We start from the raw sequence: 137,024 nt of genomic DNA, 5'->3' as shown, positions 1-137,024 counted from the left end.
CACTCTAAATGTACAGGTAGGGATTTCCTCCACAGCTTAGGGTCTCACGTTCTTCAATGCTCAAACACCGCTGTCTCATATAGCTGCATGTTTACAGAAATAACCACACATTGTGGTGCAATAAGATTTGCTGAATGGTATATTCCCATAATAATGGTGATCACAATAACTGTTAAAACTCTTATTCATCATCTTACAAAACTAAAAAAAAGAAAATGGCAGACTACTTAAAAAGAGTTTGAATATGAAAACACATTTACAAACAGCTAAGAAACACAGCTGACGATGACCTCTGACCTCTCAATGGAGCTACAAGAAGACAGTCATTACACGGATGAGGTCACATCACCTTGATTCATGATCTAAGTGAGGGATTCTGACCTGTTATCACACGTGACTTGAAGGAGTGGCTATTTATACACCAAGCTATTTATGATCACATTTTGTGTTATCTGTATCAACAAATATGTGGACGAGGTAGAGGCAAAACACAGCAAGGCATGCAGGAGGAAGTGTGTGCAGCGTGTGTGTGTGTGTGTGTTAGGTGGGATGATAGGCGAGAGACAGCAAACGAGGAAAGGAGTCAGAGGGAGGGAGAGCGGACGGGAGGAGAGGCGGAGGGAGGGTGAGAGAAAGCGGGCGTGTCCTCCTCTCCTCTCACCATGCTCCGGGGATTAGCTATTTAAAGTTCAGTTGCTCCGCGCCACGGAACAGTTTTTCCATGCAGCCAACGGCGACGCAGCAGCACACCGGGCAGCGCTCCGAGGACGTGCGTTTTGACGAGGGACGCCACAGATGAAGTAAAGGGGAAAAGGCCGTGTTGGGAATGATCTAAATCATCCGTCTTTCCACTGCCTGTCTTCACGTTTCTGCGAGTTTATTTCACCAGGTGGGTCATTTAACTCATTTAAACCTCAAACGAAAAGGTATTCGCACGCTGGGTGCACATCATTGGCCCAGCGCGTCTCCAAAGGGCAGGAGGTGTGTCAGTGGAGGAGGACTCCTGTTCATGGAGAAGCCACTCTGGCTCACAGAGAGCATTCTGAGCACTTGTCGAACTTTATTCTGCACGCCTGAATACGCCATACTATCCTCTATAACGGTCCACTGTACCAGTTTAATTGGCATCTCTAATTTATACGCAAGTTAAACTTTTTTTTTAAAGTATCGTATCTGCAGGCTTGACTTCACACTTACATGATAAGTTACACTTGTGTCACTTCAAATCTTTACCCACCTTTAATAGCTCGATGAGGGAGCCAGAGGAGAGATGAGCGGTGCATATAGTTTTTCATTCAACCTTCCAACCGCGCGCGTACAGAGGCTTCCGCCTCCTGCACGCGCATCTGGAAATTAGCATGTGAAATTGTAAACTGAAGGTGTGTTGATTAGCTAAATATGACACGAGTGGTGGATGAAGTAGTTTTTTTTATAGCACAGGTTAGGGACTGTACCAAAGTTAATAGCGGGGGGGTCAGGAAAGGGGGAGGATGTTTGGATAATGGATCATTAAAACCTTTGGGGGAAGTATGGGAGGTGTGTTTACTGTTGTAAGCCTTCTTTTGCCTTATAGTGAATAACAAATAATCACAACAACAACAAACTGACAACAATCTACGGCCTCTGTATCAGGGTTTTATTGATGTGCACGATGGGGGCACACAGTAGTAGTTCCATGAAGATATTAAAGTTTAAATTGAGCTTGCCATACCAATTATATCAAAGAAATCATTAATAACCGTGGCAATATTTACAAAGTAAATAATATCTGCCCGTCTCACCACTCCAGTAACGTTCATACAGTCCCTAAAAGTTTTGCATTCAAAACGTTCTCCTTTTATAGTGTCATGCTATAATATATTACTTAATTATTTTATTGATGCACTACCATGTAAACTGCATGTTAATTGTGTATTAGGTGCAGCTAATTTGAACTACTTTATATTGTGCTGGGTTTGATGTAGAACAACAAATTCAAGCATGTGTTTCATCAGCAACAGTTTCATAACAAGGAACAAGGAACTGGAACTGTCATAGTTGTAGTAGAGTAAAATAACATAGGATTTGCCCCTGAAGTGTAGCAAAGTAATCGTATAAAGTAGCATAAAATGGAAGTACAAGTATACCGTAACATTTTATCAAAGCACTATTTGAATAACTTCCTCTGAGCTCTATATAGAAACACCTTAAAAGCAGCTTTATCCTCTGGCTGTGATGAATATTAATGAAAGCGGATTGTATGCTGCTACTAATGGACACACACACGCACACACGCGCACGCAGGTATACGTGCACAGAGTACGTGCGTCATCCAGCCTGGCAGGCCTGTGTGAGACTTTGTTTTTGCAGGCTGTGACACAAGACTGCTCCTTTCTTTTTTTTTTATAAAACCCCAGGGACTGACTGGGGAAGGGGGAGCTCAGGGGAAACGAGGAGCAGCGGCAATAGCTTGTTTCAACGTTGTTTACAAAGCCGATAAGAAGCCAAGTGTGGTTCGGTGGCTTGAAGAGAGAAAAGTTTAAAAATGGAGAATAAAGGGGTTCATGCTCGGCAAACGCGCTCGAGCCGCTTACCTCTCCCTGCAAACACAAACATGCGCACAAAAATATGAACTTGCAAGTGTTTTTCTGGAAGGATTGCGCAATTTCCAGCACCCTCAGTGAGCCGCCAGTGATTGAGCAACTAAAAAAACGCATTATTCAGGTTATGCACGCTGCTCACATCAACTCCCTGCAGGCTGGAGCCTCCAGAGAAACGCATGAAGAGAGAAAGAGGTCGAGGCACAACTTCATATTTGTTTTCTGACTTTGATGTGAGAAAAGTCAATGTGCCTCTGTGGGTACTTGGGCGTGTATGCAGGAGTTTGCCATCTGAGGTTGTTTTTCTCCTCCAGGCTCCTAAGCTGCTGCCAGACACCCACAGCCAATCATGATCTGGGCCCAAAATTCCTCACCACTCAACAGGGCCTTAATATTCTGTGTGTGTGTGTGTGTGGAACTGCTTCCCACGCTTGCTATATTGTTAATTCTCAAAGAATCTATAGCATGATTGTAGGAGGAAACTGGAATGATTAAACTAGGGGGAAAACATTGTCGGTCAGTAGCGTCCCTTTTCTCTTCCCTTCACAATGCGAGCTATACTGTGAGGTCTCATTTCACAGGCAGAACCTCTACATTGAGCTCAGCATAATGGATTCACTGTGTCTGTAAAATGGGATAGGATTTCACAGCCACACCTGAGAGAAAATGAGACGGGAGGTGCATTAGATGGTTAAGAAATGGAGAAAGAAAGTAGCTTTTTCTGTGTGAATTTATCCAAAAGCGAGACTGTGAAGAAAGAGTTTTTCACTTATTCACCAAAAGTCTCCTCTGCAGCCTGCCTGTAAGCCACAGCAGCTGTGTGACTGTGTGCGTATGTGTGAGCTGTCACGTCTCCATGAAACCGCCTCCCCGAGTAAAGCAGCACGAGGAATCAGCAGTAAACAGTGTGTGTGTGTGTGTGTGTGGGGGGGGGGGGGGCAAACACTGTTCTCCTGTATGTTGCAATCACAGTTTACTGTTTGACAACAGATATCCAAATCTTTCTATCTGTGATCAATGAACAATGGGGCTTAGTGCTTTATCACTTTCTCATCAGACTGAAGTAGGCCTCGTCTTTCAGACTTTCAGACTCTTTGTGGTCATTTTAAGCCGTTTTGTGGTCGTTCTGCATCTCTTTCTGGTCGCCTTAATGTCTCTCACCGGTTGATTGGAGTCTCTTTGTAAGACTTTTGCTTCTCTTTGTGGTTGTTTCGCATCTCATCGTGGTTTATTTAAGTCTTTTTGTAAACCTTTTGCCTCCATATGTGCTTGTTTGGGATTTCTTTTTAGTCGTTTTGCATGTCTTTGTAATAGTCTTTTTGTAATAGTTTTGCAATTTTGTGGTCATTTTGCATCTCTTTTGTCATTTTAATGTCTCTTAGTGGTAATCATTTTGGATGATGTAGTTGTTTTGGATGTTTTTATTCATTTTGCATCTCTTTGTAATTGAAAAAGATGTTTTTGTAATAGTTTTGCATCCCTTTGTGGCCGTTGTGCGTCTCTGTTGTGTGTTTTGCATCTTTTTATTGTCGCTTTGCTTCTCTCCGTGGTCATTTTGAGTCTTTGTGGCCGTTTTGCGTGTCTTTGTGTTTTGATTAGAGTCTTTTTGTAATGATTTTACTTTGATCCTCTAAAGGTTATAAATAAAAGTATCGGTAATTTGCATCAGAAACATTAAAGCCACACAACTCTTTTAACCTAAACCACAATATACACTTTCGAGATAAATCACCTCCCTACGCTCCATTTCACCTGACCCATTTCCTAACCCGATTAAGACTAAAATAAATACCTTTTTTTTCCCCCTCGCTCTCAGTAAATACAGCTCAGTGCGGGCGTGTGGCCCTGGCTTTATCTTATCATTCAGAGGTGCCTCAGATAAGAGGGACAATCCTCTGGGAAACTGAATTTGACTGATTTTGTTGCTCAATGAATCAGTTCTACCTGCGGCCTTATAGATCAACGATTCTAGTCTAGTAACCCCTCAATGGAAAGCACACTTGCTGGCTGGGAAAAGTCCAGAAACAAAAGCTTTTAGAGTTCTTAAAATAAAAACAATAACTTGCACACACCGCACGACCTCTGTGTAATCCGTCTGGTCGTCAGGAGCAGGCTTAATATGCGTCTGGCCCATTGACGTCCTGTTCCAGGATTAGGCGGCATTGACGAGGTAAATACTGACTGATTGGTGGTTGCTGGGACACGGTGCTGTTCCGTTACATTGTCGGCTTGCGTTAGGAATATCATGTCGCTGAAGCGCTGGATCATAATTCCATTAAACTGTGACCTGGTGATGAGACAAGGAGCTGTCAGCAGGCACTCAGACACGCTCTCGCTGTGATCAAGGCGGCTTGAATGGAAGCTACAGGAGACGTGAGCATCCTGCAAAACATTTTGTTTCCCGGACTCTTCACTCCCATTTTAGGATGGGTTTACCTCTGTTTTGTCTCAAAAGCTTGTGCATCGCCATACTTTTAGGTTTGTTTTTCTGCTGCTTCTCTTAAACTGAAGTCTCTGTTCACTCCCCTCTCTCTACAGACATCTCTGCCATGGGTGTGAAGATGCTGCAGTGTTTTCCTTTCTACAGACGCTGTAAAGAGCGCTGCAAGAGCAGACAGTGCCCCCCGGCGGCAGGTGAGGAGCAGCTGCACATTCAATTCAATTGTAGACCAATTAAAAACAGCCGTGTCGTGACAGTACGTCCTCATAACGCCCGACTTCTCTGTCCATCTTCCACCTCTCAGTTCCCATTGAGGAGATGAAGCCCCGCCTGTGCTCCACCACGTCCTGTGGCAGCGACAGCGAAGGAGCAGGAGGCCTGAGTCGCGGCTCCCAGATTTACTTCTCCACCAAGGCCAGGCTGTCTTTTCGACACCAGCTGGACAGCAACATCAACGCAGTGGACGCCACCTACTGAGGACGACGACGGGGGGGCTGCAGAGACGATCAATGGATTCCTGCATCTTGGATTTTCTGTCGCCCATCCGCGCTTGGACGCTGTGGTGCAAACCCGGGAGCCCGATAGCCGAGCAAGGGCATCTGTGGTCACCTTTAGATGGGACCAACAGCAGTGTGCACGGCCACGGTTTGCAATCAAACCCCTCATTTGAAGAACTCTCGATGATTAGTCAGACTCAACGAGGGACCGGGGAGAAGAGACTGAAACAGACGTGGTTTTCAATCTCTGTGCATTAAGATTTTCTGTGGATCCACTGCCCAAACAGTCACAATACTGACGGGAGAAAAGACAACAGACTTGTTTACAGCATTCACTACCAAAAAGTGCATAACTTTTTTTATTGTTTCTTTTTTTTTTTGGCCAACTTTGTGGGGAAAAAACTGCAGATTTGTTAATTCACTGTTGAGATAACGGAGTGTTTCACAAAGCGAGATGAGGGAGTATGTGGATGAATATCTGTAGCTGGACCGCATCATTAGTCACCATCATGAGTAGGGCTGGGTACTTCATACTAATAACCGTAATAACCCAGTAACAAGTAGTATTGGAACTTCTCCAGTCACACGATACCCGCATCAATTCCTATCTGTACTGAAGATCTAGACATAAATTAGCAAATCGCTGCAAGCGTTCTTTGATTCAACACAAACAGTCTGTTGTGAGGTGGAGCGAGGTGTGTTTCACTGAGTTGGCAGCTCAGCGTGCTGAGATGCCACCAAAACTCTTCAACAGGAGGCTGAATCACACTGCCAGGATAATACTTCATTGTACAGTTATTTTTAATAAATATTTTGATAACACTTTCAAAATGTATTCGTGTAAAAATCATTTGGATTTTGGTATCGTTATCCCTTTAATGGTACCGTCATGTTTTGAATGACACCCAGCCCTAATCACGAGGGACATATTACGAAACCTATTGTTGACCTTTCTTATAACCAGGACTGTACTCTGTTACGAAACCCCTGTACACTACCAGAGGAGGGTGCTCAGCAGTCAGTTAGTTATTCTTTTGAAAGCATGAAGCAAAAGTTATATTTCTATTGGGTATTTTGACCGTCCTGTTTGGCTTCAGCTCACTCTAATTTCTTGTCTTTAATATTTTATAACTAAAAGAAAAACTGTTTTCATTTGATATTAAAATGTTTAACTTTTTAACAAAGCTTAACTGGTGAACGGGTTTCTGTAGTTGCCTGAAACAAACACATGAATGTAAAGATCTGATCCCGAATGACCTGCTGAATCCTGAGAAGTTATTCAAATCTACAATACGTCAACACAAAAAGTCTCTTTATTCTTGACTAACAAAATAATAACTAAAAATGTACATTAAAAATGTCTCCTGTGTTTTTGTTGATGGTGAAGTTTCTCAGAAACTTGGGGATTTGGGGATTACACACAGTAATGTACAGAAACACGACAAACGATACACAAAGTGATAAACAATACTTCTTCACGCATTTATCATTTCTTAACCAAGACACAGACAATGTATCTTGTTCACAACATTTATTTAAGAAATGAGTTCACTGGTATAAAAAAACAAAAAAAAACAGTCTATAGACAAACTTCTTCCAATCCTGTGAGCAATGATTTAAGCCATCACCGCATGTGTTTAGGGTCAGGGTTTGGAGATGACGCCATCGGGATAGCGGTTCTTAAATCGAGCCACGACATCAGGATCCAAGAGGTGAATGCCATCAAGCTGGTTCCCAAGAGTTACCCTGGAAGCGGAAGAAGAAAGAAAAAAAGGTCCATCAGCACATTTAACAAATGCAGAACCTTTAAATTAAATGTAAGCGGGATGTATGTTACCAGTTGGGCTGGACGTTGTGCGGTCGACCGAAAAGCTCGATCTTCCTGGTGCCGGGCGAGAGTCTCTCTATCATGCCGTAGATCTCATCCGGTTTGTGACTGGTGGAGCGGACCTGGAGGAGAGAGTTTGAAATGTAACGAGGAGATGGAATCTTTGTCATGCTGGAGAAATCATAAATGCGCCACAAAATTAACGAAAGATCTACCTCGGCCACAATGACGTCGCAGTCCAAACCTCGGTTGAATCCCTGAGGGTTTCCCTTTACGCCCACCTGAGGAGAAACAAATGGTACGTTTTACATTTCGGGCAGTTGTGTTTCACAATTTCAAATGGCACATTTACAAAGAATGAGCATGTAGCATCTTGGCGTCTGCGTCTTGCTTCATATCACCTTCTGGCTATTTGGCGGCTTTTCTTTGCCTCTGAACTGAACTGGGTGTCACGTAATGCGTTTGTGGGGAGCCATGTCAGGTAAGGAGCTACTGGCAGCTACGGGCGTGGCTTGTGCGTTACAAAACAATGATGGTGGCTCCTAAAGAGGTTTGCGTTCATGGACAAGATGTCTTTGCTCTACTTACGACTCACTACGGCAATAGTTTGACGGACAATAGTTTGAAAGTGCTTTGCGGCTTCATGCCGTCTCACTCAGTATATAACATGTTACATACATACACACACACATGGACAGACATACCAGACAGTGCTCCTTCCCGTGGTTCAGCCAATGGCCGGTCCTTCCCGTGCGGATGATTCTCTGCAGCTGGTTGGTTTTCACCCAAATGATCTCATCGGCTCGGTCGTAGCTGAAAATAAATACAGAAATAAAAAAATAAAAAAGCAGAACATTTTCTAAGAAATGAAACGGTGTCCTGACAAAGTGGTGGCTTGATGCTAGCGGATGCACAGAAGGAGAGACTCACCCCCAAAGACTGAGACACTCTCTGCCCAGCTCCATGGCCCTGTGAGAGAGGAAGAGAAGACACAACTATGTCTGGATGTGCAGAACTAGGTCCCTGCCTCTTCTTATCAATGTATTAACACGCAGGTTCAACCTGTAGAACAAGCATTTGTGGACGAAGTGTTGTAAGGTATGAGAAATCTGACTCCTATGATTTAATCTAACTTAGAAAGCTTGAACTTTTTGAGGTGGAAACTTGAAGAATGGGAATAGAGTACGGCCAGGCTATCACTGTAAAACAAAGAGAGAAAACTGTACAGCATATATCCTTTTGGATCGTTGTAGTTACCTGCCGGTGACCCAGAGGAAGAGGAAGCCGTCGTCTTGCAGGATGGGGATGTTGAGTTTCCTCATCTCGTCGTCAGTCAGCGTACCATAAGGCAGCTCCATGTGGATGTCCCACGGAGGGTCGGCCATCACCACAGCGAACTTACCGAGGATGGACACGTCCAGGAAGCGGATGTCGCAGCAGACCCACTGCAAAGGGAAGAAAAAACACAGCCTCTGTTCATTTCACAGCCCGCCAAAAATATCAACGTCCATCTCTCTCTCTCTCTCTCGCTCGCTGGTACGACCGTCTGTCCTCATCCGTCCTCTCTCAGCCTCACCTGTGAGGGGAACAGTTTGTCCACGTTGCTGTCGGCGTCCCCCGCGCAGAGGCCGAGCTCTGTGGTCCCGCCCTGGGGCCCCAGCAGGCTCCCCTCGGCCCCCGGAAGGCTGTCGATCTCATAGTGGACGTACTTGCAGGTGTCCATGTGGAAACACGTGTTGAGGAAGGAGCAGTCGCCGAGGCTCTCGTCCGTGTGCTTGTTGATGATGCGACTGAAGGAGATATGATGCATCACGAATCCAATCAGCAGCATAAAACATAGTCGTGCAACGTCATCATTATAGTTGAACATCAGGTTTGAATTAAAAAAAGAAAACAAACATCTTCTCTAGCACAAAGACTGAAATACTGGAAGGCAAATACAAATGTAATAACCCTTCATGTACAAGTGTCAGTCAAGTTCATTAAATTTGAAATTGTATCCCAGAGGCAGACATTCTTTTCCTAACCTCAAGTCCACTTGAGACCCTTAAACACGCTTTCATCCCATTCAGAATGTTCAATTTCAATAACTTTAAGGCATTACATTATCAAACATTTCACAAGGAAATATCAATAACTATATAAAAAAATGTCAAAAACAAACAAAATTGTATGTCGGAGCATCTGTTTTTGGTCCCACATCTGATTATAAACTGATATTGAGACGTCTTTGAGGTTCCCAGGCCACCGGTTAGAAAACCAATAACATAGAGCATCATTCAGAATGAGGAGAACCTCCACCAATGAGATACTTTGAGATGAAAACAAGATGCATTCTCCTTTTCAATTCGATTAAAATAAAGTCATGATGTCGCAGTAAGCTTTAGTGAAATTATTAGCACGAGGCGAGTCGTTGTTTTGCAAGAACATTGTTCAGTTTTGGTGTTTCTGATGAGCGTAGTATGTTTTAAACTTTGATTATAGTGACCTCTTCAGGCCGACGGGGGTATTTATCTGAAATGATAAAGAATCTGTTGCTGCTGTGAAGAGTCTGATAGAAACATGTTATCGTGTTGGGAGGGGGGGGGGGGGGGTCATAAAAACAGAGAAGAAGTGTTGCTGACACTGACCGGAAGTGTAACTTGGTGCACGGCTGCGGCGTGTCCCCGGAGCGCATGCACTCCTCTTTGGTCCCGTGGTCGCAGAACTCTTGGACCTGAGCTCGGCCGCGAGATCGGAACTTTAACACGATGGACTGCTCCTTGGCTGTGCTGGCGTTGAGCAGCTCAAGAATCTCTCTGCTCATCTGGACATAAATGACATTATACCACATCAGTTAGCACGCCTCCAGACTATCCCTGCTTCACTTTCACGTCGTTGAAAATAAGAGACGAGGAGAGACCTTCCTACCTTCTTGCTCTGCTGCTCTTTGGTGGACTGCTGGTTCAGGAGACTCTCTATCTCCATGTCCAAATGGGACGACTGGCTTTTGCTGCTCCTGCCCTTCTTATCGGCCCCGCTCCCTGAGGCCGAGGGCCCCGCCAGCTGCAAGGAGGAAGCCGGCGTCACAGAGGTGAAGGAGGTGCGCGGAGGAGAAGCGGACCTCTGAAGTGAGGGCGACTGGCCCGGAGCTCTTTTGTGGTGGGTTTGATCTTCTGCTTTTCTCTTGACTCCGGTCCGTTGGGCTCCGGCCCCGGGGCCGATCATGGCCCATAGTTTTGTGTGGTCCACTGCTACCACGACTGAGGGGGAGGAAGTAGCAGAGGAGGAGGCCGCGGTGGGCTGCCGGACCTCGATGAGCTCCTGAGCAGAGAATTTAAGCAGCAGACTCTGGATGCTTCCGTGACTGACAGCTGATTCAGACTGTGAGCAAACAAGAGGAAGAAAAAAAGAAATGATGACGCCGTTCATATAATACAGCCACGCTCAACACGCAACATTTCTGTGACAAGGACTCACGCTGAGTTCATTTGTGATGGCAAGGGAGTCCGTTGGCATCGAGAGACTCAGATCAGAGAGATATCCCAGCAGCCTCTTCTCCAGCTCCGGGTCAGGTGGTTTCTCCGTCTCCTCCTGAGTGGGGAGCGGAGCTGTCGGAGCCGGGCTGTCACTCCTGGCTGTGGATCCCTCTGTGCTGCTTCCACCATCTGACAACAGAGGTTAACACCCTCCTTTTAAAAAAAGGTCTTCCTGATCATTTATCAATTGTGACGATGTGAAATCAATTACACGAAAACATTGAATTCCAGCCTGCTATGAGGCGTTTCACCTGGATGTGGGGAATTTGCTCAGAGGAACGGAAGTCCAAAAAGCATATTGATGAATTTTGGGGCAACAATTTACGAACAAAGGGAAATTCCTTAATTTAAAAAAAAGCTTTCAATGGATTGCCTCTTGTTTCCTGGACATCTTTCCTAATCTCTCTCTATTTATATTTGTAATATAGAAACTTAATAGTAATGAAACACTGAATTCTTTCACATTAGTCTTTCTACAGTTGATGAGAAAACACACACAATGAGGCAGCCTTACAGCATGGAAATTAACCAACAACATTTATGATAATTGTCCATTAATTGATCAAACAAAGGGGAAATAATAAGTTGAGTTTCTCAAATGTAAGGAATTTCTGATTTTCTCTGTTTAATGTCAGAGAAAGTTGAATATCTTTAAATTTCAGACCTCTGGAAGAATAAAACGATTGGATAAGTCAATCATCAAGACATTAACCACTGGTTTCTTCTCAAACGTTTCACCAAATGAATATTTGCTGCTTTTCTTTCCATTCTGTGATCGGGTATTACGGTTTTGGACTACTAGTCCAACAAAACCAGTTATAACCAGGGCTCTGGGAAACACTGATGGACATCGGACTCTTTTCTGACGTTTTATAGACCAAACAATTACTCGATTAATCAAGAACACAATCGTCATTTTCATTAATGATGCAAATAATTAGTTACAGACCCTTAAACTATCAAACAATAAGAATAACAATGACAAAACATGGGCATTCGTCTTAATTCCTGACCATGTTCAGACTCAATAACTACGTGTTTAAACTGATAAATACTCCATTGATTACTTAACAACAAAAACAATGGTTCTTTGCCGCCCTGGCCCTGCTGGTACCCGCTCTCTCTGGCCTGACCGTACCGGAGGACAGTGTCGCCGGGTCTTTCCTCCGCCGCTGCAGCCTCTCCCGCAGCGAGTCCAGCTGCTTCTTGTGCGCCTGGATGCTGCTCCACGTGTCCGACATGACTGGATTTCGACAACGACGGCCGCTTCACACTGAAGAGAATCTAAAACAAAAGTTGAATCACTTGTCCGCCTTGTTGACGGGAGCGAATAAATGCATGGTCCGTTCCAAAATGGCGTCCGACGAGCATCTTGCGTAAGAAATGTTCCGGCTGACTGGTGCTGCGTGAACGAACAGTCCTTGAGGTCGTGTTATATGAAATAAATAAATAAAAATACTTTTATCAGCCGGTTCTGAAAGGTGTGTTTTAGCAATGACTATTTATTTAATTAGAAATGTATATTTGTCGGATTTATTTCGGGTACGTACTGACTACTCCAACTTCCGGCTTCCGGTAAAATTAAAAGTCTATTTCCTCTATGCTAAAAAATAATTGAATTCGCGCTATTTCAGTAAAGAAATGTTTTCTGTCATGACATTATAATTAGAGCATTATATTTAATACTCGTCTCGTAACTTGGCGCACTTTTACTCCTCGCGCTAGCGTTACGTTACTAGGCTGTTTCTGCTGAGCAAAGATGGCGGAAGACGAGAAGAGTGGCGAGCCCGTGAAAGAGAAGAGCGAGCTGCAAATTATGAAGGTATCTGCTCTCGGTTATTCACACGAACGTTCACTATCTACGAAGTGTCCGAGCCCTCGTGTTCTGTTGACTTTTCGTGAGCTCAGCGTCGTGCGTGTCCTCATAATTTGCTCGCTGGACGAGTCGTTGCTACAACAACTGCCACATTAACAGACCTCATCTAGTATTCAGCCTTTATTTCTGACACTGTGTCGGGTGTATGAGTGCCCTGCTTTTTATTCTAAGGGTAGAATAACTTCTAAACTGTCCGGTCATCTAATCAAATCGCCAGATACATTATTATTTATATGCATGCTTAGCTTGCATCTGTCCACTTCTTGCTTAGTCACAGATTGTCAGTGTTTCTGGTTTAATGCACTAAAGATTGCCACTAGAGATGCACTGATATGTTCTTGTAAGTTGGAACAAGGTTTCATACCATAAGCATCCCTTATCGATAACATTCATATCATTAGTACAAATGCAGGTGCATTTGTAACAATGGACACCTTTTTAGAAATGCCTATTGTTAAGATAAACCTGTTTTTCGTGTTCTGTAACAACAATGGTAGTTGTTGTTCTCATTTAGCAATGCGCTTCCATGAAGTCAAAGCAACAGAGGCTCAGACATCATGACTTTTAGACCCAATTATGGGTCGAGCAAGCATCCAGAACACTGGATCCTACAATTCCCATCATGCAACTGAATAGATTCTTTCATGAGACCCTCTCTGTGTGGTTGATGCTCACCTCTTTAAAACTCCACTGTCTGTCTGGCAGCTTATCTGTAAAAAAAAAACAGACAACAACAAGATTAGATAATGTGGATCTTAATGCACTGTTGTGTATTTGTTTGAATTTAGAATATTATTTATCATTTTTAAGAAAGTTGTTAATAATCCAAACCAAATACTGCCATGGTTTAATGTGTGATTTACTCTTTTGAAAAACAATCACAAAAGTGTGTATCACACAATAACTCTTATTTTGGTGCATCATTAATGGCCAATAGCCGCCCCAGTTTTCTTCACCAACTCAATATTGTACTGTGAGAAATGTCCCTTTTGATCTATTTTTAACAGTTACAAATTCACAACAAATACAACATCTCCCCTCCTCCCTCCTTCATCACAGGAGCTCGTGGATGAACTCTATAACTTCAGAGATTGCTATTTTGAGACTCACAGCGTAGAGGAAGCTGGGAGGAAACAAAGCGATGTCGCACAGGAGATCCAAAAGACCCTAAAGAAGGTGGAGGAGAAAGAAGGTGAGTGCTTCATTCTACACGACGGTGCTTCAGCCTTTTAATCTTCAGAATATCGATCACACTCACCGTATCCCTGCGTTTACGATTTCCTTTCCCACAGATCATTTTAAACACAAAGCAGAGTTTCTGCTGCAGAAGGGCAGGTGTCTGAATGTAGCTCCGGACTTCAGCCCTGTAGCGGAGGAGTGTCTTTCCCGGGCTGTGAAGCTGGAGCCCGGCCTGGTTGAAGGTTGGAACACATTGGGGGAGCAGTACTGGAAAAAAGGAGACCTGATGGGTGCCAAGAACTGCTTCACCGGAGCCTTGCAGCAGGTACATTGACGACAGTAAAAAAAGAGATGGACAGGTTTTTAACGCGGTGAAGCATTCTGACCGCTCCTGTGGCACTTCTGTCTGTGCTCGGTTTCCATTATTAACTCATCTGTCTTGTGCTTTATCCGCCACCGCTGCAGAGCAAAAACAAGGTGTCCCTACGCAACCTGTCCATGGTGCTGAGGCAGTCTCCGGCGGCAGACAGCGACGCTCATGGCAAGCAGGTGCTGAAGAGTGTGGACATGGCCCGGCAAGCCGTCCAGCTGGATGTCACAGACGGGACGTCCTGGTGTGAGTACAGCGTCTGGGTACTACCAGCGAGCAGAGGACAAGAGTTAGAGGAAAGCAATGATTGTACAAATGACGCGCTGCCCTAAAATTGTCTTTCATGTTCTTGTTTTTACAGACATCCTGGGAAACGCCTACGTGTCCCTGTTCTTCACCTGCGGACAGAACCCCCAGTTGTCTCAACAAGCTCTAAGCGCCTATGCGCAATCTGTGAGTGCTGAACATTGATGTTAAAAATCTATCGCCACTAATTGCACTATTGTAATGTTTGTACTCCTCCTCTTCCTCGTTCGTAGGAGAAAGTAGACAGAGCGGCCTCGTCTTACCCGGAGCTGCACTTCAACCGCGCCACGCTGTTCCAGTACGAGGAGATGTTCGGGTCTGCGCTCGGCGGCTACAGCCGAGCCGCGGCGCTCGACCCGGGCTGGATGGAGCCTCCAGAGAGAGAGAAGCAGCTGCTTGTGTACCTGGTGAAAGTCACAGAGCTCATACAGAACAAGGTACGGAGACCCTACAGCCCACGGTGATGTCTTTAAAAAGGTCTTGTTTATTCAGGCCAGCAGTCCAAAACCCAAAGATATTTAGATTGCTGTCATAGCAGACTCATAATTTAAATAATGGAGCAATTTGCATTAAGGTGACACTTCCTTTGTTTTTATTTTGTCTTGTCTGTTTTTTTTTTTTAAAGTGCACTATTTTCTTTTAGAAAATGTCATCTTTGAGTGTGTTGTTGACATATATTTGGATCCCTTGCTCACCACAAGGTGGCAGCAGAGCACAGCCATATCTCTCCTTTTTTCCGCTCCTCACGTTCCGTCTCTCCATCTCTCCAGGGGAAGATGAAGGCGCGTCGGTTGAGGACGATGCTCTCTAACCTCAGCACGTCGGCCATGGGCCCCTGCTCCTCCCCTCAGTTCCGATCCCCGACCGGCCGCGTTGGCAGCCTGGAGCCTCGGACTCTTTCCTCCCTCACGCACGGTCACAACGTTGGGATGGCCGCCCTGGGCAAGGTGGTGTTCAGCCTGGCCTCAGAGGGTCGCATGGCCTTGTGAGTGCAGCTTATCTTTTATCAATAGCAGCTCTCATAATCCACATGTTACGATTTTTGGAGTGATGGCATTGTTTTTTTCCCCCTCCAGTACGTTTGGCATGGTGGACAGCGAGGAGTCATGTATCGTGGTGATGGTGTACAACACAGCGGACAGCTGGGGCGTCCTGATCGGAGACACTGTCGTCATTCCTGAACCTCAGGTCAAACGGAACAGCATAACGCATAAAGATGAGGTCAGTGTTTCAAGTGTGCGGTTCTAAATGTACAAAGAACAACGTCTTCCTGAATAGTCTCTTGACTTTTACGTTTCTTCTCTCCGGCAGTCGTTTGACTTCAGAAGTATACGAGTGGACTCCCCTCTGCTCCTCATCGTCAACGGCAAGAAACAAAATGTCCAAAGTCAGATCGCCGCCTCCGTCAGCTACAAGCCCCAGAGCGAATGAGCCGAGCGAGCAAACAGAAAGTACAGCGAGAGGACCAAATTGTTTTTCCTGGATTTTTGAAAGAATTTGGATAATTGTGGAAGTTCAAAGTTTCCAAAGTGTGTGCCTGTTTTTATGTGTTGCTTTGTATATAGGACACCATGTCACTTTGTCTTTAGATGGACATTTTGTTTATATTTATAAATATTTCTTTTTTTTGTATTCTGTTACACGAGGACAACACAGTTTTTTTTTTTTTTTTTGTAAATGAATGTGCCTGTGATGATAATTTGATATCAGAATTGTGATTTAAGTTTACCTTGAACAAAAATCCTTTTTATCCTGAACCCATTGTTTGTGTGGTGTCTTCAAACAGCAGGTTTCAAACGTTTTTACTTTTCACATTGGAGAAGCACAGCTCACACTAAAAACATTTGAATAGGCTCCGTTCAATTAAAATGTCCCAGTATGTTGTTAAGTTGTGTGAAATCACACACAATCTTCAAGTCTAGACCTCAGTGGGTCTCCTTCTACCTTTAATCTACAACCAACCAACTGCTCAGGTTTAACCCAAATTGCCTAAATTGTTCACACACTGTGTATGACAGAACACCTACTGCTATTCATTCAGTAACATGTAGTTTCTACTATAAAGTACATGTATGCAATGGTTCGGGTTAGACTTACCCCCTTAATCCTCTAAATGTTATACTTTTAAGATAGTAATCACATGAAAATACTGAAAGGAACGAGGTAAAGGCTAAGTTTTTAATCTCCTATTATCACAATCTACATGACTAGAGAAGACTGTAAGGCAGTGCACTTTGTAAACAGAGTTCATGTTGTCTTGTCAGGCACTTCTTTACACAAATGTTCAGGAGAGACCTGGACTTCAAGTTGAACATTTCATGCAGAGTTTGGTTCAAGATTACAATAAATACGACAAAAATGAACTCGGGGCAAACACTGCCAGCTAAAGTAATACCTAAACATTTGAACACTGTTAATAAATGTAGTTCGGTGACTTTGCTCCGGCCGTGATGAAACCTGTTGCTGTCTCAGTGCTTCTTCATGAAGGGCCGGCCTCTCTCCCTGCTGGGGGAGCTGAACTGGAAGAAGGTCTTGGCTCCGTCGGCCTCCAGGCAGGAGAAGAACCTGCTGTCCCCATCGTGGCCCACCGAGAGGAACTGAGGGCTTCTCTGGGGAGTCGCCGGCCGAGGAGCCACCCCTGGGTGACACGCAGGGGGGGGGGGGTTGACGGATGTCTCTCATTGTTATACTGAGTAAAATGTCCTTACACAGATGATCAGCTCATTACTCCCACTGTTGGGTTCTTAATGACCACTTCTTGACAAAACACCTACAGCTGTGTCTTCCCTTGTGCTATTTAACATAACTCTCTGTTTGCTTCCTTCCTTTTCTCATGAATCAGTGTGACACAACAAAGTGATTTAATAAAAGCAGGACTGCTTATTTTCCTGCCAAACGTGTTGTTTTGGACTGCAGCTAAGAATATGTTTGATTATCCATTAATTGAATGATATGTTTACTACTTCAAAAACAAAAAGACCAAGTACCTCAGCGTCACGTACCTTTAAGTTCATGTTGTTCTTACCTGTGTTGAAGTCGTGGTGTCCTGGTTGTAGCAGCGTGTCTCTTTCCCCCACATCCACCACCATGTTGCGCAGCCTCAGAGAGTCGTACAGCCCCTGTAGCTTCTGGTACTGCCTGTTCCTCTCCATCAGCCTCTCGGACACATCGCTGTACTTCCTTTTATACTCCTCCATCACCTGAAAGGGAAGAGGATCTCGTAAATGTGTCATATATTGTATTGGACGTATATGTTTCTATTTCTTCAGCGTGCACAGATAATGACCGAGGAGCACTGCGCCTGAGTTTAAGAACTGTGGCTTACTTTCTTCAGGGAGGCGATTTCCCCCCTCATGCCGGTGAGCTCCAGCTCTCTGCTCTGGTTCTGCTGAGTCAACACCTTCTCCATCTGCTTCAGCTGGGCCTCAGCCCGTGACAGACTGTACTCTTGATACATGTGCTCCTGGTGGACCTGTTTACAAAGACAAGCTGGATGTTTTACAACCAAAAAAAAGACATTTCAAGACCCGATTCACACTATGTTCATATGCAAACAGAAAGATATTTGACCTGATAGCTCCAGAAGGCCAGAGCACGGGCGCTGATGTCCAGAACTACGTCCGGTGGCAGACCGGCCAGCACCATGGCTTTGTACTGCTCAGAGGGAGACAGCTCCGTCCTCACGATGTCCAGCTTCCCGGACAGTGCAGAGGAGCAGGCCGGGCAGATGGCCGGGGAGCGGCTGAACGCATCGGACCCGTGCTGATCGCAGAAGACGTGCGAGCAAGCGGTGACCCACGCGAAGCCGCTCAGCTTGGACCGACACTTTGGGAAGTTGCACAGGAGTGTGTCGTCGCAGAAAGACATGGCCAAGTCATTAAATCAAGGTGCTATGAGGCAATCACAAACAGTTTAAGTTTAAAAGACCGTAACCATATCATGGTGAAGCAAATAAAGTAATCAATGTGGGAGCCACAGGTTATTAAATTAGACTTCTTAGCAGTGTGTGGGGTTTACACGTATTTCAAGACATAAAAGTCCCATTTGGAGAAATTTAGGAACTAGAAATCACAAGGCTTTTGGTAACAATTTCTAATGTGTGTGTGTGTGTGTGTTTTGATTAACGTGTGCTATTTGATGCATTGTTTTTCTTTCCCATTATTTTTCTTGGAGTAAAGCAGTATTTTGACTCCTGAAGCAACAAATAAAGAATGTTAGCGATTCAGTCCTCTTTTATCATGTAAAACTTTACTTTTTTATTTTGTTTACATCTTAGCACTTTATATATTATAGATATGGAAATACCAAATGCCACAAATCATAACTTGGCTGTATGAAGAGGTAACTTAATGCTATGTAGTTAGGTTACCTAGCTAGCTTAATGCTACATCAACTGCTATTCAATATTAGCATTAGCAGTTAGCTGGTTAAACAGAGCTGTTAAATTCGCTCCAACTGCTGCTATTGACGAAGGCTTTGACGTTTAAAGCTACAACTATACTTTAACGGTAATATTATGATTAATTTATCACTAATTTCGGAAGGTACCGACCTACCAGTTACGTCTGTGCTCAGCAGGTGACGCTAAATGAATACTGTCATCTGATTGGCTGATTGCAACTCAAACTCTCAACTAGAAAAAGATCAAAACACTTACTTCAGATGTTTAAAAATGTACTTTCATTAAGTCTATGAATACTTAATTGGATGAGAAACGACAAAATATTTTTAAATAAAAAAAAAAAGAAAAATGTATATATATAGTACTTTTGCTTCACTGAAATGTTGACTTTAACTTATTTTTAGTGTGGTATTGCTACTTAAGTAAATAATCTGACGATTTCTTCCACTTTTTTTCTACCAAAAGCAACCTGTTGTTCGACTTCACATCTCTATTTTCTGTTTATTTAACAGGGGATGATTAGATGAAGTGAGACACTTTATGTCCAAAACTGTAATCCTAGATAAACATGACAGTTATTTCCCCCCCAAGTCAAATAATGCCCTATTTTCTTAGCCTCTGAGTGGATATATGTATAACGTGAGACACCTACTTAAATATGGCCTCCCCTTCTCCTCCTCCTCCTCCTCCTCTCCCACTTTTTTTTCTCTCTCTCTCTCTCTCTTTTATCCATTTCTCCACGTGGTACAGGAGTAAAGGCGGGGGGTGAAAGAGGGGCATTGTGCTGTGCTGCAGTGGATCCGGGGGTTCATAGTGAGAGAGGGGAGATGCTCACTCAACTGTGTCCAGCACGCCATTGTCAAAGATTCCCATCTATTCTCTGCCTTTTAAATAGAGCTCCAGTGTAAGATGCTTTTTTTGGGGGGGGGGGGCGGGAGGGTATTATACGCTTGGTGATAACACACAAAATACATCCATGTGGAATGGCTATGTGGCCCCACTTGCACACAACTCACTGCACTGTTATTGATAATTGGCCCTATGGAAATCAAAGGGTAGAAATATCGCCCATTCGTTCCTCATCTGGCACAATAACACCGCTGGGAAGACGGATTTTTGACTTTGCAAGTCAATTATTATGGCTATGATTTCATTGTTAATCCACTGAGAATAAGTAAGTAGCTTCAATACACCTGGGGGTCCTGAACAGATGTCACCTGATGGATGAGCCACCTGTTAAGACTTCTGTGAGACACATTGTTGCATCTTAATTTGACCATTAATGATGGTATATCTTTTAGGCATATCCTCAGCAAAATAGCCGATTCGAACGCTCATTTCAATTTGTTTTTAAGCAATCCAACGGCTTTGACACCTAATTGTCATGTTTTATTGAAAGTTTATAGCTGCTGTGTGAGTGTGTAAAGAAAAATAAAGCTGGAGAGAAAGAGAGAACCAGGGAGGCTGTGTGTTACACGCCATTGAAATGCAAATATCATTGAAGAACAAGGAGTGGTTCTGTGTCTGTGTGTGTGTATGGCGTGTGTGTGTGTGTGTGTGTGTGTGTGTTTGTATGTGTGTGTGTGTTCCCTGTATGTGCATGCAGCGGGGCAGCAGTGGGAGAGGAGGGGCGCAAATTGGACAAGTTTTTTGGGGGAGAAGAGACTTTAGAAAACAGCCACACACACGCATTCACAGCGGCTCCATATGACACGGTGCGGACCTGCGGATTTCCAACACCTATTTTTTTTTTTTTAAACTTTCGTTTCATTTAGAAGTGATCTTACACACATTTGAATTTCCTTTTTTATCCCGGGACTGGCATGATGTGCGCGTATTTTGAACTTTAGATGCTTGGATGGTTTAAGGAGCGCTCCCAAGTGCGCAAAAACGTGCCTACTGCCATTCAAGCGGCTGATGCCCCCCTCTCTGTCTGAGTCGCAGTGAATCATGTCACGCCGGAAGCAGAAGCGACCCCAGCATCTAGTTAACGCGGATCCGGGGGGCCCAAGGCTGCTATCTCACGGTGAGTAAACATATTTACGAGTGTGCATGCGTTTGTGTCTTACATTTCTTGAAAGAGTGCAACCGTCCTGCAACTTCACGGCGATCATCACAACACTGCAGCACGGAATTCACTCTCCGCGTCGGAGCATTGCCAGAGAGCTTAACAACAGCAAAAGTTTTGGTGTTTAGACGTAACCTGCAGGGATTTGCGTGCGCTATTGATTGTGTGGTTTCCTGTCGATTGCGGCCATTTTCACAAGTTTATTTACGCAGGGCCGCGTTCCACCGAACGCACCTGATTTAACAGCCTAAACAAAGTTGAAGATCAGAGTTTGTCAACTGAAGAAACCCCTCCTGTTCAGCCATTCACTGTAATGGGCTCCACTAAATGGAGGCCTTGGGCACTTTAGTCGGGGCCAATAAACGTGTCCCTGCGAAATGAATAGTCGGATTAACTAACGTACTGTTATGTGTCTGTGGCCATTTTCATGTGCTGTTCGTCCTCTAGGAAACCAACAGGCTGCTCAGCGCTGACTGCTGGAGGTCTTTGATTAGTATAGAGCTCTCTCTTATTTGCTAACAATAAGGTGCAGGGGTGGGGGGAAGGGAAGGCAGTGTTTTTGGAAAAGATTAATCTTCCACCCTTCTATTCTCTTCTTTTGCTCTACGTCCATGCCTTTCTCTCTTATGCACCCCTCTTCCCCCATTTTCCACCTTCTCAATACTTCCCACCCCCTTCTTTCTCCCTCTTTCTCACCCCCTCAACCCTATTGACTGTATACTCCTACACAGTTGGGGGGGGGGGGGGCGGGGGGGCCTCAGATGGATGAGAAAAAAAAAGATTCAGAGGGGATAGAGAGATTGCTCTCGCACTTGTTCTTTGTTGCAATAGGTCATATCTTCAAGTGCATGCACCTAAGACTCTGTAGGTAAACTTCCACAAGAAACAAAGTTTAGCCGAGGAGATCATTTTTGTGTTTCCTGCAGGTTCAGGTTTGTGATGAAGTCACACAGTGAAGGAATTTTACTGAGGTACAGTCTTTCATTCCATCACTATATCACTCCAGGAGGGAATAGTTAGTTTGTCTCTCCATTGTTGTTACCCTCCCCCCTTCTTTTTCTTTCACCCTTTCTCACTCTGTGCTCAAGATTCTGAAAGAATTTGACCCCCGAGCAGCAGAGGTGAGATTAGTTGACCAATCAGAGTGTCTGGACAGTGCCCAGAACCCTTAGCGTGGCCTGACCCTTGACCTCCACTGTGACGTAAGGGGGGAAGGGTGAATAGGGAGATGAAAGACGTAACTGCTACAGGGAGGGGGGGTGGGTTAAGAGGGGTTATGGGTTGTCTTGGTGATGCCCATTGTCCTCTAAAATGTGTTGCCATAGCAGCAAGGTGGTCTGTAAGCTTTTTTTGTGTGTGTGCAAGATGTTTGAGGAGTTTTGCTCCGGAGAGCACAGATTGAGACAAGACATTACAAAGACTCATAGACTGCAGAGTTTCCTCCACTTGTTTATTTGCTTGTTCAAGGCCATTTCCAAGCAGGCATTTCTTTTGAAGTCGTTACGGGATCTTCTGGTATGCACACACACACATTTGCAAACTAAACTTGTAAACAATAATTGGAATCAATGAAATAAACAGACTGTAACTGAAGTAGAGCGTTTTAATGAATTGACATACCTGGAAGTCTGGGCTGATATTGGAGACTGGGTTTTGCATAATAATGACCCTGCAAAGAAACAAACAAAGTTTAAAAAAAAAATTAAAAAATTTTAATCTCCTTTTTTTTTGTCAATCCTCAGATGATCACCTGGGCATGAAGTCACCATCCACATCTCTTGGCTCAGAAGTGACCTCGTCGGGTTCCTCCTCCTCATCCCCCACCTCTCTCCAAGACTGCCAGCCGTCTCTGGCCCCTCGCCCATCCCCTGGTGGGCTCCACGCGCCCTCCTTACCCAGCGAGAGCTCGCCTCCTCCCCACTGGCCCAGCCACATTGCCCCCTTCACCACCTCCCTCCCAAACACCCACTCTTCCCTCTCCCCAGACTTTCCTCACCCCTCACTGTCATCCCAGACTCACTCACCTCCTCCCCTGGGTCAAACCTCAGGTTCCCACAGCCTGTCCCACCAAGGAAACTCTCACTCCACCATGACGTCCCCACCAATGGGCAGCTCAGCCACCACCACTACCTCCTCCTCTTCCTCCTCCTCATCTTTTCAGTTTGTGCCGCTGCACCGCGACAGCTCCAGTCCAGGTCATCAGCAGCCCTCCAGCTCTCCGGGGCACCAGGGACAGATCCATGTGTCGCCAACCCTGGCAGTACTCCTAGAGGAGCTGAGGGTGTTACAGCAGAGGCAAATCCACCAGATGCAGATAACAGAGGAGATCTGTAGGCACGTTTTAAGGCTCGGAGGCGCCGTCTTTGGCCAAGATAACACGCAGGCCAGTGGGGACAGCAACCGGAAGTCTACAGGAGCAGCATCGTCCTCACCAACACACCCCTCCACTGCCACACCAGTAACCACAGCCTCATTGCTTTTGACTGGCCTTCCATCTTCCCTCTTTCCCCAGCCCTCTGTCTCTAAATCAGGTGCTTCACATGTTAATGGCAGCAGAGCTCAATCCTCCTCTACCCCTTCCTCATCTATTTCATCCAATATCAGCTCCTCTGTTGCCTCCTTGCACCCTCTGTCCTTGTCACTGGGCCTACCACCGCGCTACCTCCACGAGAAATCATCCAACACCTCCTCGTTTGGTCATAGCAATGGAATCAGTTTCCAGACTCCCCTTCCTACCACCAGCCACTGCCAGGATCACCAGCCCAGCTCCTCTCTGGGCTCTGCCTCCTCAGCAGGACGTCCTCAACATGTGTGCCGTTTTTGTGGGAAGGTGTTAAGCAGCGATTCGTCACTCCAGATCCATCTGCGGTCGCATACAGGTGAAAGGCCCTATCAGTGTCCAGTCTGCTTGAGCCGTTTTACAACCAGGGGAAACCTCAAAGCTCATTTCTTGCGACACAGAGAGCAGAACCCAGAGCTGTCCCTCTCCCTGCTGCCACCAGCATTAGCAGAACCAATGAGTGTTCCTGTCCCTACCCAGAGGAGAAGAAAACGGCGAGCTGATGATGATGAGTCATTTAATGCAGTGAAAGGAAGCGTTCCAGGGATGACAGAGAACATGGCTTTAGGATTCCTGTCGGGTGCATCCGCCCGACCCTCGCCTTCCTCGCTACCTCTGCCGCCGTCAGTGGACATGGCGTTGTTATCCACAGCCCATTCACTGCTACAGCTGAACAGAGCCTCGGCTGCAGCTGCTGCCAACGCATCCAGCACTGGACTGCCTTCTTCCTCGTCGTCTTCCTCCTCCTCCATGGGCAGCCAGTTCAAAGGAGCAAAGCAGCAGCGGTTTGATGAAAACACACCTCCTCACTCTGCCCTCCATGCAGCCTCCCCATACTCCCAACTGGCTCACCTCCCCAAGATTCTCTTCCCTGAAGGTACCTCCCCTCACCACCTTGCACTTCTCCGGCCCCCAGGCCATCCATCCGCCTCACACCTCACTTCGGCTCATCAGCTACCCTTCCCGTTTCCACCTTTCCCCAAACCATCAACCTCCTCCCCCTCTCCCACCACCTCTACCCAAACTTCAGAAACCTCCAAGTTGCAGCGCCTTGTGCAGAAGCTTGAAAAGGGGGCCTCTTCTTCCTTCAGCTCCGCACAAACCCTTGCTGAAGCACATGGGGACACACACGGCCATGACCTGTCCACCACCTCCAGTGCCTATCGCAGGGAAATGTTGGCTGCTCTCGGCCTGAGCCCAAGTGCCAATGCTGCTGGACTGATGACCAGCCTCCCTACCGCCCAGGCTGCTAATCAGTGTGGAGTGTGTCTGCGAGTCCTCAGCTGCCCCAGAGCGCTGCGTTTGCACCAAGCCACGCATCTGGGAGAGCGCCCGTTCCCTTGTAAGCTGTGTGGTCGTTCCTTCTCCACGAAAGGAAGCCTCAGAGCCCACCTGGCCACTCACCGCGCAAGACCGGCTAACTCCCGCGCCTTGAACTCCTGCCCGTTGTGCCCACGCAAATTCACCAATGCCTTGGTTCTTCAGCACCATATCCGCTTGCACCTGGGAGGGCAAATACCTCCTGATGGAGATATGCCAGCTGAAGACGCAGAAGAAACGGAGAATGCTGTCTTCAATGAACGTGAGAATAACTCCCCTTCTAAAACTCAACAACTCCTTCCTCTGGCCTTAACAACAAGCTCCAAGTCTCCAATTGATGCTCTAAACTCAGGGTCCACTTCTAAGAAATCCACAGCTGCTGATGCCACTTCTGTGAAGACAGAGGAATCAGAGGGCTCAACACCCAGTGTTAGCCCACCCCTGACCTGTAATCCCCCCTCAGTGGGAGCCGAGGACCCCCTGCGTCTGACGAACAACACCCTAGCTGATGGTAGCCCCATGAACTCTGAGGAGGAGACCCATGGTGACCTGGGCAGCACCAGCCCTTCAAAAGCACCCGTAGCTAGTTCTCATCCAGCTGTAGTGAATGGAGACGCGGAGGCAGATGACACCCCTCTATCGCTCTGTGTTTCAAAGCCTCGAGTAGAAAATGACACGCTGGATACAGGGGTTAATAATGATGAAGCCAGCTCCACAGACAAACCTACCGCAAGTCCGGATTCTAGCCCTAAACCCCCAGCTGCAAATGCTTCACCTGCACCCACCCCCCCTGCTAGCCCCAAAGCGATCCCCGAAGCAGAAGAGGCCTGTGGCAGTGTACCACAGGAGGCACAAGAGACAGATGCTGCCCAAAGCAATGGCAAGAGTGAGACCACCACACCTTTGCCAGAGCCTTTGCCAGTCCCGGATCCAGAGCCGGAGAAGGATGCTCCAATGGAGGAGGGTAGTAGCGTGCAAGAAAAGCCTGCAGAGGACCCAGAGCCCTCTGTCCCAGCACCAGCCCAGCCTCCTCGCTCTGACAAACCCTACAGCTGCTCCCAGTGTGGAAAGGCATACGCCAGCCGTAGCGGACTTAAGGTAAGGGTTAAGGATATTGTGGATTTTTATGTTGTAATATGAATTTTTTTTTTTTTTTTATGGAAATCAATTTTTATGTCAATTAAAGATCCTTCTGGATTTGTGAATAAATGGCTATTGTGTTGTTTCTCTCTACAGGGACACATGAAAAATCACCCTGGAGCGTTGACCAATACCCCCTCCAAGCCTCAAACCAATGACACAGACATTGTGGAGGATCGCAGCTCACATACAACCAATAAGAATCAGGTACAGAAGGAAGAAGAGCAGGGATTGGCTAAATCCCCCGAGAAAGGTGACGGCACAGATCCTCCACCAATCAGTGTGGTTTCTAGTGTGGCGGGCGAGCCGATGGACACTACTGTGTAGAGTTAGTTTTGTTAAGTGGCTGCAGTCAGTCTTTAAGAAGGGTCCTGACAAGGGAATGTATTTTTTTTGTTTTTTGTTGATAGAATAAGAATCGTTTTCTAGAGTTATTGATTCTAATTCATGTTTACCTTTTGTATTAGGTAGACGGATCTAGTTTGTGTTGTAGTCCCATTGCAAGAGATTTGTGAATGTAGTGTCTTAGCTATGTATTTTTTGTATTTCAAAGACCACAGTGAGGCCTTATCTTACACACTTCACAGAATTGTCACAATGAGAATTAATTGTTTGCGCTTTTTTTTTTTTTTTTTTTTTTTTTTTTTTTGCTGACACCTATTTTCAGCACATACTGTATGAGCTGATTTGAATAAGAGGGACGGTCCAGCATTTCACAAGATTAACTCCATACCAAAACAGGCCAAAAATTTGTAATGGCCAATGTTTGTAAATTTGTGCTTCCTTTTACAATTAATGCCTTTTTATTGTTACTTTCTTCTTTCCTTTGTTTAAGAGCCATGCTGCTAAAAGCATGTTTCTGATGTGCTGAGTTGCACTGTGAGTTGCACTGTGTCCTGTGCTGACCAAACATCTTAAACGCGTTAGCAATGATGATAACCACGATGACGATAATAATGATGGCGATGATTGTGTTACTACTTTTGTGAACAGTCCTGGTACTTCTAGCTGTAAAATTTGCTCATACTGATGATTGTAAATGTTTTTTTCTTGTTGTTGACGCTATCTGGAGTGTCAAACTGACAATAAGGATGAGCCCTGTCCGTTATAGTCCCCTCCTCCTTTATCTCCCCCCCCCCCCCCCCCCCCTCTACCCCCTGCTCTCCTCTCTCAAAGCACTTGAGAGTTTTCTGCTCCTGCAGAAATTGTCTGCACTCACTGCATTCCTGCTTTGCCCAGTTTAGTATTTGTATGCTTTGTAAACCCTTTTCTTGTAGCAATGACAAAATATGTTCCCATCCCACCCATGTGATGTACAAAAGATAAATAAAACAATGGTGATGTGAAGAGGAGAAGTTTGTTGCTCGTCTGTGGTTTTCTTTGGTATTTTGGGGGGTTCAGTTGAAGCCTGCGTCTTTGTGAATTCATTCATCTGTTTAAGTATTCTGTTTGCATGACTCCTATTCTGTGTGTGCCTGCATGTACGCTGTTGGTCAGCTTGCTTGTTTGTTCCAGTCCTTGGTGTGTCTGGATCGGGGGTCCTTTGTCTGGGGCGCTGGGCTAGCTGTCTCCTAATTCTGCCTTTTTTGCCTTCAGTGTCTTTTAATATGTTTCAGTTCCCCGCTACTGTGTGTGTGTGTGTGAGAGTGTGTGAGAGTGTGTGTGTGTGTGTGTGTGTGTGTGTGTGTGTGTGTGTGTGTGTGTGCGTGTGTGTGTGAAAAGGATAATCAGAGCCTGTATGAGTGTGATTGAGGGTGCAGCTGTAGAGGCCACCACCTCCCCCCCCCCCCCCCCCCCCCACCTCCCCCTGCCTTTCCCTCCCCTCTCTGTGTGTCATACGCTCTTTCATACGCACTCGCTTTCATTTTCTCTTTCATTTCTCTCCCTCACTCTTTTTGCTCCCCCCCCCCTCACCCCTGTACACCCCACCCCACCCCACACCCCCCACCCCTCCTCCTCCTCCTCCTCACCACCCCATGTAATGAGCTGACACACAGGAAGCTCTAATCCTCACACAATGCCACCCCTCTTCCCCCCCCCCCCCCCTCCCAAGTGACTGGGAGCGGGACAGGGGGCAACGGGGACCAACCTGGCCCAGCTGTCCCCAAAATGGCTGCCTTTAATCCCTCCAGTTTTTTTAGCCTACAGGGCCTTCTGAAACCATGACAACTGGTAACCAAGGGAAAGAATGCTCAGGGCAGGGAGCGGGACAAAGGGAGTGAAAGGAGCCATGTGTGAGAAGTTTGTCCACATGCGTTCGTGGGCGACAAGAGACGCGTCTCAATCAAAAAAAAAGAAGATTTTAATAGTTTTCACTATAAGAAGGGAGGTGGCGGTGAATGCAAAAGTCCACAGGTGTGAAAGAGATGGCTGATCACATGTAACAGATTCATCACTTCACATTAATCAGCTCTCTGTAGACGTTGTGTCCTTCCTGCTGAAGATGATTGATGTAATCATCTTCAGTAGGGAAGACTAAATGTTTTGGAGGAGTTAAATGTCATGTGATATGCATATTTAGCCTCCAATTATAAGCAGAATCGACACCATTTGGAGGACAAAGAAGTTGTTCATTCACACTTTGGCCGTTGATGAAGGTGATTTTGGTAATTACAGCTGCCACTCCACTAATGTGAAGGAATCGCAGAGTCAGGGAGTTTTTGTTTATAAAGCAAAATCAGAAACACATTCTGAGGGTGTGCTGAAAGTGTGTTTGACACCAATTTACAACACTTAACAAATGAAGGCATTGATGAGCAGAATATAAACATTTAGTAATTATGAGTGTGTTTATTAATGTATTTGTCAACTCCTCCTGGAGGCTGCTGTACAAACAGAAAATGAATGAGAGTAAACTAAAACTTCAATTATGACAAATACTGTACATTAAAACACTTGAAAACATGCCTGTAACTACTACTACATTATAAACCATCTATTAAGTGTTTGTATAACTTTCTGCTTACAAATGCAAGTGTTACTGATATTTTACATTTTGTGTGTCAAAATAAAGTCCACTAAAGAGCCACACGTGTGATTCCATGTTCTTCAGTATTTTTTAAATCCACAAGAGGGAGCTATGGCCCACAGGTCATCCATCAAACAAGTGAAATCATTTGACAGCACATACACAAAACTGCTTGATTTGCATAATTATTCTCTGACATGATTATTGCATCATTATTATTTTTATCCTGCACAGCATATGAACATCATTAAAGTTCTTTGTTATTTTTCATTTTATTTTATAAAATAGAAGTAAAGATCATTTAGCTCGTCAAAGCAGGAATAAACTACCCGACACCCATGTGATTATGGCTAAGAATAGTTTTTAAAAATACCTTAAGTTAATTTGAGATGAAAGAAATAGTTAATGATGATATAGTTCATAAAGGTGTGATCCTACTGTATACAGAGCATCAATTGTTTTAATGTTATTTTGTGTGCTGTATACAATGTATAGGTTAATGGGTTTTAAGGGTCGTACCAAAAACGCAAAGTGCTTATGATGCAGAATGGCCCATTTCACAGTCATTTAATTACATTGTATAGTGTTGTGTAGCTTAATCTCCAATAATAAGTCATATTTTATTTGTTGATCACACATTTATTAATCTGAATCTAAAGTTACTTATAACCAAGGTCATCAATAAATGTAGTAACAAGTATATTTCCTTCTGAAATGTAGTTGAGTATAAAGTAATAAAATGAAAATGAGTAAAAGTACCTAAAAAATGAAACTTAAGTATCCTACAGTTCTTCAGCTTCTAGTTGCTTTCCACGTTTATACTATGAGTGAGTTTACAACTCATCTCATTGTTTCATAATCATAACACCGTGATGATATCTCTAAACGCATTGCCTCACTGTTAAATTAATTCCAACATTAATCAAAAGATACCAGCGATCCTCTACCGATGATTATACTTGATGTGCGCGATAATCTAATTAAAACCCCTTTAATTCTGATAACTCACTTAGGAGACACAATGCGAGGTAATTAACCTCCCCTCCCTCCCCTCCCCTCCCCTCGTATGACTCGTTTCCTTGGAGGTACAGTGGGAGAAACCCAGAAGTACATAAATCCACAAGTACATCAGCTGAGAAGCACAGAGGTGCGCTGCAGAGCAAAGTCAAAGCCAGAGGAAACAGCTGCGTAAAGACGGAGGAGGAAGACGCACGAAGAAGATCATTTTTGACTGTGATAGAGAGGAAAAACAACGAGAGGGGGAGTTGGCCAGGAAGAGGTGAACGCGATTAGACTATTACACATTATTTGGGATCGAGCCGGACTCCCACCAGGAGGAGACCGAAACGCGTCTGGAGAAGGTGAGTCTCTCCCCCCCAAAAAACAGCTGCTTCTCTTTGACAGTAGAGCAACAGGGCTTTTTCCTGACACGTGCACTGATACGAGATACAGTTTACAACACAGTCTATTTGTCACTTATCAGCTTGTGATGTCAGCCCACGTGTGCCTTTTGCCATTTCAATCCAAACAAGTGAAACTAGTAATGTGACTAGAGATGCTCTTAGATTTAGCCCATGACATTTTTATTTTAAAGGGTAGAAAGGGAACTCTTTGACAGCTAGTGTAACAAGTTACAGACATCCTGCAGCCAGGTGATTCCCCTCATTTCTCATTGTCCTCTTTTAGATATAATTAAAAAAAAACCTCATGATAATAGGTTAGTTTCAATGATCCCTGTAAAGAAAAGGAGCTGAATCCTTTCACCCCCAACCTTGAGAGGATTTGTTTTTTGATCCAGGATGTAACCTTGAGTAACTCAAGAAGAACTACTTATCAGCAGCTTGTGGACCTTGCACTGTCTTTCTGTGGGAGCCTGGCCTCTCACTGTCTGTGAAATGCGTTTGATCACATGCGGCTCAATCTCCTGTCCTCCTTCTCTACAGTCACTCCTTTGCGAGCCCACGTGTTGCTGATCTGCTGCGGCCTCAAGGTATCTGAACTTTTCAGTTGCTTATCTCCACATTTAGTCTTTAATTCTCACTCTTTCTAGTTAAATCTGCAGTAAATCTCACCCATTTAATTATGTACTTAGCATCCTCTGCCAACTCATGATCATATTCCTGTTTTTCTAAGCTCTGTTTTCCTAAAGTTGCTGTACTTGTTTTGTTTGATCGATCGCTGCTCATCAAGAAAACGCTTTTAACAAGCCCTGAAGACATATTTGGGGATTTGAAGGTGAAAGGTCACCCGTGTTTAAACTTTGATATGTTTGATTGAAAAGAGACCGTTTTTAGAAGGTAGGAAAACGTACAGTTGAAACACTCTGAAACAACCGTTAACATCTAAACCTTCAACCTTTCAACCAAATATATGGACGCTTGGACGTCTTTTCACCCTTTAGTCCCCCAAAAAAGCTGCGTCTTCTGAATGAAAACATTTAAATTCAGCAGGACGCCGATTTGTCCAGAAAATCTTAAAGTAATATCACTGCAATCTTGGCCTCGATGCAGCACTCCCTTTCTCATTCAAAGCTCCATCAACAGATCATTCAACTTAAGTCAGCTAATATGTCATGTTGTTTGTGCTTGTACAATAGAGTCACATTAAGGTTATTAAAAACCAGTCATGCAGAAAGGTGAATGAGCATGCCGTCCTTCATGTGTCTCTCTCTCATCATCAAACTCCACACACACGCTGAGGAGGCTGAACTTTGGAAAAACATGTGACCAGCCACTGTGCTGACACTCTTAAACTCAGCACGTGTGTGTGTGTGTGTGTGTGTCGGCGGATTGGTGGAGCAGCTAGGAGTCAAAATGTTTGTGCGTCTCAGTCGGTAATTCTTTCTCGGCGAGTGTGGTTACTAATGAAGAGCCGGTGTTTTCAGGCATGTGGCGTGTTTGCTCCCCTCTGTCTTCTCTCTGTCAATACACTCAACCTTAAAAGGCCATTTGCTGTGCGGCCTAATGGCTCTCCAATCCACAGAACTGCCCTCAAATCCAACAGTGTCCATAGCAGTTTGGGGATTTTTTTTTTTGTTGCCATGTTTGTTCCCACATTAGCGCCCTTTTGCATGTAAATTATGTTTTCGTTTGACTAGATCTGGACAGGATTGAAACGACACAAGTATTTGCCGTATGTTGCCATGGTAACAGCATCACTGATATGACCCGTGTTCCTTCCCGCAGATGGCAGGAGACGATCACAGATAACTGGGGCGAAAAAAGTGAAGTCTTCTGTCGCACATCAAGGTGGAAAAAAACAACTCTTTCAATTGTGACTGAAATCTCAGAAAACAGTTCCTCGTTTTACTAAATCAAGCGATAGAGCAACCGAGACACGAACAATGGCGTCCTACAGCCCCGCCCCAACACAGGAGGAGAACAATGGCGGCGCCTCATCTGCGAAGTCTGAGGCCCCAGACGAGTCCATGAAGCTGAAGAAGGAGATCTCCCTCCTGAACGGGGTCTGCCTGATCGTGGGGAACATGATCGGCTCGGGGATCTTCGTCTCGCCCAAGGGCGTCCTCATCCACAGCGCCTCCTACGGCCTCTCTCTGGTGGTGTGGACCGTCGGAGGGATCTTCTCCGTGTTCGGGGCCCTGTGCTACGCCGAGCTGGGGACCACCATCACCAAGTCAGGGGCCTCCTACGCCTACATCCTGGAGGCCTTCGGGGGTTTCATGGCCTTCATTCGCCTATGGACGTCGCTGCTGATCATCGAGCCGACCAGCCAGGCCATCATAGCCATCACGTTCTCCAACTACATGGTGCAGCCCATCTTCCCCACCTGTATAGCTCCATACTTGGCCAACAGGATGCTGGCTGCTGCTTGTATATGTAAGTACACATCTGGAGTGTATGTGTGTGTGAATGAGTAAGAAAAAAATAAAAGCTGAGTAAGTGTTCGAGTGACATATAGAGACAATGCCGATGTAAGCTTCCTCATCATGTGAGCCATATAGACTGGAGAAGTGAAAAATAGCGACACCACAGCTGCAGTCAGCAGGTCTGTGGCAGAAAGAAAAGGAACTGAGCGAACCCTAAAACCTGTGCACCAAATTATGGAAGAGTCAGGGGAAAAAGCCATTTGACTCAATCTCAGATTTAGAAACCCCGGCATGACGTCTCGCACGTGACGAGCCGAGTCACAACTTGTCGTGGTTATGGGAACAGTAACAAACTGTTCTTAAAAGGCGAGATAAACCCAGCACAGATTGCCGAGGTAACTAGAACACAATGGTACCGGGAAAGAGCAAAGCTGACAAACTGAATTAATCAACCTAATAAGAAATTCACGAAGCCGCTCACCGAGGCAACCGAGCACAAAGAGATAAATACCAACGCTCAGGCAACCGGACATCTGAGACAAGAAGGTTATATCTTGCAGACAAGCCTTGATGTTCAAGATAAACAAATACACATTGTGCTAGTTTGCAATAAATATCACTCATTCGTCCGCCCACCCGTGCATGCGTGAGCACACACTTAAATACGCGCACACACACACACTTGTGCCATGCACTGATAAGCAGTGCTCAGGAGGAGAGGCTGATAGCGGTGAGCTAAAGTCCTGCAGTGAGACTCTGACCTCAACACCAATAAAAATAGTATCAGACAGTCAAAGCTTTGACAAAACTGAGTAAAAATGTTGATATCAAATAAAACATTTGACTCAAATTATATTTACTAAATGTGTAATAATTCTGACTTCAACCTTGTGTACTATCTCATAATCTAGACTCACGTGTTTTCAAATGGTAACTCCAGATGTTTACTTCATATCTTTGGACCCTCTTGCTCGCTATGTAACGTAGTCACTGCAAAGGACCACAATGCATTGCACCGTATCAGAAAAGCAGATTTGCTCAACTTTTTACAAAAACGTGAGTTCACAGTCAGTGAGCAGCTGAGTGAGCTTTTAAAGATCTCCATTTCACTTCACATCTGGACCACATTTGACCTCCACTACCAGTCGGCCGGCCTCCCGAACCCGATCTCACACCTCCCACCCTTCTAACCTTCCACTGTCAACACACCACGCCTCTACTTCTGTGTGGCGAGGCCTCCGTCTCCATCGCGGTTTTGCTGTGCTTGACCGGGCCTCCTGTTGGGAAACGGACCTGTTATGATCCTCCACCTGTCAAAGTGGTGGAAGACGATAGTGTTTTGATTCGTCCCCTCACTGCGGATGACGGCGGTCAACGTGGAGGAGACGGCGGTGATGTAATCCCGCTTCGGTCTCTTCTTCAACCATCTGGTTGGATGGAGGTCACTGTGGAGCGATAAGAGAGCGGGAGCGCTTCGACGCTGTGAACTTGTAGATAAAAAATCCGTCCACTCAGCAGGTTTGTGGGCGAGTTTGTTTTATCAGTGCTTTCGAGACTTGTGGAGTCTAGAGGAGGATTTGCACAAGAGGAAATGCGCTTATGTCAAGGTGCTCCTTCATTCAAAAAAGAGCAAACGTGCCACATTTATGAACCTGAAGGGCTCATTTGCTGATAAGAGGTCAAAGAGAGATAAGTCCCAGAAAGAAGCACGATACCATGTTTCCCAAGAAGGTCAATGCTGCTCTAAGTGAAGCAGGGCAATAAGGAAAAAGTCACAGTTGGGAGCACTTTTTTTATAAGTCAATAAGTCAATAAGTAGAAACAGTCACAAATCACTAACCTTGAACAGAAATATACAACGTCGTCAGATCAATCCTTTGAAGCTTTAAAAACTATACTAAGACTGGACACTTGTGCAGGTGTGTGTGCGTGTGTGTGTGTGTTGTATGTGCTGCACTCAGCTGTTTCCTCATCTGGAAAACAACAGGCAGGCACAGTCTGCTTGAGTCAGCAGCAGCGTTTCCTTAAATCAGCCATACTCTCACACAGAAACATGCTGGCACACACTGAGCGTACAGAGCAAATCTCCCCCCACTGACACTGTTAAAGGATTTGTATGTGTGTGTGAGTAATATATATATATATATATATATATATATATATATTTATGCATATGCTTTGGTTGCTTCCACTTACCTCAGGTTTGCTGACCTTCGTGAACTGTGCCTATGTAAAGTGGGGCACCAGGGTCCAGGACTTCTTCACCTACGCCAAAGTCATCGCTCTCATCGCCGTCATCATCACTGGCCTGGTGAAGATGGGACAAGGTCACTAACCAGAACACCCACAATATCCTAAAGATTTAAGAATGCCAAAGCTAATGCTTAGAAGCTAAAAAAGCAGACTTCTATACACAACATACGAGGTATAAATGATATTTGTTGCTTCAAATTAAATGGTTACGTCGGTGTTTTCCAGGTCACACACAGAACTTTGATGGGATGTTTGAAGGCTCATCTCAGGATCCGGGACACATTGCTCTGGCTCTGTACTCTGCTCTGTTCTCCTACTCGGGATGGGACACCCTCAATTTTGTCACAGAGGAGATCAAGAACCCAGAGAGGTGAGGATATAATACACGTGCTGTTTCCTACTGCAACCAGCTGTAATACTTTGAATGTTTAACCAACACACAATGCAAGCATTGGATCGAATTATCTGTTTGAGACTCGGGAATAATGAAGAAAAGGTTGGAGAGAACATTGTAAACTTAATGTAATTCATAGACATAGATGAGTCAAATCTACCTGCAATCTATGAGTGGAGCTACAAACATCCTGAACACTTGTTGCAGTTAATCTCGTGTGATTTATTCCTATGAATCCCAGAAAGGAAATGCTTTCTTTCCGTTTCAATTATTAAACACAACGCTGCAGGATACAGGTTGCCAGTTCTGGTGTGATTTGATCAACCCTTGTGGCATTTACTTCCTGAAATGTCAGTCAATTAGAAACAGTCCCATCCAAATTGAGAGTTCGTCTGAGCCTCTTGGTGTGATTCCCACAGCATTGATCAAATGAAGCAGGACTACACATGTGATTGGATCACAAGCCTCTCCCGGAGTTCCCAGGCAGATTAAGTGACAAACCCCCCCCCCCCCCCAATTTATCACAATCCCCATCCTCCCCCTTCCTCCCCTCAACCACGGGGTCGATCTGCTCTCGACCCCACAGACTGTGAATCTCACACACTTCACGCATTAAAGCCTTCAGCGTCTCATCTCTGTTGCTTCCCTCTACTGTTTGTTCGTGTGAACTACAGGAATCTGCCACTGGCCATCGCTATCTCCATGCCCATCGTCACCGTGATCTACATCCTGACCAACGTGGCCTACTACGCCATCCTCCCCATGAACGCAATCTTGGACAGCGATGCTGTGGCTGTGGTAGGCGCATTATGTAATCCTCAATAGCCGACTTGACTTTGGGTCCTCATTCATCAAGCCTCACACAATCCTCTCTCTCTCTCTAGACGTTTGCAGACCAGGTGTTTGGTGTCATGAACTGGACCATTCCCTTAGCTGTGGCTCTTTCCTGCTTCGGAGGACTCAACGCCTCCATCCTGGCTTCCTCCAGGTCAGTGACTATGTATTTTGTTTTTCTTCATCCCTGCGTTATCAGCACACCCTGCCCATCACTCATCACCCCTTCTGTTGCACATTTCTGTGTCTCTCAAAAAGGTTGTTCTTCGTGGGCTCCAGAGAGGGCCACCTGCCCGACTCCCTGTGCATGATCCACGTCCACCGCTACACTCCCGTACCCGCCCTGCTCTTCAACGTCAGTTTCATTTGATCCCACTGTTGCATCTTTAAGAGAGCCTTCCCCACATTTTTGCCGTCTTGACTTACAACGTTTCTTGTCTGCCTCTGCAGGGCCTCATGGCTCTGATATACCTGTGTGTAGAGGACGTCTTCAGGCTGATCAACTACTACAGCTTCAGCTACTGGTTCTTTGTGGGTCTGTCCATTTTGGGGCAACTGTATCTGCGCTGGAAGCAACCGGACAGAAAGAGGCCACTCAAGGTAAGAAGCAGGACCAGAGATAGCTTTTGAAAGGGGCTATGAACACAACGTTTACAGACTTGCACACTAATGTTTCCTTGCTTACAGTATTTGACCGTCATCTCACCTCTTCCTTCCTCAGCTCAGCCTCTTCTTCCCCATCATTTTCTGTGTGCTCTCGGTCTTCCTGGTGGTGGTGCCGCTCTACAGCGACACCGTCAACTCCCTGATCGGCATCGGCATCGCCCTGTCGGGAGTGCCCGTCTACTTCCTCTGCGTCTACACTCCGGCCAATAGGAGGCCACAGCGGCTACGGAGCCTCATTGGTAAGATGAAGCTGCAGGATTCTCTCATCGCTTTGGAATATTACAACATATCTCAAACTACCTAAATATTTAAATGAAGTGCTTTTTGTTGGGGGGCTATAATGTCCAAGGAGGCAATGAGAGGGTAAAGGGCAGCGCAAAAAATAGGTAATTTGATTGAGGGTTGAAGATGAGGGTTAATGCACATTATGAACCTGAGGCAGGAGAAAAGGAGAAGAGACTTATCTTAACTTGTGTAGGTCCAACAAAGAACAGGAAGTCCACATTCACACCCGAGGTCTCAGAGACAGTTGAACACGATTCATCCAAACCTGCTCCGGGTATCAGCGCTCACAGAAGTCCAGAAAATCCAGCCGCTTGTGGGAACAACTGCCACTCCGTTTACTGTTTGTCTTTTTTTAAGCTTTCGGTTATCGCCTCCTTTAGTCACTCTCACACCTCTTCCTGTTCTCCTCCATGCTGTCTTCGTTAGTCTCACCCTTCCCCCAGCTCACAGGTGTGTCTCATCTGTCTCCTCACTTTCCCCACCTTCCTCTCCTGTCAAGGTTGTAAAGGGCTATTCTGTACTTTTTCTCAACCAGATATCACAGCTGCAAAGTACTTTGCATGACCCAACACTCATGTCGACTTCAATTCAATTAGGTTTCAGTCTAATAATAGATGGACTTAACCTTTCTCCCGTCTCCATCTCTTTCAGCTAAAGCCGGCGTGCTGATTCAGAAGGTGTGCTACTCTGTTGTGACTGAAATGGACAAGTCAGAGTAGATGTTTGGTTTTCAACACCGTGCACCTGCACTCATCGCGGCCAGCCGCCTCCGCAGCAGCAGCAGCAGCAAGGCCTCGCTGGACAAAACATTTGGGCTTGAGCTGGACCCGGATCCAGCTCTCTGACCTGTCAATCATCACCCGGTGATCATGTTAATGAATGTATGAATGATGGCGCCCGGGTGCTTGTTGGCAAGACTTCACTCTAGCCGACTGGGACTTCGGAGGACGTTTTTAAATGCACTCATGAAGAAGTCCAACACCTCTTTCTATCACAGAACTGTACGTATTAGTAGAGAAATTATTTAATTGATATATCAAGACAAGTATTTTGTGTGAGATTACATACGTGTAACACCTTTTTGATTTTACTGGAAGGTTGTAAATTATTATTCTGGTTAAATTGTTTTAAGTGCAGCTTTGAAACCTGACAATAGAAACAGCCTTATTATTATTTTCAGAAAAAAAATCAAGCAGTGTCAGAGATTAGAATATAATAAACTTTATTTTAGAATATGTTCCCACGTTCACTGACGTGAAGGGAAGGGTTCATAAAGTGTTATACAGTCTAGTGAAGGGCTATTTTTACACTAATTTACTTTTTCTGCCGAGTCCGACTCAAACACGGGCTGTGAAATGTGGAAGACTGTTGGATGGTTGAGCTGAAAACATGTATTTATAATAAAATTACTTATTGACAACATAAATGTACTCAATTCTTTCTTTCTGCTTCAAGGACGTTTACTGGGAAGTGAATCAATATATTGTGTACTCAGAAATCACACCACCAAAGCGGTAGTTTTGATGCAGATTTGACATTTTAATTAGAATAATACATAATGACAATCCCTTTCCCACCCTGTCCTCTCTTCCATCCATAAATATGTACATAAATCATTATATTGTCACGCTGTGAGTCGGATTTATCCAATAGTGTCCTTCCATGGCCTCGCCTTGCCACTAGCCTGCTTGTCTTTAGATGATGCTGCAGCCATGGGAGAGTTCTGCTGGAGGGGATTGTGGGTAAAAGTCTGCCTCAGTGGACCTGCAGAGAGAAATGAAGAGAAGACATAAAAACACATTCAGTTCCAGAGGGTCAAAGCCGGGAACGGGCAGAGACAATCAAGTTAACGGCAACAAAAAATGACTAATTGACTAATCATTATGAGGTCTAGTCTGAAGATTAAAAGCAAAAACAAGTGCGACAAAACCCAATACTAGTCAGATACTTACTGACAACAGATGCTGTGAAAAATACATTTTCCTTCCATGTTTCAGCCGTGATAAGTTTACAAACACTCATATCAGAGTCCTGTATTACAAGATTTCTTCAGTGTTCACACCTTAACTTCAGTACAAACTGAATATCCAGCAAGAAACATGTTATTAATGTTTGCATGTTTCAGGATTATTACCTTTTTCACACTATTTGCTGGCTATCGGTCTCTAAATATTTTTCATGTCTTATATTACAATAACTGGCTGTGTCCACAAGGGGGAGCCCCTACACTATTTTACATCAAGACAGCACCAAGTACACTGTACACTATCCATCTGTATTCCTTAACTTTCTTCAGTCAATAATAACCTTTTGAATAAGTAGCACATTTATTTGTTGTAGCTTCTAATCAAACAGGTTGTTTTTTTAAATCCAGTAGCTCAGTATTAATGAGAAACCTTTAAATGCATATATATATATATATATATATATATATATATATATATATATATATATATATAGAGTTAATATCAGAGGACGCTGGTGAAGTAGTGGTGGGACTGACCTTTAGCAGCAAGGTCCAGATGATTTTTGATTCTTCGTTCCCTCTCATCCAGCTGTTGGGCCAGCTGAGCGTTTTTCCAGCCTGGAGACCAAACGACAAAATGTACAAAGACAGAGATGGTTCAACATTTCTACTAAAAACACAATCCATCAAAATGTCCTTAAGAGCCAATCTATTCAATGCAAGTTTAGACACCAACCCTTCTTCATGCTTTCGATTAGGCCGTCACTTTGGGGCATGTCGGAGGCCGGGTGTTTGATCCTCTCGGGGATCTTCAACTTGTCTCTGACAAAGGGGTGTCTGAGCAGAGCGACTTGACCCAAGGAGAAGCAGTTGGAGGTCAGCCAGTAGGTAAACACCGCCTGAAACAAAAATAAAAAGAGAAACGCACCCCTCACTGCAGTGCTCCTGAGCTATTTGCACGTATTTAAATGAGGTAATACGCAGACATTTGCTGCTAAATTGTCCCCTTTCCATGCAAACGAATCTTATTCCAAAAACAGTCCAATTCACAAAGATCAGCACTAAGAGCCACACGCAGTTACAGTGAAATGATTCGCCCTCAGAGAGTTGCTGGTAACTAAAGCGCATTCTGACATTCCAGCGATCATTGGAGCAGTGATTGTAGCCATGCTACGGTTCGTCCCGCTTCGCTCCAGCTCATTTATTTTGGGATGCAGTGACGTGTTTGCACTGTAACATCACCACCAAAGACTCTTTTGTGAATCGTACCGTGAGACGGGACAGACAGCAGGTGCTAATGATGCGTAATTCACGGCGCTATCAGCGGCTGCGATCCGTTCTTTGTGAGTTGAGGTAAACCCACGAGAAGAGAAACTGTTGTGGGTGAGTGACAGACTGACCGTGGGGAAGTTGATGGTGAGGGGGAGGATGATTAAAGGCATGATCCTGAACACAGTCTTCATGGCTCGCAGGTTGGGGTTGTCGATACCAGACTCTGCACCCAACTACAAAGAGACGGAGCGACAATGTTGTGATTATTAAGAAAAAATGCATTAAACAGTTTAAAACGAGACCGTAACACCATCAAAAAACTCAGTGAAACTACAGTCCTGTTACGATAAGTCTGTTATTCTGTGTTTATTCTGGCTGGTGTTGAAAGAGCAATTAGACAAAAGCAGATTAACAGGGTTGATTCTACAGCTATTATGATCACAAGTCGGGTGAAAGCTGGCCCACCTCCAGGATGAAGAACATGGTTCCAGTGACGATCAACGGCAGAACATAAAAAGGATCTGCTGCCGTCAGGTCTGTGAACCAGAGCAGGCCTCCTGTCTGCAGGCTGGGCACCGGCAGATACGCCATCTTCCTCAGCGCGATGAAGAAAGAGATGAAGACTGGTGCCTGGAGGAACAGACGGATAGAGAAGGTGTATAATTAGGTTTAAGCTAAACGCACGGAGTTAATATAATGATGTCATCGCCCAGTACAACTTAATAGGGAAACCAGAATAAAGCCATAAACTGACCTGCACCACAGGAATTAGGAAGCCACGGAGAGGATTTACGTCATGCTTCTTCTGGAACAGGTTCAGGTCAGAGTAAGCTTTGGCAACTGTAACATGCAAACAGCAGCTCATGACAAGATGATGCAGCACACACACACACACACACATCTAAATTGTGACAGAAAAGACAAACGCAATTAAGAAAGAAGAGAGAAGTTTTACAATCAAATTTGTTTCCACTCTGTTTGGCCTCGTTCATCCTGGAAGTGAGTTTGGTCATCTCGGGCAGAACATTGTTCAGCTTGGCGGCCTCCCTCTGGCCCTTCACTATGACCGGAAACACAGCCATACGAGCCAACACCGTTCCTTTATGAGAGATGAACGGAAACAGGTAGAAAAGGATCAGAGAGGACACAGGAAATACAGAAGACAGAGATATAACCTGCCTTGACTACTTCCCCCAGAATGTTGAAAGATTGATTTATAGTCAGTGTTGCTTACCGACAACAATGGCCCCCCACCAGGGCAAACCAAGGTCCACGTGCATGAACTCTAACATGTTCTGGATCAGCCCCACTGGTGTGTAGGCGCCCAGTCCCAGCTCCGCTAAACTGGTTTCTGTAGCCGCGGCCTGAAAGACCTCCATTGCAGTCGGTGCCGCGTCAGCCATCTGCTCAACGAACGGCTGCGATAAAAGCTCAGGGGAGGAATTCAAGACGGGAGGAGAGATGTCCACTAATGGTGCTGCCATGGAAAAGGTGTCAACTGTGATCTGAAAATATTGATGAAAATGGAAACATTCAAGTTAGAAGGTAATTTAAAAGGTCTTAGATAGATGCTTTTACTTCAGCTGAGGGCTCCACCTGTTCACTGATGGGTTGTGCAATGACGGGGGTAGTGAGGTCAGCGGGCAGAGAGACGGGGGAGGAGTCCAGGACTGGAGCCGCCCTGGTTCCATCCTCAGGTGGGATCTGGTAATAGTAAAGGTGTAACGATTTATTCAAACAGTTGTTCAACAGCAAAGGTTCAACGCATCAAAAAATCTCACATTCTGACCAGAATATAATTCAATTTGATGGATTTTAATATAAAAACACAGAAAAATTGCAACAACTATACAAACTATAGAACTAACTGAAGGCCCTAGTGCAAGAAAAAACAAATATATATTTTAAAAATAAAACGACCAGACAGAAAACGGTTACAAATATCAAGAAATAACATCACAATACAACACTTTTGAGTGCAAACAGACATTTAGTACATATAAATAAAAGACGTGCAATTATGATACTCGTCATATCTTCAACATTTCATTACAAAATGTGTTGGTGGAGCCACATTTTTTTTCTCACCATCACTAGCTCTGTTAGCGCTCTAGTGTTTAATGTGAGAGGCAGCTGTCCAATTGAAGAAGCAGCTGTGTTCAAGAGCAGTACTGATGAATTAAAAAAAAAAAAAAGACAAAATGTTTTGACAAATCGGGTGAGGCAGGTTTCACGGTAGCAGAAACCATGATCAATCTGGAGATTTGTTTTTATTTTTGTCAGTTTTATGCTCAAAAGGGAAAACTCTTTCACAAACCAATTCACATAATCTCAGAGAAGTGCCGTTCACTGATGCTTCAACAGCAGCTTTTTGCCGTTAAGACTATTCACCGGTGCTCCAACTGACCTGTGAGCTGTTGTGCCTGACTGCCAGAGCGGTCACCCAGAGGAACTTCCCATGCTGTCTGCGGCCCAGCAGAGTCCTGGTGGCAGCACTGCGACACTCAAAAGCTGTGTGCAGATGGGACTTCTGGAGCAACCGCTGTGTGTGTGAACCAGAGGGACAGAGTGTCAACACGGCCAGATATACAATACTAAATGCAGACGTATTTCTCAGGGAACATTTGGCCCTGACAATAATAAGAGCATCAATAACTACAGCATTAGCATCGTTACAGTGGGACCTCTGTGACTCAGACAATTAAACAATTCACAGGTGATTCACCTGCTTAAATTACTGTCAAAACTACCACACTTACTGAGCATGAAATGGCCCATAAACACTCAAAAGTATTGATGCAGACATAAATACAAATATTGGTTTGACTGTTCTGCATTCACATAAACATACATAATAAAGGATTTAAAATTAATGAAATGATCTAAGCTGGAGAAATCTACCATTTACCTGAACTTTCTAACCTAGACATGAGAAAAAAACACAGGTGTGCAGCAGGTCTAATGTAGCTAAACATTCACCTCTGGTGGCATTCAGGTGATTCCTACAGGACACAGCAGCTACGTTTAGACTAAACAACAGGGTAGCAGGTGTAGCTTTAAACCCTTAACCATAGCTAAGCTAATAGTAGAGCAACAGCCCCAGTATCTTCACTTTTGGATACATGTTGTGGTAGTTGTTGACAAAGCTAGCAGCTGCTAACAGAGCCCTGCTAGCCTGCACGACCACACACAAGCACACTTTATTTAAGGCAGTAAACTCCTGGTGGTCTTTAGCACGTATTCCAGGTATTCTAGCTATACCGCCCATGCTGTTCTTGTTTTAAAACCGGGCGATTTACACAGTTACATTAGACCCAAGGACTCGGTGTTGACCAGAGAGCCTGACACTGTCAAAGTCACACAGAAGGCATGCAGCGAGGATGCTAGCCGGCTAGCGAGTTAGCCGTTGGAAGTCGTAGTTTGCGTCTTTGTTCCAGGAGCAGGGATCAAGTTAACAGATGTGATACCGTGAATAAGACATACGTGGTTCCAAATGTCTGAAGGTGGATGGCTGCCTCGGCTCGGTTTTCCAGTTTGTCTCAGGAAACATCTTGTTAGGCAACCCGGAGTCACCCCGCTCCTGATGGCAGCCATCTTTGAGAAGAAGAAAACATTCTACGGGAAGCGTGAAGAGTCAATTGTCCTGGTCGTTCGCAACGCGCTTCGCTTATGTTTGGTGCACACGTTTGTTTCTGTTTATTAAGATACTGTGCTCTATAATTCATGTCAACTATAATACAAATTCTTCATCCTGCCCTTTTAAAATTAAATGAGAAGCAACTTAAGGGGAAAATCAAACCTGTCTGTCCACATGTCATTTGAATTCTAGTAAATATGCAACAGCCTGAAAGTGAAACTCAAATGTCAGTGATATAACAGTCTATTTTTGTTTTCATGACTGCTTCATTTAGGGCAGGGTGGAGGCTTGTTGCTTGATCCTTTCAGATATTCTCAAAAATATATTTCCAGGTACAAAGTGTTCTTTAAACATTAACATGATATGAACTCAGGTGAGGTTAAACCAGAAGAACAACATGAACAAAGATGATAGTGAGGGGAGGATGACTATTAATCCTGAACAGAGTCTCACAGTAACATATTATATAAACATATTATCCAATGCAATATCCAACATATTTAAATGATACACACTTCTTTCTTTTAATTTGACTACTGTTACTTTACTTCAACGTCTGTTGTCCATCCTGAAGTGTATTAATTTTTTCTCTGTAGAGAAAGTCTTTTGTGATTTCAGAAACTTTATTTCCCTGACTGTTTGATGGTAAAACAAGTGTATACGGACAATCTCTTCTGCCATCACAACCTACAATAGGACCTTCCACAAAAACAGTAAAAGCATTTATTTCATTTTCTGTTTTATTTTTATTGTACATATATTTTCTTTAAATCACCATCAGAATTCAACAAATGACACAAATTACTAAAATAGTTTGGTTCAAAGTAATAAACATCAAATCTAAAGCATCTATGACATTAGTCAGTGGGCAGTGCAGCAACAGTTTACTAGAGCAGTGTGCAAAAGGCCTAATTCATAAAAAATAGTATTTAACAGTAAAATCAGGAAACACTTAAAATAACACAAATAAAATATCTATACAAAGACTTAAATTTGACTTTATACGTATGAGATTTAAATTAGATGTTGCATTCAGTGCCATATATTTATATATCTCTCAACAACTTAACAGGAAGATTTTCAAAATAAAATGTAACAGGTCAATAGCGTAGCAACAATTGACAAACAAAACTTTGATCATTCAAAATCTGAATCAGAATCAGCTTTATTGGCGTACGCATACATGGAATTTGACTCCGGTTTTCACTTTGCTCTCAACGTACATACACAATAACAATATCACGATAACAATCCGTGAATGTGATTTCAGATGATTTGAACACAAGTGATCTTGTTTTTCCTTGAATTGAAATCATTTTTCAGTCAATTTCCAAAGCATTACTTTCTATTAATGCAATACATCTTTAACACTTTATTTATTTTATTTCACACTGTTAAATAGACTTAATAACCAGACTGAAGAAACAAAAGATTACTACCAGCAGACACTCAAACTAAAACATACACATTATACATTATACAGTACTGCATGTAGTGCCCGATTGCTGATCGGACAAGTAGAGTGCAATACTGCCAAGTATCAATACATTTAAAAACAACATGATTTCACCACAATGACGTGCAGCCTTTTAAAGTCTTTTTTGTTTTTCTGGACAAAGTATGTATTTCCTTTTAATCTGACTCTGAAGTCTGGTCTGCAGTTTTCCGGCTGTTACAAGAAAATACAAAACACCCAGTAGTCTTATTGCTTTTCTTTTTGTCCTTTTTGTTTTGCTTCAGAGTGGAAGAGCGACGCCAAAAGCGTCTGTTCTTCTCACCTCTTTCTTTCACTGCATGTTTTTTCCCAACAGCTTGTTCATGTTCATCAGACACATTTTGCATTTTTCTGGCTTTTGAATGAACTGTGCTAATTGTCTCATTCTGCTCTTTTCTGCGTTTCTTTGGCTTCAGCAAAGGTTCATCCAGTCGTAAATTGCGAACACCCTCTGACACTGTGACCGTTGCATCTGTTTTTGGATCAGATTCTATTTCAGCATTTCCTTCATCATATTCTACCAAACTCTTAAGGCTGCCTTGAGAGTTTCCTTCTACAGTTATTATTCCCAATTTCTTTGTCACGGTGCTTTTCTGAACACCACTACGGGTTGTTATAATTTCTTCCTCAATTATCTTTGCAGAATATGTTTTTGACTGCTTTGAACTACGTCTTCCTTCCTTTGCATCCTCACTAAGTCCAGTTCTTGCTCTTGATGGTTGAGACTTTTCAACACTGCTATCTCCCCAGTTCTCTGTCACTCTGCTGCTTCCTGCCAATCCTGCTTGTCTAAGAGAAGAGTCCGCTCTTTGAATATGTTCATTACCTGCTTTGGGTCTTTTTGCTGCACCAACATCTCTCTGTGTTGTAACACGCTCTGATCTTCTATTCTGATCCTGTTCTTGTCTCTCTGATGCTCCTTTCCTTTGTGCATGCTCATCATCCCCTCTCTTCTGTTGCTTGTTTCCCTTCCCATCCCTCTCCTCAACTCTCGGTTGCTCATGGCTTTGATAAAACCTGCTTCCACTTCCTCGTTTAGACCTCTGATCATCTTTAGGCGTGTTCTGTTTACTCTTACCAACTCCACTGCCTTGAATGCCATCATTGGAGAGGTCATATTTTGTCAAGAGCTTTTCTTTCCCTGCTTTCCTTTCCTCATCATCTGTTTCCATTCTCTCCCCATCTTCCCGTTTGTCCACACTAACAGGTTTGAAGTCATCTTGACTAACTTCCTGTGTACCTTCCTGATCTTCACACATGTTCTGTTTGACATGATCTAATCCTTCACCGTCCCGACGCTCTGCATCCCTGTCTAGGTATTTTGTTGACACTATTCCTCTCCTCTCCTTCCCTCCACCCTCGTCTCTATTTACACCCATTACCACTTTTTCCTCATCTTTCTGCATGTCAACACAAACCTGCTGAGGTTGCATGTTGCTGACGTCCTGTTTTTGCTTCGTGTTGCGCATGCCTTCACCCTTCTGTGGTCTCCTGTGTCTGACATCACCTGTTCTGACCCTGACATCATCCGGATCATCAACACTCTCTTCTTGTTGAGTTTCTCCAGATAAGCTTGCTCTCCTTTCTGTCTGGTTGTCAGCCTGTGCATTTCCTCTCTTCTTGTCTCTTTGTTTTTCTGCATGATAACTCAAGTCATTCCTGTCCTCTTTACAGACCGGATGATTGCTCTGCCTGGAATAACCTCCATTGTCCTGATCCTCTTTGCAGAGGTCAGATGATAGCCCCACTCCTCTAGACCCAACAGCGAATATGTCTTTAATTACTGTTTCTTCATTTGTGAGTACAGAAAAAGATACTGCAGGATCATTACCTGCAGTAGCTGCCCACTCAACCTCCTGTCTCCTCTTTACAGCATCTTGACACTGGTCATTGTAAATGCCAGTGGTATCAGGCAGGAAGCCTCCAGGAGACGACATCTCTCCGGTGTCCTGAGTTCTTGCTCTTGATGGTTGAGACTTTTCAACACTGCTATCTCCCCTGTTCTCTGTCACTATGCTGCTGCTTCCTGCCAATCCTGTTTGTCTAAGAGAAGAGTCCGCTCTTTGAATATGTTCATTACCTGCTTTGGCTCTTTTCGCTGCACCAACATCTCTTTGCGTTGTAACACGCTCTGATCTTCTATTCTGATCCTGTTCTTGTCTCTCTGATGCTCCTTTCCTTTGTGCATGCTCATCATCCCCTCTCTTCTGTTGCTTGTCTCCCTTCCCATCCCTCTCCTCCATGCTCGGTTGCTCAGGGCTTTGATAAAACCTGCTTCCACTTCCTCGTTTAGACCTCTGATCATCTTTAGGCGTGTTCTGTTTACTCTTACCAACTCCACTGCCTTGAATGCCATCATTGTAGTGGTCATATTTTGTCAAGAGCTTTTCTTTCCCTGCTTTCCTTTCCTCATCATCTGTTTCCATCCTCTCCTTATCTTCCCGTTTGTCCACACTAACAGGTTTGAAGTCATCTTGACTAACTTCCTGTGTACCTTCCTGATCTTCACACATGTTCTGTTTGACATGATCTAATCCTTCACCGTCCCGACGCTCTGCATCCCCACCCTCGTCTCTATTTACACCCATTACCACTTTTTCTTTCTGCATGTCAACACAAACCTGCTGAGGTTGCATGTTGCTGACTTCCTGTTTTTGCTTCGTGTTGCGCATGCCTTCACCCTCCTGTGGTCTCCTGTCTCTAACATCACCTGGACCCCTGACATCATCCGGATCAACAACACTCTCTTCTTGTTGAGTTTCTCCAGATAAGCTTGCTCTTGTTTCTGTCTGTGCATTTCCTCTCTTGTCTTCCTCAATAACCGTCATTATTTTATCCTTGTCTCTTTGTTTTTCTGCATGATAACTCAAGTCATTCCTGTCCTCTTTACGGACCTGATGATTGCTCTGCCTGGAATAAACTCCACTGTCCTGATCCTCATTGCAGAGGTCAGATGATAGCCCCACTCCTCCACACCGAACAGCGACTATGTCTTCATTTCTGAGTTTCTTTATGGAAGCTGCCCACTCAACCTCCTGTCTCCTCTTTACAGCATCTTGACGATGGTCATTGCAAATATCAGTGGTAGCAGGTGGGAAGCCTCCAGGAGACGACATCTCTCCGGTGTCCTGAGTACAAGTATCAGCAGCATGCACTGGAAAATAGGTAGAAAATAAATTCAGGCACAGTACCAAGCAATCTGAACACTGCACACATCATTAACACAATGAAAATATCTGCCATCTCACCTTTCTTTTTCCTGTAGAAAAGAAGATAAGCGCTGCTGGATCTAGTGGGAGAAATGTGCAAAAGAGAGCGAGGTCATTTTCAAATACAGCTAAATGTATGACTTGTGTTATTTGAGTGTGTTGTGCACGCTCACATGCACCAATGTGTAGGTGTGCATGCATGTGAGCGTGCAGAAAGGGTTATTTGTCGTTTTCTTTTCTGCAGCACCGTAGTCAGTGGAGGCGGTGGGGTAAGTGGGAGCGTTTTAGAGATTGGGTTTTCGAACGGGTGAGAGAAACAATCTGCCACAGCATGGTGTAATATAGTACAACATGCGTATGTGGTGAATTCAATCCAACTGAAAATAATAAATTCATAATCAATCAAGAAATAATCGCAAAAAATGTATGGTGGGAATGAAACTTACTTCTCAAAGTTATCCACCTGGAATGGCTGGTAACCAAGCTGTTGATGAAAATAAACAAACATAACGTGATGAATCTGTTTGTAGGTTTTTTTGCACTGCAATATGTAACTGTCAACACAATATGTAACCGTCAATAACACAACGAATGATCAGTCTTACCGGTGTGACCTTGTCATCATTGAAGTCATACCATCTCTCATCGTCCTGAGCTTTGATTGTTGCAGTGTAATGTCCACATCTCAGATCTCCAAAATGCTCCACAACCGCGTAAAGTTCATACGTCTGATTCTGATCACCGGAGGAAAATATGATCAGAAATGAAAAAGGAATGTTTCATGATAAAATAGGGAAATATGTCACACCTCTGGTATCTGAAGGGTGCAGGGAACATCCACAGTGCAGTTGTTTTTGACATACGCCATGTATCGGTAGTCAAACGCAAACCTCTTTAGCAGCAGCATCAAAACCTCTGGATGATGCTTTATGACACTTTTCTGAAAGAAACGGGTCCCCAACACTTATTAATATCTTATACTATAATACTCTTATAACATAATCAACTTTAGATACTGTCGTTGCAAAATCACAGAGCCAATGAACACAAATACTAAAACATGCTTTCACATTACTCACCATAGTAGCATCAGATTTGGCATCACACACGTCACAGTACATCTGGTTTTCTCCGCTGAAATGTGAAGCTCCGAAATACTCCTTAATGCCATCCACCTGAGAAAAAGCACTCAGGTCACTTGCGTGTGAAATTAGCGAGAGAAATCTTGAACAAGGCAAAAAGAACGTAACAGTGCTCAAGTGAAATTATACAGAAAAAATAAATATTATATATATTATATATAAATAATTAGATTTAGATCAGATTTTCTGAGATTAAGACGACGTTATTTTGTATTGCAATATCTCGATATACGATTTTATCGTGATGTTATTCAGTCGAAAGATGACAAATCATCATATTGAATTATCGCCCAGCCCTATTTAATGTGTGTGCCGTGTTCATAAATGTCTTCTCAAGAGAGTTTTTGATATCTCGTTACTGAGCAACATGCTCTCCTGCAAATGACATATTTACTTTACTAGATATCCCCTGCGAAAAGAAAGGTTGTGAGTTTCTTACCACGCTATAGTCTCCCCTGTAGGAATTCAACAATGCAAGAGTAAGATACCAAAACGGCCCGTCGCGGTTAGTCTCATTAGAACATGTAGAACATGTGGTCTTTTGTGTCAACTGTCCGTGGAAGATCTGAAAGCACACCACTGGTAAACAAAGTGTTTTTCATTTGAAGTACAGAATCCCTTCGATGTTGATGATGTCATCTTTACCTGTGATGCCTCGCTACTGGTCAGACCTAAAATCTTCTCAAAGTACTCAGCGGCATCACGTTGTTCATACACTGAGGGGGGAAGAGCAGAAATCAAATGTGTATTTCTTCAACAAAATAAAGGGTCAAGTTAAGTTAAAATAATTAAAGGGGAATGTGGGGATTAAAGGAAGTGGTAACACTTCTAGTGCACAGGATGCAGATGCTGAGGTAATTTTATGACACTACTGTACTCCATGTGACCTTTATGTCATCTGTTGTTCTGACATACTGTACCGTTATCGATGCATAGCTTCGTTGTGATTTTATAGGTGTATGTGTCATATTGTTGTAAATCATCAAACAAGGATTTCAGGTGAAGATCAATGAACTCAGTGCCAGGATTATCACAGGTGTTCCTACACAAAATAAAGACACAGTGGAGTCATAAAAAGGTGAGCTTTGGCCTCGATACGTTTTAAATGCATTACATGGGATGAAGTTGGACAAACCTTTCCACAGCTTCTCTGAAGTCTTCGGTCATGAACAGCACCTGCAGCACACTGTTCAGGTAACAAGTTGATCCTTGGTTCATCAAGCCATGGTACTTTTTGGCTGCAGGGAGGAAATTGTTAATAATGTAAATTGCATAACTCTCTTCACACCATTATAGAGCTCGTATAGTACATCTTACATGGAGAGGGCAATATTTTGTAGAACAACTGTCGACCATTATCGAAGAGATTCATTTCGGGTCCTTTTAAACGACGGTCTCAGTCTGCTGCTTCACTGTCGGCTGCAAAGGAGTTGACAATTACTTATTGGACAATAAATCAATCGCTCCTGTTTTGGAAACAAACACACAAATGTAGAAACACTATGAGCTCACCTTTAGTTTTACAACTCACACTTTCAAGACATTCCCGATTGTTGGTCAATTTTCTTGTTCGTTGACACGAACACGCAGTGTCTCTGTCTCCAGTGCAACCCTCGGTGTATACTTTCTCTTTCGTTAGTCACGAAACTATGAAAGGCTGCATTCAGGGTGTGTCGGAAATACATGTTATTCAAGGAGACGGTTCACATGACTGATACAGAAATGAAACCATTTTGCACAAAAGACACTTTGTGGAAATGAATGTAAAATAAATAGAAAGCTAGGAAAAAGCTTGTTCTCTGTCTTCTCTCTTTGCTTTACGAGAGGACCTGAACGCAGCATATGCTCTGTCTAATGCACCTTTACTGTTTGTGGATAATCTATGGTTATCCAGAGATGTTTGTATATTACAGAATCCTTAAAGGCACACCACGTGTAGTGAATTTTGATATTTGTTATGTGTTTAGATACCGCCATAAAGATGTGCAGCCTATTGCTAATATAGTATTGAATTATTCAATTTAATGATTAGACATTTTAAAGAACTGATTTTATGCATGGGATTATTTATGTCTCTTCTCTTGTAGGCTACTAGAGCCCTTGCACGGTCCCATGGTGGACCCTGTTCATCATATGAGACTTCATGCCTGTATATCTGATGCCCTGTTGATGTGGCCTCAGTGTGGGCTTTAATATCTGCACACTTAATGAAAGACGAGGCTTAAGACAGAACTTTCCTTTGTAGAACAGCAGCAGCATTTATTTTTTAAAACATGGCAGTATTAAAAGGAGGATTGCAATAAAACAGTGATGCTTTTAAAATTTGTAAACAGCAGCAGGGGGGAGTTGGTCTCGGTCAAGCGGTCAGTCCTCCAGGAACCTTCACCACCATGTGGATCACGGACATGTGCTGGATCCCAAATTCAGACAGCAGCACCTCGTTTCCATCCAGCATCTTGTCTGTGAAGATCAGCCGCAGAGCCTCCTCTCCTACACACACACACACACACACACACACACACACCCACAGAGAGAGAGAGAGAGAGAGAGAGAGAGAGAGAGAGAGAGAGAGAGAGAGAGAGAGAGAGAGAGAGAGAGAGAATTAAAGATAAAGAACCATATTCAAAGAGATATATCACTATATCATCTAAAATACAAGTTTCCTTTATAGATAAACTTCAAATATACATTCTTGGCCTTATAACTAGGAATCTGTTTCTTCTCAGCTGGTTGAAGGTTTGAATGTAACGAAGTTGTGTACTTAAATACAACTTTGAGGTATTTTTAGTGTTTTTGGTGCTACTGTATACTACTTTGTGTATAGCCAGGAGGCTATAGGAGCTTATTCTCACCAAATAATGATCATAATGATGAATTTATTTTTCATACAGGCACTTTAAGTAGGCTACATTTAGCTGTCAATAAAAAAAAAGTTGAATGCAGGACTTCTGTACTAGGCTACTTTTCCTCTTAACAATCAGAGTACTTTCTACTTTCACCACTGCAAAATAAGTCTTTGCTTTTTGCTTTGTATGATGAAGAACGCCCCCCCCCCCCCCCCCCCCCAACCCCTCGTAAATTCCTTAAGATCTTCTGACCAAAAAACAACACGAAACCATAATTAAAAAGCTCCTTCGTCGACTAAACGTTTGTCTAACGTCAATGGAAACGTGTCAGGTGGACTTAAGTCAGGTTACCTGCGGTCTCGGGAAGTCTCTCGGCTATCTTTCCCTTCAGCTGCTGCACCGTCATGCTCTTAAACTGCTCATCCGTGTTGCACAGGTCGATCATCATCTTCTCCCCCCTCAGCCCGTGCACAACGACCTGGTAGATTTTTCCCATTTTTGTGAGGTTTTTTGTGTGTGCGTGCAATGCGCGAGTTGCTGCGCTGCTTTCGGATCCGCCGCTCAGTTAAAATGACTCTTCAGGGCGTTGATATCAGGGATCTGACGTGAGAGGAGCCGATCGAGGACACTTTCACTTTCGTCCCAACAGTGCAACACAATACGATACAATACACATAGACAGAATAAATATAAAAACAATGAGATTATATGACAGTGCCAGATATGAAGTAGTACTCATGATTGCAACCATTAATACTAAATTATCATCATCATGAACAATAACGCCAACTTCCTCAGTGCCAGCTGCTTAAGTGTTGTTGTTGTCTAACAGGTTGTGTAAGTGACATCTATAGTTGTGTGTGCTTTCCCGACTGCACTCAAACGCTTCATTCCAACAGCACCCACACACAAAATACAAACCTCACCTCTTGCACATTTTGGACACTGGAGAGTTTGTCTGCATCATTAAAGACTGAGCAGCATTTCCATTCTATAGCCTAAAAAAATATATATTTCAATGCAGTTCTTTATTCAGTTTTGCTCTCTGATGTTGATAACTGGGAATCACCTGATACTCCAGCAGGGTTTGGCATCTGCCCAAAGTAGTGCTTGTTTACCATCTGTTCCTCATTCTGCTTGTCTAAAGAAGCTGCTGTGAAAATGTTTATCAATTGATAGATTGATCAGAATAGGTACCCTATCAATATGGAACAATTATTTATTTTAAAAATGATAAATCATGTACAGAAAGGCCATAAACCAAAGGCTGTGCACAGTGTGCTTAAATAAAATAATGTCATAAGAATGGAATGCAAGTAATAGAAGGGGAATCCAGATCTGCCATCCTGCAGTCACGTGACTTCTTGTAACTGCCGTAAGGGGAAAAGTGAAAGAACAAAAAAAAAAAATCTTTGGTGGAGTCAGTGAATGTGACACAGCAGTCAGCCTCGTTCACCTCCTCTTACTGCGCAACCAGAGCAGCAGTTTGTCGACGGGGAGCGGAGGAGCTGAAACAAAAAAATGACTACTCAGGACGAGAAAAGATACGACCCCAAAGACACCACTCTGAAGTTTGTCAACAGACCAGATGATCTGGATCCACTACGTAAGCACCAATAAATAAATAAATTATGTTGTCGTATATGTGCAAGATCTTCTTGGTTTTGTGGTGCGTTTATTGGTTATCGTAATTAATCAACTTAACGAATTCCGCGTGTTACATTCTACTTTGTTTATATGTAAACATGCAAGATGTGAGGCTTTATTGTCTTAAACTTGTTTTCCTCCGCGTTGGATGAGACTGTAATGGTGAGTTCAATGTCTGCTCTTGTCGTTGTGCTCCTCAGCACCAGAGGAGGGAGACAAGTGTCTCCGAGCAGAGATGTCCTGCGGTCATGCCGTCACCCCGGAGTCTCTCACCGGGTGGTGCCGCAGCCTGCTGGATCAGGTACTTTCCTATCATCTCGTTGACAGAGCACAGAGGTGCGTTTTTACTCCATGTCCGAGGAGTTTTCAAACTGTCTTCTAAGAATGACATTTATTCTGCTACATTTCACCAGCAATAAAATAGAGCCCATTTTGACAACTTATTAAACTACTTCTTGACACATATTCCCTTCAAATTAACAGAGGAACACTGGCTTCCTCACATCACTTGAATGCAAACGTTTTTTTTCCTCAGTGTGTATGTGTGACCTTTGTCCAGGGTGGATGTTGTCGGCTTATTATACTGAATTACACCTTTCTTAAGTTTCACTCCCAGACAGTTTTTACCACATCTTCGACTGGCAATATAACATGTGTCCTTTAAATTTCAGGGCCAGTACATATTTAAGTGCCCTGCTTTAAGGGAAGGCACCCTCCAGAAGTGTGAAGCAAAGTGGTCTTATCAAGAAGTGCGCAGACTGGCAGTGCTGACCCCCGAAGAGATGCAGTACTTTGAGGAGAACATTGCACGTCTGGCTGCCACAGAGTACTGTGAATATCAAACAGTGAGTGTCCACCGTCTGCAAATTACAGACTGATTTACTTATGAGTTCAGCACAGATTGTTTGTTTCTACATCCAGCAATCATGCAGGTAACAGAAACAATTCCACAGAAGAGTTTGAGAAGTTTGATGCCACAGTCATACGAGCACATTTAAACCAGATACCTGTCTTGTAAAAAAATCACCATGTTAAAATGTTTACTCTTCATTGTTCGTTAGGATTGAACAAAATAGATAAAACATTTAAATTGGTGAGGTTTACAGGTGCAGGAAGGCAGATTTTGTTAAAGTTGGTCAGAGCCACGGTAGCTGTTTCCCCCTGCTTCCAGTCTTCATGCTAAGCTAAGCTAAAGGGGTGTTGTCTCAAGTATCAATCTTCTCATCTAACTCTAAAGCAAATAAGTGAATTCCACTTTTCCATTACTGTCTCTCACACCCTTTCCCACAGTGTCCTGGGTGTAAAACCTATGTGGAGAGAGAGGACCCGAGTAACCTCAACGTGCAGTGCACAGTCTGCACATCAGACAAGCAGAAAGTTTACAATTTCTGCTGGCAGTGTCTGAAGGAATGGAAGGGTGCAGCTCCGCGCTCTGACCGCTGCGACAACGACGGCTGCGTCAACCACAACCTCGAGCTCCTCAAAAACTGCAAGACCACCGACCTCACTCAGGTGGAGGGGGTCGACGCGTGCCCCTCCATCCGGGCCTGTCCCACCTGCGGTCAGAGGGTGGAGCACGACAAAACGGGCTGCAAGAACATCATCTGTCCTCGCTGCCAGATTGAGTTCTGCTTCGTGTGTCTGAAGCTCACTCCAGAGTGCCTGAAGACGAGCTCCTACTTCATCGCCTGCAGTGATGGCGTAGCTCCGAGACAAACCTCCATTCCTGTGTGGCGCAGAAACTAAGAGCGAATGTGCACACGGTCACTGCTCATGATGTGGCTTACTGCCTTCTTCTGTCACACTATGCTGTTCTTCCATGTTGGATTTTATTCTAAGATTCTATTTGCAACTGAAGCTCAAAGTCCAGATTTAGCTTATTTGTTCAATAACATTGTGTGTATTAAACATATCTACTGTATTTCTCGTATTTCTCTGCTTGTTTGTGACGCTGCCACTGAAAGTTTGCATTGATCTCTGTTCATGGTTCATCATTGACAACTGCATCAATTAATAAAGTTTACCCTTTAAATAATGTAGAGCGTCTATTTGATGTCAAACAGGTGGATGCATGTGGATACATTTCCTCTATGTTGTACAAAGTTAAACAGCAGCTTAATAGTAACTTGATCATCACCGCCCAAAGCAATTATTAGAAAATAGAATGGAAAGGACTCAGTGGCTGGAAGGTAGAGGAAACGTTTGTGATGGAGAAGATTACACAATTCGAACCAAAATGGGAAAAATGGCAGATCCGAAAGAAACACCAAAAGCAAAAGTGTAAGTGGATATAAGATCATGACTGGACAGATTATTTGAATTTCACCCTGTTTTAATGTTTTAGGTTTTTAGGTTTAACAGATTTTAAAAAGTCAAATTACCAGTATTTTTAGTGGCAATTTACAGTAAACTACTGGCTATACTTAGTTCCATTACTTGTTAAGTTTATATTGTGATTCTACAACAGCATACTGCTCCATCACAGTAACATGATGGGCATTTAACTTTAACATCACACGAGGAACAAGAGCTTCTCCTGTCTCGTCCTCGTCATCTGAATGTGGACAAGGAGAAAGTTTACCATCAACCACGACCATGAGCTTCTCAAGAACTCCCTCTGGTGGAGGGGGTCTCGATCTGGGCCTGTCCCACCCGTGGTCATAGGGTAACAACATCATCTCAGACCCCAAGATCACAAAAGTAAATTACTTAATTTGCAAACGGTAAAATGTTGAGATAACTGAAAACTTTTCTTGGCTTATTTGTCAATTGTGTCCTGTGCAAACATAAAAGAAGAATAGCAATGCTAGACATGACATTGATGGCAATATTATGGCACTGGAGTCCTGAGGAGCTTGGTGGTGAGGTTGAGGAGGAGCCTTTTTCACAGAGGACATTTTCACTCCTCACATTAGGAAAATCACAGGCGTGACTGATTAAATGAACGATGGCTGAATTCCATTTAGCTGCTCTGATTTCAGGATCCTGTATTGTGCATGCTGGCTCTCTCTCACTGGGACACTTGAACAGAACAGAGCCATTGATAGTGTCATTAGTGACACCAAGTGCCTGTTGAACCGTTGCAAGTCCAACAAATAAGAGAACAGAATATTACATGAAGAGAGAAACTGTAGTCATTACAGGAAAATAAAACTCACACTGACTTTAACCACTGCAGAGTGCACATCTAACATTGTGCTGCTGCATGCAAACACATGGGACTGAAACAGTGAGGTGCTGTGTCAGTGCTTCAGCCCCACTCTTGAAGCTGCTGCTTTTCCTCCCTGCACTACAGCTGACACATTTACAATGTCTGGTATCTTACCTGGATTACTCACCTGTGTCCACTCAAGGTGAACGGTCTGCTGTGGAGCACAAAGCTGTTTCTACTTCCTGACTGTTCCATGTTTGAGAAGCAGAGGGGGGTGTTGTGTGTCACACTATATGTTCATTAAAAGACAAAGATGTTGACCCTCACTGAACCGGTAAAACATATCTTCAAGTTCTAACACTATTATCATGTAACAGGCTTTAACTGTGTTAATTCGTAATATAATACTGTGTGAATGTATTTTGAAATCAATGCAGGTGAGGCGATTAGACATTTAAAGCGTTTATTATCAGTAACTGGAAGGCAAAGCAAACTGGATCATTGCAAATAATTTGTGTAAACTGGTTAATAGTTTGTAGCCATGTCAGTTGGTTACACATCAATTAATACAACAATAATAGAAAAATAAAAACTTTAACAACTTTTTGCTGACGTTGAGAATATTTAGCGGTCCATCTGTGTGGCTTCTTTTGGTGTCTGGTAGGATGTCCTCAGTATTAATCCTTGTGGAGACGACTCTGCTGCTGCTGGTTGAGGAAGTGGAGGTGTCTCTGATTTCGAATTATAAAATAGCTATAACTTTGGGATTCGGAAGGCGCACCACTGATTATTTTGTTTGAACCCGATCAAAAGCTGGTCCAAGGTTCAAGGCACATCCATCTACTTTCTCTGTACATCAAACAGCAGACACTATTACAGGAGATTAGGTTTCTATTTACACCAAAATCACAGCAGAGTAGTTCTTACATTACAGTCATTTAGCAGACACTTTCATCCAAAGCGACTTACAATAAGTGTATTCAACATAGGTATTCAAGAGAAATACTAGTCAGCAGAAGTCATAAGTGCATCTCCATTTTTCAAACAAGCATCTAAGAGCATAAACCAGAGCAAACGTACAGTGCAGAAACAAACGAATGCAATAAGTGCAACAAGCTAGTATGAATACAATAAATGCTAAGTAAGTGCTAAGTGGAAGGCTCAGGGTAGCACTTCTTGAAGAGGTGAGTTTTCAGCCTGCGCTGAAAGATGGGCAGCGACTCCGCTGTCCTGACATCAGTGGGGAGTTCATTCCACCACTGTGGGGCCAGGACAGAAAACAGCCGTGACCGGGTCGATCGGCTGCAGGGACCTCTGAGCGACGGGGCAACCAATTGCCCCAAAGCAGCAGAGCGAAGTGGTCGGGCGGGGTGTAGGGCTTGACCATGGCCTGGAGATAGGAAGGAGCTGTTCCTTTCACTGGCCTGTAGGCTAGCACCAGAGTCTTAAACTGGATGCGAGCTCTTACAGGTAGCCAGTGTAGAGAGCGGAGAAGGGAAGTTGTGTGGGAGAACTTGGGGCGCTCGAACACCAGACGAGCTGCAGCTTTCTGGACAAGCTCCAGCGGTCTGATGGCCGACACCGGAGCTCCGGCAAGTAGAGAGTTGCAGTAGTCAAGGCGGGAGATGACAAGAGCCTGGATTAGCACCTGCTCCGTCTCCTCAGTGAGGAAGGGGCAAATCCTCCTGATGTTGTAGAGCAGGAATCTGCAGGAGCGTGTAACCGATGAGATGTTGGCTGAGAACGACAGTTGGTCATCCAGGGTCACACCCAGGTTCCTCGCAGTCCGAGTTAGCGTCACCACGGTATCGTCATGGTGATGGACACAGTTTCTTGAGCAAACTGTTAAAAGTGCAGCTATGATGCATTATTTCAATCCACAGTATGTTTAAAAAAATAAGAGCTTTTCCATACTTCTGTTTTTGCCCCCCTTGTCACCCATTCCACCATCTCCCTTCTCTGGATCACATCCTCCCCCAGCCATCCTTAAAACCATGAGAATGACTGACATGTGTTGGATTCCATATGCAGACAGCAGAGAGGAGTCATCGTTCAGCAGTTTGTCTATAAAGATCAGTCGCAGGTGTTTTGCTGCAACACACACACACACACACACACACACACACACACACACACACACACACACACACACACACACACACACACACACACACACACACGTTGCTGACAACTTCTCCAAAACAAATCAACATCTATAATATACTGTACATCTTGAACAGTCATCTCAATTCGCTCTTATTGAACCTGCTGCAGTAAGGCTACATGGCAAGAATCGCTGATTCGCACAGAATTTGGGTTTAATAGATTTACCAACATAATTGTATTGTTAACCGATTGGTTTAAGCTTCATAACCTGTAAATGAAAGTGATTATTTACATGTGTAGGCTCTAATAGGTCGTGTGTATAATCCAAAATTACTCTACCTGATATTTCAGAGTAATCCCGACGTCTCTCTTTTATCTTCTTTCTCAGCTGCAGCACTGTGATGCTCTTAAACTGCTCCACAGTGTCACACAGGTCGATCATCATCTTCTCTCCTCTTAAACCATAAACGATGACGCTCACAACCATGTCTGTGGAGTTCGTATATGAGTTTCGGCCACGCTGCTGTTCACTTGCTGCTGATTAAAACACAGCGTGTGGTTGTGTTAAAAAATACTTTCACTTTCATTCTTAAATGTAAAGAAATATATTTGTAGCACCCCAACACTATTACATTACATTACAGTCATTTAGCAGACGCTTTTATCCAAAGCGACTTACAATTCAGATTCTATTACATTTCTAAACCATAGACACAGCTATGGGAGCAATTCTCTGCTCTATAGAGAGTTAAATTATACGTTAAACTGGAATGATGGATTCGGTATCCTACAGTAGCTGTACCACGAGGGTTTATCTGATTTGGGTGAGATTTATATTACCCTCTCAATAAACAAAGACACTGTCAAACTTAACAATAGACATACAAACTTAGACCGGTCTTGATCACAAACTGTAGCATCCCCGGCTGAATAATTGTCTGGAGTCTTTAACTGACGGTCCATACATCTTTATTGAACACACCGTAAGAACTATGAGGAAAAATAAATAAAGACAAAAGTTATTGAACACCGTTTAGGATCTTCCCTATAACATGCTACATTTAAACACGCGACGTTGCCTTCGAGCAGAAACAGCAGTTTGTTAGCTTGAGCTCTTTCATTAATGACACAAAAACAGAAAAAAAACGTAGCAATCTAAAACAATATTTTCCAAAGAACGAGCTTGAACGGGTACTAACCTTGTGCCCGTATAGGCCAGGTGCTAAACTAACAAAACCGTAACCGTCTTCCTTGTTTTTATTACTTGTTCCCGTCCCTTTAGCGACTTTTCCGCTTCTTACTACCTACTTCCGGTTTGTACCTTCAAAATAGAAGCGCAACAGGAAATGCACCGACTGCAGTGACAAAACGTCCAAAACAAAAGACATAAAAAAGGAACACTATTAAAATACTCTCCACTCTCAGAGGTCCTTTACACTGACAACTTTTCTTGAGATGAAAAGGAAATACAAGTTTACCGACTGCTTTTTAGAATGTTCAAATAATATTGACCCTTTTGGGGGACAAGTAACAAAACAATAACACACTACAGCAGACTCAGTGTATAACAGAATACTTAACTTTAAACACACATGGGTCCACACACTCACATTAAAATAAGAAAGTTGCAGGCCTGTGTAGCTCGGGTGCGGTGCTGCCTCCCGAATCCTTATCCTCAGCAGAGCAGAAATACAGAAAGTCTAAACTCACAGTTCAGTGTCAGTCTTAAAGGAAAACAGTTTGTGGTCCAAAAGATGAAACACGTTGACAGCGGAGGTGAAGTCCTTGTCAGAAACACACTAACAGTCCTTTCCGGTCAGCAATGGCTCCTCTAGTCTAGCGACTCATCAGCTTTAACTTTACACAGACACACTTGCACTGACTGCAGTGACAAAACGTCCAAAACAAAAGACATAAAAAAGGAACACTATTAAAATACTCTACACTCTCAGAGGTCCTTTATCGAGGGAAAATTGTTAATAAGTTCTTATGTGTATTGCTTCTTCTGATTCTACTCCGATCGATGAACATGTGTTTTCTATCTAGATTGAACTTTGGCCTGCAGGCAACTGAGAAGGGGTTCCTGTGTCTTCTGGGAACCAATGTGGGGGGGCAGCTTCTCATATGTGGGGTAACTTATGGGAAACAGATGGGTCATTCGATCTTAAGGTAAACATCCCTCAGACACCAGGAGACTGACTGACTGGAGTTTGATTGACAGGCAGCTTCCTGCTGCAGTAAAACACGTCCCTCAGATGTGCTTAAATGGGAAGGTCCTTTGTGGAGAATTCAGAGTCTCTGTCCGTTCTTCGGGGTGAACAGACGCTTTCAAATTGCTTCAGCTGATAGCAAACCTATGACTTTGTGCTTAATCTTGCGTTGATATTCTGTGTTTTGATGTGGTTTATTCTGGTAAATTGTAGTGCACATTTGAGCTGTTTGAGCTCGTTAGATCAATTTCATTTTGTTTTATTTGTTTGTATGCTTTTATAATTTTTCTATATCTTTATCTTGTAATAAATACTTAAAAGACAGAAAGCTTAAAGATACTTTTTTGATTTCTCATCAAGGAAATACTTTAATTTCCACCACAAACTTGGCGACGAGGATGGGATTGGACGCGTGATCTGGACTCTGTTGGATGGACAGAAGGCCATATGATAAATGATGAGTCCTCCCCGAGGGTGAGAAGCTTTCCGTCCAGCGGAGCCTGGATTGCCGATCCAGTCCAGTTGAAAAAAAAAAAAAATCAACAGAAAACACGCGGTGAGAAATCGAAATTATTTTAAAGCAGACAGAGTCATAGGGTTAAAGGGTTAATAGGCCTATCTCACTAACTCATTCATTTGAGAGTTGTCGACAGACGTGTCGTGGTTTTTCTGTGGTATTTATTCTCGAGTTGTATGCATCCGGTAATTCTCTGAAATTATTGGTGCACCTCCCGTTTAGTGCAGTAGACAGATAACTAGAGAAAGAAGCAACGGTCACTGACGCGACATTTGTCATTCATGTGTTATTTTTTGCAAGTTTGTATGCATCTGGTGTTTCCTGAAAACTCACTGACGCACACTTCGAAATAGGACAGAATAGACCAGAGCAGCGGTCAGAATCACTGACGTGACATTAGTCTTTCATGTGTATTCGTTTACAAGTTTGCATGCATCTGGTGTTTCCTGAAAACTCACTGACGCACACTTCAGAATAAGACAGAAGAGAATGGGCAGCGGTCAGAGTAAAGGTGAGAATGATGCAAACCATGATACCAATATCCTACCACCCTTGTGTAAATTTATGTCAGAACGTTATCCTGGCAGTCTAAATCAAATACAAAAATGGGTTGATTTGGGGTTTCCTTCAAATGGAAGTTTAAGTGAGAATCAATTAACGCAGTTGAAGGAGCAACTGAGGGAGTTGGAGAGAAAATGTGCAGCACAGCATGCGACCCTGTCTGTTAGGAATCAGAAAAAGAATGTGATGTTTAGTGTCAGCCGTTGTATTCATTTCCATGCATTGGGGGGATTCCAGATAGGAATGAGTGACTGTAGTAATGACATTATTGGTGTTTCTAGTGAATCTAGAGACCTCGCATTACCGGAACAAGTTTATTTAGTTTGTGGCAACATCGCATTCAGCTGTGTACCAGAAATAGGGAAACTTCACAAAAGGTCAGTTACCGGGATATGCCGGTAGATATACCCTTAATCAGACAAGCTGACTCTAAGGAACTCGCAATAAAACAATAACACACTACAGCAGACTCAGTGTGTAACAGAATACTTAACTTTAAACACACACTCACATTAAAATAAGAAAGTTGCAGGCCTGTGTAGCTCGGGTGCGGTGCGGTGCTGCCTCCCGCCAACAGCTTTAACTTTACACAGACACACTTGCACTGACTGCAGTGACAAAACATCCAAAACAAAAGACATAAAAAAGGAACACTATTAAAATACTCTACACTCTCAGAGGTCCTTTACACTGACAACTTTTTTTGAGATGAAAAGGAAATACAAGTTTACCGACTGCTTTTTAGAATGTTCAAATAATATTGACCCTTTTGGGGGACAAGCAATAAAACAATAACACACTACAGCAGACTCAGTGTATAACAGAATACTTAACTTTAAACACACACTCACATTAATATAAGAAAGTTGCAGGCCTGTGCAGCTCGGGTGCGGTGCTGCCTCCCGAATCCTTATCCTCAGTGTGTTGCTGTAGAATTACAGTAACAAGTGTAAAAGTAACTCTGTAGCCAGTTATTTACTGTAAATGTACACATCAAATAATACTGCATCGCTTAAAGTTCTCATTTACATAATGCAAAACGTCTATTTCATGTCTGACACAAACAGGTGCACATATGTGAACACATTTCTTAAGTTAAACAGTAAAATAGTATGTTATGTATAGCTGTGTCTCTGAAGTGCAGCTCTGGTGTGTTATCAAAATGTGTCCCAGTAGAGAACAGAAGTATCCAGAGTAGGTTTAAAAATGAAGCACAGTTTCCATACTTCGGTTTTTGCCCCCTTTGTCACCCATTCCACCACCAGCTTCCTTCTCAGGTTCCCCCCCCCCCATATGCCTTATAACCAGGTGAATGGTTGACTCGTTCTCGATTCCGTATGCAAACAGGGTACGACCGTCTTCCAGCCATCTGCCTGCAAAGATCAGTCGCTGTTCGTCTGCTACAACAAACACACACACACACACAGACACACACACACACACAGGGAGTCAAAGCCGGGCACTGACAACATTTCTTCAAAATAAATCAACACAGATGTCATTTAGCCTATAATACTTCAAACGTTATTTTAATTCTTCCTTCTTGGACCTGCTGCTGTTAGACCACATGGCTCTATATTGGCAACAGTTGAATGAGAAAACAACTCGCTGACTCGAATGGAATTTGGGTTTAAAGGAACAGTCTGTAATATTTAGTGATATCGAGGTGAGTTGCAGATTGGAAGCAACATAAGTTATTTTTAGTTATTTATATTTTAATCATAACTAAATATTGTTTCTAAAACAGCAACAGTAATGTTTAAAACAGCAAAGTCACTTCATAAACTCATTAATATCTCACTGGAAACTAGTCTAAAATGACAATAAAATCAATATTATTCCTGAGTGAAGTTCATAAAGAATGAAGAACACAGACATCAGTAGTATCAGTCATTCCTCCTGTCCTCTGTCCTCCTGCTGCTTTGTCTCAGCCAGCAGAGAAGTTTACAAGAACAAACTAAGATGAACAGACTAAACACAGAGAGCTTTGGTTTCAGCTTGTTTGTGTAAACATAGCGGTGGTGGATGTGAGACTGCAGAGAGAGCAGGTTTAGCTTTGGGGCTTATCAATACTCCGGTCTTTAATAATTTAGCACTGGGGCCCGTTTAAGACAGAGTTTTGGTAGCCGCCGACAGACAACGTAAAAACGCTAAAGGCTATCGCTTAGTGGTGTAACGTGATCCGTTCGGATCACCCCTCACGGTTCGGATCACCCCTCACGGTTCGGATCACCCCTCACGGTTCGGATCACTCGTGAACCGTGGATCAATTGAGTATTTCTTTTTTTTCTTTTTTTTTTACAGTGTAATCATCATAGTGCATAATACAGTTTTACTGCTGCTGTTCCTTTTCAAGTAACAAGACCCTGAATATCAATGCAGAGTGTCAGTGAACAGATATAAAGCAGTAGTGTGTTCACGTGAACGGAGCAGGTTAGAAGCATTTAACGGTGAAAGTCATGGCGAGCGGAGGAACTTCAGAAGCTCCCAGCGTCACTTAAGTTGCAAGTTTGGGATCATTTTGTCTTCCCTGTAACTTATAATGACGGATAGGGGTGGTGGACAAAAGCGTTACGGTATGTAGGCGTTGTTTAAAGAGAAAGACATACGACAACCGCAAGATATCGGCATGTCCACACATATGAAGAGACACCATGCCAGTATCTCAGGGACGGGGGACACTCCATTGTGGAAAACAAAGGATTTCAAAATCTGGTTAAAATGCTTAAGCCACTACGAAATGCACTCACACACCCACTTCAGTGTGAAGCTTGTTCCTCTATGAAAAGGAAAAGACTGATGGTTCACTTCACCACGGCGGAGTGGAGAGTCATAGTCAAGTACCTCAATCAACATACCTCATGTTGAACTTAAACTTAACAGAATTGAATATTCTTGAATGTTTTATTTTTATTTATTTATTTCATTTTATTTCAAATTGGACATCTTCAATATTTTTGTTTTTATGTAAGACTATAGCCCAAAGTTCTTTTCTTTAAGTGTTCCTGAAGTTCTTTAATTAATAAGTGGAAGGCAAAGTTATATTTGTCTTCTCCCCTTTTCTTCATTGATCCGAAAATTATCCGAACCGTGACTCATGAACCGTGATCCGAACCGAACCGTGAGGTTTGTGATCCGGTGCACCCCTACGCTAGAACCAGTGCTCTGTTTGTCCCTTCTGGGTTGCTGTAGAAACATGGCGGTGCAAGATAACGTACTCAGTGGAAGAAGACCCGCTCCCGAAAGAGATATAATTGGAACGATTCTAAGATTCAGGTCGTTACACATTAGTAAAAACATAGTTATGAATACTATATTCTATTTCTGCCAATAAATCCCCCTAAATGTTACACACTGTTCCTTTAATAGATAACAACTTAAAGGATACATTTGAAGATTTTAAACTTTATCTCGACCTATTTGAGTAATTTATACAGTTTGTAATACGCCTGCAGTTGTGACTGATGTTCTGTGACGCAGCTTTAAAATCTGTTCTGCTGCATATCAGTGACCTGACGTACTTGGTATGAAGAGTGAAACTTCAATTTATGGGGCGCAATCCCGCTCGAAACCTTCCTTTTTCTCGTCGCTTGTGTTACATTTCCGACTGAGGAAACTGCATCCCATAATATGAGTGGAGAGGATGTTATGGAGGAGGATTTTTACTGTGTAGATTTTACAGTGTTTTGGGTGACTAGGATTTACAGCCGTGTTCAGGTGGAGAGAGGCCGCTCGAGGCTGCAGCGACCCTCCAGAATCTGAGCTGACCACAAACTGGTGGTGTCTTTGCTCAAATTGTCCTCCAACGCCAACAGAAACTGCATCGTTCTGTTAATGAAAGTCAGCGTGGGAAGTTTCTGATGTTTGCAACCCAGTGTTGGCTATGGATATAGGTTCGCATTTCTTGCTATCTCCGGCATGTGCACATCTTGTTTTTTATACTGATGTCCATTTACGTGCTCTGTGTCTATCAAATCAATAAATCATAAATAATAAATAAATGTGTTTTACGCGATGAGTTAATGATGGAGTTAAGCCTGCTTTAGTTCAAAGTAAGAGAGAAACTCAAATTCAGAAGGTATCCGGTTGTATTTTTCAGTTTCGTTATAAGAATATTTCCTTCTTTGACATTTTGAGAGTTTATTTGTTCATTTATCAGTCGTAGCGGACTCACTGCTCGCGCAATGCATCCAACATGTTGGCTCTAAATACAGCACGCACTGGGGAATGTCTTCAGTGGACTACATTTACCATCAGCACTGATTGGACATTACATCAAACGATGGTGAATTCTCCTTTTAATGTTAACAGTATGATTAATGCATCAGCCTTTAGTCTAACCTGTAGACCTCAGTGTATAGTTAAATCATGAATGTGTGTAGGTGCTGAACCAAAGTGATTCTAACCAACCTGGGAATCCCGTTTTATCATAGATCTTGGACTTCAGATGCTCCAGCAGGTAGCTCTTAAACTCATCTTCATCCGGACAGAATGTATAGGTACGCCCAGTTATTTCTTTAATAAAGAGCTTTTTTGTGAGGTGCTGATTCAATATCTGAATGGTTGACTCGTGCTGGATTCCACAGTCAGAGAGTTTAGCAGCATCTTCCAGCAGCCACGATTTGAAGATCAGTTCCTGTGAAAAATCTACATCTCACACACACACACACACACACACACACACACACACACACACACACACACACACACACACACACACACACACACAGAGAGAGAGAGTCAAAGCCAGGCACTGACAACATTTCTCCACAATAAATCAACAAAGATGTCATGTCATAATTCTCAGGAAGTAATTTCGATCCACCCTTCAGTGACCTGCTGCAGTCTTACTACATTAGCCTGTAGTCTAGACCTAAGTGACAAGTGACTGTTTCAATGGTGAACGTGCAGCAGGTCGCGTGTTTTCCAAAGTGATTCTGTTCTACCTCGTGTCGTTTTCTCCCGTATCTTCGTCTTCAGCTGCTGCACCGTGTAGCTCTCAAACTCCGAGTCACACAGCTGGATCTCTGTGATCTCCCCACCTGAGTCTTTAATGAAGAGCTTCACAACCATTTCTGTGGTTTTCGTCTGAGCTGCTCCCGTGATCTTAACTTGTTGGAGATTAGCCTACAACAAGGAAACAACTGAGCTAAAGAATACTTTCACTTTCACCTTTAAAATTAAAGTGATATACACCAGCCTTAACCTGGAAACATATCGTATAAACCTCACATACAGCACTGATTATTATTTACTCACACCTTTCAGCATGTTTTTAAATGTCTTTGATTGTATTCATGTAAAGGGAAACTTTAATTGAAGTGTGAATTTACAGTAAAATGCTAGAATGCCAGAACTATTTTGAACTGTGATCTTTGAAATATGCTATGAATGCAACGCAGTAGCCAGTATGTTACAATTGAAATATACTAAAATAATAAATTTGACTTGACATATATATCGGTTAACCCTTCACAGACACTGTTGAGATGCTTTTGAGTGATTCCATTTCATACAACTTACTTCTATGCTAAGATGGGTTCAAAGTCATCTGCACATTTATCAGAACACTCACTGATTTACAGTGGATGTCCATGTAAACCTCTAAAATAAATGTGTAAACATTTATTTTTTGTATATATTTTGTATGTTTATGAACGATCCAATTTACAGTATTTTACAATATTAGTAATCTCAAAATAACACTAAACAATGATGACAAGTTTTTCAGTCAGGAATAGTAGTCTAACAAACAACAAAAAGTAACAAAAACATACATTTATTTTTAAATACTGCTAGAAATGTTAGAATTAAGACGATACTTTGACCGACATAAATAATGACTGATGTGTAAGATTCCACATTCAGACGGCAGGTGGAGTCTTCTCTTCTGATCCTTCATTTTAAAGGATAGTTCTACACAAAAGCAGTTGGAGCCCTGAGGTGCAAAACAACACACAACATTTCAGGAAACACACAAAGTAGGTTTAGTGGAAAAGCACAATAATTTGCAGAGGTTTAGGTCAGGATACTCAGTTATAAACGCCCTTACAAGTGCAAAAAATCATAATCATAAGCCCGCTGAACTGGACTATAAGACTACAATCCATGGTTTATAATTAAAATATGTTTTGGTGGTTTTTGTATTTCATCTTCAGCTGCTTCCACCCGTGTATTTTATCCCCATCATGACGTACATGAATAAATATATATCAACGAACTGAGAAGACTAGTTAGATTCTACCTTGTTAGGTATTAAGGAAATCAAAGTCTGGTAAATAATGTGTAAGTGAACAACACTAACAGGGTTAACTTACAGATTTCTTTATCAAAGATAAATGTGCATTATCGATATGCACATGCATTATTAAGTCTTTCTGTTTCTTCCCTTTATTTACCTCCTACCAGAGCTCCACTGATAAATAAAAATTAAAAAAACTCACTTTCCAGGAATTTCATAATTGATTTCCCTCTGACCACATAAGTACATTTGTGATTAACTCAGTGCAATCCCTGTCCTAGCCTGAAGCGGTCACATATTAGTCTATGCCTTGACAGTAAAATACACAGTGAAGTACTCAGCAGCCACTGAATTACTTTATTGTTTTACTGACAGAAATGCATGTTTATCCAAATACTGCAAGTGCATGTAGCTTCCTAAAACAGTGAAATTTAGGATATTCCAAGTGACAATTCACGTATCTCTTATCCGTATTCATTCTTCACCTCCATGGCTTCTTTTTTAATTTGTCCTTGCTCTCTGCAGCCTTTCTTCTCGCTCTCGGACTTGCAGCTATTTCTCTCCTTGTCACAGTCCGTGTGGTCGCCGGTCTGCAGCTGCCGTCCGTCGTCACAGCATGCTGCATTTTCTCCTCGTCTCTCTTTGGACTGATTGATTTTAAGCATTTGTTTAGTGAAAAGCCGAGCCCAACGGGTTCCTGCATGATAAATAGCTGCTGCAAGTCTCTTGTCGGGTATGGAGGTGACTTTAGACCAGAATCACACACATTCGCACTGACACATGCCTCTCTTTTCTGTTTAGCTCTATTTCCTTTTACCTCAATTACTGCCTCCCTTTTGTTTTTAAAAACTTTATCTTCTGCAGGTTTGACTCTATTTCTTGTCAGGCTACTATCATTACCATCTTTTTGTAACTTTGTAAAATGTGACTCTTGTGTTTGTCCACGTGGCCTGTAGCCCTCTCCATCTGCTCCGGTGCATGTTTGAAGTAACATCTCTTTGTGCGGCCTCACGCATGCTGCTCTCGGGTCTCGCTGTTCGTTCGGTTCCCGAGAAAAGTTTGTCTGTTTCTTCCAAACCGTATCGTCATGGCTCTTCTTTAATTCATCGTCATTCAAGCGCTTCAAGTTTCCCCCTCCGTTGCAGCTTTCATCCTTCAGTAGATCCGGTACGAGGGCCTCTCCTCTCTCCGTCTCGTCTCGTCTTCCTTCAGCATCGACATCTGCATGTGTGCAGAGAGACTGCTGGTTGTCTTCATCAAGTTTTTCAGTATGTCTGCTAACTTTGAAGGTAAAAATGGGAGGTTAATAATAATGTATTTATATAGCACCTTTCATACAGAAAAAAACAGTTTCATCTTCTTCCCCTTAAGATGCGAACTGACTTCAGTGTTAGACTTGAATAGTAAAGCAGTTTAAATGAAAAATGTAAACAGAGCCAAACAAAAAACAGTAAACCATGAAGTAAATGCACATTTGCAAACTTACCCTTCCTGTACATGAGGAGGTAAGCTGTACGAGACCTCAAAGACTTATTTCCAGCCCTAAACAGTTGTGGTACGACCTGTAGAATTGAAAATAATCACAGTAAATGTTAAACTTGGCATCGTTGAACTGTGTGAGGATTTGTGAAACTGGACTGCATGTAGAAAAATGAGCCTCCTTACCCCGTTAACAATGTCGTCATTGAAGTGATACCACATGAGCGTTTCGAAAGACTTGATTTGTGCAGTGTAGTGGCCTCCTGTTAGATTACCGAAGTGGTTAACTAAAGCGTAGAGGTCGTATTCACAACTCTGAGGAGACGGAAACAAAACAACGTCAACACATTTTGGAAATGTTAAATCAAAAACAATTTGCTGTGGAAATAAATATAAATAGTACCTCTATGTGTACAGTTTTGGGGACGTCCACGTTGCAGTGAAGCTTCACGTAACACCTGCGCTTGTAGTCAAAGCTGAATCTCTTCAGCAGGAGGGTCAAAATCTCTGGACTCTGTGTCATCTCACATCCCTAGACCACATAATGAAACGCAGAGTTACTCAACAAACTGAAGACTTCAGTCGATCGAAATCAGGAGTCAGGAATTAGGTTTAACCTGCTGTAGTGAGGTGCATGGAGATGTATAACGTTAAAAGGTCACATACTTATTGGGATCTACATAAGCCTTGCATATGCATTGTTATCAACGTAGGCTTGTGATGAATGATGTAAAAGTTTTCATGCACATTAAAAAAAGGGAAAACTTGAATTAAATGAATACTCACAAAGTCTGCATCTCGCTTTTTATTGCAGCGGTTGCAGAACACTTTGTTGTCCCCGCAGACCTTTTCTCCCTTGAAGAATGCCTTCAACCCATTTTCCTGTAAACATTGTATATGTATTCATCCTGCACGCATCTTTTCATTACTATATTCATTACTCTTATTCATCGTTAAAAAGGAACGCGTAGTACCACGCTGTAGGTTTGACGACGCAAATCTTCCACCGCAAGTGGCAGAATCCAAAAAAAGCCCCTGGAATCATTGCTCTCTTTGCACTTAAGGCACGTGGTCCTGTGATTCAGCTCTCCCTTGAATATCTAGACACAAAAAAATACACCACAGGTTCAGTGGGTGCTGAGTAGCATGGTAGTTATATTCCACTCAAATTCAACTTTTTTTGTATCCTATAATCTCCTCCTGTAGACTTGAACACTTCAACCACTCCTGTAGCATTATCCACATCTCTAATCTCTCACATCTCTAATTCTTTATTCATGATGGAATGTAACTAAGTATATTTACTCAAGTACTGAACATATGTACAAATGTTTCTCACTATTTTTCTTACAATTCACAAACCAAACAATTCATGAAATAGTAGTAATAATCTAAATCTATACAATATTATATAAAATATATTATTAGATATAAAGATGCTATCCATACCTTGGCTGCCTCTGGACTGGTCAAACCCAAAATCTTCTCAAAATACTCAGCTGCATCCCGTTGCTCATATACTTAAAGTAGGAGAGAGGACAAACGGATCATTGTGAGCATATATTCAGCTCCTCTGAGTCTGCAGCATATTCACACACAAGCAGCTACAGCAGCAGTGTGATGTCTCAAATCCAAACTTACCGTTTGTGATCCCCAGTGTTTTTATGAGGTATTTTGTTTTCGCCGTACTTTTCTGTAAATCAGCAAAGAGTCTTCTCAGCTGTGGGTCAATGGTCGTTGAATCTTCACTGCAGCATCTGTGGCACAGTGAGAATAATACGTTACTTTATAGGAACGAGTGAAGGTTATCCTAAAGTTCTTTTTTACGTATTTGTCTAACATACGCTACCGTAAATATGAAGCTGTACCCATCAGCAGGTTAGCTTAGCTTAGCATAAAGACTGGAACCCTGGCTTTGACTGAAGTTGATTGACAGACATTGGTACATAAAATCTTTTTTTTTTTTAATTTTTCTTACAATAACAACGTCATATCGGTGTAAAAGAACATACAATCTCAATTATTTGGCTAATTTTATTCACATCAAAGGACGAGCAAGTTAAAAAGTCGGACTCATGTTAGGAAACAAGAGCACAAACCAAGAAAACAATACAAAAGAGACAAAAATGTATAAAATAAATAGACGTATACAGTTACCACTATTACATAATTATTATTGTCATCATTCATTCTACACCTTCAGCCTCCCTCAAACCCTTTTTATTAATTAGGGAACAGTATTCTGTTGCTTTTGGACAGAGCCAGGCTAGCTGTTTCCCCCTGCCTCCAGTCTTTATGCTAAGCTAAGGCAAGCTAACACCACTGGCCCCAGCTTTACTATAAAACATGAGTGGTATCAATCTTCTCAGTAAGAAAGCATCCCAAAATGTCAAACTGTTCCTTTAACATACTGTAAAGTTTTCTTTTGGGGTTTTCATTTGATCTGAACTGTTTAAAAATGTCAAAACAACCCAAAAGAAGCTGAGGTTACCAACCGTTTCACAGCCTCCCGGAAGTCTTCGGTCATGAACAGCACCTGAAGAACGCTGTTCAAATAGCACGTCAGACCTGGACTGTTCAGGCCATGGTAATCTAAAGACACAAGACACACAACTGCTACATGATCATGAAACTCAGAAGCGTATAAGACTCATTGTCTTTAATGTAATGTCCCTTACCTGAGATGGTGAAGTTGTCTAGTTTCCCTCTTAACATTTCAACGAGGTCATGATTCATAATGTCTTTTGAATGAGAGCGTTGACATTTTTAAGATTACCGGTTTGTTTTCCTGATGTACAGATTCAGCCTGCTGGAGCACATGAGATGCAACAGAAGTTAAGAGACAGCAAGCCGGGACAAGTGGCCTGATTTTACACTCACACTATTAAACAGCAATGCGGTCATTAACAACAACAGATCAACACCGAACAGTGAAAACAGCCAGAGGATAGTGTGACAGGGCTAGTTTCTGAGGGTTTTCTGCATGTATTTTGAAACTGTCTACTAGCTAGTAATGATGGCAGAAGGGTCATTTTATTACATTACCAGGGACGATTGTGAAAATGATACTTCTCACATGTACAAATTGTTTAGAAATGTACTACTAATAATCTACTACTAATGTATACAGCGGATGTAGTGTTACTTTTCTGATTTGTATTTTAAACAGGGCTACAAACACATATCAGTCTCTAAAATATGATGCTGTGATGATTGTTAGAAATAAACTTGCAGTAATTTAAGTTTCATTAGCTCCTCATCAACTAGATATAAGAATATAAAGCTGCTTACACATTCATGCGTCAGTGAGAATACTCCAATAACACATTACTCTGAGAGAGGCCATTCTGCTGCTTTTTTTATTTTGCTGCAAATACTTCTTTTGTTTTGTTTTCTTTATGTAGGATCAAGTGCTAAATAAATAAAGTTGAGTTTCTACTCATGCACAATAGGAAATGCAGGACTTTTACCACATGTGGCATTTCTATTCTGTGGTATTTATGCTTCCACTTAAAGTAAACAGCTCATATGGAAGCCCGACACGTACATCACAAGAGGGCAGCAGATCGATTTATAATGTTCTATGGCAACTACATGGTGAAATAAAAAAATAAAATAGATTTCAGCCCAAAGAAACAGCAATGAGTAAAATCCCAGTACATTAAACACGAGAAGTAACCAGTGAACGCAGCTGGTGCGTTTGGGTGTCATGGAAAGCCACGCAGCCTCTCGGTCCTCCGTTAGCACAAGCAGCGACTACAAACTAAGAAAGTGAAGACACAAATGAACCAACCTTAAAGCGGTAGCCACGCGCACACTATTACTCCCAAGGTCCAATAAACACGGTGACTCTTTGTTTAGGTATGTAGTGAGACACGATGTTACCTACCGAGCAGCCCGTCTGGTTAGTCGACTGCAACCTTCTTTCACTTTCGATATCAACGAGAGGTTGAAGGGAGGGAGGGGAGATACTGCGTCAGACAGACAGACAAGGGGTGAGAAAACACGTGCTTTACGAACAACTCACACCTACGATCAGACACAGACTGTCCGTCTTTACCCAAATCACTGGGTTTGCAGTTCATCTAAATCCTCCTCCAGTCTGTCGTTTCAGGCGTGGCTGTGTTGCTTCCGGTTGAGCAATATATTTAAAGAAAAGTCTTGAAAACAAAAAGTTAGATAGAGACGAACTGTTCCTCCAAGGTAAGACATCACTTCCTCTTAAACGTCTCCTGTTAATATGTGCCAGTTTAACTTCTGAATGTTTTATTCACAATGTGTGTAAATTAAAATGAACAATGTGCAGTGAGAGATATCAGCAGCAGGAAATACACGCATTGTCATGTAATTTACATATTCGGTGGTTTAAACTGTATTGACGCGTATTGATCCTTAATTCTTTGTGCATAATGAACATGTTTTGAGCCTTTCAACATTCAAAGTATGAACTTAAATGTTCCTTTAACAAGCTGTTTCCCCTACTGTGCTCTAAGTACATTCATCAAGTAAACATTAAACCAGCTGGGAATCCCCTGAGGGCCCAGCAGTGACTCAAATTCATTTATAGCAGCTCAGTGACGCGGATAAAACGTTTTGACAGCAGAGATGTCTTGTCAACAGAATGTTTTTCAAATCAGAGGTTATTAAACTGAACTACTAACTTATTAAAATCTGAACACACATGACACACATATTTTTAGCGTCAGTGTGATTTGCTCTACATTATTCACGCCTATAAATCATAAACATAATGTTCCTTATGACTCCAGAACTTCCCTAAGAATAATTGCATTGATACGGTATTTTTTCAGTATAAAAGTAATCCAGTGATGGTTATTTGTACACTCGTGGGCGCATTGCAAACATGCACGACTAATACCTAATTCGGCATACTTTGAATGGTGCCAATATGCCAAAATGTAAACAAATAAAGGCCACAAATTACTCAAGTTGTAGCCCAGAGTTAGTCGTACTTCCTGTTTACATCCCTAAAAGCTCAAAATGTGAGCATGATGTCCCAAATCAACAAAGAACAACGATGGGAGTTAAAAAAATCCATTCATGTGAACTTTTTTTTACACCTTATATTGTAATATTATGTGAGCCTATAGTAATATTTTGACATTAGGCTTTAAAAATATAATGTCCCATTGTTCTTATATATCGACCCCCTCAGATCATAATGATAGTCCTGATATTACGTCTGTACATTTGGGATATAGTGTTAATTTAAATCATAGATAGTAACCATAGTGCCTGACCTTTTTCCCACTTTTATAGGAGAATCAAAATGAGCATTCGGGGACAGGAACAGGTGGAGAAGAAGTACAACCCACTTGACACCACCCTGAGGTTTGTCAACAGGAAGGACGACTTGGATCCAATGTGTGACGATGACGACGACTGTCTCAGGGCAGAGATGTCCTGCGGCCACGCGGTCACTCCGGAATCTCTAACAAATTGGTGTCGCAGCCAGCTGGACGAGGTATCTCATGTCTTTTTTATACATTTTAATTAAAGCAATGTGATCAAACTGGGAAGGAGACAGTAGGGATATAAAGACAGTTGAGCATCTTGCTTGTGTTACATTCAGACTGTGATGACAGTAGCATGTAATGTCAGATTATTATCCTCAAAGAAACTGCACAGAAAATGTTTACTGATGCTTCAAATGAGCACAAATCTGTCTGCAAATTAAAATGTAACACCCGTTAAAAACAGCAGTAAGACAACATCATTTCGATGAAAGAGCAAGCGATACACTGTTTTGGTTCATTGTATATTTAAGTAAAATATCTTAGGAGCCCTGCAGTGTTACTGATATTCCTTAATTTCTGTCATTTTATATGCCTGTCACTGTCCAGCACATGAAAAAAACATGCTTCCTCTTTTCTTACATCCTGAACCGCCTCTTCTTCTCTTTGTTGCTTTAAGGGTATTTACAAATTCAAATGCCCTGCACTGGTGGAGGATTACAAACTGTGCAATAAACTGTGGTCGTACCAAGAGGTGCGCAGGCTGGCCGATTTGTCCTTTGAGGAAATGCAGCACTTTGAAGATACTATGGCTCGCCTGGCTGCTGCAGAATACTGTGAAATTCAGACAGTAAGTGATCCAGGGTTTGTTTTTTTTGGTTGTTTTGAATGTTGAATATCTTTTGATTTGGATATTTAAAATGACATGAAGTGCACTGATTTTTAAATCTCCCTGTTCAATAATCAGTGCCCGCTGTGTAAAACGAGGGTGGAGAGGAAGAATCTCTCCAACCTGTGCGTCCGGTGCACCATGTGCACAGCCGATCAGAAGAAGGCCTGTGACTTCTGCTGGCAGTGTCAGAGGAAGTGGAAAGGTCCAGGCCCTCGATCTGACCGCTGCGACAACGACGGCTGCATCAACAGGGACCTGCAGCTCCTGCAGACGTGCAAGACCATCGGTCTGCCCGCGGTGAAGGGGGTCACCAGCTGCCCCTCTGTCCGAGTCTGTCCTACATGCGGCATGAAGGTGGAGCACAGCCAGCAGTACTGCAAAAATATCATCTGCCCTCGCTGCCAATCTGAGTTTTGTTTCGTCTGCCTGAAACTAAAGCGAGAATGTATTAAGACCAGTTCACCCTACGAGATCTGTCCTAGTGGTGTGGCTCCTAGACAGACCTCTATCCCGGTGTGGAAGAGGAAATGAAACAGAAACAGACGTACAATTTAATAGATTTTAGTTTAAATGTATCAATAGTACATTACTCTGTAAATATTTTGTTGACAAAATGTGACAAATACTCGCGTTACAACTCCAACAGACTTCTTGTGGAGGAACTCTGCCTCCTTCTGGATGGACTTGAACATGACAAGGAAGTCTGTTTTATTGTCCCGTGAATGCCAATCACTACTAAGCTACTGAAAATGTTACTAGTAACAAATGATATACTGCACATACAAAGTTACATTTCTTGAAAAGACTTCACTTAGATTTCAGAATGTATTTAGAAACCTTTACTCAATAAAATCAATCAAATTCATGCGCCGTCTTCATTTTTATTTTCTTTGATTACATTTACAACGTTCTTACTATTACGCCACAACAAACTTTGAAATTCCAGTATAGCTCTATTCCAGGAGCTATAATTAAAAATATGTTATAAATGTTTTCAAAATGTTAGTGTATATTTAAAATTCATTCAAACAGATATGATGTACATCCGTGTCTTTAAAGGTTTAACATCAGGATCAAACTAAATAAAACATTCTCTGATCACTATGACAATGTATAAAAATGTACCACAACCTCACAACAAACTATATGCATGTACACTTGATTGGAAATGTATATATATCTGTGATTTTGTGCTCCCAGTTTTTGGGTGTATAATTTACATCTAATATAGTGCAGTTCATTTTGTTTATGAATTTTTAATTTAATGTAGAATATCATCACCGTAGATGTTTTTTAATATTTTGTCACACGATGGTCAATCACATAATTTTCATCTGGTTTAATAAATGGAAGACAATTAAAAAACAAAGTTGATTCATAAACAATAATATTCTTGATAACGCTGATATCAGGTTGTTGATAAGATTAGTTTTCATCTCTGAACCCATTTAGACAGCAATAAGAGTAAAAAGACATCTCCTCAAATTAAGTTCAGTTTCATTAAGGTTGTTCTTACAGAAAGAAGCATGAATGACAATACTAAACAAACCAAAAGTCAGATTGTTCATTTGGTCCAGTGTCCTCTCTGGTCGGGTCGAGTAGAATTCTCACCTGGTGGAAAAGTAAACCAGGAATTCATTTCTTCAGAATAACACACAGCAGTAACTGAAAGTCACAAAAAGTTATATCTAGTTCTGTGGAGGTTTGATTAGCAGCACAATCAAAATGACATGTTTGTTTGAATGAAGTTGAAAGCCGAACTCCAACATTGTGAGTTACCATACGCTGGTCAACTTTATGGCTAAATGACTCTTTCTTCCGCTCTATTCCAAACTGTTCCTCACTTCTTTAACTTGTCGAATGTGTCTTCATTATCAGTGTCTATTTTTCTTACTTTTCTTTTGAGTTCCACCTCGTCACCTTTCAGTTCTTTTACAATGTTGTTATTTTTTTCTTCTACCTCTCCTGTATTTGTCTCATTGCACTTCTGAAGCTCTGTGGCTTTGAAGAAAGGTCATATATTCAGTGATGATCAGTATCTGTGTCAACGTAATGTAGCCTTGGAAATGACACCTTAGTGTTTTTGTATACTGTATGTATCATTTAAAGCACACAATGTATCAAATTATAAAAAATAAATCACATAAGCCAGTAAAGTGGCCACTTTTGTAGCTATACTGCCATAAACACACAGCGATTCCCTCCACCAAATATTTTCATTTTCATAATTTACATCCTGAAACAAGTCTAGATATCAACACATGCTCCCAGTGTAGCCTTAGAATATATACCCAAGTATTTTTTGTATACTGTATACGGCTCATCATGTATCTAATGAAGTAAAATCACATGGAGCCAATGAAAGTTGTTATTTTTGTAGCTGCTGCCACAAACACACACTGTCCGTCTGAATTGGCTTTGAAGTGAAGAAAAAAGTTAGATATTTAACAATGATGTGTTAATATTACAATCATGTATTTTCTTATGATCTTACCTCTATACATGAGAAATGATACAGTCCTTGAACTGGGGATTTATTATTTGCATAGAACAACAAAAAGGTGACAATATACAGTCAACACTGCTGGATAGATAATGTATCTCAGATTATTATCAATTAAAATGTAATAAAATACATTTTATCAAACATAATTGTAAACTTGAGGTTTTTGCAAATGGCTGTTCTTCAACCTGCACCATTCAACAAAAACAGACAATAAAAATGTTGATGATTTTCTATTTAAATGTGAAAATGTTTGCCTTTTCCTCTGAGATTTAAAGGAGCATCACCTTGTTTCATTTCATTCAATGTTTCCAACTTGTGGCTGAGATACAATGTCTGAGGTCCAACACAATATTGTCAAGATTGAACAATTGGTCTTTTATGAAGCAAAAACTAAATCTGAAAGAATAAAACATAATATAATACTAATTTACTTAGCCTTTACTTTGTTATATCATTTTTATCCAAGCTTTAAAAGGAGCATCTTTTTCATTATTTCATAAAATTCTTCGAACTTGTTGCTTCTGATTTTTTGTGTGACGCTGGACTGAGTACTGTCTTCACATAAAGACAGATTTTCTTCTGCCTCCTTATATCCACTATTTATTATTTCACAGTTCCACAATTTGTGATTTCTTTTTACCTTTATGTCATGACTTGTTTCTGTGACTGATAGTTTCTTCTATCATGTCTAAATGATCACTTCTCTGTTTACCATATCCCATAAGCTCAGACTCATATTCTAAACTCAATGTTTAACTTTTTCATATCGTGCATGTCTTCTCCTAAACTCTGAGGGATGAATTCATTGTTCTTTCAGTTTATCATCATCTGCACCTTGAATACCAACATCACTGTGTTCCACCTTTCTACTACTTCTCTTGTGTGTTTCACCTCATCCTCCATCAGTTCGTCAACATTACCTTTTTCATCTGGTTGTTCAGCTGCATCTTCTGTCACACGGGGCGTCTTAGAAGCTGTGGGTTTAAAGGAAAAGTAATTTATTCAGTAATTCGTTCAGCAATAATCTGTTCATATTAAAGTGATATACGTTTTCACCTCACCCTGTTACATTTCAGAGAAGTGAGCATTACTTACAAAAAAGGGACAAAAAACCACTGAAGTAGCTCAGAATTCCCTTCATTTGTGCAGCAGGTGCAGCTTCTGATTACAAACAAAAATGATTTACTGTCAAAGATTTGGAAACATTTGGTTGAATGAAATAAGAAAGGTGAACATAACATTTGAAAAATGGGGAGTTGTTTCATGGTAAATGTGTAATATTAGGTCAAAATGTTTTTTTTCTAAGGTGATATTTCACATCCAGCTGTCTCAGATACTGTTACACACCTTTGTACATCCTTACTATATTTCTATATTTAAATACACTTGCCACTTTTATAATATACTTGCTTTAAAGTACAGTACTTTTTTTATTTACCATATCTTATTGTAAACTTTATAATTTTTTCTATTTTTAAATTATGTCTAGATTTTTGCAGAGACGTGCGATGCTATATCATTCATCCTTTAGGGGATAGAGTTTGCAAATTAAATATCCAGTAAACATCCGGTCCATTAAAGTAGAGAACAAGTGAACACAAGGAGTCCATGAGGAGAAGTGATAGAGATTAACCAGTAGCAGTATTTCAATGACTTTAAACATGACATCTCATCATTTAGGTTTGAGGGTTTTGAAAATGTGTCTGATTGATGAAATATTAAATATAGAGAATGTTGGGATCTGGTGGGTTTGGTTATTAGCAAGTATAGAAATGTACTATTAATTTCAATACAATTACTAACATCAATATGATTATTAACAGATTAATATTCTTTGACCTCTTTAAATGTGCATGTGGCACCTATTCACCTCAATGATACGTGTATTAACTTACAACCCCTAAACTTTAAAGCAAGATTTCTGCTCACATTTAAAATATATCTGCGTTCTACGAGAGAATATGTTTTTTCTGCATTACCCTTTTCTCTTCCTGTCTGATGCTTTGATGCTTAATCTCTTTTCATCTGTACCTCATCTTTTTCATTCTGTTCTTTTTTCCCTCATCTGATCATTATCAGCATCCATTTCTTTGTGTTCTACATTGACTTGTTTCAGATCATCCAGTTTACTGATTTCATCCGGTTTGTTTGCAATGCATTGTGGGTCAGATTAAGCAATGATCTGTTAACATTAGAGTCATAGCCTGAATGATTTTTTAATAGTTTTTCATTCGTGGTCCACAGAGGACGAATCCTACACACTTTACTGATCCCTTGACTTTTCCTGACATTTTTGGCTTTTAGTGAAATATCTCAACAACTATTGGATGAATCCTCATGAAATTTGGTACAAATATCCATGAAGCCCAGAGGATAAGTCTCCACGACTTAAGTGATTTCTAGAGTATTCACTTGTCCTGTGAAATATCTCAACATCTATTTGATGAATTAGCACAATATGTTGTACACACACTCACGGTTCCCACTGGGCGAATCCTAATGACTTTGGCGATCTCCTAACTTTTTCTCTCATGACATCAACATCGGGTCAAAATGTAACTTTGTCCACAACCGGTGAAACTACATTTAGCTCAAATCCCAGTACCACCTCTGCTGCTAGCATCGACAAACATATTCTAACAGTTAGATTACATTGTGATAAATGAGATGATTTTCATAATCAGGTTAAATGGTTGGTCTGTAGCCTTTTCCAAATATTCTGCTTCTTATTACCTTTTTTATTATTGTTGTCGGTCTTCTTCACTTCATCCAGTTGTACTCTGCACAAACCCATCTCTTCTCCAAGATTCAGGGGAGCATCATCTTCTTTCAATTCTTTTGCGTTTGCTTGTGTGATGCCGGACTGATTACCGTCTTCATTTAGAGAGAGGCTTTCCCCTTCATCTCCACTGCTTTTTACTTTACTCATCCTGCTTTGGTTCTTTCTCATTTCCATGTCTGTGTCATGTTTTCTTTCACTGACTGATACGTTATCTTCATTGTGTGATTTATTACTTACCCACTGTGATTTTACTTCCATATCTACCTTCACATTCCCATCCTGCAAAGGCCCAACAGCAGGCTCCGTCTCGTACCTAACCCCAGTGTTCAAACCATTCTTTACACTTTCTGCTTCACCCTCCTCTCCTCCAGTCTGATGACTTAATGCCTCATCTCTTCTCTTATGTACATCATCCACTTCATTCTGTCCTGTTTGTGTCTTACCTTTGTTATCAGCACCACTTTCTCCTGTGTTTCTTTTGTGTTCCACATTGTTTTGTCTTGGATCTCCCATCATGGTGTCTGTCTGACCTTCTGAATTGGCTTTGAAGGGAAAAAAAAGTTATATATTTAGCAATGATCTGTAAATATTGCAAGCCAAAATATTTCTGTGTATTCTTATGAGTTTACCTCTGTACATGAGCAGATAAACAGTTCTGGAGCTGGTGAACAATAATGTTAAAGTTATTGTTTGCATAGAACAACAGAAAGAGGACAACATACAGTCAACACTCTGGATAATGTAATATATCTTGGATTATTATTAATAAAATTAAATAAAATGTATTTTATCAAACGTACTTGTAAGAGTTGGTTTCTGCAAATGGCTGTTCTTTAACCTGCAGCATTCAACAAAAACAATTTCAACACATTTATATTTAATGTCTGATCTTTCTGTTGGTATGTTTTGAATGTGTCCTAATGGAATAAATGAAGAAAATCCAACTCACCTTGTAGACGTGAGAGTCATTAAACTCGTACCAGATGTTGTCCTCATTGGACCGGATGGTGGCCGTGTAATGTCCACCTGTTAGACTGCCAATGTGATCCACCATCGCATACAGTTCATACTTCTTGTCCTGCAATGAAGAACACAGTCAGGTACACAGAAATAATTTAAAATTAATTATAAAAAGGGTCAACATTTAAAGCTACTTCTCCTTACATTTGTCTGTAATGTACGTGGCACATCCACACGGCGGTCTGATTTGACATGTGTCATGGTGTTGTAGTCGAAGTCAAATCTCTTGAGGAGAAGAGTCAAAACCTGAGGAAATTCCACCATCTCACATCCCTAAATGATACAAGAAAGATTATTAAACATTATTTTAGATCTCAGTAATGTAAACAAAGATAACATTTTCATTTGATTCCTGTATTAAATTTGGTCCACTTACAGTTTGTGTTTTAATTTTAAGGTCAAACTCACAATTTCTGTCTCTGTTTTCTTTTTACAGTCCTTGCAGAACACCAGGTTTCTTCCATTGAATGATTTAGACTGGAAAATCCTTTCAAAGCTTCTTTCCTGTAAAAACACAAATGTTGTAATAAATTCCAAGTTAGATGAACATGCTCACAACACTTAAAGTTATTAGTAGAACTCTGAACTTTGGCTGCTCACCACGCTGTAGGATGAGTCATGGGTGTCCTTCAGTGACAGTGGAAGAGTCCAGAACTCATTTGTCTCTTCAATGATTTTGTGGCCTTTGGAGCATTTTGTTGTGTGTGTCAGCGCTCCTTGGAAAACCTACAAATAGAAGTATCACGTATATCACAGCTTTCTTATTGGTTCACAGTAAATACCTGTAGAGATTTCATCAGTGCTCACCTTAGAGGCCTCTGGGCTGATCTTACATAAAATCATCTCCAGGCATTCAGCTGCATCCCGTTGTTCATAAACTGAAAAAGCAAACAAACATCATTTTAATGTATTCATTTCATCAAAACAATTGTAATTTATACTGATAATCAAGTTTTATTACAGTCCATCTTACCATCTTGGATCCCGAATGTTGCTGTGATAGTTTCTGTTCTACATGTTGTTTCCTTCAGGCCTTTAAAGATGTTTCTCAGCTGAAGATCCGTACATTTGGTTGGATTCAACCTTATTGAAGAGAGAAGTTTCTCAGTGAATAGTGACTTTCTGCCATCTGTGTTAATATGCTCACTGATGGAGTTTTGTAAGTTTGAAACACCCACATTCTCCCAAATGAAACAATGTTTCATGTTATTAGTTTACAGAATGTTTGGTTCACATTTAAATGTCTCTCCTTGAGCTTCTATTGTCTACAGATGAAAGCAGCTGTTTCTAACCTGCGGTGGATCTCTGTTGTCATGGAGAGAACCTGCAGGACACTGTTGAGGTAACATGTGGCGCCCTGATTATACAGACCATAATGATGTCTCTGTGTCGGAGTCACTTAAAGGAAAAACACAGTGTCATTAGGTCATCGCTATTCATTCATAATACATAATTCTTTCTTTATAGCTGATCATGTGAGAAGAAGTGTTCATATTTGATGGCATACAGTATATTATTGTTATTGAGCTCATCAATGTGATTTATAATAGACACACTGATTCTTTCCAAAGTGACAGTCGGCCACATCTTCATGTAAAGATAGATTATGAGGTATTCACCTGAACATCTCAGAGAATGCTTCGAGATGTCATTGCTCCGTATATATTGTTCTTTATGCAGCAGATGTAATGTCTGATGTTCAAAAAAACTATTTTTAAGAAAACCTGTTAGTACTAATAATATCTTTATTTATGATATCGTATAAAATACAATAACTATATATTTATTAGTGCTGGGCAAGTTAACGTGTTACTATGTCTTTAATTTCTGTTTCTTCATTTGTGCGTACAGAAAAAGCTACTGCAGGTTCATTACCTGCAGCAGCTGCCCACTCAACCTCCTGTCTCCTCTTTACAGCATCTTGACACTGGTCATTGTAAATGCCAGTGATATCAGGAGACGACATCTTTTTCTTTTTGTCCTTTTTGTTTTGCTTCAGAAGGGAAGTGCAATGACACAAGCGTCTTTTCTTCTCACCTCTTTCTTTCACTGCATGTTTTTTCCCAACAGCTTGTTCGTGTGCATCAGACACATTTAGCATTTTTCTGGCATTTGAATGAACTGTGCTAATTGTCTCATTCTGCTCTTTTCTGCGTGTCTTTGGCCTCAGCAAAGGGTCATCCAGTCGTAAGTTGCGAACACCCTCTGACACTGTGACCGTTGCATCTGTTTTTGGATCAGATTCTATTTCAGCATTTCCTTCATCATATTCTACCAAACTCTTAAGGCTGCCTTGAGAGCTTCCTTCTAAAGTTATTATTCCTATTTTCTTTGTCACAGTGCTTTTCTGAACACCACTAAGGGTTGTTATAGTTTCTTCCTCAATTATCTTTGCAGAATATGTTTTTGACTGCTTTGAACTACGTCTTCCTTCCTTTGTATCCTCACTAAGTCCAGTTCTTGCTCTTGATGGTTGAAACTTTTCAACACTGCTATCTCCCCTGTTCTCTGTCACTATGCTGCTTCCTGCCAATCCTGCTTGTCTAAGAGAAGAGTCCGCTCTTTGAATATGTTTATTACCTGCTTTGGGTCTTTTTGCTGCACCAACATCTCTCTGTGTTGTAACACGCTCTGATCTTCTATTCTGATCCTGTTCTTGTCTCTCTGATGCTCCTTTCCTTTGTTCATGCTCATCATCCCCGCTCTTCTGTTGCTTGTCTCCCTTCCCATCCCTCTCCTCCACTCTCGGTTGCTCAGGGCTTTGATAAAACCTGCTTCCACTTCCTCGTTTAGACCTCTGATCATCTTTAGGCGAGTTCCGTTTACTCTTACCAACTCCACTGCCTTGAATGCCGTCATTGTAGTGGTCATATTTTGTCAAGAGCTTTTCTTTCCCTGCTTTCCTTTCCTCATCATCTGTTTCCATTCTCTCCCCATCTTCCTGTTTGTCCACACTAACAGGATTGAAGTCATCTTGACTACCTTCCTGTGTACCTTCCTGATCTTCATACATGTTCTGTTTGACAAGATCTAATCCTTCACCGTCCCGACGCTCTGTATCCCTGTCAAGGTATTTTGTTGAAGCCATTCCTCTCCTCTCCTTCCCTCCACCCTCGTCTCTATTTACACCCATTACCACTTTTTCCTCGTCTTTCTGCATGTCAACACAAACCTGCTGAGGTTGCATGTTGCTGACGTCCTGTTTTCGCTTCGTGTTGCGCATGCCTTCACCCTCCTGTGGTCTCATGTCTCTAACATCACCTGGATCACTGACATCATCCGGATCATCAACACTCTCTTCTTGTTGAGTTTCTCCAGATACGCTTTCTCTCCTTTCTGTCTGGTTGTCAGCCTGTGCATTTCCTCTCTTGTCTTCCTCATCAAACATCACTATTTTATTCTTGTCTCTTTGTTTTTCTGGATGATAACTCAAGTCATTCCTGTCCTCTTTACGGACCAGATGATTGCTCTGCCTGGAATAACCTCCACTGTCCTGATCCTCTTTGCAGAGGTGAGATGATAGCCCCACTCCTCTAGACCCAACAGTGACTATGTCTTCATTTCTGAGTTTCTTTATGGAAGCTGCCCACTCAACCTCCTGTCTCATCTTTACAGCATCTTGACACTGGTCATTGTAAATGCCAGTGATATCAGGAGACGACATCTTTTTCTTTTTGTCCTTTTTGTTTTGCTTCAGAAGGGAAGTGCAATGACACAAGCGTCTTTTCTTCTCACCTCTTTCTTTCACTGCATGTTTTTTCCCAACAGCTTGTTCGTGTGCATCAGACACATTTAGCATTTTTCTGGCATTTGAATGAACTGTGCTAATTGTCTCATTCTGCTCTTTTCTGCGTGTCTTTGGCCTCAGCAAAGGGTCATCCAGTCGTAAGTTGCGAACACCCTCTGACACTGTGACCGTTGCATCTGTTTTTGGATCAGATTCTATTTCAGCATTTCCTTCATCATATTCTACCAAACTCTTAAGGCTGCCTTGAGAGCTTCCTTCTAAAGTTATTATTCCTATTTTCTTTGTCACAGTGCTTTTCTGAACACCACTAAGGGTTGTTATAGTTTCTTCCTCAATTATCTTTGCAGAATATGTTTTTGACTGCTTTGAACTACGTCTTCCTTCCTTTGTATCCTCACTAAGTCCAGTTCTTGCTCTTGATGGTTGAAACTTTTCAACACTGCTATCTCCCCTGTTCTCTGTCACTATGCTGCTTCCTGCCAATCCTGCTTGTCTAAGAGAAGAGTCCGCTCTTTGAATATGTTTATTACCTGCTTTGGGTCTTTTTGCTGCACCAACATCTCTCTGTGTTGTAACACGCTCTGATCTTCTATTCTGATCCTGTTCTTGTCTCTCTGATGCTCCTTTCCTTTGTTCATGCTCATCATCCCCGCTCTTCTGTTGCTTGTCTCCCTTCCCATCCCTCTCCTCCACTCGCGGTTGCTCAGGGCTTTGATAAAACCTGCTTCCACTTCCTCGTTTAGACCTCTGATCATCTTTAGGCGAGTTCCGTTTACTCTTACCAACTCCACTGCCTTGAATGCCGTCATTGTAGTGGTCATATTTTGTCAAGAGCTTTCCTTTCCCTGCTTTCCTTTCCTCATCATCTGTTTCCATCCTCTCCCCATCTTCCTGTTTGTCCACACTAACAGGATTGAAGTCATCTTGACTACCTTCCTGTGTACCTTCCTGATCTTCATACATGTTCTGTTTGACAAGATCTAATCCTTCACCGTCCCGACGCTCTGTATCCCTGTCAAGGTATTTTGTTGAAGCCATTCCTCTCCTCTCCTTCCCTCCACCCTCGTCTCTATTTACACCCATTACCACTTTTTCCTCGTCTTTCTGCATGTCAACACAAACCTGCTGAGGTTGCATGTTGCTGACGTCCTGTTTTCGCTTCGTGTTGCGCATGCCTTCACCCTCCTGTGGTCTCATGTCTCTAACATCACCTGGATCACTGACATCATCCGGATCATCAACACTCTCTTCTTGTTGAGTTTCTCCAGATAAGCTTTCTCTCCTTTCTGTCTGGTTGTCAGCCTGTGCATTTCCTCTCTTGTCTTCCTCATCAAACATCACTATTTTATTCTTGTCTCTTTGTTTTTCTGGATGATAACTCAAGTCATTCCTGTCCTCTTTACGGACCAGATGATTGCTCTGCCTGGAATAACCTCCACTGTCCTGATCCTCTTTGCAGAGGTGAGATGATAGCCCCACTCCTCTAGACCCAACAGTGACTATGTCTTCATTTCTGAGTTTCTTTATGGAAGCTGCCCACTCAACCTCCTGTCTCCTCTTTACAGCATCTTGACGATGGTCATTGTAAATATCAGTGGTAGCAGCTGGGAAGCCTCCAGGAGACGACATCTCTCCGGTGTCCTGAGTACAAGTATCAGCAGCGTGCACTGGAAAATAGGTAGAAAATAAATTCAGGCACAGTACCAAGCAATCTGAACACTGCACACATCATTAACACAATGAAAATGTCTGCCATCTCACCTTTCTTTTTCCTGTAGAAAAGAAGATAAGCGCTGCTGGATCTAGTGGGAGAAATGTGCAAAAGAGAGCGAGGTCATTTTCAAATACAGCTAAATGTATGACTTATGTTAGGTGAGTGTGTTGTGCACGCTCACATGCACCAATGTGTAGGTGTGCATGCATGTGAGCGTGCAGAAAGGGTTATTTCTCGTTTTCTTTTCTGCAGCACCGTAGTCAGTGGAGGCGGTGGGGTAAGTGGGAGCGTTTTAAAGATTGGGATTTAGAACGGGTGAGAGAAACAATCTGCCACAGCATGGTGTAATATAGTACAACTTGCGTATGTGGTGAATTCAATCCAACTGAAAATAATACATTCATAATCAATCAAGAAATAATGGAAAAAAATGTATGGTGGGAATGAAACTTACTTCTCAAAGTTATCCACCTGGAATGGCTGGTAACCAAGCTGTTGATGAAAATAAACAAACATAACATGATGAATCTGTTTGGAGTTTTTTTTGCACTCCAATATGTAACCGTCAATAACACAACGAATGATCAGTCTTACCGGTGTGACCTTGTCATCATTGAAGTCATACCATCTCTCATCGTCCTGAGCTTTGATTGTTGCAGTGTAATGTCCACATCTCACATTTCCAAAATGCTCCACAACCGCGTACAGTTCATACGTCTGATTCTGATCACCGGAGGAAAATATGATCAGAAATGAAAAAGGAATGTTTCATGATAAAATAGTAAAATATGTCACACCTCTGGTATCTGAAGGGTGCAGGGAACCTCCACAGTGCAGTTGTTTTTGACATTCGTCATGTATCGGTAGTCAAACTCAGACCTCAGCAGCAGCAGCATCAAAACCTCTGGATGATGCTTTATGACACATTCCTGAAAGAAACGGGTCCCCAACACTTATTAATATCTTATATTATAATACTCTTTTAACGTAATCAATTTGTAATACTGTCATTGCAAAATCACAGAGCAAATATACTAAAACATGCTTTCTCATTACTCACCATAGTAGCATCAGATTTGGCATCACACACGTCACAGCACTTCTGGTTTTCTCCGTTGATATGTGAAGCTCTGAAATACTCCTTAATGCCATCCACCTGAGAAAAAGCACTCAGGTCACTTGCATGTGAAATTAGCGACAAAATTCCTGAACAAGGAAAAATGAACGTAACAGTGCTCAACAGAAATTATACAGAACAAACTAATATTTCCGCCTATACACTATGTTTACACGCATGCTCACAGATATTGAGTAGTCTGATTAAGAAAATAGTTTGATTTAGCTTTCTTTTTTTTTTTTTTTAATTTTCTGATAAATTTGAGTTAGTATGTGCTTTTTAATCAATTAAGACTACGTAATTTTGTATTGCAATATCTCGATATACGATTTTATCGTGATATGATTCAGTTGAAAAATGACAAATCATCATTTTGAATTATCGCCTAGCCCTATTTAATGTGTGTGCCGTGTTCATAAATGTCTTCTCAAGATAGTTTTTGATATCTCGTTACTGAGCTACATTCTCTCCTGCAAATGGCATATTTACTTTACTAGATATCACCTGCTAAAAGAAAAATAAATGCTTTAAAAGTTGGCAGGTTGTGAGTTTCTTACCACGCTATAGTCTCCTGTGTAGGAATTCAACAATGCAAGAGTAAGATACCAAAACGGCACGTCGCTGTCAGTCTCATTAGAACATGTAGAACATGTGGTCTTTTGTGTCAACTGTCCGTGGAAGATCTGAAAGCACACAACTGGTAAACAAAGTGTTTTTTCATTTGAAGTACAGAATCCCTTCGATGTTGATGATGTCATCTTTACCTGTGATGCCTCGCTACTGGTCAGACCTAAAATCTTCTCAAAGTACTCTGCGGCATCACGGTGTTCATACACTGAGGGGGGAAGAGCAGAAATCAAATGTGTATTTCTTCAACAAAATAAAGGGTCAAGTTAAGTTAAAATAATTAAAGGGGAATGTGGGGATTAAAGGAAGTGGTAACACTTCTAGTGCACAGGATGCAGATGCTGAGGTAATTTGATGACACTACTGTACTCCATGTGACCTTTATGTCATCTGTTGTTCTGACATACTGTACCGTTATCGATGCATAGCGTCTCGATGATATTAACGGTGTGTGTGTCACATTGTTGTAAATCATCAAACAAGGATTTCAGTTGAAGATCAATGAACTCAGTGCCAGGATTATCACAGGTGTGCCTAAACAAAATAAAGACACAGTGGAGTCATAAAAAGGTGAGCTGTGGCCTCGATACGTTTTAAATGCATTACATGGGATGAAGTTGGACAAACCTTTCCACAGCTTCTCTGAAGTCTTCGGTCATGAACAGCACCTGCAGCACACTGTTCAGGTAACAAGTTGCCCCTTGGTTCATCAAGCCATGGTACGTTTTGGCTGCAGGGAGGAAATTGTTAATAATGTAAATTGCATAACTCTCTTCACACCATTATAGAGCTCGTATAGTACATCTTACCTGGAGAGGGCAATAATTTGTAGAACAACTGTCGACCATTATCGAAGAGATTCATTTCGGGTCCTTTTAAACGACGGTCTCAGTCCGCTGCTTCACTGTCGGCTGCAAAGGAGTTGACAATTACTTATTGGACAATAAATCAATCGCTCCTGTTTTGGAAACAAACACACAAATGCAGAAATACTATGAGCTCACCTTTAGTTTTACAACTCACACTTTCAAGACATTCCCGATTGTTGGTCAATTTTCTTGTTCGTTGACACGAACACGCAGTGTCTCTGTCTCCAGTAGCCTACAACCCTCGGTGTATACTTTCTCTTTCGTTAGTCACGGAACTATGAAATGCTGCATTCCAGGTGTGTCGGAAATACATTTGATTAAGGAGACGGTTCACATGACTGACAAGGAAATGAAACCATTTTGCACAAAAGACACTTTGTGGAAATGAATGTAAAATAAATAGAAAGCTAGGAAAAAGCTTGTTCTCTGTCTTCTTTCTTTGCTTTACGAGAGGACCTGAACGCAGCATATGCTCTGTCTGATGCACCTTTACTGTTTGTGGATAATCTATGGTTATCCAGAGATGTTTGTATATTACAGAATCCTTAAAGGCACACCACGTGTAGTGAATTTTGATATTTGTTATGTGTTTAGATACCGCCATAAAGATGTGCAGCCTATTGCTAATATTATTGAATTATTCAATTTAATGATTAGACATTTTAAAGAACTGATTTTATACATGGCAGTATTAAAAGGAGTATTGCAATAAAACAGTGATGCTTTTAAAATGTGTAAACAGCAGGAGGGGGGAGTTGGTCTCGGTCAAGCGGTCAGTCCTCCAGGAACCTTCACCACCATGTGGATCACGGACATGTGCTGGATCCCAAATTCAGACAGCAGCACCTCGTTTCCATCCAGCATCTTGTCTGTGAAGATCAGCCGCAGAGCCTCCTCTCCTACACACACACACAGAGAGAGAGAGAGAGAGAGAGAGAGAGAGAACCACATTCTGCCATATATTTAAGATGTAAAACCCCTTAAAAAAAACGGATCAGATTCCAATTTAGACAACTTTATTCAGTCCAAGAAGGGCAATTCATTTGCAGCTTTAACCAATCCAGTCACACAGTGTAAAAACTCACAGGCAAGGTACGTGCCAGAGGCAAGAGGTGGACTGGTGGTGATCGCCTCCTTCTAATAAAAATGATGATAGAAAATAATTTAAATTAATTTAAATTATTTTAAATTTAACCCCCCAGTTGAAGTAAACCATTAGAGCTTCATCAGCACCATTAAACATCTAATGAAATGAGAAGCAACTTAAGGGGAAAACCAAACCTGTCTGTCCACATGTCATTTGAATTCTTGTAAATATGCAACAGCCTGAAAGTGAAACTCAAATGTCAGTGACATAACACAGTCTATTATTGTTTTTATGACTGCTTCATTTAGGGCAGGGCGGAGGCTCGTTGCTCGATCCTTTCAGATATTCTCAAAGACATATTTCCAGGTACAAAGTGTTCTTTAAACATGAACATGATATGAACTCAGGTGAGGTTGAACCAGAAAAACAACATGAACAAAGATGATAGGGAGGGGAGGATGACTATTAATCCTGAACAGTCTCACAGTAACATCATTTGTGTGTCCAGAAAAAGATACTGCAGGTTCATTACCTGCAGTAGCTGCCCACTCAACCTCCTGTCTCCTCTTTACAGCATCTTGACACTGGTCATTGTAAATGCCAGTGGTATCAGGCGGGAAGCCTCCAGGAGACGACATCTCTCCGGTGTCCTGAGTTCTTGCTCTTGATGGTTGAGACTTTTCAACACTGCTATCTCTCCTGTTCTCTGTCACTCTGCTGCTGCTTCCTGCCAATCCTGCTTGTCTAAGAGAAGAGTCCGCTCTTCTTTGAATATGTTCATTACCTGCTTTGGCTCTTTTTGCTGCACCAACATCTCTCTGTGTTGTAACACGCTCTGATCTTCTATTCTGATCCTGTTCTTGTCTCTCTGATGCTCCTTTCCTTTGTGCATGCTCATCATCCCCTCTCTTCTGTTGCTTGTCTCCCTTCCCATCCCTCTCCTCCACTCTCAGTTGCTCAGGGCTTTGATAAAACCTGCTTCCACTTCCTCGTTTAGACCTCTGATCATCTTTAGGTGTGTTCTGTTTACTCTTACCAACTCCACTGCCTTGAATGCCATCATTGGAGAGGTCATATAGTGTCAAGACCTTTCCTCTCCCTGCTTTCTTTTCCTCATCATCTGTTTCCATCCTCTCCCCATCTTCCTGTTTGTCCACACTAACAGGTTTGAAGTCATCTTGACCAACTTCCTGTGTACCTTCTTGATCTTCATACATGTTCTGTTTTACTAATCCTTCACCGTCCCGACGCTCTGCATCCCTGTCTAGGTATTTTGTTGAAGCCGTTCCTCTCCTCTCCTTCCCTCCACCCTCGTCTCTATTTTTTTGGTGCTATTATATACTACTTTGTGTATAGCCAGGAGGCTATGGGAGCTTATTCTCACCACATTGACCATTATATGCATAATGATGAATTTACTTTTCATACAGGCACTTTAAGTAGGCTACATTTTGCTGTCAATAAAAAAAATGTTGAATGCAGGACTTCTGTACTAGGCTACTTTTCCTCTAAACAATCAGAGTACTTTCTACTTTCACCACTGCAAAATAAGTCTTTGCTTTTTGCTTTGTATGATGAAGAACGCCCCCCACCCCCCATCGTTAATTCCTTAAGATCTTCTGACCAAAAAACAACACGAAACCATAATTAAAAAGCTCCTTCGTCGACTAAACGTTTGTCTAACGTCAATGGAAGCGTGTCAGGTGGACTTAAGTACAATGACTCCAAGTCTCTCAGAGTCAAGATTGGAAGCTCCTTTTCAACCGAACAGGAGAAATGTTACGACCCTCAAGACGGAACACTTACATTTGTGGATGGGGAGGATGAGTTAGACTGTAAGTAGCCAAATGTCATATTTAGGCCTGTAGCGTTATAAAATATGATGATAGTCTTTAATAACACTTCTGCTATGATTTATTTGTAGGCTATTTACGTTTAAGTTTGCAGTAAAAAAAATAGTTTTAATAGTAAAAAACAGACATGCTCAAGAATTTGCTCAACATTTTTCCATTATTTTTATATAAGGGTGAGTCCAGATTTGTGTGCGGCCAAACCGACTGTAATGTTCAGTGGAAGTTCGATGAAGTTTGTAAAATGGCTCTGCTGACCCCCGAAGAAAAGAAGTACTTTGAAAATAAAATGTTCAGTAACGCTGCCAAGGTTTTCTTGAAAATCAAATCACTAAGTATCTTCGCAAACTATTAAAAAAAATTGTATGCATACAAATACAAAGGGTGATTATAAAAAACGTCTCATTTTTGTTTTTTCTTTTAATTTCACGTAACAGTGTCCTGGTTGCCAGTGCCGCGTGGTGAGAACTGATCTCTCTGATCTGAGTGTCCGATGCACCGTGTGCACAGCTGAAAAAAAAAGGATTTTTATATTCTGCTGGCAGTGTTTGAGGGAATGGAAAGGTCCGGCTCCACGTTCAGACCGCTGTGCAAATGATGGCTGCCACAACGAAGCTTTAGAAATATTGAAGAGCAGCCCTGACATCACCTTTAATGAGGTGAGGGGGGTCACTGGCTGTCCCTCCTTCCGTGCATGTCCCACCTGTGGTTTCCTGGTGGAGCATGACGGAACTCAATGTAAAAACGTTGTCTGTTACCAGTGTAAAGTGGAGTTCTGTTTTGTGTGCCTGAAGCTCACTAAAGAATGCCAGAGATTACAGCCATATAAAGTGCTTTGCTCTAGTGGTGTGGCACCGAGACAGACCTCTATACCTGTGTGGTAGAGGACATGAATCTGTTGATTTCACTAAATGACTGTGGTGGAAGAAGTATTCAGATCATTTAGAGATGAAAAAGTACTACACCACACAATAGAAATACTTATAGTATTTTACTGATGTAAGTATTATCAGCAAAATGTACTTTTATCGAAAGTAAAAGTATTAATTATGCAGAAGGATCATAATCAGTGTTATATGAACATATTTTAAAGGATAATTTATTAATGATACACAAACATTTTAATTGCACTTAAATGTTGTGAGGTTTTGAATGCTTTATATACTTTTGGGTAGCTTAACAATGCATTAAACCGGAAACGTAACTATAGGTGATAAATGCAGTAAAGTGATAAGTAACATTTCAGTTTGAAATGTATTGAAGTATAAAGTCACAGGAAATGGAAATAGCAACTAAAAGATGTACAACATTCAAGTAAAGGTGTTACTTTTCACTACTGTTATAAATGGTGGAGAAGAAAGGGTGGTTAATAAGTTATTCACTGGCAGGACATTAAGACAGCTACCATTTGCGTGTATTCTCCAGTTAGTTGAACGTCACACCTTCAAACTCCTTGACATTAGCGCCACCTTCTGGTCATTGTTTTTACTTACAGCCCAGCCAATCAAAAGCCATCCTTCAATCCTTCTCCTTGGTGATTTTAGCATTCACTTTGACTCAACTGAGTGCAAACAGCTTCTACGGTTTTACATTTTCACATTTTCCCCACAAGTGGTGATACAAATCAAATGCTCCAGTTTCTACCTGACTTCCTCATCAAGCCTCACTGATGGTGGAAAAGTTGACAGCCATTCCCTCTACATGCACAAGTTAACAAGTTACAGTATTCCTCATTCTTTTGTGGAAAATACACAATAAATCTTAAGCAGCCCTATTGCAGTCTGCAGCCTGTGCATACAACTGAATATAAAAAGGCTAAACAACCAAAAAAAGAGGACAACAATCTGACAAACAAAAATTACAGACAATAGGCTAAATAAAAAGAGGCATGGGCACCGTGACGGGTTCCATACAGGATTCAGAGCATTAATACAGCAGCAAACATCTATTTGCACAGAACAGGTGGAGGAGTAGAGCAGAGAATGAAATCATTCCCTTCTGTGTGTTTTATAACCCGAGCATCTCTGTGCTTCTTTTACGTAGCCGGGCCGGACATGCATCTTAGTGCATGAGAGTCTCTCTGTTGGGTCCCACTGGCTAGCTCATGGCCTCCAACTCTGCTGATAACGGAGCACCCATTCTCCGTTTCCCCAGCACCAAGTAAACACGGTTAGCTGTGTCAGCACTGTTGCCGTTGTTTGCGCTGTTAGCATCGTTAGCTGCCGTTGAGAGCCGTGTGGTGGCAACGGAAATGCTCTCTATTGAGCACCTTTAAGCAACAGAAATTAAAGTCATTAAAGCATGTAACTCTGAAACATTAAATCAATTGTTACGTGTAGTAGGCTATTACTGTAAACTACATTTTAAACTAATTTAAATGGAGAATTATTTTATTTTTTAAAATAATTGTACTTCTTGTGCCACAGTCGCAAAACTGAAAATATTTGTTGATGCTTTGAGCAAAAATCAGCAAAAGTTGAACAAAAGAAAAGCAACAACAGAAGACACACTGGACCGTTTTCTAAAAGCACATTTGTGTTCATGAGACAACATGTTAAAGAAAGACCAAGTGGTTGTGAGCTTCTTTGGGGAATCATGCCATGTCACATCAAGTATGGGTTCCATACAGGATTAAGTTGAGGGGTTTATTTTTGCAATTATAGAACAGATATATACAGAATATAGGTTTTTATATATTTTAAAGGGATGACTTACTTACTTTGGTTTTTGCTCTTTTTGTCTCCCAGATTCCAGGAAGCAACCACGTTCATGAATGAGTAAGCAGACATATCGTGTGATTAAAATATAAATTAAGTTTAGACGTTTTTTTTACTGTCAAAGTAAAAGGTAGCAACACAAACAAGATGAAGGATTGAAGGATGGATTTGGTTGGATGGACTGTAGGTAAGAGCAATGACCAGAAGGTGGCGCCATTGTAAAGGAGTTTAAGTAAACTGCTTCTTCTTCAAAAAAGTTACAATATTTCAGACACAGAGGTCAAATTTGTTGATTTCATACTAAAGAGAGAGGAAGCTGTATTCTGAATAAATGTTTTATTGTTAAAAACTAAAACTTTGTCACTCAAACTGACTACAATACAATTAACTTCCACATCCTGAGGTGGTGGTGCTCATATTCACTGTCAGGACATAAATTACATCTACAGTACCATTTAAGTACAATTTTAGGCACTATTTCCATATCCTGCTACTTTACACTTCTTCATCTCTACATTTCAGAGGGAAATACTAGAGCAGTTCATAAAATATGAAAGTAAAGCAGTTAAAATACCACACTTCACAACATTTAAATGCATTTTCTTTACAACCACAATGTTTAAATTGTGGAAAGAAGGAAGTGATTCTCATGTGGTCTGATCATTTAGTAAAAGTACAGAAAAGTTCTAACAGTTATTGAAAGAAGGTATGCAGTTGAGTTCGTGTCTGAGATATAACAGTTATAATTATAAGAACCTTTAAAATGAATGAAATAAAGGGTGTATTTGTGTTTTTTTGAGATCGCAGTGTTAAATCCACAGATTCATGTCCTCTGCCACACAGGTATAGAGGTCTGTCTCGGTGCCACACCCTCAGAGCAAGGGTAGTAATGTGAAGCTGGCTTTAATCTCAGACATTCTTCAGTGAGCTTCAGGCACACAAAACAGAATTCCACTTTACACTGGCCACAGACAATGTTTTTACATTTAGTTCTGTTATGCTCCACCAGCGAACCACAGGTGGGACATGCCCGGACAGAGGGACAGCCAGTGACCCCCCTCACATTATTAAAGGTGATGTCAGGGCAGCTCTTCAATATTTTCAGTGGGTTGTGGCATTCATCATTTCCACAGTCCCCTGACCAAGTCGGACCTTTCCATTCCTTCAAACACTGCCAGCAGAATGTATAAGTCCTTCTTTTTTTAGCCGTGCACACTGGGCATTGGACGCACAGATTGTTGAGGTCAGTTCTCATCCCACGGGACTTGCAACCAGGACACTGTCACATGAAGCAGGAGAAAGGTTTAAAAATTCATCCTTGAACTTGCAACTATTTGTTTCTAATGCACAAATACGATTTGTAATTGTAAATATACTTACAATTTTGATGTCCAAGAAAGCGTTTTTAAACATTTTCTTCTCAAATTCCTCAATTTCGTTGCGGGTCAGAAGAGCCATCTTACAAACCTCCTCGAAGGGCCACTCAACATCACAGCCAGTTTGTCCGCACACAAATTTGTAGCCACCCTTAAATAATATAAAGGAAATCAGAGAAAAACATTAAAGAGCAAAAAAAGCCAATTATTTTGCAACAATCAGTTATTAACAACATAAATTCCTTCATTTAATTTGTTTCTTCTGTCAGGTATAAGGCCAGAGGAGCTGCCTATTGTTAAGAATTAATGGACATCCTGCAGCCAATCAGAATGAAGCATTCACCAAAACTCAGACATGAGTCTCATTTATGCACTTCTAGTCCTGAAGTCGATGGGTTTTTGGATATGGTTCTTTGGTTAGATGTCTAAAAGTTCTGCGGTTAACATAAGGTTAAGATACTTTAACGTGTTGTTGGACGATATAGAACACGCCAGTAAATACATCTCTCTGGAACTTTTACGTTTTTAAATATTTGTAAAAACAACTGTTGCTAAGTGGCTAAATGAGACTACAAAACGTCATGACTGGTGATATCGTTGTGTGTACTCACGCTGGTGTAGTTCGTTTATAGCCTATAAGTTAAATGTTGTATTCTGCCAATTACATTTGTGCGTTTTAAAATCATAAAAGTGTTGTTTGTTAAGATTATCTTGCTGAACAAAAACGTGAAAGTATCATAAACACGCCTTAATTTCTGCAATAATCCAAAATCCTATGAATAAATCGTATAGGCAACCTGCACAAAACTTGTAGGTATCATACATTTATATTCTGCAATAATACAACAAGCCAATCTTATTGGCATTTTGTCGAGGGAACCGGTGTGACGCTAACTTCCGGGTTGGCCTCCAAAATACCGCATACCTGCAGCATTGTAACTCGCATTGTGTCTTTTTCCTTTACTATTAAAACTATATTAATACATTTATTACACACGCTCCAGCGATATGCATGTTGTCAGAGAAGTTAAGTCACTACAAGGTGTATTTAACTACAAGGTATAATTCATTACAAGGTGTATTTAACTACAAGGTATAATTAATTACAAGGTGTATTTAACTACAAGGTATAATTCATTACAAGGTGTATTTAACTACAAGGTATAATTCATTACAAGGTGTATTTCATGAAGACGGTTAGGGTTAATAACAAACCTTGTCCAGCTGCCGGCGGCACCAGTGGGTGAGAGACATCGGAGTGACAGCATGGCCGCAGGACATCTGTGCTCTGCGGGACTTGTAGTTCGCGCACAAAACTACGAGACACAAGCAGATGAAACGATGTGCAGTGTTTTATGTTATTATTACTATGAATAGGCTATTTAAAATGTAACAGCAGCCAAGGTAAGAATATAATCTGTGTGGTAATATATAATTAAAGTGAAATTTTATACTTACAATCTAAATCGTCATCTCCGTCTACAAATGTAAGAGTGGCGTCTTGGATGTCATAACACTTCTCCTCTTCAGTTGGCTGAAGGTGCCAGAGAGAGAGACTCCTCTCCCGTGTAGCTGATGGTTTGTTTCCCATGTTGCCTCCTTATGCTCTCGGCTCTTCTTATACAATTACGACTCCCTGCACGGCCTTTAATGTGCGCGCGAGCCTATTCGTCTTTTTCCGTGTCGTCATGTGTTATGAAGATGACAGAAGTGACGCGTCTTGTTTTTTTTTCTTCTTTTGCATAACCTATATTGGGATCCACCGGAACAGACACACCTCATACAATCGTCGCAGAGGTGTCCGGCTCTCAAGAGACTCGGCGGCAAAATGAAAATCCAGCTGAAAATAAATGGACCAACAGGAGAGGAAAAGATCATCAATCTGTGCGAAAAGCAAGAGGACATGAGCAGGATCACTGTGCAGCAGCTAAAGAAGAAAATAGCTGAGGAACTAAATATCGGTAAGCTTTCCTTCTTTATTAAGTAGTATGTATAATGTTACATTATATAGTCTGTATAAATAAAGAGACAGTTTATTTAACCCAAAATGCTCCTTGATAAATCATTTCGGCAAGCAGCTGCTCGCTGGACACACGATAACACATTTAATCGCAAGACTAAACCAATCAAAAGGTAAACATATAGCCTATTATTAGGCTATAGACAGCGTAGTGTTTTCTTTGATGAGGGGAAAAGTCCTTAAAAAAACTTTTGTTTATGGTTCTGCTCCAAATCCTCCTCATGATAATCCAACATGACATCTGATGTGAGAACTTCCTCTGGGGATTCCCATTGGACGTTGGGGAAAAAGTAAACATAAAGTGTCCTTTACTTTCTGCTCAGAGGATGACTTCCGGATGGTCTACAAAACCAGGCTACTGGAGGAATCCACCGTGCTGTCGTCCTACGGGATCCGAAATCTGTCCACCATCCACACGCTGCTGATGCTGCCCGGGGGCGCCTGACGTGATGAAGACGCACAGAGACTGTGAACGTGCCCTGTCCTTACTTGATGGGGTATATGTTAAAAAAAAACAAAAAAAAAACGTATATGTTTAAAGTGCCCTGTGGTAAATAAAACATGATAATGGTGGATCAATGAAGAACGTGTTACATGCTGCTATGCCAGAACATGAGTTGTTTCCTTTGCCCAATGTCCCATTATAAACATAATTAAATACCTGTCAGGACTTAAAATGAAATGTCTAAATATGTTTTTGTAGAAATAAAGTTGTGTTGTTTTACCGGTTAACATGTCTTTCTTTATTACCGCCAAGCTGATGGTGTTTTTAATATTCTCTTCCTTATAATAATTCGACGTGACACCCACGTGTGCCAGTGAATGCTCTCGATATGTCAACCAACAATGTGTCCCTTTGTTTACATAACGAGTTATGGTGTGGGGTGACAGGCAGGTGATTCTTCGCAGCAAAGTGAATTATGATCTGCAGGATAAACAATGTGTCCTCATGAGAAACTCATAACAAAGAGATCAGGAGAAACTGCGAGTAAAAGAATGTAGTGAGACAACATTCTGTAGTCTGTCAGTAAAATCAAAAAACAAACAAGAACAAGGATGTGGTTGTAATACACTTTACATTTTAATTTTCTTTACTTCCTTATCAGAATTACAAGGAGTTTTTCTTGTTTTACAAAAAGCATCTGCGGTCTTGCAGCGAGGTTTCAAAATAAAACCGCACCTTTAATATTCCCTTAATTCGCATTAAGGCTCCTAAAGCGAAACTGCCGGTTGAGACATTGAGAGGAAGCCACATCCTCCACTACACCGTCCTGAAGTCATTATGTGAAGGCCGGCTGTCAGTGAGTATTATTCTCCCTCTAATATCTTGAAGTATCCTCCCAGCTGTTTGAAAGTTATTTCAATCTATTTGTTTTGAATCCGCGCAGCTATTTATTGTGTCTGTCTTCTGTAATCAGTGTTAACCGTTAATCACGGCTTGGATTACATCGGTGTATGTTACAGTTGCATTGCACGCGATGCCAAACAATAACACGCTTTGTTTACCCTCAGATTACGTTCGGGACCATCGTAGAAATGTGTGCTTTAAGGTGCACAACCCGAACTTTGTGTAGTTCAGTTCTGCTCGTTTTTCATTTAGTTTTTTTTTTGCTGGACTGGAATAATTTAACATTTTACTAGTTAAATGTGAGTTTATTCTCAAACTGAGAACCAATCGACAGTAACCAAGCTGTATAAATCTAACATTCAAAATCCAAATTATGAGACAAATTATCTGCAAGCACTGATTTGGTGCAACTCCCATACTTATATTTAAGAGAGATCATTTTGTTGTTTATGATACAGATTTGCTGAATATCTGTCTAAATATTCTGTGGTGTCATGAAGAGAGGAGCAGCGCCCCCTGCTGGACTGCACAGCGTGTCAAAAAGGCCTTTAGTGTGGCTGTGGAATGCAGTATTGACATTTGATTAGAAAAATAAATGTGAACAAAAAGGTTGAGATTGTAACATAAATGACTCTGTGTGTGTGTCAGAAACACAGATCATGACATAAAAACATGACAACATATTTAAACGTGAGGCAGAGAAACAAGTAGAGACTTTGAGTTTAGTTTGCCGAGTGTCTCGAACCAAAGGGACTAAAAACCAGTTTGGAATGAGAAACGCTTTGTTCTGGTGCCAGGTGAGCGCTTTCATAACCGCCACAGGTATTACTGGCATTATTAGTCAGACGACGGAGCAGCAGCTTCAATTGGGATTACCCTGTTAGGATGCCAGATTCCACAGTGAACACACTGATATAAATCTGGTTTAATAAGTGCAAGTCATCGCCTTCTGAACTGAACTGAACTAAAACAAAAAGGTATTTTGATCAGTGGAAGAACCTGTAGCAGCTGAATGTAGCTAGAAGAAGAAAAAGGATGGTCATCCTCTTTAGTCACTGATTGGAAAACAAATTGAAATTCTTCTGTTTCAAACGGTCTCCTCTGCAAAAGACAAAGGAAAAACTTCACAGGGTAACAACACATGTTCTATCCTTCTCTATCAAGGAAAGATGAGCAGCTCAAGAAAACGACCGAATAACGAGGCCGGAGTGGTAAAGTGGAAGAAACGAAAAGGGAACAAAGATGCAGGTGAAGTACCAAATATTACTGCAGGACACTTGGTGCAGGAGAGAAAACAGAGATTAAAGGAAAAGTGGGCCCACGATGTACAAGCACAGCCGTCACGTTGATGGGAGACAAACCAGGGAACTTAATTCAATAACCGGTCACAACATCTCGGAGATATAACAGGTTTTGGGAAAACAGTATTTAAAAGGGAAACTATTTGGTTTCATCAAAATCTTCAAATATATATTTCAACAACGAGTGTCACAAAGACACAATTAGCTTATAACTCACAAAAGCTTGCTGTAGTATATTATTGACATGTGTTTTGAGGTACCTATAAGATTGGTGGCTGAGGTCTCATTGCTCTATGTTTTCATATCTCTAACTTAATGAAAATGCTGTAATGACACTGCTTTTCTTTCCTTTAAGTGACTCCGACACAGACGCATCATTATGGTCTGCATAATCAGGGCGCCACATGTTACCTCAACAGTGTCCTGCAGGTTCTCTCCATGACAACAGAGATCCACCACAGGTTTGGAAACAGCTGCTTTCATCTGTAGACACTAGAAGTATCAACAGGAACCATTGTTGTATAGAGTGATACATCTGGTGCTGGTTAGGGACGAGATAAAAAGTCGCTCAATTTCTCAACAGCATGAATCAGTGATGATGTTAAGTTTAAAACAGACTGAAATAGTCATCAATGAACTCACCTCGTCCTACAGGCTGGAGCCAAAATCACAAACCACAAGTCGAGAGCTGATAGTCGTCTTTAAAAAACTGAAGAAAACATGTCAAACAAAAAACACCGGAGAGAGTTTGGCGATAGAGAATGGTGAGTTGGTCACAGGAAAGTCACAGCTGGAGATTCACTGCAATGCTTTGGTGTTAGGGGGTTATAGTGGAATCAAATGTACATGTACACCATTTTCACCAACAAAGTGATGCTGCTGAATGCCTGGAGTTGATTTTATTCAAAAATCAGCCGACAAGCCTCCGAGGTGAGCACTCATGTAATCCTTCAATCTACCAGCTAACACATCAGAGAGCTGTGATATACGCGATCCAAGAGCCAAAGAACCGGATCTTCAGCTGAGAAAGATCTTTGAAGGCCTGAAGGAAGCAACATGTAGAACAGAAACTATCACAGCAGCATTCGGGATCCAAAATGGTAAGATGGACTGTAATACAACCTCATTATCAGTGATAAATTAAAGATGTTTTGATGAAATGTATACATGAGAATGATGTTTGTTTGCCTTTTCAGTTTATGAACAACGAGATGCAGCTGAATGCCTGGAGATGATTTTACGTGAGATCAGCCCAGAGGCCTCTAAGGTGAGCACTGATGAAATCTCTACAGGTATTTACAGGTGAACTAATAACAAAGCTCTGATATACGTTTTATTTGTATGTCAAGGTTTTCCAAGGAGCGCTGAGAGAGACAACAAAATGCTCCAAAGGCCACAAACTCATTGAAGAGACGAATGAGTTCTGGACTCTTCCACTGCCACTGAATGACACCAATGACTCAACCTACAGCGTGGTGAGCATCCTGTTCCAAACACACTGCTGTTGAATAAAGAAATACAACTGTAGTTTGGAATTTATTACAACATTTGTGTTTTTACAGGAAAGCGGCTTTAAAAGGATTTTCCAGTCTAAACCGCTCAAAGGAGTGTACTGCAACGACTGTGGAGAGACCACAGAGGCGACCAGCGTGAGCTATCAAACCCCTCATGTAGACTGGAATCAGATGAATAGTTTATTATATTGTCTGTGGTGTTTAATAATCTTTCCTGTATCATTTAGGGGTGTGAGATGGTGGTATTTCCTCAGATTTTGACTCTTCTCCTCAAGAAATTTGACATCGACAACACCACCAGGAGACATTCCAAAACAAACCGCCGTGTGCATGTGCCACGCGCGTTAGAGACAAAGGTAAGGAGATTTCACTTTGAATGGTGCTCTTTATGTTTGCTTTAAATATAGTTTCACATACAATGTTTTTGCAGGACAAGAAGTATGAACTGTATGCGCTGGTGAATCACGTTGGCAGTCTAAGAGGTGGACATTACACGGCCACCATCCGGTCCAATGAGGACAAAACCTGGTACAGGTTTGATGACACTCGCGTCTCCAAGGTGAGGATTCATTTAATGCATCCAGTATGACGAATATTCAAAACCTACAAACAAAATAAATATGTTTTCCCCAAATGTTGCAGGTTAAGGAGCAACTATTTGCAGAAACCGGGACTTACAAGTATGCTCAATTATTTCCATTTCATCATGTCTGACAGAGCTGAAAAAGGTCCATTTAGTCGCTGTGCCGGAGCTTTTGATCGTATCACACAATCTTCATCAGCAGATGGAGATTCGTATTATAAAAGTTACATTTTCTCTTATTTTGAAGCACTTAAAAAGGACTTCTCCATAAAATGCCACGAACCAATTTATGTAAAATGATCTAAAGCTTCAGAACCGCTCCAAAATGGACCCAAGATATATTATATTATCTATCTGGAAACGTTTGCTGTATGTTCTAAACTTTTTTCTGTTATTGTTCTATGCAAACAATCATTTCAAAATGGTTGTTCGACAGTTCCAGCACTGCCTATCTGCTCGTGTACAGAGGTAAGATCACCTGAAACCACCCAGGAATCACTCGTGTCCGTAATATCAACAGATAATTGATTCATATATTTATTTCAAACCTCAGCAAAACATGACGACACAAACCAAATCCCTCCTCAAACACAAAACACGAGACACTCCAGTCAACACCCCGACAGCACAACAGTAGAGATAGAAAACGGTGAGGAGACAAAACTTTTTATTTGAATGCATTTTAATTAAAGCGCCTGATAATTCATTTCTGTTTTACTTTCCCACCAGATGAGAGTTCTCCGAAACTCTGCAAGAGTCCAACTTGCAAGATGACTCCCTTTTGGATTTCACTCATCGTTATCGCTTGTGTGATAGTTGCGATCCTTATTGTTGCATTGCCAATAATATACAGGTAGGGAGGATTTATGTCGGCACTGATCACTGGTTCAACCAGAAACCTGCTCTCACGGTGATCATGAAAACCTTTTGTATGCGATGTACTGAACCATGTGGACACCATGTTGACGATCAAGGGACACAATTAATGTAACACCTCAGCCTCACTATTCATTCTGTTAATGTTGTATTTAGAGGTTGTTTTTGTCATTACTCTTTTTTTAGTATCACTTATTAACATCAGGTTTTGTAAACGTTCAACTGTTCATGACTTTGCTGTTTAATAAAAACATGATTAAAATGATCATTTAGTCAGAAAACAAGCAAACAAGCCATCAGTTTATATTCAAAGGTTTTTAAAAAGGCGGTGCTCGCTACGGCTCAGTGGGGTCCTGTGGAGCAGAGTGGACCCTGACCCTGCAGAGGCCACACTTCCTGTAGGACCCCACGGCTGCAGCCAGGAGGAGACACACGGCAGCAGTGATGCCGAGCGCCGAGGCTGCAGTGAGCTCTGCAGGATGTCTGAGGGGCGGCCGGGTCCCGTTCTGGGCCGAAGTTAAAGTCTCACTGACCAAAAAAAGCAATGAATTAAAGCAAGTGTGAGTTACAAGGTTGCTTTAAAGAAAGAGGGTGCTCGTTTTAAAGTCGTCCTTGCCTTGTGATAGAAGCAGGAAATGTACCGACAGCGTCTGGAGGAGGAGTAACATCAGCGTACAGACATAACCTCCGGTCAGGGCAGCGGACTGAACCCTGGAACCCTTTTATCTGACGGTTAAAAACAGCAAAGACAGAACACATCAAATAATAAAGTTCAAATAATAACTGGGGATCCAGTAATAACAGCAAATAGGAAAGCATTTGGTTACATTTAGGGTTGTGTCATGTTACCTGAATGGTGCCTCCTGCTGGACAGTCCACCCACTCAGAGCCTGACGCCTGGATTTGGAACCTGTTCGGTCCAGTACACCTGTGTCTGTAACAACGTCCCTCCACAGAGCTGCCGGGTAAAAGAAGCTGACTCCGGTTCTAAAAGAAAGACAGGTGTAGAAGGAGGAAATTAATGTTAAATAAAGGAAACCGTTGAGCATACATTCACACACACACACACACACACACACACACACACACACACACACACACACCTGTCTGGTCAGGCCGGAGAAGAAGCAACGGCTGTGAAAACCAAAGACCTCTCCGCTCCAATCCTCTTCTCTGCCATTTTCCTCTTTCCAACATTCACTCTGAAGAACGAGAGGAGGAAAAAGAGTGAAAATGTAATTCTGCAGTGGCAATAAAATACAGTAGATTGCAATTAAAAAAGGCACAAGAAATAGAAACCACCCCATATTCCTGCTCTGCAGAATTGGAACATTAGAGAGTCCAGAGCAAGGGTGTGAAGAATGTTGATCATTTTGGACATTTTGAAATCAAGTAAAAGACTTCAAAATGAAACAAAATGAGTATGGAATAATGTATGTATTTCAAAATCTGAAGGATATAGTTTGGAGAAGAGTATCACATGAGAGGAAATAAAACTTACTCCATTCTTAAGGGGTTTATACACTCGACAGCCCTCCAGGTGTGGATCAGTCTGGCACTCCCCCTTGTGGAGGTGAAGATAATGACACCCAAACCCACTGAGAAGAGGGAATAATGATGGAAAGAGAAAAGTGACCCACATTCTACTTTTTAAAAAAAACATACGTTGTAGTGTATATATTTATAAATCTACCTGCCAGTGCAGAAAAAGGATGAGGACTTGTTCTGACAGGCTGACAGGGAACCAAACATGGCTCCTTCACCTATAAAAACACATTTATCTATCTTTTCTCTCCTGCAAACAATCTTAAAACAATGAGTCAGGCATTTTTGTAATCATGATAAAGCTCTTACAGATGTATTTACATGATTACATTTAATATCTCTATCTTTCCTTACCGTCTCCCCAGACTAGACTCTGTGCCCGGCTCAGGTCTACAGCGTACCAGCCTGTGTCCTGCAGTGCAGCCAAGGTGACCGGGTCGATCCGGACTGTGGTCGGGTCCCCCAGCACCGCCGCCATGATGGAGCCCTGCAGGACCCGGGACTCCCAGTGAGAGGACACTCTGCCTGGAGGAACATCCTGAAGGAAGGAAGTGTAAAACACGTAAGCAGAGCACACGATGGATCTGTAAAAAAAAAGGGTTTGGAGCTACTCAGTACCAGGTTCTCCAGCGGCCCCCCCAGCTCAGGGTCAGTGGACCCCAGGTGCCTCTGCAGGGCCGAGATAACAGACGGGGTGTAAATCCTCATCTGGCCCGATGCATCAGAGTGAGTCACTCTGCCTCGAGGAGAACAGCCAGCACCAACTGCATCACAAAGAAAAACACGTGAGAAGAACCATCTTCTAACCAGTGCGTATGATCATGAATGCATCTTTGCTTTTCATAAAGTTATTATCATAAAAACATCAGAATGTGTCTTGAAACCTTGAGAAGTGGAGGAAAAGTCTCTCCAGGTGTTGAAGAGCTCTTTAGAGAAACCAAGTGCATGAAACAGCTCATGGATCACAGTCTGGAAAACAGATGAGTACAAATAATTCAAAATCAGACAATTTAAAAAGTATCATGAACAATAATATTAAAGACAAACCTGTACAGTCGCCTGGTGGCTGTATGTGGCTTCTGTCAGTCTGTCCCGGCAGATGACCACCACCCCGGCTAAAGGTCGGCCACAGGGGTCCGTCTGACAGTGGACAGCGTAGGCCAACACGTGAGGCTGAGAGGTGAACAGGACATGTGAGACAAGGTACAAATATAAAAGCAGTGAGTGTTTAAGATGTGACGACAATACAGAAATATTACGCTCATAACACAGTAAAGTAAAGTCTTTTTTTTTAAAGATATAATTATATTTTGTCCACCTTTAACTATTTACTTTAAACCAAGTCTTAAGATATGTTTTCATTAAAGTCTTCTTCACCTCTGCTCTGCACTTGTCAGTGGCCTGAACGTGGAGGTAGAGCAGGAAGTCGGTGTCGGGGAGTCCAGCACCTTCAGGACGCAGCTCAGTCCTTCGAGGGGAATCAGCTTCCGGGTAAATATCACATCCAGCGAGATGATCATCTGGGATCTGTCGATAAGAGGGACGGTAAAACAAAGCGCGACTGGATTTTAAGTGCTTTGTGTGCACCGGTACGTGCTGTGTACATCAATACTGTAGAAAATCATTGGACTGATACTTACTGTCACATCCAGACAGCTCTCAGCTCTGTAGTTGTTGTTGGCTCGACCACATCTGAAAGAAGAAAACTGTAAAACGGTCTGTCAATCTTAAAGCGAGAGAAGATACACATCTGGCAAAAAGCACACACTACACACACACACCTGTTGTAGTTGGCAGTACTCAAATTCTTCCACAGAAACTTGCAGTATTTATTGATGTCTCTGCTGAGCAGCAAAGGACCCGGCCCTCTGTTCACTATAGAAAGGTCAACAGGTCATGATCGTACATGTTAGCCCGTTTGTGTGTGTGTGTGTTTGTTCACCTTCAGGGACACATTTCAGACTAAGGACCAGTTAATTGGGGGACAGCTTGTCCAATTAGGGACAAAAGCCGTTTCCCCAATTGGAAAAAAGCTGATATCGGGGTCAGTAGTTAAGGTTAGGAAGCAGTAGTTATGGTTAAAGTAAGTATACGTCTCTAGGATATGAATGCAAGTCTATCTAATGTCCCCAAAAGTGACACAGGTAAGTGTGTATGTTTCACCTGACAGTAAAGAAGACACCATCCTCACAGCCTCCTCCACCGCTGCCTCCAGCCTCGCTTTCTCAGCCTCTGATAGGCCGTTGCTTTCCACTGGGATCCAGGTCTGGATCCTGATTGGCTGCGGAGAGGCTGGAGCCATCGTTCTCAGGCGTCTCCCCCGCGTCACCGACGGGCCACGCAGAGGTGACGCCTCGCGTCCCGGATGATTGGTTTGCTGCCCAGAGGCTAGCGGGGGCTCTTGCCCCTCCTGGGCTCTGAGTCTGGGCTCGGTGGGTGCGCTGTCTGGGTGGAGGGGTGCAGCTCGGACCACCCTGGCCTGGGCCTGAACCTCGTCGAAGATGCACTTCTGCAGGGTTCCAGGGAGCTCCACCACCACCATTACCACCAACATCCCCACCCAGAGCCGCTGGGATGGAGGTAAAACCATAATTACAGCCGTGACCTATTTCAGGGTCACAGCGAGGATGATGAGTAGTTGTTCGACATTTTGGTCGAGGAGCTTTGCTAAGCGGCAGTTCATTGGAGCCTATTTGGATAGATGGTCTCATGTTGGCAAATAAAACATGCATAGATGTAATAAAAGTATTAGCATTAGGTGGAACTTAAGACCTCAGTATTTCTACAATTCTGGCCATAATTATGCGCTCGTCTTGTACGTAATGTTAAACCACTGAATGCAAATACGACTTTTCAAACACAACAGAAAATATTAAACTAAATGCAGATATACATTTCAAATCGCTTTACGTTAAAGTTCTTATTCAAAAGTCACACATCAGTTTGTTTAGCTTACTTGTTTCATGGCATTCGCCGGTTGTACTTGATATAAATAAATGATATGCTGCAATTTTGACAGCCAATGAGGTCATTTTAAAAAGGTAGAAGTAATGTTCAGATGCCTGTTTTCTACAAATATGAAAATATATCACAAACTTAAAGATAATGTTTTCCATCATCTTTCAGGTCACATTTAGCATGAGGGCTGAAACTCTGCATAGCTCTGCTATGAGGAATAAGGACGTGTGTCTGCTGGAGCAGCTGTTAAATATAGAACCGATTTCAGCTCCAACAATCACTTTCCTGCAGCATTAATCAATTTAATCCAAAGTACTCATGATTACCTTCTCATGACCACGTAGTCTCAATCCTCGATGGCAAACAGCTTCATTTTCTCTGCATTCACCTTTTATCCTGAACACGGGGAGCGATGATCTGCGTTTCCTCCAGAACAACCACTGAAGAGCTCCGTTAGGAGTCTGTGAATGTCGACGGGACTTTTGAATACAAAGCACAATGCAACGCCTCCGACATCCCCGTTAAGGTGTCAGGTGTGTTTTCACCCACACGACACACAAACACACAAAACCCAACACCTAAAAGTGCAAATCGTTTTAATCTCAGCCACATTTTTTACTTATATACAGTGAAGTTGACCCTAACAAACCATAAAATCACTTTCTCTCTTATTTAACCTTATTAAATTGCGAATTTAAAACTTCCGACATCGACCCAAATACATTCAACAAAGCAAAACAACTTAAGAGGGAAAGAAAATAAAATTAAATGTAACTTGCTGAAATAAAAACACCATCAAATGTACAATACAAATGGCACACCACAAGTCCGTTGTGTCAAAATGTGACAGAATGCGATCGACTCCCCTCAAGGGTTGAAGATTCAAGTTATTTAGTGAATTCGTCACGAGGGAGCCTCATCGACACTAGACACACACACACACACATCCTAAAATCAGGCACCGAAGAGATTGTCTTTTGACACATTTGCTTTTGTAGATTACATACATTCACGTAAGTGTGTGTGTACTCAGGACACACAGTTATTGTATGTCGCTATCAGTGTGCACTAAAATACGGGTCCCAAAAAGTTATTGCCAGCTTGCAGAGTACATGCATTGTTATTTTTTCTTTTATTCACGTTATAATAAAGCCACTGATGTGTCGATGCGTGCCGTGCCGTGAGAGAAACATGTGTGCCTCCGTGTGTTTTGGTTTTGCGGTGCGTCGACGGGGAAACTCCTCAAAAAGGCACTTAAATAGGGGAGATGAATTATCTTCCGATTAAGATCATCTGTGATAAAAACACGAGATTGGATGCGAGTGGCAGAAGTATGCGGAGACAATCTACGGACATACCCCACTGTCAATGTAAGACTAAAAACGCAAATGCATTCACACAGTTGCAGCCATACAATACTTTCCATCGAACCATTCAATCGGACAGCAGCCTGCCTCAGTTTTCTGGATAGGGAAGATTCATCTGTGCAAAAGTTTACCTTCAATGTGCAGCCGAGCGTTAAGAGAGTGCACATCCAGCACTCGCCGACGCGTCCTCTCAAACATACGTCAGCCATGCTTTTCGTCTAAAACTGATATCTCAAGGGAGGTCTTTTAAAAGTAAAATACTTGTTTCCATAAGTCAACAAATCCAACTCAAAGCTATTTCAAAAAAGGCACCAGACTTGCACAGTGCGGGCGAGTCTCCTGTGCTTCAGTTCAAACAAATGTGGAAAGACTGGGTTTTAGTTTGTATCAGTGAGTGAGGGAGATAAAAAAAAGGAGGGTGCGTGGGGGGGGGGGGGGGGGGAGCGAGGATGTCGTTCAGGTGAGCATGGGCACGTCATCCTCTGAAGTGGTGTCTTCAGACAGCGGGATGAGCAGCACCTCGTCGTCTGAAGAGGACGAGGAGAACGAAGGGGAGGCGGAGAGGGGCATGGAGTTGGCGGAGGAGGCCGAGGGCGAGGCTCTGAAGAGGGACATGCTCAGGCCCAGCGTGTGGAAGATGGAGGCCAGAGAGGGGCTGCTCGGGGGCACGGCGACGGGAGGAGTGTGGGGGGCGACCGGGGTTGGAGCTGGGGGAGCGTACGGAGGTGGAGGAGGGGAAGCGGCAGGCGACAGCGGCGGGAGAAGAGGCGGGGCTTCCTGCTGCTGGTGCTGCTGCTGCTGCTGCTGCTCCGACTGACCCAACAAGCCGAGTTTCTGAGGCACCGGCTGGTTGACGGCCTGCACGGCCGACGAGGAGCTGGTGGGGGTGGAGTGAGCCGGTTCCTGTCCGGAGGGAGCGGCGTCCGACTGCTGCTGCCCGGACGCCTGACTCGGCCTGGACGGGGGTCTGGGGATCAGGCCCCACCTCCTCATGCGGCGAACGGCCCGGCGGATGAATCGGGGCCTGCGTCTGCGGTGTGGGGAGTTGGCGGCGTCCTGACGGAGGAGCTGGAGAATTCCCCGCAGAGAAAGAGACGAAGTCTGAGAAGGAGGAAGATGTAAAGTAAGTAAGTGGAAAAGAGCAGTTAAAACACCCTAAAAGTTGTGTGAAATCATTTGAAATACAATACTTAGTATTCATAAAATCTAGATCCATGTTTAGGGAACCTAAAGTAAGTAGCTTGGCCAAATCTAATCAGACAGAGTAGGCTTTGATTGATCCACTTAATCCCTCAGCTGTCCTCACCAGCTAATAACAAAGCTCCTCAGAGTGACCCTGCTTTGGCAACAGCACATCCTAACACTCTTTCCACTTCAGCCCGCAGCCTGCTGGGGATTAATCACGGCTGATAAAGTGGATCACATGACTTAAAGAGAGATAAAAACAAGAGCTGCTGTAGATTACAGTGTGCTCAACAAAGCAATGGAGCCTCTTTCCAGAAAAATAAATACGGCAAAACAAGCTGTAGCGTTTGTCGGATAATCTAGTCTAGACAAAGTCAGGAGCTCTTTAATCATCCACTGGATGGATTTATTGATCATCAGATAGCAGTAAACAACTTCCAACACGGTGCATCCCAGCATGCCATTCGTCTCTCACCTCATTGGGGTTTTCGGTGGGGAAGTCCTCCACTGGCGGGATGATGCCCTGTGCGATCAGCTGACCGTAGGAGGGCGGAGCCTGCTGCTGGATCAGCTCCGCTTCCTGGCGGCTGATTGGTGCAAACAAGCTGCCAGACACAAACAAACAGACACATTAACACACACACGCTTTAGTTTCTACTGCCAGCGCATTTTCTGAAATTAAAAAAGTACGACACAGTAGAAGTGGCTCTCAAAGCAGTTACCTGTACTCCCTGGTCCTGAGCGAGTACAGCTTACAGGTGCAGCCCATGGCGATAACCAGCAGAAGCCCGCAGACGAGGCTGCCCACCGTGGCGGCGGTGATGACCTTGCGCGGCAGGATGACGGTGCAGTTGAGCTCGTCCGTCCCGTCCTTGCAGTCCACCTGGCCGTCGCAGCGCCAGCTCTCAAACACGCACCTGCGGACGGGAACAATGGGCCCTTTGTGAGTGAGAGACTCGGTTCCACGTGAAGTCTCACCCTGAGGCGCGTTATAATAAAAACCACATGATTGTAAAGCAGCTGTTTGATGGCACGCGATTAGAGACTGTAACAGTGTTTGAGTCTGTGTGAAAAGATGTGATGTAAGAATCAATTTATAAGCTATTAAAAAGGAGTTGAAAACCAATTTTACTCAAATATTGTTGCTGAAAATATGACTTTAGTAGTTTCTATTATATATTGTGCTTATTATGGGAAAATGTAACATGACTGAATATGAGAAAGTATTTATTTTTCTGTCATTACACAGAGTTTAGTTCTCGTACTCCATAAAAATCAATTAAGAGTGTGACATTTTCACACACACACCTAGCAGCACTGATACGTAACTAACCACAGTGAAGACACAAAGCACTGTAGTTCATTGACAAAACAATCTATAAAACAACCAACAATAGCAGCTGAAAAGCTACTAAATGGAGCTTGAGGAGAGACTGTTTTGTCAGCAGCTGCTTCGAGAATAACAGTTACAAATGAGCAAACTCAATCTCCTGATGAAGACTGTGAGACGGTGATAATTCTGTCGGGATGAACATCTTTTCAGTCTCACACACACTAACCTGTCGCTGTCACAGTGAAAGGTCCCCGGCTGACACACGGTGCAGTCCCTCTCGTCGCTGCCATCGGCGCAGTACAGCTGGTAGTTGCACCGCTCCGTGACCGGGTAGCACACCGGTCTGCCGGCGAAGTGGCTGGACGGCACCGCTCTCTGCCCCGCCACTCCGCAGGCAAACTGGTTCAAACCGCAGCCCCTGCAGCCCTCCTCGTCCTTCCCCGTCTCGGGACAGTCCCATTTCCCGTCGCAGCGTTGCTCCTGGGTGAAGCACCCTCCCGCCGATCCCCCGCAGCGGCCCTCCCAGGGGGGGCAGTAGGTCCCGACGTGGAACGTGGCGTTGAAGCCGCTTCCCTCCGAGCCGAGAAGAGTCTCGTACGTCATCGACAGCAGGCCGGTGCGGGACTCAACTTGGATCGATTTGTAATTGGAGGCGCTGGTGATCTGACAAGATGCAGGAAGGGAACATCGGGTTACCAAAAGCTCTTTTAAAAAGGGTTTGGATACATTGTTTAGTTTAAAATAACTCACAATTTTGATGACGTCTCCTTTGCCTTGCTCTCCGTTGTCCACGGTGAGTCTGTCCCCGGGTCCCAGCACCAGCTGCTGCAGGTCCAGTCTCAGCGGCCTCGAGTCCTGGGGGTCCAGCGTCCAGACACAGAACAGCGCGGGGCCCCGGATGGCTGGAGGGGAGAAGGTCCCGTAGAAGGTCTGGAGGAGGCCTCCGCAGGGCCACTCGATGGGGGTGGGCGTCACAACGAGCTGCCCGCGAGTCTGAGGCTGCTCTCGATCCACCTCCTTCCCCTCGTCAACCTTCTCCTTCATTCGCGCCCAAATATCAGCTTCAGAATCGATCACGTAATGTCTCTCAGAGTCCCGATCGTAGTTCTTCTCCGAGGACGTCTCTAGCTTGGCTTCTTCTGCCGGTGAGATGGCGTACTTTGGGGGTTCAGGGGTCTCCGCTTCTTCTTCTTCTTCTTCTTCTTCATCACAGCCCTGTTCATCGGAGCCGAGGCCCGCACCTGCGCCGAGACACTCCACCCGACCGTTACAGCGCCAAGAGAAAGGAAGGCAGCGCCCCCGCTGGCACTCAAAGGATGTTACTGGGCATTCACCAGAGTCTGGATGTGTAGAAACAGAAGAGTATAAAAAGATATTAAGAGAGCCATTAAGATATATTACTATGTGGTGCACCTTGATTGAAGGGGACAGCACATTCCGAATGTTTTGACACAGGCATTGCTATCATACCTCTGGCGTAGCTCAACAGAAAAGACGACACGGGGAACTGATGCGGGAAGAAGTGGTGCATCACTGTAATATTTCCCCCTGGGAACTCCATCGGTTGCGGCAACTTGGAGCCACAGAGGACAACCGGCTCACTGCCATCTGAGGATTTTATAGACACCCACTCCTTCCTACCACACGGTGCTGAAAACTGTGAAAAGCTGAGAAAGGGATTTAGATTAACGATCGGTGAAGACATAATCTAATTTGCATAAAATCACAAAAAATGTGAATCCCTCTTTTCTATGTCGTAAAGACAGTCACTACTTTGTTCAGCACATCTCATATTAATATTACATAAAGTGCCCTTACCTGAGAACGATGGGTTCTTCTTCCGAACCCTTGATGATCCAGCCGTCGCAGGTAGAGCCGAAGTGGTAGGACCAGCTGCGGTAAGCAGAACTCCGGATCTCCCCCACTTTGTTGTCCAAGATCTGCAGGGAATGGCCACAGCGAGCTGCGACACAGAAGAGCAAAAAGGTTAAGAAACATTGAATAGGCCTTCCATAACATGGGGATACAATGCTGATTAGTTTGTTTCCTTACTGGAGCTGAGGGCCGGCTCAAACCGGCTGCACGCTGCGGAGGAAATAAGCAAAAAGCAGAACACGTCAGGCAGGTGTTTTATCACAGATTGTAAACGTTGTGCGATAGGAGCAAACACGACCTTTGCCTGATACACATTTAAAGTAGGCACCTCAGACAGATACACATTCAAAGCACACTGTTGAATTCACTCACCTGTTATGGTGAAAACTAGGAGGGCACGGATGCCGTACGTGACCGTCATCGTGGGTTAATGCTTCCCCTCTAAAATGTTGGAAATTATATAAAAACTGAATACTTAAAAAAGGGTAAACAAACGTCAGAGAGGGGCCATTTTTGGGAGGTTTGTTCAGGAAGACTTCATCTGTAAAGTGAAAGAAGAAAAAGCTAAATGAGAAGCGTGTTCGACCAGTTTGTCAATCATTAAACAGACTCATGTTATTACTCCCCTGTGAACGATCATGACAATAGATTAGTAATTTAAGTCATATTTCCGCTTGTCAAATGATCTCACCTCCTGCTGTCTTTGTCTTCTATGTTTCTAAATTAAATATATTTGGATTTTGAACCATCTATTTGTGTGGCTTTGGGGATTAATCTGCTAAAGTGCTCCTGCTTTAAACCTATTAACTGGATTAATAAACATAACTGTGATTAATTGAGTCAAAAACCCGAGGTACTTCACTTAAGGACAATATCTCTGGCCACAAAGAAGTGAGTATTGGTATGTACAGTAATATCCCAAAACAATACATTACTGTTATGGGTATTGTTAGCGGTGCCGCTTGAAGTTATATTTATCTTGAACATTGTGTTCACACACACACACACACACACACACACTTCCTTCCCATAATCTTCTCAACAATGACGCCAGGAACCATTTCCGAGACGAAATCGTCGCCACACAAATAGTTTCAAAGTCTGTCCGTTATTCCCAGTAAAGTAAAACAGTCGTAACGCCTCGTGTAGTTCCCTGTAAGTTTAGAAAACGTCCCGAGAAAACGTTACGAGATAGTTTCGGTTTGAGTCACGAGAGCTTTAATCGCTAGCTAGCCTCCTAGCGAGCTAGCTGCTAATGCTAACGTCCTCACTTTTGTTTTCGTTTAAAACGCTTTTTTATAGACGGAGACACTACGAGAAAATGTCTCCGAGCACGACACGGAGTGTTTTAGTACCCGAACAAATCATAACATGTAGGTCAGAAGAGGCAACAACATAATAAAAATGATTTTTAAAAAAGGGGACACGAGCCCAGTACGTCACCATGTCAGTCGGCCTTTCTTGTTGACAAGTTCTGATCTACTTCCGTATATTTTAGCCCGTGACAGGAGGGGCGGGGCTTAATTGTTGTTGTTTTTTTCATTCATAAACTTAAGGTTTTTGTGCACATTAAACGTTTTATACTGAGTACATGCGTTAGTCACAATACTGTATATTCATATATTATATTTATATATATTCATATATGTAAAGGAGTTAGTGTGAAATGTTTATTTCTAAACACAAGGTGTCAGTATCGGTTAGTACAAATATACAACATTAGTTTTAATTCACACAAATGTTGTAAGAACCTACATTTATTTAAATTTTATGCTAATTTATACTTCTAATCCAATGAATTTCAGCATTGGAAGAAAACATTTTCAAATATTTTACATAAAGATCTCATCCAGACATGTTTTGTGATATATGAAAGTATCATGAGTATGCATGTATTTTACTTAAGCACATTTATAAAGAGTATAAATACGTAATACCGCTATCCTGCTTTCAATATTAATGTCGGGCTGATGTTTAATTACCTCACTGAAAATTCCTAAAATTACACCTCGACCTACTCCTCCTCCCTGAATGAAAAATCCAGATGATTGTGCAAATATTTTTCCATTTAAAAAAAGTCAGCTATGCAAGATGGCTTCTGCTTCACTATTAAAAGCCCATTCACAGTGTAGCTCAAACATCTAAGTGAAGTAACAAGATGCCAAAAAACGTGTTTGAGTGAAGGGAGACTTCAAGTGAAAGTAACAATATTGCAGTTTAGATAAAGGTCTTGAATATAAATGTTTTCCAACTTAAAAGTTCAAAAAATAAGCAAAGTAACTAGTTAGCTTCCAGTGTTATATTATAATATCTCTTGTGTTTGTTCTATTATATCTTGATCTACTGATGCATGAATGTATAGTATCTTAATGTTGCTAATTTACTTTTTAAACAACCGGGTAGCAATGTCTCTTGCTTTATAAATTGAGTATTGAAATGTCTTATTGACATTTAGTGTAAAGATGGATATGGCTTTTGTTGTAGAGTTTCAGAATGTAAGTATTCAGAATGTACTTTCACAAAAAAAAATACTAAATGTAGAAAATGTGTCTTTTAGACTAATAATAATAGTAATTTAAAACAAGTGAAGCAATGTCAATTTCTATGCCAAATCACACAAATTAAAATATATTAAAATCTGCCTTTAATGTCGAGTCTCTTCAGATTGGTATCTGTGTCAGCGTCAATTATCGGCAGCTACACTGATGAACCTGGTCAGCCATGAAAAATAAATGACGTCTGCACATCTGGAGGAGGACCCAGAGGAAAATCCATCTCTCCCTCTCTTCCTCCCTCTCTCTCTCTCTTTCTCTCTCTCGTGACCACGTCCACACGCGCTGCAGACAATCCTTCCAGAGGACAGGAAGCCAAACTATGAAGCTTTAGCGGACACCAGCTGAGCGTTTGTCACCGCTACCTCTCGATTTTTGGCATTTTGTTGAGTGTTTTCAGCTCAGCTCCGACTTTAAGGGGAGTCGCTTTTGTGCAGAAAACCTGTCCGGTGCGCTCCAAGTGTCCATGTGGATACGAGAAAAAAGTTTTACGGAGTAGCATCGATCGATTTTGTATAATTTTTTTTTTTTTCGTCGTCTGCTGTCAGGACGGCAGGACTTGTGTAGAAACTAGTTTTTTCTGAACGTTTTTTTTTCGGGGCAGTTTGCAGATAGAAGAATGCTGCCCCAGATCCTCACCCTGGCCTGTGGTCTCTGCTGCTTTGGTTTTACCTCGGTCACTGCAAATATACTAAAAGCTGAGGTAAGTCTGATGGAAAATCCTAATGTATGCACTTTAAACAATGCAAAGTGATCCACATTAGGTTTGAAAGTTTGTCATATGAGCTGGTATGTGTAAACAACTTAGAATTTAAATTTCGACAATAATCCTGGAGGATATAACATGTTTTGCTGCAGAAAGCCTAAAAAAATATGAATTTTGTTTGACCTCTTATTCTACCACTACAGGAAAATAACGTTTCACTGATATCTGTAGGGTCTTTCCAATGTTTATAGCTTCTTTTTCCTAATCTTGCAACAGCCCGGGAGGAACTGTTTATGTTCCCGTGTTTATTCTGCCCCCCTCAAACACTCCCGACGTTTATCTTTCTGTACTAAGAGCTGGTTAAAAGACAGCCATCTGTAACACGAGATGAAGCTTCAACCAGAGGAAAAATGTCATGAGTCAAAACTCTTGTGGCTTGTGAGGGAGGAGATCCAGCCATGCAGGGGCAGTGCCCAGTTTGGAAACCTCAGCTGAGCTGCTTTGTTCTGAGAAAAAAAAAGAGGGGGGGCAGTGGTGGTTCGGGGGGAGGGGGGTTAATGATTTTCATCTGCCTGAGGAGACTTGCAGGGAAGCTGGTCTGCATTCACAACAAGCCGGACGTGAGTCGCTCCATCAAGGGAGACTGACGGCCTCAGGCTGTGAAGCCCCGGCCTTGAGACACTAAAGTGCAGTTAAGCCTTCAACCAAACAACATATTCTGTCACCGGGTCGCATGCAGCTTCGTAAATGATTGGGTGCGAGCACCCTTGGGCGCCTCCGTCTCTCCGCTCATTCTACATTGATTCTGTTTGTTGTCCCAGAGGTCGTAAGTGTGTTTGATGTTAGTATTTAAACAGTGCCTCATCGGTGTTCAGTCATACCGCCGGGAACTGCACTTACAAGGTATTTCTCTTTAAAACACAGGATGCACCACTAAAAAGCAGCTCTCACAGGAAATTGATTCACGGAGCACAAAAACTACAACTTAAGTAAGGTATACAAGAGTCACAGATGTAGTTATGCGTGGACAGGATGCACGAAGGAGCAGAGGAGGGCCTTTAGTCACTGACCACAGAGTTGCTGGCGCGTGAGTCAAGCCAGACGCGGTGGATAACTCAGAGAGTCAGACGGTTTATAAGACGCCACAGGCGAACACACCGACACGGTGATGAATGTCTGTAAACAGTGTGAGAAAACCAGACTGTTTACAGCTCATAACACCTCTGATATCTATCACCTCAGGGCTGAAATGATGAGGACCCCACCGTGCAGGATTTAATCAGATACATGTTGTGTGCGCAGCGCCGCGAAGCTGTCAGACATAACACTCATGCTGAAAAAGGATCAGAATCAATTATGGGTTCAGGATTACTTCACCTAAACGCTGTTCATGAACCCTATGATCAAAAGATAGACTGTGTGTGGCGAAAGCAGCAAAGATAGGAGAAACTGAGACAAAACAACAACCGAGTGACATAAATGTTTAATTTAAGTTTAGCTGACGCTCCGTTGACGGGACTCAGGGAGTTGAGAAAGCAGAAGTCCGACAGAGAAACTTGAGTTCGGAGGAATTTTGTGGTTTATCAGCGTTGCTCAACATCTGAACATCTCTCCCTGACTTCACTCCGACAAAGTAAACCCACTTAATCCACGCTGAGTGAAGAGAGATGCAGCTCCACCAAAAGAGAATTGACACTTCCACTATTCTCTGGAAATGACTTCTGGTGAAGTGGAGCACCTTTGCGGCCCCCCAGGCATCTGTTTTCATTCACCGCTTTTGCCTTGTCTAACCTTTCTTTACCTCAATGAGGAGCTCAGTGAGACCCGGTGAGCAAAGGAAGTGGGCAGCAATGAAAACAACGGCGTTCTAAAACAGGATCTCTTCATATCTGGCTAAAAAAAACCTTTCTGGAGATTTCCCGTTGCCATCTGGAGACACAGGTCTCGTGATCCCAGCAGAGGGTTTTCTGATCCGCTCAGAACACATCTGGGTTCAATTCTCTTTATCTATACCAGAGTGGCTGTTGATGTAGCATCAAAAGAGAAAGCTTTGCTCGAGACAGGCAACGGTTGTCACTGAAAAGATGTCAAAATAATCAGCTGGATCGGCCTTAATGAGAAACTGATGGACTTCAAGGGAGGAAGGGAGCTTATCTTTGCACCTACACTCATTTTCTTGGCTTTGGTTCAAAGAGAGGAAGTTTCCACCATGATGTTAGAAGTGCAGGTTCTGAAGATGCAAGTCTTAGGTGCTCAGCTGGTTGGATTCAATTTAATTTAGGCCAGATGTGCTCAATCAAATTCAGCTTACAGGCTGCCCACTCACCTGAGGTAGAGAGCTCTCTCTTAGCATTTTATGCTACTTTATACTTCTGCTCCACTATTGACATATTGTACTTTTTACTGCACGACATAATTGATTATTTTATCCCAATTATAGCTCGTTGTAGCCTGTATTTACATGATCACTTTCATTACAAAATTCAAGTTGTTGACGAAATCAATCTCAACTCTACTTACTAGCTTTTGGAGCTTTGACTCCATCGCACAGTCTTCATCAGCTGATGGAGTTTAGTCAGTTGTAATGGAGACGCGGTCCAAGTTATTGTTTCCTGTTGCTCCAACTTGCGGCCAGCTGCAATATTAAAATGAACCAAAACATGATATTGCATGAGTGATATTAATCATACATACTTCCTCCATCACTGCTATGTGTCCTGTATCTTAATGTTGTAACTCATGAATACATTTTATTCTATAAAGATGTATTCTATATTATAAGATCTTTTTATATTTGGTATGTAAAAAACTAAAGCTGCCAAATGAAGTGCAGTAACAAGTACAATATATGCCTTTGAGTAGAACTAGAAGTACACTCAAAATAGTGTTTATGTGCAGTACTTTAGTAAACATTGCCAAACAAGCAATGTCTATGTTAATTATCACTCCAGTTGCATCACTGTCACCAGAGAAAACGTATTCGTGTACCAGTACCGGTTGGCTTGCATCAGTTAAATAAGGTTTCACGAGGCAGAATACGTGATTTTAATTGACCTGTTTGACCCACTAGAAGTGTAAAAAAGATTTGGCACGGCGCTGCTGTGAGTGCTAACTGGGTCAGAGACGCCAAGAACTGAAGGCAATGTGAGATTCAGCCACTCATGAGCAGACTTCTCTGTTTTTTCCATTGGCACCGAGCGAGAGGAACAACTGACTCAGTCCCTCAAATTTAAATTCAGCCTAACCTCTCTCTCTCTCCACTTCTTTTTTACCGCTCTTCTTTCTAATGTCTTTACCGCTCCTTCGCTACTGTAACTCTGCACTTTAGATCATCTTCTGTCCTTTACCTTCTTGTCTGTGCGTTTTCTTTCTTCACTGCTGGTGAGATTTTAGAGGCAGGAAATAAAGCATCCAACTAACTTGTGTGGCTAGAAAAATACGTATTGACATTAAAACAAATGTGCAGCTTGAAACAAATAGTGTTTTGACACTTGGCAACACTGCTATACACAGAAAGACGGCCTTTTCTGCAGTACTGAGTGAACACCTGGTTAAATATACACAAACTCACATCCTTATCTCTATTTAAAGTTTCTTTCAGTATATTTTGCATAAATGCACACAAGCACCCACATGATGATTGTTCAGACGCAATGACAGTTTCACTTCCTAAGAATTTATTTAAAACTTTGTTCATAACTCTTGTAGGAACTTGTGGTTTCATGGTGCATCCGGAAAATAAATTACAACGCAGTCTCATGTGGATGTGACTAAGAGTGTGTGACAATAGGGGACATCCACATGTCCTGTAATGGGTGACGGGACATTGAGACATCACATCAATGCTTCCCGGCATCACGGTCATATTTTTGTAACTGTTGATACTCTCTGGATTGAGTGATTTTGTGTTGTGGAGTACATACTGGGAAACGTCGCACGGGCCCTGAACGCTCCAGGTTGACCGTGTTTCAACTAGTTTGTGATTAATCAATTAAAAAGATTGTATCCAGAAATCAACTGAAGTATGTCCTGCTGTGTTTATCATGAGGTTGTAGATTGAGGAGGATATCTGTGTTAAAATTGACTTTTAAAACCTTTTTTTCACACCTGGTACTCAGCAGACCAGAGTGCCTGTAGTCAAATTACCCCTCAGCAAACTAGAACCATGGGGTCCTGTTCTAGCTTATAAAAGTTACACAGATTGCACAGAGTTTGGGAGGAATGGAGGGTAATTAATGGGGGCCCAGCAGCTCATTGTTGCCAAAGGGATGCAAGCTAACACAGCCATGTTGAAGTACGCTTTTAGGATTTAGAGAAGACGATTTTCGCATGTAAATCTAATTAATTGTGCAAGTGATGATGAACCTTCATGGAATTCAGAGCTGCAACTGAGGATTTTCATTATGTAATACTAATTGGTTTTATAGAACGTAAGTAAATGGTGACAAACAGCCATCAGAATTTCCCCTGAAGCCAAAAGCGACATAATTATGTTGCCTGTATTGTGTCCAGCCAACCGTCCAAAACCCAAAGAGAATTTAAGATGAGGAAAAGCAGCATATCCGCACATTTAAGGAGCTGGAACGGTTGAATGTTTGCTTAAAAATTGACTTAATGATTATAGATGATCAAATTCTGTACACTTAAGTAATTGCGGAAGCTCTGTATAACATAGTAAGGTCATAGATGGGTCACACAATCCACGCTGGCTGTGTTTCAGTGTCTGTGCATTATACAATCAGACCTCATGTCACCATACACACACACACACACACACACACACTCAGGGCTGTGTGTACCACACCAGCAGCCAGCCCTTTGACCACACATGGCCGTGTTAGCGAGCTACCTAGCTACTCCGAGGCCAACAATACCAGCCATGTACAAGTCTCAATAAATAGAAGCTTTGATGGTGGCTGCTGGGAGTTCCAGGGAGGAGGGGTGCATGCTGGGATACCTGGCGTCTCAACCGGAGGTGGTGGTGGCTGTGTGTGGAGTAGTTTGGGACGAGGGGGAGAGAAGTGGAGGTCTTGTCGGCGTGGGGGAGACTTTTCAGGGGGGTGTTTTTATAGAAGCAGACGCGTCACCACACTGGAGCCACAGGACACACTAGCAGCAGTCAGTGGAGAGGCAGAGAGAGTAAATTTGGTTGGTGTTACAGGCAGATTGACTCAGAGAGAGTCGGGGGGGTAAATTAGATTAATGCTTAAATAATCCAGAAGAAATTGTGGGGGGGGGGGGGTATGCAGAGATGGAGAGAAGGGGGATAAGTTGTCTCTCTGCAGGTCGTCATAAGTGAACCTTGTTCTCTGGCCTCTCTGCCCAGCACATGACTAACAGTAGCTGTGTGTGTGCCCAGGCAGTACACGGCCAGGTAGTCCTGTCTATGCAGTCCCTACATTTCCATCCCCCCCCCCCCCCCGCCCCTCTTGCTTTTCCCTTCACTTGTCGGAGGAAGGCTTGAAGAGGAAAAACATCACTAATGGTGGAATAAGAGAGATATCTGAGGTTGAGATAATGCTAACGAAGGAATCCGGGGTAATTCCACAAAAAGCTAATCTGTGGTGGAGATAAAGACGTGCGTTAACGCTGCGTGTGCAGATACATAAGTGGAAACACACACAGTTCAAGATGCACTCAAGCTTCTATTACTCCAACAAAATGTGGCCACGAGATGAGAAGATTGACACCACTCTTTATGTTTGTCCGTTGAATATGGAGTGAAAACTCACAGCCGCTTAGCTTAGCTTAGCACAAAGAGTGGAAACGGAGGGAAACGGCTAGCATGGCCCTGTCTAATGGTTCAGATATCTACCGGCAGCTCTAAAGCACACTAATAATGTGTGGAATGTTGGGTCTGTCGCGCCTGTAAAACCCCAACTCTTCATTTTGACACTTTACTTTCTGTACTAATTAAACCAACACGTGTTAATTGGTAAGATTTAAAGCAAGACTGGGAGACTTTTGAGAGAAGAAATAATAAATATTTTATATGAATGAAAAGTAGAATTTATAAGCAATTAAACACACTCTTTAACTCAATACATTCAGGTTTTTCAGTAACGTGTTGATGTTGTTGTATAATGGATATTATACGTTTATTAACTTAATGGCTCTTCTCTACTAATGCTAAAGTCTTTATGCTAAGCTAAACGTCTCCCAGCTCCAGCTTCACTTACAATGGCAGCAATCTTCTCATCTAACTCTCGAAAAGAAAGCTAACATTTCCCAAATCGTTGAACTATTCTTTTAAGTCTTAGACCACCAGCAGCAGGCAGTGGAAAGAATAGGCCGGCCTTTCATGTGTAAAGATAAATAGTGGTGGTTTTGGTTGACTTGAAGGCAGACAGAGAGAGAGGAGGAGGAGGAGGAGGAAGACAGACATAGACAGGGGGCAGGGAGATCTTAAGCTCAAGCTTTGAGGAACCCAAATGTTGCTGAAAATGTGACTTTTTTCCAGCGTTACGACCGCCAGTTGTCTTTGGCTGCGATCGTCTAGACTTCTGGGTCATCGTAACTGAAATGACATCAGTGTTTTTTTCAGATTGTGAGTTTTATTTGGCTTTCAGTTCCTCTCTCGCTCCTCCTTATGACCCCACAACAAAGTTCCCCCTAACGAGCTCAGCATAAATGACGGGGGCATGCGATGGTTTTAAGAGTTCATAAACGGGAAAATCCCGCAGTCACATGAAGAAACGAAAATACATTTAACCTCAGTGTGTGTTGGCCGCTGTATGATAACAAGTCACACTAAAAAAACACACACACACACACTTTCTCTCCCTTATTCACCGTTTAATCTGTGTGATGCATCTGAGACGCAGGCCCGAACAAGCTCTAAAGTGACTGGAAGCAGACAAACACCCGCAGGTTCACACAAGCGGCCAGTCCCTTCTGTTTTTGTCGACTCAGATGTTTTCAGGTGTTTTTTTTGTTGTTTCTGGCAAGTCTGAATACGAGCAGATTGAGAAACTCACGTTTGTGTTGCAAAAGTCCTGATTCTGCAAATAAAGTCAAAGGATAATTGGTCTGTTATAAACTTCTTTAACTCACTTAGTCATTACTATAGGAGTGTTTTATAGGAGTGTTTTATTGTGCTTTCAAAAAACAACTCCTGAAAGACTATATAATGTACTATAATGGTACTATTTGAATGTAGGAATACCACGGAAACACAAAAAACACATAAAGTATTACTATAGGAATGTTCTATAGAAACAATATATAATATACGATAGTAATACTATTTAAACTATAAAGAAAAACAATAATACTACAACAATCTACATACTGAGTTTTACTGTTGAAATGCTTTAATAGATAATGAAATAGCACGACTGAAAATACTATAGTAACACCACAATACCACTATACAGCACTTTACAGTTCTTATTGTACACTATAGTAACACTATAGTTCATTTTTTATAACAATATCATTGTGTTTTAGTAGATTTTGTATTGTTGTTTGTCTTCTGCATGTTGTATTTTATGGAAATATAGAGTCCAATAACAAAACACTGATTTTTGAGAAATCTCATCATTTTGCTGTTGCGATTTTGACATAAAAAGAGACTACAGGCCACCGTACAACAGTGTATCAGTCGAGGCAGCAATCCTACCTCCTTAAATAAAGTCTCTTATCTGCCTGATTAGCTATCTTATCATCTATATTTTCTCGATCAATCTATCAATTGTTGGGTCTGTAAATAGCAAAGAATTACAATTTCTGTGGTTCAAAATCACAAGTTATACATTATAAACGTGTGTTTTAATTGTTTGGAGTGTATCACATTTTGAGAAGAAGAATATTCATAGAAAATATCCTTGTTTCAGGTTTAGTATTTCATAATGTCCATATAATAATTATTCATCACTGTTGGAGATACTCATGATACACAATAACGATGTAATGACACAGGATGCCAAAATAAACACTGTAATAACAATATGATGATAATATATGAATGTTTCTTTGTTTCATTTCTAGTTTAAAACATTTTTGCACATTCTGCGTGCAACTAATTGGTCCGGAAGGTTTATTTTGGAATAAACAAGATCTTACAGAGGACGATGGAGTGAAAATCTGAGATAAACCTTTCTGAGGTGCAATTGTTTTGTAATAACATATCTTTTGGTGCTGTCCGTTCATAATGTTCTCTCTCTCTTGTAGGGTTGGCTGCAGCAGTATGGCTACCTGCCTCCAGGTGATGTCAGGGCCCAGGCCATCCGCTCGCCAAAGTCCATTGAAACAGCGATATCGGCCATGCAGAGGTTTTACGGTTTGGCTGTCACCGGCTCCATAGACTCCAACACAATAGAGTGAGTCCTGATTGACAGCAACGTGTTTTTTTTTTTATTGGTTTCAAATGTTCAAATCATTCCTAGAGTCTTTCAAGTTGTCAGATCATTTGATGGTTTGAGAGTGGAGTTAAGATAATATAAGAAAGCGAGGTATCAACAAATGTGTCCTTCGGTGGAGTGTGAATATTTTGCACAGTTAAGAACTGGGAACTTTATTTTGCTGTGGCCAGGGCGATGAGCCGGCCGCGGTGTGGCGTCCCAGACAAGTTCGGCCCGGAGCTGAAAACCAACCTGAGGAGGAAGAGATACGCGGTGCAGGGTCTGAAGTGGGACAAGTCAGAGGTGACATTCAGGTACACGCCTACGCGGATCAATAATCTGTCTTTTGCTACTAAAGTCTCACATGTGAATATGATTTATTATGCATGTTATGATACACAACAAATGTTTTTTTCACTATCAAGCAGCAGTCCTCAAGATATTCACTTTTCTATCATAGATAAGAAGTCAAGACACTTGCTCTATAGTCAGGCTTTTATTGTGAAGCACTAAGGTGCTTTTGTTTTGAAAGGTGCTCTACTTGCTGACTTGCTCCTCTTTAGTGTGTTACTGTGCGTCGGGCCTGAATCCCCGTCTCTCCGTCCTGTCTCTCAGCATACAGAACTACACCCCTAAGATCGGAGAACAAGCCACATACGAAGCCATCAGAAGAGCCTTCAAGGTGTGGGAGAGCGTGATCCCGCTCACCTTCAAGGAGATCCCCTACAACCACATCAGAGACAAGGTCGACAAGTTCGCGGACATCATGCTCTCCTTCTCAGAGGGCTTCCACGGCGACAGCACGCCATTTGACGGCGAGGGCGGCTTCCTGGCTCACGCGTACTTCCCCGGACACGGCATCGGCGGAGACACGCACTTTGACCTCGCCGAGCCCTGGACCACCGGGAGCCCAGACCAGGGGGGTAAGAGAGAGAAGAGCAGACGGTCACATGAAGATCCTGAAGAAATGAAAAACCAACATACTAACTGTCATCTTTCCCCCTCTCTCTCTCTCTCTCTCTGAAGGTAACGATGTTTTCCTGGTGGCGGTCCATGAGCTGGGTCACGCTCTGGGTCTGGAGCACTCCAACGACCCCTCTGCCATCATGGCCCCCTTCTACCAGTGGTTTGAGACTGAAAACTTCCAGCTCCCATACGACGACCGCAGAGGCATCCAGGCGGTCTACGGTTAGTTGTCCTCCTGTAGGAAGTGGGAATTTACCGGAGATATCTGCAGCGATGCTCCTCGCAAGCCAATCAGAGCAGACTGGTCTTAAAGAGACAGGCGCTAAAACGGAGCGTTTCAGACAGAGAAGGAATACAGGTATTATTCAGACGGACAGTGTGGGAAAAATAAAGTGTTTTTTGAGCATTAAAGCATGTAAACATGTTCTAGGAGAAACCCCAAATACTCGTATGAACCTTAAAATGAGCATCATATGTCTCCTTTAACAAGTGTCTACAGCTTATTCACAGTGTGTCAATCAGTTAGAGTTCTAGTCCATCAATGGGTATGATGGACTACAAGTTAAAGAAACAGTGTCTATAATATAGTCAAGAAACACTCAGCAGCACATTGAATGTACAAAATACTCAACAAAATATAATATGCAACAATAGAGATAAATGATATGTTAACATCCGGCTTCAGGTATTAAGTCAAACAAACTATTGAACAAATTTAGATTCTGAGCTGATGGTGTCATCTGATTGTCGTTGAGACGTTTCACTCAAAACCCCAAAAGTGAACATGATGGTGGCGCTAGAGGGAAAGACAGAGGATCACCAAAGTCAGTAGGATTCATCATCTGGGATCAATGAACGTGTGGACAAAATTTCAAGGCTACCCAGTCCGTAGATATTTCAGTCTGGACCAAAGTGTTGGAATATGTCATTAACCATTTCACACTTCTCTCTCTCTCTCTCTCTCTCACAATATCTTCCCCACAGGAACCAAGTCTGGGGCTCCCCCTCCTCCCCCACCTCCCCCTCGACCCACGAAGTCGTCCACCCCCGACAACGGCCCGGACGTCTGCGAGGGACACTTTGACACCATCGCTGTCCTCAGAGGGGAAAAGTTTGTGTTTAAGGTACAACGTGTTCTCAAGCCTCCAGATGAGACGAAATGAACGGTGTTTTGACTCGTTACAACAGAGAAAGAACAGGAGTCAGTAATCCCATTAACGACGGCTGTGTTCTATGCAGGTGCCCCAATAAAATGCATTATTTCTAATCTATGTGTGTGTTTGCAGGACAAGTGGTTTTGGCGTGTGCGTAACAACAAGGTGTTGCCAGGTTACCCGATGACCATCAGTCACTTCTGGAAGGGTCTGCCCTCAAACATCAACGCCGCCTACGAGAGGGACGACGGGAAATTCGTCTTCTTCAAGGGTAGGTTCCATCTGATTCCGAGTGATTGAGTCACCGCGGCTGCTCGAGTGATGAACTTCACGTGTTAGCCGTTGCGACCGGTCTTCTGTCGTCTCTTCTGATCTTTCTTCTCTGTTTCTCCGTCTCCCTTCTGATCGTGTCTCCAGGTGACAAGTACTGGGTTTTCAGCGAGTCCAGCATGGACAAGGATTCCCCCAAGAGCCTGAAAGACCTGGGCACCGGTCTGCCCAAAGACAAGATCGACGCTGCTCTCTTCTACACACCGACAGGACAGACGTTCTTCTTCAGAGGCAACAAGTGAGTCGGTCCTCCATTTTTTGCATTTGTGAAAACTACTTCTCCCTGAGGAGACGTTTCAACAAGTTTGTCCTCAAAAGACTGGGAGTACTTCCTCATCACTTTCCTATAAAACATTGTGGGAGCGTTCCTGCAGCACTCATGCATAGATTTAATCTCTTTCCCTTTTGTCCAAACAGATACTGCTCATACTATTTGCACAGTTGCAGTAACCTGTTTCAACTTGTACTTTTACCGCGCTTATCTGTGAAATTGTTTTGAAGGTAGCAACCTACATTTCAGTGCTCTGACTCACACTTTGTCCCTCTTGTATGTAATTCAGTGAAAGAGTCTTACTGCATATGTGAAAACTAAAAACTACCACATGTAGAAAACCCACATTCCCAAAAAACAACAGCAAAGACATGAACCTTGGTGTTCCCCTGTTGTCTGAATATAATCACCCAAAGCTGTTTCTTCGAGGAAAGGTTTTCCAACACTGTGCATCTTTAACAGTTTTGTGTCTTCGTGTCACTTGCAGGTACTACCGTTTCAACGAGCAGACTCGCACCGTGCACAGCGGTTATCCGAAGCCCATCAGCACGTGGAGCGGCGCGCCGGAAAACATTAAAGCCGCCATCATGAGTGAAGATGGATGTAAGTTTTCCTCCCCATCGAACTGATCACGTGGATGTCTAAATCCCAGTTAGAGACGGAAACAACAACAGAAAAATGAATTGGCAGCTTTGACAATTGATTAATCCAAAATAAAGGAAACATTTCTCAGATACAGCTTCTCGAATGTGAGGATTTGCTGCTTTTCTTTGCCATGTGATTTTAACTCTTTCTCTCCACTCTCCTCAGCTTACACTTACTTCTACAAAGCCAACAAGTACTGGAAGTTCAACAACCAGTACATGAAGGTGGAGTCCGGCTACCCCAAGTCTGTGCTCACCGACTGGATGGGCTGCGAAGGCGAGGAGCCCAAGAAGGGCCGGGAAGAGGAGGTGATCATCATCGAGGTGGAGGAGTCGCAGGGCGGGGCCGGGCCGGTGGCCGTGGTGATCCCTCTCCTCCTGCTGGTGCTGGTCGTGGTCACTCTGGGAGCGCTTTTGTTCTTCAGGAAGTACGGCACGCCTCGGCGCCTCCTCTACTGCCAGAGATCCCTCCTGGACAAGGTGTAGACCGAGCGACGGGGGTGAATGACAGACTGCCACAGAGGGACAGAGAGAGAGAGAGAGAGAGAGAGAGAGAGAGAGAGAGAGGGCCGGGTGAAGGTGGAAACTGAGGGGAGGAAGAAATGGAAGAGGATGACGGCGACCGGAGAAAAAATAACGGAGGATAGGAGGGGGGGGGGGACAATGTGTTAAGTGTTGGGTGGTTTGTCTGTGCCACAAACGAGAACAGAAAGAAAAAAAGGCCCTAGAAACTGAAATCAGGAAAATGTGTATTTGTATGTTAAGTATTTACATGTACTGCTCTGTGTTCAGAGATTCACCAACGTACCCACGATCTCACATAGAGAAGGGAAATATACAAAGAGACTCGTCAACACCTCTCCTCTCTCACATCCCAGGTATTAGAAAGCAAACATCCCCCCTCCTTCCTTCCTCCCCTTTTACTGGACGACTCCAGCTGAACTGCTGTCTTGATTCGCGTCTTAACGTTGAGATCTGTGTTTCACTTTGGGTTGCACTCAGAAATTCATCAGGAGTTCTTGCTCAGAAATACATTTTGCTGTCAAAAAAATCTGTTGAGGTTTTATTTTTGAAATGAGTTAATTTCAACGTGACATTTTTGCTCTTGAATCCACTGTTTTGGCAAAGTTTTGATATTCGGCAATGCAGTATTTTTTTTTTTTTTTTACCACTAAGTAGGGCTGGGTATCGGACCTCATACTCCTCTAGTACTGCCTTAAATGTGTCGACTGCACATGGTATTAAAAACGGTCAAGTTGCGTAACTTTGTTTACTTATTCTTTAATCAAATAGTTTCCCATTTTACACAAAATTCTGCCAATTTTCCCTATTTTATTGAGACCTTCTTGTTAATGGAAAAATGCTCATATTTATCAAAGTACGATTCTGAATCATTTTGTTTTGATATTGAACATTTTAAAGCGATGCCTAGCCCTACTACGAAGAAGATTCTCTCCCATCTGCTCAACACGTTTTAGTTATATTATCACCTGCCTCTTGTTTGATGGAGCCGAGAACAACAGCACGTACCTTTTGAACGGTGTCGGCATTGATTGATGCAGACTTCTGAACATGCGTGGATAGGATTTGTGATCAGTATTTGTTCATCCAGGATTTACGTCCACTAAAGTCAGACTTACCGTGAGGCTGCTGGTGGCCGATTCCTCCTCGATAAGTGTCGCTGCAGCAGCTGATAAAGACATCTAAGCGGTACAAAAACTAGAATCCTTTATGTGTTTTTACCTGCAACTTGATTCACAAGCATAACTCTTCTTTCAGTGTAAGCAGTCAGACGGGGAAAAGATTTTTCTTGAAAGCGTGACGTTTTAACTCAAACATTCCAGTACATGTGTTGTTGACCGATAGGAGCAGAGCTGCTTGTCCAAGAATGTGTCAGTAAGCGGTACAGTTTCCAACAATATAGTGCAATTTTTTTAATTATTATCGTTGTTATGGGAAATTGTTGTTATTATAAGTATGGTTATTGTTATTATTGTTCTCCTGGTAAAGTTATAGGGACTTTTTTTTTTTGTTTGTTGCTTTTGTACATTGTCATTCGGAGTCCTGCTGGACAGAGGCGTAACGTGACAATGATGGAAATGAATCCCAGTTTACTCAGCATGTGATGAATTAGATCAGGGGGCTAAACGTGAGTTCAGGGAGTTTCTTTTTACTCTGAAACACCTGGAATTACAGAGATGTCGGCACAGAATAACAAGCGATGCTATTTATGAACTTTGATGGTGCTCAATGATATTTTTTTTTTTCTTTTTTTTTACATAAATCAAAATTGAAGTTGAATTCACTTAGTTAATAACAATGATAATGGTAATGATATTTATAATGATGATCATATCAATAAAATGGAATGAGATTTTTTTTCTTGCCTGTTTTCACTTTTGTGTTTCATTGGTTGAAGTGAAGCGAAACTGTTTTCTACCATCTTGTGTTATTGTTTACTCTCTTCCACGCGCACACGTTCTCTTCTCCAGTTAACGCGCACACGTTAACGCCTGTAGAAGGAAAAGCTCGATGTTAAACGTAACTTTAAGACAACCACGTTTTTTTCACGAAAAAATATCTTTTATGGTTAATTATTATATTTACCAGATAGCAAAAAATAAATGTAACTAACAATAACCAATTCATTCTGATTGATTAAGTTCTTAGTTTTCACCACAACTATTCTGAAGGAAATTCTGTTTGAAGTCATCAACAAAAAACTAACAAACTTACTTTGAAATAAACTGTTTATAGACTTTCCTGTAATTTCCTGTATTCATGCTCCCATTTAGGCAAACATTCTGCTCTGGTAGCTTTAATTGAGTCCGTTTCTTAACTCCATGCTACATGCTAAAACTACAGAGTTGTCATTTTTATACTTCGCTTTAGCGGTCAGCGTCCAAAAACTGAAACCATTGTGTGCTTTTAAAAGGACACGGTGCAAACTGTCACTCCCATTCCTCAACAGTGTCTGGAAGACGTAGTTTGTTTGGGAGGATTTCATCATTCCAGTTCATTTCGCTTCAGCCTGAGCTGTTGCCAGATTAACATCTGCTATTTTGTTTTTTGTTATTCGGTTTGTAGTCCTCCTCTTTCTCCATTATGTCCTGCTCTACAGGACGATCATGTCAGTCAGTGACAGTCATCTATTTCACAACAAGTAGTTTTCTTCATAGATATAAAGTACGTAAACGTAAAAGATGAAATGATGACGATTTATGTCAACATTAGACGTTACCTGCACTCTGCACAATCAAATCCACGAGCTAACGATGCAAACAGGCGTTACATATGAATCAGTAATTAAGAGGCAATGCAGTGTTGTACAAAAACAAAACAAAAAAGGAGGAAACAAAGACAGTCTGGATACAGTTACATCGCCGCTGGTTGTTTTGGACGTGGAGCCAGCACGGGTCGGAAAAAGTGATGGAACGCTCACATTTTTCAGAGAAGTTCTGTCCAACTGAGCATCTGGTATATGAAACATCTGAACCTCTCGGCCAAGCCCAGCTGCATGTGTGTGTACTGTGTGTGTGTGTGTGTGTGTGTGTGTGTGTGTGTGTGTGTGTGTGTGTGTGTGTGTGTGTGTGTGTACTGTGTGTGTGTGAGTTTATACAAAAACAAAAAGTTTAAGCTCTGTATGTCTCCACTGGAAATGAATTATAAGAACATGAAGAAAGATTGTGTGACAGAAAAACAGAGATAAGGAAGAGAGACGTGAGAAGGAAAGTAAAACAGAAATGATTTCATAGGTTTGGGGATATTTTGCACATTTCTATCCAAAAAATCCTTTTGCAAGCAGCCTCCCTCCTTCTCTCCTATTTCCTCACCCACTGCAAAATTGTTCTTTTTATGAGGCTTCAGTCTCAAACCACTCCTCTCACCACAAGTATCTCTGGTCTGTTTTTGCTCTTTCTTTCTTTCTCTGCCCTTTCCTCCTCCTCCTCCCCCTTCAAACCCTTTTTCCCTCAAACTCTCTTTTTTAACTCTTCACATTCTGTCCGTGTAGCGGTAAACAACAGCAGCCACAAGATCACGGCAAACAACCACCGACATAACAAAAAGAGAATTGCTGAAAATCTGGTTAGTATTCAACTACGGTTTAGTCTCTCAGAGCTTAGACCTTTGCATCGTTCCCATTTTTAACTGTTTCCAGTTTTCAAAGCGCTCTGTTGCGACATTACTGTGTAAAAAGAGCCTTATGGATACACCTTCAATCCTGTTTATGATCAGGTGTTACCCAGTGGAGGTAAAAGTGCTCTTGGGCAAGCGTTCAACAGTGATGTCACAGTGTACTGACACACCCTGAAGTACATTTCTACATCACTGCAGAAAGGAGAGAAGGTAAACCAACAGCTAAAACAAGCTGGTTTAAAGTTGCTCTTTAACGTGATAACTGACAAAACACCACATAATGAAGAAAATATTACTTTATAATTAGCTTGATTGGTTAAATTGACTTCATATCTCTCTATGTCGGTTACTGAGACACTGTAGAGGTATTCTTGCACCGAGTGCAGCTTCTTTGGACTAATGTACGCTAACCTTTTCTTTTTTTTTTTTTACTCACATCTGTTCATCCACTTGCCACCTTTCACAAGCCAAAGTGTGTCTCTCTCTCTCTCTCTCTCTCTCTCTCTCTCTCTCTCTCTCTCTGTCTGTCACCCGGTGTTTCCATTTGTCTCAGTGGACCTTGCTCGCTCATGCACAAGAACTGTTTTTGGGGACTCCAAACCTCCACCGGATCACTGATGGATACATAGATGCTGGTGAAATACATTAGAAAAGCATTATTACTGGTTAAATTTCTGTAAGTGTCTCAGAGTAAAACACTGAATCTGAATCAGTCTCAGAGCTTAAAATGAAGCACTGTATACTGTGTTATGAACATTTCTAGGCCTGAAGACCAAAAGCTTGTTTATCCTTTAACAGTCTCTCAACCCTTTAGATTTATTGGATGACTCTTTGTTCGGGTCACGACGCCCCAGACGGGGAACTAATGCTATTGGCTTCAGGATTAATTCATTGGCTGTGTCGTGTCACCATGTTTCCGATAATTATAACCAAATTTGCTTTCTGTAGTTGTTTCCAGAAACTTTCCAGTTTCTTTCTTGAAAATCAAAAGGAAACTATGAGTCCTGTAAAGGACAGTGTTGCCAGAAACTCTTTCTTTGCCCCGCAGCCCTGTTAAAAGATGTTTCACTTTTAATCTGAAGCGATGCCATCGCTGTGGGCGGAGCAGTCGGACAAGATACGATCATGTTTGATGTTGTAAAAGATGTTGCCGGGAAATAAATCAAACGCACATTTTTCACTTGATTTTGTCCGTTTGGAGATGCGACCATGTTTGTCTGCCAAGCATCTGCTCTCCGTCTTGTAGGTCATGGACATGAACACATATGAGACCTTTGGCAGCCATGTTGGCTTCTACTCCTCTCTTTCTCCCCCTACATCTCTCTCTCTCAGACATTTTACTGTAGAACTCGTACAGCCTGGCTGGGCGGTGCAGGAACAACCATCCAGCTCAGCACTTCTTCTCCATGCCAGGCAGGAAGTGGCCTGGACAGCTGCTTGCAATTCAACCTGAGGCTTTGTTTGGGTGACCTACATTATGCCACCATTTACTTTCTACTGTAACTTTTTCTAGTGTTGCCTGCAGTGCTGGAATGTACATGAACTCAAGTACTCAAGTACAATTTTACGGTTCCTGTACGTTACTCGAGTATTATCCATGTTATGCTGCTTCATATTTCTACGCCACTACATTTCAGAGGCAAATGTTGCACTTTTAACTGCGTAGTTT

General features: G+C 42.3%; 18 protein-coding genes and 2 long non-coding RNA genes across 28 annotated transcripts; 8 read left to right on the top strand and 12 right to left on the bottom strand.

The window, feature by feature from the left end:
* Window positions 1–691: 691 nt before the first annotated feature.
* Window positions 692–6,832, top strand: LOC306714819 (uncharacterized protein). The gene is made up of 3 exons (XM_079184962.1): window positions 692–889; window positions 5,118–5,213; window positions 5,324–6,832. Exons 2-3 carry the CDS (start codon window positions 5,129–5,131, stop codon window positions 5,494–5,496), a joined length of 258 nt encoding a protein of 85 aa, XP_079041088.1. The 5' UTR covers window positions 692–889; window positions 5,118–5,128; the 3' UTR covers window positions 5,497–6,832.
* Window positions 6,833–7,019: 187 nt separating this feature from the next.
* On the bottom strand, window positions 7,020–12,195 carry mettl3 (methyltransferase like 3). Its single transcript, XM_079184961.1, has 11 exons — window positions 12,001–12,195; window positions 10,804–10,991; window positions 10,255–10,707; window positions 9,975–10,150; window positions 8,921–9,134; window positions 8,602–8,789; window positions 8,275–8,313; window positions 8,049–8,157; window positions 7,560–7,625; window positions 7,354–7,466; window positions 7,020–7,262 (listed from the first exon to the last, which is right to left on the bottom strand). Exons 1-11 carry the CDS (start codon window positions 12,101–12,103, stop codon window positions 7,160–7,162), a joined length of 1,752 nt encoding a protein of 583 aa, XP_079041087.1. The 5' UTR covers window positions 12,104–12,195; the 3' UTR covers window positions 7,020–7,159.
* Window positions 12,196–12,563: 368 nt separating this feature from the next.
* Window positions 12,564–16,460, top strand: ttc5 (tetratricopeptide repeat domain 5). Its single transcript, XM_079185156.1, has 9 exons — window positions 12,564–12,684; window positions 13,798–13,930; window positions 14,031–14,242; window positions 14,383–14,533; window positions 14,649–14,740; window positions 14,827–15,030; window positions 15,364–15,578; window positions 15,670–15,814; window positions 15,905–16,460. Exons 1-9 carry the CDS (start codon window positions 12,622–12,624, stop codon window positions 16,022–16,024), a joined length of 1,335 nt encoding a protein of 444 aa, XP_079041282.1. The 5' UTR covers window positions 12,564–12,621; the 3' UTR covers window positions 16,025–16,460.
* Window positions 16,461–16,994: 534 nt separating this feature from the next.
* ccnb1ip1 (cyclin B1 interacting protein 1) lies at window positions 16,995–18,460 on the bottom strand (the record flags this gene model as incomplete). The annotated part of the gene is made up of 4 exons (XM_079185275.1): window positions 16,995–17,231; window positions 17,619–17,793; window positions 17,919–18,065; window positions 18,164–18,460. 4 exons carry the CDS (start codon window positions 18,458–18,460, stop codon window positions 17,062–17,064), a joined length of 789 nt encoding a protein of 262 aa, XP_079041401.1. The 3' UTR covers window positions 16,995–17,061.
* Window positions 18,461–20,945: 2,485 nt separating this feature from the next.
* On the top strand, window positions 20,946–26,410 carry LOC306714407 (uncharacterized protein; the record flags this gene model as incomplete). The annotated part of the gene is made up of 3 exons (XM_079184434.1): window positions 20,946–21,021; window positions 22,806–26,041; window positions 26,180–26,410. 3 exons carry the CDS (start codon window positions 20,946–20,948, stop codon window positions 26,408–26,410), a joined length of 3,543 nt encoding a protein of 1,180 aa, XP_079040560.1.
* Window positions 26,411–30,266: 3,856 nt separating this feature from the next.
* On the top strand, window positions 30,267–38,098 carry slc7a7 (solute carrier family 7 member 7). Its single transcript, XM_079185307.1, has 11 exons — window positions 30,267–30,412; window positions 30,995–31,041; window positions 32,237–32,887; window positions 35,079–35,204; window positions 35,356–35,500; window positions 36,199–36,322; window positions 36,409–36,512; window positions 36,617–36,713; window positions 36,809–36,958; window positions 37,080–37,263; window positions 37,961–38,098. Exons 3-11 carry the CDS (start codon window positions 32,395–32,397, stop codon window positions 38,026–38,028), a joined length of 1,491 nt encoding a protein of 496 aa, XP_079041433.1. The 5' UTR covers window positions 30,267–30,412; window positions 30,995–31,041; window positions 32,237–32,394; the 3' UTR covers window positions 38,029–38,098.
* On the bottom strand, window positions 38,057–44,158 carry oxa1l (OXA1L mitochondrial inner membrane protein). Its single transcript, XM_079185306.1, has 11 exons — window positions 44,031–44,158; window positions 42,955–43,089; window positions 42,144–42,251; window positions 41,782–42,052; window positions 41,503–41,646; window positions 41,302–41,387; window positions 41,013–41,177; window positions 40,676–40,780; window positions 40,012–40,174; window positions 39,813–39,893; window positions 38,057–39,073 (listed from the first exon to the last, which is right to left on the bottom strand). The coding sequence occupies exons 1-11, from the start codon at window positions 44,139–44,141 to the stop codon at window positions 38,952–38,954; spliced, it is 1,491 nt and encodes a 496-aa protein (XP_079041432.1). The 5' UTR covers window positions 44,142–44,158; the 3' UTR covers window positions 38,057–38,951.
* A 1,620-nt stretch (window positions 44,159–45,778) lies between these two features.
* LOC306714844 (uncharacterized protein) lies at window positions 45,779–51,658 on the bottom strand. Of its 2 annotated transcripts, none has more exons than XM_079184996.1 (12): window positions 51,543–51,658; window positions 51,348–51,449; window positions 51,166–51,268; window positions 50,951–51,072; window positions 50,676–50,746; window positions 50,470–50,595; window positions 49,968–50,063; window positions 49,697–49,828; window positions 49,494–49,622; window positions 49,335–49,372; window positions 48,928–48,968; window positions 45,779–48,833 (listed from the first exon to the last, which is right to left on the bottom strand). In XM_079184996.1, exons 2-12 carry the CDS (start codon window positions 51,400–51,402, stop codon window positions 45,817–45,819), a joined length of 3,930 nt encoding a protein of 1,309 aa, XP_079041122.1. In that variant the 5' UTR covers window positions 51,403–51,449; window positions 51,543–51,658; the 3' UTR covers window positions 45,779–45,816. The 2 variants fall into 2 exon arrangements, with proteins under 2 accessions (XP_079041122.1, XP_079041123.1); XM_079184997.1 differs by having other exon boundaries at window positions 51,562–51,637.
* Window positions 51,659–52,272: 614 nt separating this feature from the next.
* Window positions 52,273–53,466, bottom strand: LOC306714433 (uncharacterized protein). The gene is made up of 2 exons (XM_079184466.1): window positions 53,228–53,466; window positions 52,273–52,520 (listed from the first exon to the last, which is right to left on the bottom strand). Exons 1-2 carry the CDS (start codon window positions 53,370–53,372, stop codon window positions 52,387–52,389), a joined length of 279 nt encoding a protein of 92 aa, XP_079040592.1. The 5' UTR covers window positions 53,373–53,466; the 3' UTR covers window positions 52,273–52,386.
* An 871-nt stretch (window positions 53,467–54,337) lies between these two features.
* LOC306715052 (E3 ubiquitin-protein ligase) lies at window positions 54,338–56,548 on the top strand. Its single transcript, XM_079185276.1, has 4 exons — window positions 54,338–54,482; window positions 54,724–54,824; window positions 55,195–55,368; window positions 55,814–56,548. The coding sequence occupies exons 1-4, from the start codon at window positions 54,398–54,400 to the stop codon at window positions 56,267–56,269; spliced, it is 816 nt and encodes a 271-aa protein (XP_079041402.1). The 5' UTR covers window positions 54,338–54,397; the 3' UTR covers window positions 56,270–56,548.
* A 1,593-nt stretch (window positions 56,549–58,141) lies between these two features.
* Window positions 58,142–61,075, bottom strand: LOC306715079. Its single transcript, XR_013767654.1, has 4 exons — window positions 60,980–61,075; window positions 60,666–60,770; window positions 60,120–60,314; window positions 58,142–59,765 (listed from the first exon to the last, which is right to left on the bottom strand). It is a non-coding gene; the product is annotated as an uncharacterized lncRNA (long non-coding RNA).
* Window positions 61,076–63,377: 2,302 nt separating this feature from the next.
* LOC306714948 lies at window positions 63,378–68,183 on the bottom strand. Its single transcript, XR_013767648.1, has 3 exons — window positions 68,015–68,183; window positions 67,479–67,715; window positions 63,378–64,468 (listed from the first exon to the last, which is right to left on the bottom strand). It is a non-coding gene; the product is annotated as an uncharacterized lncRNA (long non-coding RNA).
* Window positions 68,184–69,566: 1,383 nt separating this feature from the next.
* Window positions 69,567–74,805, bottom strand: LOC306714615 (ubiquitin carboxyl-terminal hydrolase 47-like). Of its 4 annotated transcripts, none has more exons than XM_079184666.1 (11): window positions 74,678–74,805; window positions 73,467–73,594; window positions 73,284–73,380; window positions 72,430–72,545; window positions 72,238–72,308; window positions 71,763–71,888; window positions 71,575–71,670; window positions 71,192–71,320; window positions 70,975–71,103; window positions 70,796–70,871; window positions 69,567–70,590 (listed from the first exon to the last, which is right to left on the bottom strand). In XM_079184666.1, exons 2-11 carry the CDS (start codon window positions 73,522–73,524, stop codon window positions 69,791–69,793), a joined length of 1,698 nt encoding a protein of 565 aa, XP_079040792.1. In that variant the 5' UTR covers window positions 73,525–73,594; window positions 74,678–74,805; the 3' UTR covers window positions 69,567–69,790. The 4 variants fall into 4 exon arrangements, with proteins under 4 accessions (XP_079040792.1, XP_079040791.1, XP_079040793.1 ...); XM_079184665.1 differs by having other exon boundaries at window positions 73,467–73,597; window positions 74,678–74,712; XM_079184667.1 differs by lacking the exon at window positions 74,678–74,805 and adding an exon at window positions 74,582–74,667 and having other exon boundaries at window positions 73,467–73,597.
* LOC306714616 (E3 ubiquitin-protein ligase RNF19B-like) lies at window positions 74,786–77,469 on the top strand. The gene is made up of 4 exons (XM_079184669.1): window positions 74,786–74,991; window positions 76,069–76,273; window positions 76,723–76,893; window positions 77,011–77,469. The coding sequence occupies exons 2-4, from the start codon at window positions 76,079–76,081 to the stop codon at window positions 77,464–77,466; spliced, it is 822 nt and encodes a 273-aa protein (XP_079040795.1). The 5' UTR covers window positions 74,786–74,991; window positions 76,069–76,078; the 3' UTR covers window positions 77,467–77,469.
* Window positions 77,470–77,598: 129 nt separating this feature from the next.
* Window positions 77,599–91,691, bottom strand: LOC306714613 (uncharacterized protein). 5 transcript variants are annotated; one of them, XM_079184660.1, is made up of 25 exons: window positions 91,454–91,691; window positions 91,259–91,360; window positions 91,077–91,179; window positions 90,862–90,983; window positions 90,587–90,657; window positions 90,380–90,505; window positions 89,766–89,861; window positions 89,503–89,634; window positions 89,300–89,428; window positions 89,160–89,197; window positions 88,753–88,793; window positions 85,119–88,658; window positions 84,536–84,641; window positions 84,217–84,326; window positions 84,051–84,121; window positions 83,844–83,969; window positions 83,652–83,747; window positions 83,388–83,516; window positions 83,173–83,301; window positions 83,024–83,061; window positions 82,853–82,884; window positions 82,667–82,765; window positions 80,537–80,602; window positions 80,362–80,415; window positions 77,599–78,546 (listed from the first exon to the last, which is right to left on the bottom strand). In XM_079184660.1, exons 2-25 carry the CDS (start codon window positions 91,311–91,313, stop codon window positions 78,500–78,502), a joined length of 5,556 nt encoding a protein of 1,851 aa, XP_079040786.1. In that variant the 5' UTR covers window positions 91,314–91,360; window positions 91,454–91,691; the 3' UTR covers window positions 77,599–78,499. The 5 variants fall into 5 exon arrangements, 4 of the variants coding, with proteins under 4 accessions (XP_079040786.1, XP_079040789.1, XP_079040787.1 ...); XM_079184663.1 differs by having other exon boundaries at window positions 85,824–88,658; XM_079184661.1 differs by having other exon boundaries at window positions 91,473–91,691.
* A 5,646-nt stretch (window positions 91,692–97,337) lies between these two features.
* Window positions 97,338–99,983, bottom strand: LOC306714659 (putative E3 ubiquitin-protein ligase ariadne-2). Its single transcript, XM_079184737.1, has 4 exons — window positions 99,807–99,983; window positions 99,564–99,664; window positions 98,353–98,499; window positions 97,338–98,251 (listed from the first exon to the last, which is right to left on the bottom strand). Exons 1-4 carry the CDS (start codon window positions 99,937–99,939, stop codon window positions 97,796–97,798), a joined length of 837 nt encoding a protein of 278 aa, XP_079040863.1. The 5' UTR covers window positions 99,940–99,983; the 3' UTR covers window positions 97,338–97,795.
* Window positions 99,984–101,533: 1,550 nt separating this feature from the next.
* On the top strand, window positions 101,534–106,291 carry LOC306715014 (ubiquitin carboxyl-terminal hydrolase 50-like). Its single transcript, XM_079185231.1, has 14 exons — window positions 101,534–101,669; window positions 102,881–102,964; window positions 103,373–103,478; window positions 103,672–103,781; window positions 103,980–104,117; window positions 104,214–104,284; window positions 104,367–104,492; window positions 104,580–104,666; window positions 104,759–104,887; window positions 104,962–105,090; window positions 105,174–105,211; window positions 105,551–105,582; window positions 105,668–105,763; window positions 105,844–106,291. The coding sequence occupies exons 2-14, from the start codon at window positions 102,886–102,888 to the stop codon at window positions 105,969–105,971; spliced, it is 1,269 nt and encodes a 422-aa protein (XP_079041357.1). The 5' UTR covers window positions 101,534–101,669; window positions 102,881–102,885; the 3' UTR covers window positions 105,972–106,291.
* On the bottom strand, window positions 106,283–110,125 carry cirop (ciliated left-right organizer metallopeptidase; the record flags this gene model as incomplete). Its single annotated transcript, XM_079184594.1, has 13 exons — window positions 106,283–106,716; window positions 106,840–106,977; window positions 107,094–107,192; window positions 107,492–107,588; window positions 107,684–107,753; window positions 107,890–108,073; window positions 108,154–108,299; window positions 108,420–108,504; window positions 108,583–108,708; window positions 108,913–109,062; window positions 109,176–109,227; window positions 109,317–109,410; window positions 109,699–110,125. 13 exons carry the CDS (start codon window positions 110,123–110,125, stop codon window positions 106,591–106,593), a joined length of 1,794 nt encoding a protein of 597 aa, XP_079040720.1. The 3' UTR covers window positions 106,283–106,590.
* Window positions 110,126–111,072: 947 nt separating this feature from the next.
* On the bottom strand, window positions 111,073–117,718 carry lrp10 (low density lipoprotein receptor-related protein 10). The gene is made up of 10 exons (XM_079185044.1): window positions 117,697–117,718; window positions 116,626–116,794; window positions 116,431–116,463; window positions 116,197–116,341; window positions 115,849–116,045; window positions 115,129–115,718; window positions 114,605–115,041; window positions 113,768–113,962; window positions 113,521–113,650; window positions 111,073–112,961 (listed from the first exon to the last, which is right to left on the bottom strand). Exons 2-10 carry the CDS (start codon window positions 116,672–116,674, stop codon window positions 112,317–112,319), a joined length of 2,421 nt encoding a protein of 806 aa, XP_079041170.1. The 5' UTR covers window positions 116,675–116,794; window positions 117,697–117,718; the 3' UTR covers window positions 111,073–112,316.
* Window positions 117,719–119,264: 1,546 nt separating this feature from the next.
* Window positions 119,265–133,597, top strand: mmp14a (matrix metallopeptidase 14a (membrane-inserted)). The gene is made up of 10 exons (XM_079185078.1): window positions 119,265–119,508; window positions 127,684–127,832; window positions 128,045–128,167; window positions 128,469–128,776; window positions 128,880–129,041; window positions 129,804–129,943; window positions 130,106–130,244; window positions 130,391–130,541; window positions 131,062–131,177; window positions 131,385–133,597. Exons 1-10 carry the CDS (start codon window positions 119,425–119,427, stop codon window positions 131,702–131,704), a joined length of 1,692 nt encoding a protein of 563 aa, XP_079041204.1. The 5' UTR covers window positions 119,265–119,424; the 3' UTR covers window positions 131,705–133,597.
* The last annotated feature ends 3,427 nt before the right edge of the window (window positions 133,598–137,024 follow it).

Source organism: Pholis gunnellus (assembly GCF_910591455.1).
Source record: "Pholis gunnellus genome assembly, chromosome: 23".
In the NCBI taxonomy this organism is placed as follows: Eukaryota; Metazoa; Chordata; class Actinopteri; order Perciformes; family Pholidae; genus Pholis; species Pholis gunnellus.
This window is presented reverse-complemented; position numbering and strand designations above follow the sequence as displayed.

Coding starts and splice junctions, on each gene's coding strand:
- oxa1l (XM_079185306.1), bottom strand. CDS start 44,141: ATGGCTGCCATCAGGAGCGGGGTGACTCCGGGTTGCCTAACAAGATGT. Junction 43,090..44,030: donor CTTCAGACATTTGGAACCAC/GTATGTCTTATT, acceptor TCACACACACAG/CGGTTGCTCCAGAAGTCCCA. Junction 41,647..41,781: donor GTGGGGGGCCATTGTTGTCG/GTAAGCAACACT, acceptor TCTCTCATAAAG/GAACGGTGTTGGCTCGTATG.
- LOC306714613 (XM_079184660.1), bottom strand. CDS start 91,313: ATGAATCTCTTCGATAATGGTCGACAGTTGTTCTACAAATTATTGCCC. Junction 91,180..91,258: donor CAAATTATTGCCCTCTCCAG/GTAAGATGTACT, acceptor TCCTCCCTGCAG/CCAAAACGTACCATGGCTTG. Junction 83,970..84,050: donor TCAGCCCAGAGGCCTCTAAG/GTGAGCACTGAT, acceptor TTCTATTTGTAG/GTTTTCCAAGGAGCGCTGAC.
- LOC306715014 (XM_079185231.1), top strand. CDS start 102,886: ATGAGCAGCTCAAGAAAACGACCGAATAACGAGGCCGGAGTGGTAAAG. Junction 103,479..103,671: donor ACAACAGAGATCCACCACAG/GTTTGGAAACAG, acceptor CTCGTCCTACAG/GCTGGAGCCAAAATCACAAA. Junction 105,764..105,843: donor AACAGTAGAGATAGAAAACG/GTGAGGAGACAA, acceptor CTTTCCCACCAG/ATGAGAGTTCTCCGAAACTC.
- LOC306714433 (XM_079184466.1), bottom strand. CDS start 53,372: ATGGGAAAAATCTACCAGGTCGTTGTGCACGGGCTGAGGGGGGAGAAG. Junction 52,521..53,227: donor GAGACTTCCCGAGACCGCAG/GTAACCTGACTT, acceptor GTGTGTGTGTAG/GAGAGGAGGCTCTGCGGCTG.
- LOC306714819 (XM_079184962.1), top strand. CDS start 5,129: ATGGGTGTGAAGATGCTGCAGTGTTTTCCTTTCTACAGACGCTGTAAA. Junction 5,214..5,323: donor ACAGTGCCCCCCGGCGGCAG/GTGAGGAGCAGC, acceptor TCCACCTCTCAG/TTCCCATTGAGGAGATGAAG.
- LOC306714659 (XM_079184737.1), bottom strand. CDS start 99,939: ATGGGAAACAAACCATCAGCTACACGGGAGAGGAGTCTCTCTCTCTGG. Junction 99,665..99,806: donor CGGAGATGACGATTTAGATT/GTAAGTATAAAA, acceptor TGTGTCTCGTAG/TTTTGTGCGCGAACTACAAG. Junction 98,500..99,563: donor GCCGCCGGCAGCTGGACAAG/GTTTGTTATTAA, acceptor ATATTATTTAAG/GGTGGCTACAAATTTGTGTG.
- lrp10 (XM_079185044.1), bottom strand. CDS start 116,674: ATGACGGTCACGTACGGCATCCGTGCCCTCCTAGTTTTCACCATAACA. Junction 116,464..116,625: donor CCTAGTTTTCACCATAACAG/GTGAGTGAATTC, acceptor TTTCCTCCGCAG/CGTGCAGCCGGTTTGAGCCG. Junction 116,342..116,430: donor TGAGCCGGCCCTCAGCTCCA/GTAAGGAAACAA, acceptor TCTGTGTCGCAG/CTCGCTGTGGCCATTCCCTG.
- LOC306714615 (XM_079184666.1), bottom strand. CDS start 73,524: ATGAATCATGACCTCGTTGAAATGTTAAGAGGGAAACTAGACAACTTC. Junction 72,309..72,429: donor AACACTGGGGATCACAAACG/GTAAGTTTGGAT, acceptor TCCTACTTTAAG/TATATGAGCAACGGGATGCA. Junction 71,889..72,237: donor CCAGTCCAGAGGCAGCCAAG/GTATGGATAGCA, acceptor TTTTGTGTCTAG/ATATTCAAGGGAGAGCTGAA.
- LOC306715052 (XM_079185276.1), top strand. CDS start 54,398: ATGACTACTCAGGACGAGAAAAGATACGACCCCAAAGACACCACTCTG. Junction 54,825..55,194: donor GCCGCAGCCTGCTGGATCAG/GTACTTTCCTAT, acceptor TTTAAATTTCAG/GGCCAGTACATATTTAAGTG. Junction 55,369..55,813: donor AGTACTGTGAATATCAAACA/GTGAGTGTCCAC, acceptor CCTTTCCCACAG/TGTCCTGGGTGTAAAACCTA.
- slc7a7 (XM_079185307.1), top strand. CDS start 32,395: ATGGCGTCCTACAGCCCCGCCCCAACACAGGAGGAGAACAATGGCGGC. Junction 35,501..36,198: donor GAGATCAAGAACCCAGAGAG/GTGAGGATATAA, acceptor TGTGAACTACAG/GAATCTGCCACTGGCCATCG. Junction 36,513..36,616: donor TCCATCCTGGCTTCCTCCAG/GTCAGTGACTAT, acceptor TCTCTCAAAAAG/GTTGTTCTTCGTGGGCTCCA.
- mmp14a (XM_079185078.1), top strand. CDS start 119,425: ATGCTGCCCCAGATCCTCACCCTGGCCTGTGGTCTCTGCTGCTTTGGT. Junction 128,777..128,879: donor CGGGAGCCCAGACCAGGGGG/GTAAGAGAGAGA, acceptor CTCTCTCTGAAG/GTAACGATGTTTTCCTGGTG. Junction 129,944..130,105: donor GGGAAAAGTTTGTGTTTAAG/GTACAACGTGTT, acceptor GTGTGTTTGCAG/GACAAGTGGTTTTGGCGTGT.
- mettl3 (XM_079184961.1), bottom strand. CDS start 12,103: ATGTCGGACACGTGGAGCAGCATCCAGGCGCACAAGAAGCAGCTGGAC. Junction 10,708..10,803: donor CCATCACAAATGAACTCAGC/GTGAGTCCTTGT, acceptor GTTTGCTCACAG/TCTGAATCAGCTGTCAGTCA. Junction 9,135..9,974: donor TGCACCAAGTTACACTTCCG/GTCAGTGTCAGC, acceptor TATCTCCTTCAG/TCGCATCATCAACAAGCACA.
- LOC306714844 (XM_079184996.1), bottom strand. CDS start 51,402: ATGAATCTCTTCGATAATGGTCGACAGTTGTTCTACAAAATATTGCCC. Junction 50,596..50,675: donor CCAGTAGCGAGGCATCACAG/GTAAAGATGACA, acceptor GTGTGCTTTCAG/ATCTTCCACGGACAGTTGAC. Junction 50,064..50,469: donor ACAGGGGAGACTATAGCGTG/GTAAGAAACTCA, acceptor GCTTTTTCTCAG/GTGGATGGCATTAAGGAGTA.
- LOC306714616 (XM_079184669.1), top strand. CDS start 76,079: ATGAGCATTCGGGGACAGGAACAGGTGGAGAAGAAGTACAACCCACTT. Junction 76,274..76,722: donor GTCGCAGCCAGCTGGACGAG/GTATCTCATGTC, acceptor TGTTGCTTTAAG/GGTATTTACAAATTCAAATG. Junction 76,894..77,010: donor AATACTGTGAAATTCAGACA/GTAAGTGATCCA, acceptor TTCAATAATCAG/TGCCCGCTGTGTAAAACGAG.
- ttc5 (XM_079185156.1), top strand. CDS start 12,622: ATGGCGGAAGACGAGAAGAGTGGCGAGCCCGTGAAAGAGAAGAGCGAG. Junction 14,243..14,382: donor TCACCGGAGCCTTGCAGCAG/GTACATTGACGA, acceptor CCACCGCTGCAG/AGCAAAAACAAGGTGTCCCT. Junction 14,741..14,826: donor TAAGCGCCTATGCGCAATCT/GTGAGTGCTGAA, acceptor CCTCGTTCGTAG/GAGAAAGTAGACAGAGCGGC.